The sequence below is a fragment of the Hesperophylax consimilis genome, chromosome 26 (genome assembly GCF_061612785.1).
Source record: "Hesperophylax consimilis isolate HC1 chromosome 26, BYU_Hcon_1.0, whole genome shotgun sequence".
NCBI lineage: Eukaryota > Metazoa > Arthropoda > Insecta > Trichoptera > Limnephilidae > Hesperophylax > Hesperophylax consimilis.
Window position 1 is genome coordinate 17,501,799 of NC_142861.1, and position 144,179 is coordinate 17,645,977.

The 144,179-nt window shown below is 35.6% G+C and overlaps 6 protein-coding genes and 1 long non-coding RNA gene across 11 annotated transcripts; 4 read left to right on the forward strand and 3 right to left on the reverse strand.

Annotated features, from left to right (window-relative positions):
- The first annotated feature begins 15,325 nt into the window (after positions 1-15,325).
- On the forward strand, positions 15,326-34,763 carry LOC149411218 (ras-like GTP-binding protein RhoL). The gene is made up of 6 exons (XM_089647113.1): positions 15,326-15,443; positions 17,626-17,850; positions 22,247-22,361; positions 24,138-24,255; positions 28,950-29,037; positions 32,142-34,763. Exons 2-6 carry the CDS (start codon positions 17,738-17,740, stop codon positions 32,269-32,271), a joined length of 564 nt encoding a protein of 187 aa, XP_089503239.1. The 5' UTR covers positions 15,326-15,443; positions 17,626-17,737; the 3' UTR covers positions 32,272-34,763.
- A 17,078-nt stretch (positions 34,764-51,841) lies between these two features.
- On the reverse strand, positions 51,842-55,395 carry LOC149411219 (uncharacterized). Its single transcript, XM_089647657.1, has 6 exons — positions 55,240-55,395; positions 54,552-54,668; positions 54,308-54,469; positions 53,821-54,089; positions 53,192-53,260; positions 51,842-52,350 (listed from the first exon to the last, which is right to left on the reverse strand). Exons 1-6 carry the CDS (start codon positions 55,308-55,310, stop codon positions 51,842-51,844), a joined length of 1,197 nt encoding a protein of 398 aa, XP_089503783.1. The 5' UTR covers positions 55,311-55,395.
- A 4,192-nt stretch (positions 55,396-59,587) lies between these two features.
- Positions 59,588-68,757, forward strand: LOC149411220 (uncharacterized). Its single transcript, XM_089647658.1, has 3 exons — positions 59,588-60,472; positions 60,923-61,259; positions 68,633-68,757. Exons 1-3 carry the CDS (start codon positions 59,588-59,590, stop codon positions 68,755-68,757), a joined length of 1,347 nt encoding a protein of 448 aa, XP_089503784.1.
- Positions 68,758-69,493: 736 nt separating this feature from the next.
- LOC149411221 (decapping and exoribonuclease protein-like) lies at positions 69,494-73,556 on the forward strand. The gene is made up of 4 exons (XM_089647184.1): positions 69,494-70,224; positions 70,618-70,891; positions 72,818-72,959; positions 73,253-73,556. The coding sequence occupies exons 1-4, from the start codon at positions 69,696-69,698 to the stop codon at positions 73,511-73,513; spliced, it is 1,206 nt and encodes a 401-aa protein (XP_089503310.1). The 5' UTR covers positions 69,494-69,695; the 3' UTR covers positions 73,514-73,556.
- Positions 73,557-74,906: 1,350 nt separating this feature from the next.
- On the reverse strand, positions 74,907-86,572 carry LOC149411222 (decapping and exoribonuclease protein-like). 4 transcript variants are annotated; one of them, XM_089647187.1, is made up of 5 exons: positions 86,397-86,572; positions 85,409-86,136; positions 78,330-78,597; positions 76,474-76,612; positions 74,907-75,413 (listed from the first exon to the last, which is right to left on the reverse strand). In XM_089647187.1, the coding sequence occupies exons 2-5, from the start codon at positions 85,923-85,925 to the stop codon at positions 75,168-75,170; spliced, it is 1,170 nt and encodes a 389-aa protein (XP_089503313.1). In that variant the 5' UTR covers positions 85,926-86,136; positions 86,397-86,572; the 3' UTR covers positions 74,907-75,167. The 4 variants fall into 4 exon arrangements, with proteins under 4 accessions (XP_089503313.1, XP_089503312.1, XP_089503314.1 ...); XM_089647188.1 differs by having other exon boundaries at positions 74,908-75,413; positions 85,409-85,842; XM_089647189.1 differs by having other exon boundaries at positions 74,908-75,413; positions 85,409-85,720; positions 86,268-86,572.
- Positions 86,573-87,023: 451 nt separating this feature from the next.
- On the forward strand, positions 87,024-106,984 carry LOC149411223 (flap endonuclease GEN-like). The gene is made up of 6 exons (XM_089647172.1): positions 87,024-87,550; positions 90,795-90,889; positions 91,938-92,139; positions 100,207-100,296; positions 105,275-105,427; positions 106,078-106,984. The coding sequence occupies exons 1-6, from the start codon at positions 87,488-87,490 to the stop codon at positions 106,240-106,242; spliced, it is 768 nt and encodes a 255-aa protein (XP_089503298.1). The 5' UTR covers positions 87,024-87,487; the 3' UTR covers positions 106,243-106,984.
- Positions 106,985-107,833: 849 nt separating this feature from the next.
- LOC149411224 (uncharacterized) lies at positions 107,834-120,706 on the reverse strand. Of its 2 annotated transcripts, none has more exons than XR_016304867.1 (3): positions 120,602-120,706; positions 114,999-115,246; positions 107,834-108,261 (listed from the first exon to the last, which is right to left on the reverse strand). It is a non-coding gene; the product is annotated as an uncharacterized LOC149411224 (long non-coding RNA). The 2 variants fall into 2 exon arrangements; XR_016304866.1 differs by lacking the exon at positions 120,602-120,706 and adding an exon at positions 115,780-117,632.
- Between the last annotated feature and the right edge of the window lie 23,473 nt (positions 120,707-144,179).

Sequence of the window (144,179 nt, forward strand, 5' to 3'; positions counted from 1 at the left end):
CGCGACCTCCGAATTCGTAGCCAAGGATCGTAATCTCAATCTCAACGGCGAAACAATGAACAACTATTTTCTAGTTATTTGTAGTTATTAACTATTTTCTAGTTATTAAAAATATTGCATTATTCAAGTAACAGGGCGATACTGAAAGTACCTATCCACCATTCTTGAAATTGCCGCAAATATACCATGTAGGTACTAACGGATTATTTAAACAAATAAATATTGTGAAATTATACAAATTTATCAGATAAAATTTACTTGCGCACAACGTAATTTGAACCCGCGACCTGCGAATTCGTAGCCAAGGATCGTAATCTCAATCTCCACGGCGAAAAATTTAACAACTATTTTGTAGTTATTTAAAATATTGCATTATTCACGTAACATGGCGATACTGAAAGTACCTATCTACCATTCTTGAACTTGCCGCAAATATACCATATAGGTACGAACGAATTACTTAAAACTAATAAGTATTGTGAAATTATAGAAATTTATCAAATAAAATTTACTTGCGCACGACGTAATTTGAACCCGCGACCTCCGAATTCGTAGCCAAGGATCGTAATCTCAATCTCAACGGCGAAACAATGAACAACTATTCTGTAGTTATTTAAAATATTGCATTATTCAAGTAACATGGCGATACTGAAAGTACCTATCTACCATTCTTGAATTTGCCGCAAATACCTATACCATATAGGTAGGTACTAACGTATTATTTCAACAAATAAATATTGTGAAATTATGCAAATTGCACGCCGTAATTTGAACCCGCGATTTCTGAATTCTTTTTTTATAGTTATATTATTATTGCATTATTCACGTAACATGAGAGTAGGAAGTATGTACCTCTCATTATTATTTTACATACATTTATACTTTTGAATAGGTACCTAGAAAAAAAAAAACTATAAAAATAAAAAGTATAAAACTCAGTACGGGTAGTGAAGCCCACATTGTCAAAGTATGAAAATAAATTTATTTTGAAAATACAGGTATCTGTAATATGATTAAAAATTATGGAAGTATTTTTTTTTCACAAAGCACTCTTTTCAGGGTGGAATGCCTAAAACCAAAAAAAAAAACTTTTTTTTAATGTTTGCACAAACGTAATATGTGTAATTATTTTTATTAGATTATTTTAAAATCAGTTTTTAATACACCATCATATTATGTACGAGCATATTAATTTTATTATTATCTAATGAGAAAAAAAAATAATACCAACAATTCGGACACCGGGTTTAAAAATGCGACATTCTCCGACAAAAGCAAGCGAAAAAGAATACAAACATAAATTAGGTAAATAGGTACCGAGCCTTTGCTAATTCGAAAATTCAGAGAACGATACGATAGTGGCATCTATGGATATTTTAGTAATGTATGGCTCAAAGCATGCCTTCTGCATAATTTTAAAATTGGCTTCAATCTATGCGTTGCGTATATAATGCAAAGTGTTAGTTTGGGGACAGATACTTTGGGCCTGTCCCCAAACTATACAAATGTCCCCGAAGTATGGGCGCGCTCGAAAAACTGTCCTCATTCTATGCTTCCCACATATATATATAAATATATAACATATATACTATATATATATATATATATATATATATATATATTATTAATTTAATTAAAATCAAATTTAATAATATAATTATTAAGTTCTGCAAGTATTTTTTGGTTTTTGTTATTGTCACAGCTGTTTCGGCTTTCAAGGCCATTTTCAAACTGACTTTTTGAATAAGTGGCATACAGAGCTCCGGGCCAAAAAGACCCCTTTCTCTTTCAACATGAGTTATAAATGGTTGTGGGAGGAGATTTATTTAGTTTTGTGAAAAAAAATTTTTGCAATAGAATGGCTGCAGATGGGGGGAAGATTTGACGAAAGATTTTAGTATTGAAGACAATATTAGTGATTTTTTTTTAAACGAAAATCTGAAACAGAAAAATCAGAAAAAGAAACGGTCACATCTGGGACTCGAACCCAGGACCCTTGTCTTTCCGGGACAATGCTCTACCAACTGCGCTAATGGGACCCTATCCTCTTCGGTCACTTTTAACTGTATCATACTTCGAATAAGAACTACCAACATTGTCTTCATTTTTTCACCGCACATTTTTATTGGCAACTATCTTTATGTATGATCGCAAGATTCAACCCGAACTAAATGCAATCCTAGACAGCGTCTTTTTAGATAAACCTATCTTATTGTTTTTATTTTAAATGTGCGACATCTATTGACTTTTTCTGCAAGTCTAGAAATGAATTATTATTTTTCGGAATATTTTTTATTGAGTAAAACCTCAAATTGTAATATTTAAATATTGAAGACAATATTAGTGATTATCCCGGTATTGCAGAAGTGTGCTGCGGAAATAGTTCCAGTTTTGACAAAGCTCTTCAAAATGTCCCTGAAGTGTGGCACTGTGCCCTCTGGTTGGAAAAAAGCGGTCATTCACCCTATTCCCAAGAAAGGTGACCGCTCCAACCCGGCCAACTATTTATTTATTTATTTATTTATATTTTACATGTATATTTACAGAATAAAAATATCCATTAACAAAGATACATTATACAATCATAATTGCCTAATTAGCAATTTAAATTTAGTGATGCGCAGGTGGAAAATGTCGATGTCAGAGGCTAGTGAGTTAAGAAGGCCTATCATTCTTCCGAGAGGCATTGCTGATGGTAAGTTAGTCCTACATCTCGGAAGAATGAATGGTTTGTGTCTACGCGCTCTTGCGAAGTTATCAGGGACGTAAAATAAAATTTTATTCAAAATTTCTGGATTGTTGATGTGACCGTTCAACAAGTTATAGGCCATCATCAGCAACGCAGCTTTCCGCCTGTTGACAAGACTATCGATACCTAGCATTCCGGAAAGGAAGGCTGATGGGTATAAATAGGGATAGTACCCGAAGTCTCTAAGATAAAGATAACGTAGAAACTTCTTTTGTACTTTCTCTACCATAGAAGTGTACGTTGCATCCGCTGGTCCCCATATTATTGAGCCACTTTCCAAAATACTACGTACTAGGCTAAAATATAGCAAGCGAACCACGGTAGAGCTGCAGAAATGCCTGGAGTTACATAGCACAAATCCAAGCATTCTCAAAGCCCTGCTGCATATCGTTTCAATATGAACGTGAAATGTTAAGTGTGGGTCAAAGGTTATTCCCAAATCTTTCGGTTCAGAAATATGTTTAAGAGAACATTGGGACATCCTATAGTTGTAATAAATCACAGTGTTTGCTCTAGTATAGCACATTATGGCGCATTTCTTAAAATTAAAACCTAATTTGTTAATTTCACTCCATACCACGATAGCATTTATGTCTCTCTGGAGCTGTGCGCAGTTTTCTAAGGTCCGGATTCTTAAAAATAGCTTCAAGTCATCTGCAAATAACAAAAATTTCGCAAACTTTATAGCATGATGAATGTCATTAATAAAAATGGAAAAAAGTAAAGGACCAAGATTAGACCCTTGAGGAACCCCAGAGTTTGTGGGAAAGTACGACGAGTTAGAAATACCATACGTTACGTATTGCTGTCTACTTGATAAATAGCTTACAAATAAATTTAAAATTTTTACCGAGAATCCAAAACGGTCTAATTTATTTAAGAGTATCAGCGGGTCTACGGTATCAAAAGCCTTTGCGAAGTCGTTGTATGAGACGTCAACTTGGTTGTTACCGTCAAGAGCTTGAGATACATATTCCGTAAAGACCATCAGATTTGACACAGTCGATCTGCCAGATCTAAAACCATGTTGTTCGTCTATTAAATAAGGTTCTACTTGGGCGTAGATATATTTATGAATTATTAGTTCGAACAATTTTGCCGGAGAGGAGAGGATCGCTACTGGTCTGTAGTTAGAGACCAAATATTTATCCCCATCCTTATACAGTGGTGTAACTTTAGAGATCTTCCATAAATTAGGAAATGTTCCCGTGCTAAGTGAAAAATTAAAAATGTAAAGTAGGGGTATTAATAAAGGCTCTATACAACCCTTTAATAAAAATGACGGAATAAAATCAGGTCCAAATGACGTTTTCGCTTTGAGTTTTTTAACTGCAGCTAACATATCAGATTTTGTGATGTTAGGAATATCAACATTCTGCGCTGCTGATGATGTATAATTCCCCGGTTTAAATGAACTTAAATCCGTAACTTGCTGACTGTAAACCGATTTAAAATAGTCCGCAAATGCTTCGGGAATATCAATTCCCGAGTGTGATTGTCCATTCCAAGTGACATGGTCGACAAACCCACCATCACTTCTTTTGGATGAGACATATTTCCAGAACGACTTGGGATCTGATTTGATGTTTTTTTCAATGATATTAATGTAATTTTTATGGGCCAATTGCATACTGCGTTTAACTTTAGCTCTAAGACAACAAAACATTTCACGTTCTCTTACTAGTCCAGTTTTCTTCCATTTTCTAAAATGTCTGAACTTTCGCTTTATATCACTAATAATTTCATTGGAAAACCATTGAGGATACTTTCTTTCATTCTTCGGAATGCGTTTCCTTTTGAAGCACATATCGAAGTAATTATAAATAGTAGAATAGAAATAGTCTACGGCTAAATTAACGTTATCAAAATTCATCAAAAGTTGCCAATCGTGCGATTGTAAGTGATTATAAATCTGTTTAAAATTGCCATTTTCGAATTTCCACCCGCGCATTTTACTCATAAATTTATTATTATCATTAACTGGTTCATTTTTACATTTTTTTTTCATATAAAGAAACTCTACGTCCAGTGATGGATGGTAAGGATCTTCGCTAACTAGCGAAGAAATAGACTTGCACACATTCAAATCAAAGTTACTCACAATTAAGTCTAATGAACGTCCTTTCGAATTTAATACAAAGTTTTTGTTTGACATTTGAAACAAATCCAATACATACGAAAATTCAGAAGTAGTGTTTTTGAAATTTAAACACGAGTAGAAATTAAAATCACCTATTAGCAGTATTTTTTTGTTATTTAGTAATTTGTGATTTGAGATAATATTTTCAAATAGGCTAGTATACCTTTCAACAGGTGATGCCGGTGAAATGTAAACAATACATGTGTATATTTTCAATCCATTTAAATTAATTTTCAGCCACATATTTTCTCCGTCAGTCTCGAGATGTTGAAGTCTCTCGGCACGAGGTCCATCGTTATTCCGCCGCAAGGCGACCAGTACTCCTCCTCTTCTTGTCTGTCCTGTGTGACGGTCTCTTCTGTGTATTTCATAGCGCTCATCAAACAGCTGTGCATTATATACACTACTGTTCAGCCAGGTTTCTGTAATTACAATGATGTCGGTCTCTTGCCCTAGCACGCTCATTAGGAAGTCCTGCGATTTTTACCTGAGTCCACGGGCATTCTGGTAGTAGAGAGACGAATGAGTGACATCACCATCGCCATCTAGTCACTTCCGGGCGCTCGGTTCCTTATCTTGGTGAGATGCAGTTTGCGGCGTCGCAGTAGTTTCTCGCGGTTTAAAGTACCTGTAGTGTCGTACCGGCACTCCTCGTGGCCACAGGTCTTCCTGCAGGAGCTTTTCATACAATTCCTCCTTTATTCCGATTCGGAATGCAGCGTATTCCTGAGAGTATGCGACGAATTTTTGAATTTCACAACCCGTAATTTTATTCACCTCTAAATGCTCACGTATGTGATCCACTGTAGTATCCTTTTCAATCCTAGATATAATTATATTCTTGATCCTTGGAACTACTTTCACATTGGAGGTGATCTGAGGTTACCGACGATCAGGTTCCTCGCTGTCTGTTGACGTTTTTTGCGTTTGATAACCACCCATTCTTTTTTATTAGAAAGAGCTGATTCCGATTCGAGCTCTGTAGCTGGATTCAATTCTAATTCCGATAATTCCGTTTCCTTTGCGAGGGCGCCACTTGCAGAGGTAGCCGCGAGTTGGCTTTGAATTATTTTGGTAGCCGCTCTAGTCCGTATACGTTCTTTGGTCACTGCGTCGGTCGGCGGGTCAGCGGGAGCATTGCGGGGGGCTGCGTGCGGCGGGGGGGCCGTGGCGTTGGCTGTAGCGCCCGCTCTGTGGCGGACGGTAGACTCAGGTGTTGTAGGTAGTTTTGTATCTTCGCCGTTGTTCACAGAATTCACGTTTGACACTTGCCGATTCAAAATTGCCTCCACGCATTTCACACGAGTCAATAGTTCATTAATCATTTTGCTTTGCTGAAGCACAATGCTCCTTAATTCATGGAGCAAGGAATCACTCATATTTAAGCTCTAAAACGCGTAGTAATTTTAAAAAATTTGGCGCGATGTAGAGACGTGTACGTTCCGTGCGATGTGCGACTGCGACTCGCAACTGCGCAACTACCGCAACTACTACCGCAACTACTGCGCAACTACCGCCCCATAGCGATCACATCAGTTCTGTCCAAAGTGATGGAACGTGTGATCAACAAAAAACTGCTCACATACCTCGAGAAAAACAAAATTATCAACGACCGTCAATACGGATTCCGGCGGAACCGCTCGTGCGGTGATCTTCTCGCGTATGTGTCGCTTTTAGTTACCTTCACATTTACGCATACTATCCCGAGTACGTGATCAGGGCAGCTAAACTTTTTCATATTTTATATTTCTGCTTCGATCTACTAATTATGGATTCGTGTGATCCCTACCATTTTATTACGATGGCAAGTAATATAATAAACTCTATGAACAGTACCATTATGGATCCATCGAATAAATTTACCAAAGAGCAAATGACTAAATTAACTCCTAAACTTTCGGAACTTTTGGGGAATATTAGTGTTGTTGGTGCGAAAGTGGGCTTCCTGGAAGGAGAGCTGAAGGCCTATACAAACATCTCACAACAGAAGCCACCTCAGGTCCAACCTCTACCTAACACCATCCAAGACCTACCTGGAATTTGCGAAACACTAGCAGAAATGGAGGAGAGAAAATTACGTTCTAAGAATATTATAATGTTTAATGTACCTGAGTGCTCAACTGGTACTCAAACTGACTGCATGAGGGAGGATAAGAACAAAGTTTTGAGTATTCTAAGCAAAGTTGAAAATGTTGATACCTCTGAAATAAAAATGTTCCGTTTAGGTAAAAAAGAAATGGATAAAATACGTCCGATCAAGATTGAACTGTCAGATCAACATCAAGTGAAACTGGTTCTTCAAAAAAAGGCTATAGACTACAAAAATTTCAGTATTAAAACCAAAAAAGACTTAACATGGGTTCAGCGCCAAGAAATTCAAAATGTATGGAAGGAGTTAGAAAACCGGAAAAATAAGGGAGAAAATAATTTAACCATAAAATATATTAACAACTCACCTAAAATTATCAATGTTCAACCAAAAAACTCCAGCCATATAAAAGCCTCATCTACTACCAGAACGTCAGGGGCATCAGAACAAAATTAAAGGAGTTCAGAGTAAATGCTCCATCTTTCTCAAATGATGTCATCATACTCACTGAAACATGGCTAACATCATCAATCTTCTCAGCGGAGCTAGGACTACATAGGCACCATGTCCACCGAGCAGACCGGAGTCAGAATACCAGCTCCAATACAAGAGGAGGTGGTGTCCTGATAGCGGTCCGCAAAAATATTACTTCGAAAGCACTCAAAATCAAAAATACTGATGTGGAACAATTGTTCGTATTGTTAAGTGGTGATTTCAAGAAAACTATTATTGGAACTGTTTATATTCCTCCTAATGCCAACATATCAATCTATAAAAAACACTGTGAAGATGTTGAGTTAGTAAAAACAAAATATCCAAATCATCAAATAATTATTTGCGGTGATTATAATTTACCTAATTGCAATTTCAACGTTTTAGACAGTAATTTTAATTCAATACCAGCAACCGCCTGCGAACGAGTAATTCTAGATATGTCTTTACTTTTTAATTTAACCCAATATAACCATGTACGTAATATTAATAATCGTGTTCTTGATCTAGTTTTGTCAAATGAAAGCAACGTTATTATAAATGAATCATTAGAGTCTATTCTTCCGATAGACAACCACCATCCCCCACTAGCAATACTTATCTCTTGTACTAAAGAAGGCAATCAAAATAATTCAATTCCTACGTATAACTTTAAAAATGCGAATTATCGGGACATAAATGATCGTCTCCACAAGGAAGATTGGTCATTTCTTAAGGAAGGCGATATTAATCAAAATATTGAATCTTTTTATTACTTGCTGGATAAAATTATTACAGATCTCATCCCACTCATTCATTTTAAAGAATCAAAATATCCGAGATGGTTCAACAAAGAACTTGTTCAATTAACTGCCCTTAAAAAGTTTTACATAAGAAATATAAAGAAGACAGGTCTTTATCAAATTATATTGAATTTAAAAACGTTAGAAAAGATTGTAAAATCTTATCAAAAATGTGCTACAATTCTTTTATTAATAATGTTGAAACTTCAATAAATCATAATGTAAAGTATTTTTGGAACTATGCAAAATCAATGAAAAATAACAACTTTGGTATACCCGCCAACTTGGAATATGCAGGTAAAAAGGCCAAAGACACTAAAAGTATCGCTGACCTTTTTGCTGATTTTTTTAAAAGCGTTTATGAATGTGAGACACCAGTTTCTGCTAGTACAGTATCAAATTTTACTACTGATCATAATCTTAATTTATCTTTTATCCACATAGAATATAATGATATATTGACTGAACTAAAATTACTAGATCAAAGCAAAAGTGGTGGACCAGATAAAATACCTCCTGTATTTTTGAATAATTGTGCTACCAATCTGGCGTATCCTTTATATTTGCTGTTTAATCAGTCTTTACGAACAGGATGTTTTCCTACTAAATGGAAATTCAGCTTTCTTACGCCTATTTTTAAAAAAGGCGATAAACACGAGGTGATTAATTACAGACCGGTGTGCCTTTTATCAACAATTCCTAAAGTTTTTGAAAAAATTCTTCTTAAAAAAGTTATTTTCCAATTAAACCACGTCATTTCTCCTAAGCAACATGGTTTCTCTACTGGAAAATCTACCCTTACTAACTTGTTAACCTATCAAAACTATATATCTGATTCCATGTCTAGTAAATGTCAAGTTGACTCTATTTATACCGATTTTAGCAAGGCGTTCGATAAAGTCAATCATGAGTTATTGCTGAATAAACTCCATAAATTCGGTATAGGTGGTTCACTATATAAGTGGTTTAATAGTTACTTGACCGACAGATTACTGGCTGTTAAAATTGATGGCACATTTTCATACAAATTCACTGCTACGAGTGGTGTTCCCCAGGGATCACACTTAGGACCAATCCTGTTTTTATTATTTGTCAATGATGTATTGTATATTTTTAATGATGTTCAAGTGTTAATGTTTGCAGACGACCTGAAAATATTCAAAGCAATCAGAAACATTAACGATTGCCATATATTGTCAAATAACTTGTCAAGATTAATTATATGGTGTCGTGATAACCACTTGCAACTTAACATAAGCAAATGTCAAATTATGAGGTTTCATCGAATAAAGTATCCAATATTTTTTGATTATTCCATTAACAACATGTCGTTAGTATCTGTCTCGGAAATTAATGACTTAGGTATTTGGTTTGACACGAAACTTAACTTTATCAAGCATATTGAAATAATAACCAATAAAGCTTTGAAAATGTTGGGATTTATTTTAAGGGTATCTAGTGATTTCAATAATGTAAATACTGTAAAAACATTATATATGTCACTAGTAAGGTGTCATGTAGAATACAATTCCACGGTTTGGTCCCCAAATTATGAGGTTCATTCACATGCGATTGAAAGAATCCAAAATAAATTTTTAAGATATGTAAATTTCAAAATGGGCATTCCTAGAGAAAACCTAAATTACGATAACTTACTTTGTTCATTAAATTTAATAAAATTATCTGATCGCAGAATTATTTCCGATTTAACCTGTTTGTATAAAATCATTAATTCAATGTTTGATACCCCTGATTTATTATATGTAATCTCTTTTCATACTCCAAGCAGGTCGGTTTCAAGACAGTACCTACCATATTATTGTAGCAATTCTATGTCAACGTCCCAATATCATACTCCTATGCGACGGATTCAACAGCTAGGAAACAAATACTCAGATGTTGTTGATATATTTAGTACATCAATTTCAATATATAAGCATACCCTATTGAAGTTTTTTTTTTCATCGAGTAGTGGAATATTTGAATAAAGGTATTTAATTTGATTTGACTAACATATAATAATTTTGTCAACTGAAATAGAAAAAAATATTTTGGATTTTTTATATGTTGTGCCTGCATTCTGTGTAGATCAAATCAAGTTGAGTGATATTTTGACTTTATATTTATTTTTCTGCAATTGTTTTAATAGTCGTTTCCTGCACTATTTTCATGTATAATTTCGTAAATATTTTTTATATATATGTACGTAAAAGCCTTAATAGGCGTGAAATAAATAAATAAATAAATGTTTGGGGGCGGTGTCTGGAACGTCACGGTGAGACCCAAACGGTCGCACTAGACATATCCAAGGCCTTTGACCGGGTCTGGCACCGAGGATTTGTCAACGAATTGCCTTCTTACGGACTTCCCGCATCCCTGTGCACGTGGATTGCTGACTTTTTAAGGGATAGGTCGATTCAGGCAGTTGCTGACGGTTTCACCTCATCCTCACACTCTTTAAATGCTGGCGTCCCACAGGGATCGGTTCTGTCTCCGACTTTGTTTTTGTTGCACATCAATGACCTTTTGACATGTGCACCGATTCATTGTTGCGCGGATGACAGTACTGTTCATGATAGCTTTTTGTTTGACAAGCACCCAAAGGGCACACAAAATCCAACGGCTCGGAGGGCTTTGAAGCAGAGAATGGACGGTTATCTCGAGAGTATTTCCTCCTGGGGTAAAAATAATCTCGTCGAATTTAATGTTTCAAAGACCCAATCCTGTCTGATTACATCTAAAAGGGATCTAAATGATAATCTAGTCTCCTTCAACGGAAGCAATCTTCCGAACAGGCCTTCCATTGATATGCTTGGTGTAACTATAAGTGACCAGCTCAGGTATGGGGGCTCCATCGAAGCCAGAGTAAAGCTGGCCTCTCAGAAGCTGGGCGTACTGTACAGGGCCCGCAGATACTTTAATAGTACACAATTGCTGACCCTGTACAAATCGCAAGTGCGCCCTCCTGTCGAATTTGGCAGCCATCTCCGGTCCGGAGCCCCTAAATACCTGAAAAAAACCCTTGACTCTGTGCAAAAACGGGCGGTCCGTTTGATAGATTCCCCAATCTTAACAAACGGACTGCAATCTTTAGAGCACAGGCGTCAGGTAGGTATGCTGTCCTTGTTCTATCGGTATTACAATGGAAGATGCTCTGAGGAACTAGCGTCATTGATCCCTTCAGCACCGGTGCGTAGTCGGGATACACGCCAAACGCGCGCCCAACATTTGTACACGGTTGACATTTGTCACATGAGAACGGGTCGCTTCTACGATTCGTTCTTAAGTTCAACAGCTCGGCTGTGGAACGAACTGCCGGCCTCTGTGTTTCCTTCCTCCTACAACATGGGACTCTTCAAGACCCATGTTCACTCCTTCCTCTCCACAAAAAGACCCTCCACACAGCATCCCCAAAGATGACATAGGCCCTGAGGGAAATTATTTTCTTCAGGGCCTCCTGTGTTGAGTTATTATAAAAATAATAAAAAAATTACATGCAAAAATATTGCTTGTTCAATGATGGAGGATTTAGCTGGTAGAGGAATTGAACCCACACGACTTTGTAGGACACAGACGCATTTTCTACTTTTCAATGAACCAACCGGTCTATACATATTATTTATATGCTCACACAAGGCTTTGAATCTGTCACCTCTCAAACTAGAGTCAAGAAACTTATCACTTTGCCACGGAAATCGTCACACTTGAGCATGACACAACTTCCTGGGAGAAACCAACAACTCCTTCCTTCTATATTTTTAGAGACTCCTTTTCCATGCATCCCTTGTAACCACATTATTCGAGAATGCTAACTAGTGATGCCATACCGCGAAAATTAAAATCGGTAGATATGGGTGAAAATATCGTTAGATTAGATAAGAATATCGGTAGAATTTCAGATTGGATTTGTATGGTGTATTGCTCAGTCAGTACTGGATTCCCCACAATAATTTTTCATATCCATGGGGGCTGGGGTGGCCAGAGAATATCATGAAAAACTTATTCCCCCCAATATTTAAATAAATATATGTGAGATTGGGGTGGCTGGGGAACCTCAAAAAAGGAATTCCTCACAATTTTTCGATTACATGGGTAGAGAATTTCGAAATAAAAAATTCACACTTTGTAATTTTCGAAAATAACTGCCCATAATTCAGAATCTTTTCATGAACTTCGGTAGATTTTTTCTGAAATCGGTAGATCTACCAAAATTTTGGTAGAGATGTCATCGCTGATGCTAATAGAAGGAATAGGGAAGGATTGTGATTAATGGGCTACTCAAATCTTGTTATTAAAGATTGTTCAATTAATTCAGTACAATGTTCCAATTCACTAAGGATATTCAAGAGTGGAAGATACTCTCAGTATCGCCCTGGTGAAAGACCACCATTCAAAATATAAACGTTGCAAACGTTGGTGACCAGATCTGAATAGCCCGGGAATACCTCTTACCCATATCCTTCGCCTTCCCTCTCATAATTCCCATCGTCTCTCTGGCTCCAGACGGTTGGGAGCAGTTGGGACCCTTGTGCGGTATTAACATTGAAAATGGGTACAATAAAAAAATGTTTTTATTGTATAGTGAGATGCAATAAATAAATAAATAAATTATTTAAGTTTTACATTGATTACAAGTTAATTAAAAAAGTATAAAGCTTCACTGATTACAACCTGATAAAAAATTTAAAAGCCACATTTGTTTTAATAAAAAAACATTAAAAAAATTATTAACTTGAAAAGTTCAAAAGGTTACATGAATTCAACAAGAAAGTATTAAAAAACTTTATTGATTAAATTAATTAAACTTAATAACAAAGTAAAAAATTCTTTGTTGATTACAACCACAGACAATTCATATGTCTATGATTACAACTAAATAAAAAAGGTCAAAAACAATAATATATATAATATAACTTAATATTGACCTGAGGTTGGAACCTGGGGTGTCCAGAAGTGACGGACGTATGAATCCATTTCTCGGCGGTGGGTCTAAAGACTCCGGAGGGAGAAGTCAAAAGGTCTCCCTCGACCGGTGTCACCCGATCTGACCAGCTACGCAGAAGGCCTGCAAATGCATACGCCGCACAGTGGTCTCAAATCCCGATCTAGCTAGACAAAAATATTTTCTCATAGCATTTGATGCAAAAGGGTCACAATGTTATAAAAAAATACTTTTAGTTAACAGACTTTATTTTCTTCGCTGGAACTTCTGGAATCGATAATAATTTTAAGACACCACTAGGTAAGACATCGGAATGTTTTGTTGATATTTTGGCAGCATCCCCTTTTCCATGTGACTTCAAGCTGATTTGAGTAGCATAAGAGAGTTCATGTGGACTTCGAGAGTTCAGAAGACTTTAATTTTTCTTTTTTTGCTTTTTGAAGAGCATAAACCAAATTCTTTTTCGGGTCTACCACGTAGACCCTCATCACGCGTTACTACAGGCAGAATAAAAACTGTGTTAAGCCATTTTGCGTGTTTAAACTTCAATTTTAAAGTAATTCTTACGACTTCAAACCATTTTCTATGAAATATTAATAGAAACGAAGCGATGTTTTTCCTAAGTAAACTATCCTCGATACTTTTAAAAGTGTTTTTCTTCAATAAATGTTTAATGTGTTCATAAACACACTGCCGTATTGCAGCAAAATTCAACTTTGACGTGCCCTTTACTTCTAGAATCTCCAAAATATCCAAACGACAGATTGTAGGTACAGGATTGTAGGTAAAAGACAAAAGAGCAAGTTTGAGCAAACAAATTTTATAAGATATCATATATAAATAATGGTTTTATATGAAACTAGTTTCGTTTGGTGGTAAAAATCGGTATACGATTTTGAAAGTTTAATCAAACTTTGGCAAATAATTGTAAATATTGATATTTTTTGTACGATTTTTAATTAATAATGAAAGTAATGTTGGATAGGCAAATTATAAAATAATTAAATCAATTTAAAAGAACATACGATAGACTTTAATTTCCAAATTTGCGTAATTTCTCTCCGATTTCAAATAACAACACTAACGATCGAACAGCATTCACAATCGAAAGCCCCGAAAGCGACTGAACGCTGGGCGAACGATTGGCACATCCAAAGTGTCGTATTTACAACGTTGCCACGTATCGCGCGCATCGTTTTTAATTTTTTATCGATGTGAAAATTATACTATGGACATTTTTCAATGTTGTGAGAATATTTTTGTAGATAAATAAAAACATCGTTGAAATCTTTTTGTCTAGCTAGTTTCCTCTAAGGGGACCATAGTGCGCCGCCCAGACCTAGACCCTTGACAAAACCTCACTCCATGAGCACGGCACTCCTGCTAAGTCACCAAAGGTAGCGAATCACTTGGGGTGACATACGGGAGGGGTGTCTTTTACCCAATAAATGATTTTTTACATTATTATTTCGCTGCCTTAGTGCTTGTATGTTTAATAGACCATTTAGAAAATTTTACAGGAGACGTTTTTTTTGTTTTTACGGGCAAATTCTAAAAAATTCTCTATTTTGGTCATTTCGTTTTATACATATGTGTAACAGGAAATGTTTAAAGATAATTTTTTGAAGATTGAAGCCATAATTTGCCCATATTATGACTTTAAAGGTGGACGTTGAACATGGCTTGAAAATGATGAATGATTATTTTGGATATTGAACATATCGTCTGGAGATTGAACAATTCGGCTCCCATAAGTTTGACGTATTTTTTGTTCAATTATCCAATTCGTGGTAGATTGTATATACAGGGTGATTTTCAGATTTCAAACACTTTTTTCTTAAGTAAATTTTATTTGATTCATTTATGTTATTTCACAAATTATTCATTTAAAATAACAAATAGTTTATTTGCGGCATTTTCCATAGAGGAAGATATGGTGTAAAGACCACAATCAGAATTGAAATGGCTTTAGCCGTGTTTGATGACCAGATCTGAATAGGTACACCTTACAGTCCCGCTAATATCGCAATATAACACGTATAAATATTTTGATACACAGTCATCAACGATAAGGCGATAACACCACGTTTGATATCAAGTCTGATAAGAGCTCTCAGTGAGTACTGAATTCAAGAAACACTCCCCGAACGAAGTCATTCTTAAATCTAACATATGTGCTTTACTGTGAAATAAGTGATAAATCCAGGATAAAACCAAGTGAAAACGTTTTGCGTTTGATATTTTCAAGGGTACGTTTAGTGTTATATAACTCATCTAAAGTCTCCATAATTCAATCATTTCATCAGTAAAGTCAAGTATATTGTACTTGATTTTATTGATATCACACCTGATTTATAATGTTGGCATACTGTAACCTTTTAAGTTGTAAGTTGTAAGTAATGACTAATTTATTTGTGTTTCGATGTGTTGTGCTTTTCGCTAGATTAGTTATAGTTTTCAAACACCTGTAAAACAAGGTAATTTAAGATATACGCATTATTTTCATAGATAAGTCAGCTAATCTTAAGTTTTTTTGTGAATACCTAACAAACGTTCTCATTTGTCCAGACACAGTGAGACTCCTCATCCTCCTATCCTCAATATTGGGGTAAGGTTGGGACTTTACAATCGCTAATTACCTGGCTTTCCAGTTCTAGTCATTTCAAACAACGATTCTTTTCTGAATTACTAATTTTACTTTTCGTCAGATAAGCCATGATTTACTCACCTGTAAAACTAGTGATGACGTACCTACCTATTTCTAATGATAAAATAGGTAGGTATTTATATCTTTGAAATCCTTTCTTACGTCATAATCTAACATTTCATTGTTATATTTATATTGACATCTGATCGAGCTCATACTTGTCAGATAGAATTGTTGTCAGTGACAATGTATTCTATCAACTATTGGTGGCAATCACGAATAGACACACGGATATTAGGATGATATTAAAGCAGTTATTGCTCACATACCTCGAGAAGAACAAAATTATCAACGACCGTCAATACGGATTCCGGTGGAACCGCTCGTGCGGTGATCTTCTCGCGTATGTGACGCATGTTTGGGGGCGGTGCCTGGAACGTCACGGTAAGACCCAAACAGTCGCACTAGACATATCCAAGGCCTTTGACCGGGTCTGGCACCGAGGACTTGTCAACAAATTGCCTTCTTACGGACTTCCCGCATCCCTGTGTACGTGGATTGCTGACTTTTTAAGGGATAGATCGATTCAGGCGGTTGCTGACGGTTTCACCTCTTCCTCACACTCTATAAATGCTGGCGTCCCACAGGGATTGGTTCTGTCTCCGACTTTGTTTTTGTTGCACATCAATGACCTTTTGACTTAGACCAATTTTAGTTAGAAAACACCTAATTTGAGCCATTTAAAACATGTATATGTTTGCTCTAAAAATGTTGTATTCAAACCATTATCTGTTTATTTGTAATAATAAAATTTGAAAGCATATTTCGTCACCTCTCAAAAATCGTTTTTAGTGTTCAGATATATTTATATATTTTTTGGATTTTATTGCAAAGCGGAAATAATCTGATCATCTGACAGAATATGTCAGAGGCCTGAGGGTGTACTTACGTAATATTTTTTACTAGGCACCTGATACAATGATGAAGCCAATTAATGAGCAAAAGTTGTCAATTGCTTGAAATGGCTTTAGCTGGTTTTGGTGCCCAGATCTGAATAATCGGTTCAGATCTTATTGAATTTATTATCGGTCTGGTACACGACCACAATTTAATAATAATAATTATAAATTTATATCACATAAAAATCATACAATAAAACATGCGGAAACTTTGACCAACCAACTAGGAATGGATCCTGTTTTAGGCCAGTCAAATTGACAAGTTTAGTTCATATCATAATTTAGCACTTAATATAAAACCATATTTAGAATCGAAATATTGATTAGAATTTCTTCTGCCAATGATTATATCTGAATAGGTGGTCCATTTGGTAGTTTCCCTTACTTTTAGGCGAAGCTTAATGCTAAATTACTATTTTCGATTAATCTTTATAATTAATTGGTTTACATTATAAATACCAAAAAATATGCTTTAGATAAATTTAAAGTTTTATAAATTGTTTCCCTTGAGTATAATACAAATAAAGAAAAAGGTAATCAGTAAAAAATATAAATGTAAGCTACTAAAAAAATATTTCTTTAATAGAAATATATGAACCCATAAAAGAAACAACTTTAAAATTAAACAATATTATATCTAAGCCTGGCCTCCTTGTTCCCTCCCTCCTACACCATGGGCCTCTTCAAGACCCGTGTTCGCTCCATCTTCTCCTCAAAAAGACCCTCCTCACAGCATCCCCAAAGATAACATAGGCCTTGAGAGAGAGAGAGAGAGAAAAGGAGTGTAAAAATAAATAAAAATTAAGTTAATTTGACTATTTCCAGATCTCCACCTTTGTGGTAACAAGATAATGCTTTTTGTCGGCGGTGCCCCCAACTAGCCGACTGCCTGACTGACTGCTGACCGACTGACGAAGTTGTGGATGACCTTGGCACCATGGTCAACGGCAACCTGAAGGTGACCACGGTGGGCGATGGAATGGTCGGTAAGACCTGCATGCTCATCGTCTACACCACCAAGGAGTACCCGGAGGTCAATACCCCCAATATGTGAGTTTCATCATCACAGTAATAGTGTTCAACCCTTTAGACAACTGTGGAAGAATAAACACCACATAACAAATTATATTTTCATCAAGTGCTGTCACAATGTGCAGCTGCAGACCATAGTCAACATTAAAAAAGTGTATGTAGTGCATTGCAATATATGTGTATATAGAGCCAACTTTGGCGTTTGAAGTATGGGCCACACTCATCGGTTCATTGTCCGCTGTGAGATACCGCGGGATTCTGTCGGTCACCAAGGTATAAGCACTCGCCGGCACAAAGCTCTTCAAAGCTCTTCAAAATGTCCCTGAAGTGTGGCACTGTGCCCTCTGGTTGGAAAAAAGCGGTCATTCACCCTATTCCCAAGAAAGGTGACCGCTCCAAACCGGCCAACTACCGCCCCATAGCGATCACATCAGTTCTGTCCAAAGTGATGGAACATGTGATCAACGACAAACTGCTCACATACCTCGAGAAGAACAAAATTATCAACGACCGTCAATACGGATTCCGGCGGAACCGCTCGTGCGGTGATCTTCTCGCGTATGTGACGCATGTTTGGGGGCGGTGCCTGGAACGTCACGGTGAGACCCAAACGGTCGCACTAGACATATCCAAGGCCTTTGACCGGGTCTGGCACCGAGGACTTGTCAACAAATTGCCTTCTTACGAACTTTCCGCATCCCTGTGTACGTGGATTGCTGACTTTTTAAGGGATAGGTCGATTCAGGCGGTTGCTGACGGTTTCACTTCTTCCTCACACTCTATAAATGCTGGCGTCCCACAGGGATTGGTTCTGTCTCCGACTTTGTTTTTGTTGCACATCAATGACCTTTTGAAATGTGCACCGATTCATTGTTACGCGGATGACAGTACAGTTCATGATAGCTTTTTGTTTGACAAGCCCCCAAAGGGCACACAAACTCCAACGGCTCGGAGGGCTTTGAAGCAGAGAATGGACGGTTATCTCGAGAGTATTTCCTCCTGGGGTAAAAATAATCTCGTCGAATTTAATGTTTCAAAGACCCAATCCTGTCTGATTACGTCTAAAAGGGATCCAAATGATAATCTAGTCTCCTTAAACGGAAGCAATCTTCAGAACAGGCCATTGATATGCTTGGTGGAACTATAAGTGACCAGCTCAGGTACGGGGGTTCTATCGAAGCCAGAGTAAAGTTGGTCTCTCAGAAGCTGGGCGTACTGTACAGGGCCCGCAGATACTTTAATAGTACACAACTGCTGACCCTGTACAAATCGCAAGTGCGCCCTACTGTCGAATTTGGCAGCCATCTCTGGTCCGGAGCCCCAAAATACCTGAAAAAAACCCTTGACTCTGTGCAGAAACGGGCGGTCCGTTTGATAGACTCCCCAATCTTAACAAACGAACTGCAATCTTTAGAGCACAGGCGTCAGGTAGGTATGCTGTCCTTGTTCTATCGGTATTACAATGGAAGATGCTCTGAGGAACTAGCGTCAATGATCCCTTCGGCACCGGTGAGTAGTCGGGATACACGCCAAACGCGCGCCCAACATTTGTACACGGTTAACATTTGTCACATGAGAACGGGTCGCTTCTACGATTCGTTGTTAAGTTCAACAGCTCGGCTGTGGAACGAGCTGCCGGCCTCTGTGTTTCCTCCCTCCTACAACATGGGACTCTTCAAGACCCATGTTCACTCCTTCCTCTCCACAAAAGGACCCTCCACACAGCATCCCCAAAGATGACATAGGCCCTGAGGGAAATTATTTTCTTCAGGGCCTCCTGTGTGGAGTTAATATAAAAAAGGGTGTCCGGCAATACCTTCAAAATGTCGACATGCACACTGAAATATTGTACAAGTCGTACTGGAAAAGATAGGGAAAGCAAAACAGACGAAAGGTAAATAGAGTTTTACCATGATCGGTAGTCTTGTAAATTGGTTATTTAATGTTAAGAAACTCAAGGAGCGCTTGAATTTTGCGCACCGGTAACCCAAATCTTCCGAGCGGTCACCGGCGACTCCATGCGTTGAGTTTGTTCGAGGTCAGAAGGTTTTGGGCGACTTAGACAGCCGAAAAATTCGTCTACTTCCTTCCTACTTTCCGCATTGGAACAACATTTTACACTTATTTTGCTAGGGAAATCTACTTTATCTATATACCTCAATGATGTCGAGTAAAAAAAACTTTAGAGTGAAAGCTGTCAATGGGAAGTAGACCGGAGACGAAAAATAGCAATTGTCAATGTGCTTACGTCAATGACAATGTGCATTGAAGTCCGATTTACGGAACTTCAATACTTTCGCCCAGTTGCTTTGTGGACGCCTGTGGAAACATAACCCAAAGTCTTCGAATACAGTTTTAATTTTTGGATTTTTCTTTCCATGACTATGGACAATCGCGATGTAATGCAATTGTGAATAAAATAAATCTCATTGAAAGTCATTGAGAGTCCCTGAGGCGTGCGTGTTGCAAAACCATGTATGATCTTTTTTTATTATTTTTATTTTTTATTTTTTTTCTTTTTTTTTTATAAATTTAATTTAGATTAAATTTGATAATATTATTATTAAGTTCTGCAAGTGTTTTAGTTTTTTATTATTGTGACAGCAGTTTCGGCTTACAAGGCCATTTTCAAACTGTGGTTAGTCCATATTGAGACGACGTATTTATACTAAATCAAATGTAAATTTTGAAGGTGCATACATTGATTTATTACTGGTTAAACCGATGACATGATCTATTGTTGGTTAAACCAATCTATGTTTTCCCCTCAGTAAATGGTAATGAGTTCTTAATTATTTACTAATGACTTTATTGCTATGAATTATTTGGGTGCATTAGTGGTGCACAAGTGGTGAGTAAATTATTTTCCGTACTTTATTAATTAGTGTTAAATTTGGGACCCAAATAATAGGAAATGTGAAGATTCGCAAATAATGCACGGCTGATATAAGCATACTGAGTAAAATTAAGAAAGGGAAGATGATAATCTTAAAAGTTTTAGGCGTGTAGAGAGAATGTATGAAGAAATGAGTGAAAGGAGAATATTAATTATATGACGCAGAGGAAAACCTTGCACAATCAAGTGAACCAAATACTTGAATTGGGTCATGTCATGAGTCAAAATAACAAAAATAATAATCAAGAGGATGAAAGAATGTGAATGAAGCACGGATTTGCCAAGACCGAGTTGTTTGGCGGTCTGTCCTCTCCATCCGGCCCCTGCGGAGAAATGGAGTGATGGTTAGTAATTTAGTTTTTCTACCTACACACCAAACACCTAACAATTACGGCATAGCCACTTTGATATTCCGTCCAGTTTGATCCTAGCACGCTTCTTATTTATTACTATGATATATATATATATATATATCCTCGATAGTTTGTGAAATCTTTGCATTCTCTCTTATTTCTCGTGCATACAGTAGCATAGCAGTAGCGTGCATACAGTAGGCAATTTGAGGAGCCTCTCTCCTTTCAACTACAAAATAACTTGTGCTACTTTTTTCTCGAGCCTTAAAAGCAAGTTTGATGTTGACTTTATGATTACAGCATCTGAAACATTTCTAGGCATCTTGAAGTTTATGTTGTTTTGGTCAAGACTTATTACGCCTTTTTTCATATATATTTATAAAGTGAAACACAGCGATTTGCTTTTGTCCAATTCTTTTGGAAAAGGAAAAAGAGATGCCCGAGTTTAAAATACATTAAACAGCTGATTTTAAACCTACATCTACGGGATTTAATGAAAACTAATTTCAATATATATATATATACCGACATATATTCTATATATTTCATACAAGATTGCCAGCTCGGTCTTTGAACAATTTACTACCAGTACTGTACCTACCTACTATTATTTCATACCTAATAAGTACATTTTTATTTTTATATCTTATTTTTTCTAAGTTTAATAACTATTATATTATTTAAGTTATATTTTTTATTTTTTAGTTTGTAATTAAATTTCTTATTTTTCTTAATTATATATTTTTATATCTTATTTTTTCTAAGTTTAATAACTATTATATTATTTAAGTTATATTTTTTATTTTTTAGTTTGTAATTAAATTTCTTATTTTCTTAATTATATAGTGTTATCGAATTTATCATCTAGTTTTATAGCTATTTTGTTAATTTTTAGCTACATCAACTAGTGAAATTTTACAACCTATAAACCATAATGACTCACAACACTCCCCAACTCAAACACGAGAAATAATTTCTCAATTGAGTTGGGTAATTTTTTGTTAAAAATTTCAAATTTTTTCGCAATCAGCCTCTAAATATCTACATTTGTAAATTATTGTAATGTGTTTGTATATTCAATAAAAAAAAAAAAAAATATATATATATTTATATATGTATATCATGTACCTACACTTTAAAACATATACTATTAATGTATTTTCAGGATCGACAATTACGATGCGAACATCACGGTGGACGGCAATCTTTACAACGTTACCCTTTGGGACACACCCGGAGAGGAGGACTATGAGGGCCTTAGGAAAATGGCATACCCCGATGTGAGTTGTTGAACAATACATTTCAATTGTGACTATATAGTATCATGTTAGTTACAAAATCTGTCAAATTAAAGATTTATTTTGAAATATTCCAGCTTGATATTCAATTTTAATTTCTAAAACTGTTTACATCATCTCTCTGATCGTAATATAAAATAAGGTAGATTGAGTTTTAAGAGGACGGGAGGATGTATCAATTGGTGGCATATATGACACAACGCGACTCAACGCCTATTGATATTTTGTAGCAAAGATATCATAATGTTAATAATAATAATGTTTTGATCATTTCTATAACGCCATTTTTATGAGAAAATCACCTCAACTTAATTTATACCTACATTTAACACATACCCTATCACTTACACTTATAACTTCGATTTATTACTAGTGGCTTGTAATTAGGATTTATAACTAGGGACTTACAACTAAAAATTATACTAGTGACTTAAAATTATGAATATTTTTATGACCGAGTGGGTAATTACAAAATACTGTTATAATACGACTCACAATCTTTATTAGCTTTACTTTCCTAGAAGTAGAGATTTGCAACCAACATATTTATTTACATTTACATATACATATTTTTATCATTACTGCACGCGCCGTCAGTGGTAAGTTATAAAAAATATTACAATTTTTTTTTTATTCATAGTAGATGTTATATCGATGACCTCCAAGACCTATTAAATCTTTTTAATAATGCTGGTGAGCAACTGGGCCTAACAATCAACGTCAATAAAACAAAATGGATGACATTTGGACGACTAGATCACTCTGAATCAGTGATACAGTTAAATGGTTGCAATGTCGAAAAGGTCGAAAGATTTAGATACCTCGGCAGTTTTCTCACGGAGACTCTTGACCCAGATGTAGAGGTTAGGTGCAGATTTGAAGCAGCAAGAACTGCGTTCATTAAAATGAAATCCCGCTTCTGCAATGATAATATCAGCTTAAAACTAAAGCAGAGAATGCTAAAATGTTATGTGTGGTCGGTCTTGTTGTATGGATGTGAAACATGGACCTTGAAAGTAAATACCATGAACAGGTTGGAGGCTTTTGAAATGTGGCTTCACCGGAGAATACTCAAAGTCCCATGGACCGACATGATCACCAACACAAAAATTCTCAGGCGGGCTAGAGCAGAGAGAGAACTGCTTAGATTAATAAAAATCAGGAAAATTTCATATATGGGTCATGTACTTCGAGGAGAGAAGTATCACTTGCTCCAGTTAATATTGAAAGGCAAGATAGAGGGTCGCAGAGGGCCTGGTAGGAGACAAATGTCTTGGCCGCGAAATATACGAGAGTGGACCGGCATTAGAAGTGTGGAGGAGCTAATCCGGGCAGCGCAAGACAAAGAGACATTTTCTAGAGTGATCGCCAAAGTCGGGGGGACCTGATACGGCACATAAAGAAGAAGAAGAAGAAGAAGATGTTAAAATATTGAAGAAAAGTCAAGAAAAATAATAAATAACAAACAATAACCTAACCTAACATATTTTGAATCACGTTGTGAGATGATAAACTGACACTGTAACGCTGTCCATTGTGAAGAAGGCGGAAGCGCAACACGGCAAGATAACCCAAAAACAAGTTCTTTTGGCTGTGAAAATCTCAAATCATAAAGTTCTGTTTTGTCACCGTTCTACCTTGTCCCGTTACCGGGACACAACAGGACTGCGGCCACTGTCATACACTTAACTAAATTAACACGGAGGCTGACAATGCATTTATTTTATTTTGTGCTAAATGTATTTTTTTATTTTTCAGACCAACTGCTTTATAATATGCTACTCGATATCCAGTAGATCATCTTACAAGAACATAGAACACAGATGGCTCCGAGAAATCAAACACTTTTCACCCACCATTCCAATTGTATTAGTAGGTATGTTGACTCTCACTATGATTAAGAATTTTGTAAATAACATTAATTTTTCAGAAGAGTCAACACAATATACAATAACATCTTCCATTTATCTCCGATTCAATTTACTAAAATCATGTTTCTAATTTTTTCTTCTAATAAATCTAAACCAAAATTTTCTCTGACATTATAAGATTTGTAAGTAGGTACCTACAAAATTTTTTTTCATTTCAATTAAGGAATTATACAATTTGTCTAAAGTAACATCACGCAAAGAAATGATATTACTTTTTTCAATCTTTCTTCAGGCAGGTAAGTACTATAATAACTCAAAGCTACTTACATATGCGACCGACAAGATACTCCTCCACTCGACTCTTCACTGAATACAATGTCTTAAACATACGGCAACTCCACATAAAATTTACTCTAATGCATTTTTTGTACAAATATAAGAAAAAAACCCTCGTACACCACAATTACACCACCAGAACAATAACCAACCGACACTACAACGTCCCTACACTACATACCACGTCAGCTCGAAGACATTTCATGTACCTAGCTCCCAAAATATTTAACCTTCTCCCTGTAAACTTAAAAACCGAAACCCAACCCCATAAATTTAAAAAACTAATATCAAAATGGATAAGTTCACTTGGAGACCACAATATATAAAAATTGGTACATAAATTAAATTATATTATAATTTTATCAACTAATTATCAATTATTATTAATATTTAATACCATTTTTATTACTATAAATACATTTAGAAACCATGATTTTAATATTTGTAATGCAATTAAATTTGTATAATTTAATAACTTTTAATTTAATTTAATTTGTATATTTTTATTACTTACTTATTATTTAATTGTATAATCTAATTAACTTATATTTCAATCTAAATTGCATAACTTTATAACTTATAATTAACTTATTTTATAAATCCAATCTGTAAATATCACCCGCCATAACACAGGGACATCCCTAGCATGGCGGTTGAATTATCAAAAATATGTATAAATGTTCAACAAGTTCTTATAATAAATAAATAAATAAATAAATATTCAAAGTTAACAATCTAGTCAAAGTTAGTAATCTAGTCAAAGTTAACCATCTAGTCAAAGTTAGCCATCTAGTTAAATGTTAGCCACCTAGTAAAATTAAGCAATCTAGTAAAAGTAAGCCATCTAGTCATAGTTAGCCATCTAGTCAAAGTTGACCATCTAATCAAAGTTAGCCATCTAGTTAAAGTTAGCCATCTAGTCACAGTTAGCCATCTAGTCAAAGTTATCCATCTGGTCAAAGTTAGTAATCTAGTCAAAGTTAGCCATCTAGTTAAATGTTAGCCACCTAGTAAAATTAAGCAATCTAGTAAAAGTTATCCATCTAGTCAAAGGAAGGCTTGCTTAGATAATAAAGTGGATGCAGCAGAATTTCGAAACCAGAAACGGAACATACGAACAAATTTACCGATAAATAAAATGCCAAATGTATGAGTTTAAACAGGACTTTGCTAAAATCAGTCAATTATGAGCTCTCTATCTACTCCTGCTATTTGTCACTTTTTTCTCATTGTGTTATTTTATCTTTCTTTTATTTGATTATATTGAGCAATTTTTTGATATTTACAAATTGATAATGATAACCAATAACCATGTTGTATAAACATATTTAAAATATATTTTAATTAGTTTTTCTTAAAAACTACATGAATAAATCCTTCAGATTAAACGCGACATTCGTTATAATCTACATTTTGATAATATATATATATTTTTTTTATTGTTGATACATTTTTTTTACAATATTTCATATTTCAATTTAGTAATGTTGGCCTCACTGGGTTGTTTACCCGTGCTGAGGCCCCCATTTTATAATTTAAGAATTTATACATTTAAAAAAAAATAAAAGAAAAACAACATTAAAATAAAGATAAATTTAAAATAAAAAATAAAGTTTAAAAATTAAAATATAATTATAACACTAAAAGAAAAATATCAAAAGAGAATGTAAATCGGCATTTATAATGATATATGTGTTTGTGCGTGTTGCGTGTTTTATATATTTTTTTGTGTTGCGTGTATATGTTTTATTCTTTTATGTTATAGTATTTTGGTAATATTGTCTTTTTGTTCTTTAATCCATTTTTTTATTTTGTGTTTGAATTTATTTTTATTTTCCTCAATTTTTGTTTCAAGTGGAAGACTGTTGAATGCTTTAATAGCGTGGTATTTATGGTGTCTTTGTCCAAAGGTAGTGTTTACCGTCGGAGTTTTTATGTTTTCTTTGTACGCTTGTCTGACCGGTCTATTAGTGATATTTTGTGTTTGTTGGGGTTTGTTTTTTTGGTCGAAAATGTAGTTTAGTAGTGTTTTAACATATAATTGGCGTATATCAAGTACGTCACAGCTTTTAAATATTTGGTCTGTGTTGGTTAGTTTATGTTTTTTGAGTATTTTTTTTATTTTTTTTTTTTATAGTGAATACTTCACAAGAGTCCCAACTGCTCCCGTCTGGAGCCAGTGAGACTATGGCATCCCCAATTGGGGGATGTTGTGAGGCTGAAGGTAAGTGGGGAAGGGAAAGAGGAAGGTGGGGAAGTACCTGGATATTCAGATCTAGTCACTAAACACGGCTAAAGCCATTTGGAGCAACGTTTCAATTCTGAATGGTGGTCTTACACCAGGGCGATACTGGTAGTATCTTCCACTCTGGAACGTGCCGCAAATATACTATATATTATTTTAATTAATTAATTGTGAAATAACACAAATTAATCAAATAAAATTTATTTGCGCACGCCGGGTTCGAACCCGCGACCTTCGGAATGGCAGTCCAATGCGTTACCACTGGACTATCCCGGCCGTCAAAGTATAACCTTTAATATCGTTTTCTGTGCGATTTCTATTTGAGCGATAGCTGCGTTTGTTGCTCCTCCCCAAGCAATTATTCCATATTCTATTATTGATTGGCATAGTGCATAATATATTGTTTTCAATTGTTTTATTTTATATATGTTTCTTATGTTTAGGAAAATGTGTATTGTTCTGAGGAGTCTATTTGTGATTTGTTTGATGTGATGTGTCCATCTAAGATTATGGTCAATTAGGATTCCTAGATACTTTATTTGTTCTGTTTTTTCTAGAGGGGGGCAATCGCAGATGTTGGTGTTTATGCATTCGTGTATTTTTATGGTGTTTGTATTGTTTTTTGGCTGTCCTGTGTTGGTTATGCTGTACGTTGTGAATTTTGTTTTCGATATGTTTAGTGTGAGTGTATTTGAGTCCAACCATTTTTTCACTTGCGTGATTCCTAGATTCGCTATGTTATAAACCTTATTCCAATCCTTAGATTTAAATAATAAAACTGTGTCGTCTGCGTAACTAATTATTTCTCCATCTATTTCCATGCTGCAAAGTTCGTTTATGTAAATTATGAAAAGAACGGGCCCTAGTATGCTTCCTTGTGGAACTCCGTGTGTAATCGGCAGTGGTTTGCTAGTATAGTTATTAATTTTGACTTGTTGTGTTCTGTCGCTCATGTAGCTTTTTAATAGTTGTAGTTCTTTGTCTTTGATACCCATATTTTCTAATTTTTTAAAAAGTGTTTTGTGGCATATTGAATCAAAGGCTTTAGCCAAATCTAAATATATCGCTATGCATTTAAACCCTTGATCTAAGTTGCTATGTATATAATCTATTGTACTTGCTAAAGCTTCTTTTGTGCTTCTTTTTTCTCTAAATCCATATTGTTTGTCCGAGATTAATTTGTTTTCTTCCAGGTATTTTATTATTTGGTTTTTTAATAGTCTTTCGAAAATCTTTGATAGAGAGTTTAACAAAGTAATTGGTCTATAGTTAGTTATTTCCATTTTATCTCCGGATTTATACATAGGGATTACCAGTCCTATTATATTATACAGAGTATTAGGAAAGCAGCATTATACAATACACTTCGGACCGGAAAAGATTTTCTACCCGTTCGCGTTCGGTCGATTGTTGCGTAAGGACGGGAAGGGTATTTTTACCTTTTGCGCCGGCCTCAAATCAATGGCAGAAGATACGGAGTTATTCAATGTTTTTACATGAATATTATCTACCAATCTCTTTGTAAAGGTCCCAACTATATGTACATAATTATCGAATCGTAATGCAAGTCTTTACGTTTGGCCTTAATAAATATTTATTTTATTAATTTCTATTATGCCAGGATCTACCTTTCAAAAGAATAAATTTATCGTTTGAACGTTAGTAAAAATTACGACACCTGTCAAACATTTAAACAAAAGAAACACAATTTTCAAATATTTTTTTTAATTAATAAAATTATTTAGGTAGTTACCTGCTTACTTTATTGCTTGTCTGAGATGATTTACACTTATCAGTTCTAATTTTGAAAATTAATAGTTGATTGATCTTGAATTTTAACTGTAATTTTACTCATTAAGGCAACTGAAATTGGCGTATTTAATTATTTCTTTTTGAATAAAGTTTTTTGTACGTATAAATATTATCATCGGGTAGATGTCAGATTTACATGATAATTTGTATTTTTAATTTTTTTTTAAATGTGGCATTAAAGTTCAAATTTTTTGATAGACATTTTGAAAAAGGTAAATTTATTCCAATTTTCAAAATGTCACATTTGTATGTACGTCTAAATAAATGATATTGTTTTGTTTAACGTATCTTGTGTATTTATTTCAGCTACAAAGATAGACTTAAGGCAAAGCAGTTCCAAAAAAGATAACCTCGTCACAACGCAAGAAGGAGAAAGACTTAAAAAGAAAATCAAGTTAGTACCAACATATTTCTGTACTTACACATTAAAATGCTTGAAATGATGACCAGAACTGAATAGAGTGACTTCCCGACCTTTCTTGTCTCCATCTCCCTTCATTTCCCCACTACATACAGCCCCACAAAATACTATAATGCACTATGTACCCCAGTAAACTATGAATGTTTGGATGATTTAAAGTTTATTTTTCTAATTCTGATAATCGTAGTAAAAATATGTTTTTTTTACATTTTTATTCATGCTTTAAGAAACGATCTAAAACCGCACACTCTGAAACTGTTCCAACTGGCTACAACGTCATTATGCCATAGAAACTTAATTGACAGTCCTGCCATCGTTTCCACTATTAAATTCCATGTGTTGGCTAGGAATTCAAGACAAAATATAACATTCTTCTGCAATGCATACACAACCAACTATCCGACACACTCACTAACCAATAGGATGCATGATCTGGGCATCAAGTTTAGGGGTACTATTGATATATTTATTGACTCCATTTATAGAACTATGCGTAATCTTTACCAACACTTTGTTGACTCCTACAAATTAGAGTATATTAGCGTTGGTAATGTAGTTTTAGTGATTTGTCTTCTATGTAGTATTGTTCTAGTTTCTATATTATTTTATGTTACTGTTACATGATTTACTAATATTGTTTTATATTCAGTCTATCAGTTTACTGTTATATCATGCTTTAATGTATTCTGTTTTTACAAACCATGTAAAAGGCCGGTTTAAACCGCCCAATGTCTGGTCAAACGGCTGTTACCAACGTCGCTCGATGGCTCAGGACAGCTGGGAGTACTTGGAAAACTAGTGAGGTACACACATTTCTGCCTGAACACCCGCGCACAAAAATCAGTAGTATATATATTTGAAGCTGATGACCCCGATTTAGAGTTAAAAGTTGGTAACTTTGGTACCGACTAATGAGAATGAGTTTAAATATTACCAGATCGCTTGTCGCCCTATGGTGCCGCTCGCGTGTGTGCACGCTTACTGCGGGCTTGGATACGATGATACGATATGGTGTGGGCACCCGGAATGAGATAATCCAACATACTCAATATGACTGAGGAAACTGGTAGAACTACTAATGGGACACTGCCACCTCAGGAGACAAATGCAGCTGTTGGGGTTGGAAAACATCAATACAATATGAAGAGGTTGAAGAGACTCCAACTGAACTATGTTGCCAATATCCCTCATGACGGGAACCATGATGTCTAGCATGGATGATCAGTAAAGCCTAATGTCAATACGATATTGACAAAATCTGTCTCTATGGTCAGTTAGCGATATTTCGATAGTCGGTAGACAAAAGCCGCTGCTTTTAGCGCGTCCTCCAAGGTATCAGATAAGCTGTCAATATGTACAAGTGAACTAACTATTCTCTTGAAATTGAAATAAATTTCATAAAAGATCCGTTTACTTAAATAATTCATCTAAGACGCGATCGATTGATTCTGTAAGCTGTCAATAGCTATGTATGTACAAGTGAACTAACTATTCTCTTAAAATTGAAATAAATCATATAAACGAATCCGTTTACTTAAATAATTCATCTAAGATATGATCAATTGATTCTGTAAGCTGTCAATATGTATGTACAAGTGAACTAACTATTCTCTTAAAATTGAAATAAATCGTATAAACGAATCCGTTTACTTAAATAATTCATCTAAGACATAATCAATTGATTCTGTAAGCTGTCAATATGTAGAAGTGAACTAACTGTTTTCTCAGAAATGAAATAAATCGTATACGCAATACGTAGACTTAAATAATTCATCTAAGACGCGATTTATTGATTCCGTTCCAGCCTGAGGAGACAAAAGTTGTTAGTTATGACTAGTACACGGCAAAATGAAGAAATCCAGAGCCACTCATTACTAAAGGCAAAACAATAAAATTATTTATTTAATTAAATTAAAAGGGTTAAATACGTTTAAATCACAGTGTAACAGTCTGGAATCAGTGAGACTATGGCATCAGCTATTGGGGTATGTTGTGAGGCTGAAGGTAGTGTGGAGGTAAAAGAGATGGTGAAAAGGAAGGAAGGAGGACATTGCTATTCAGATCTGGTCACCACGCACGGCTTAAGCCATTTCAAGCAATGTTTAAATTCTGAAGGGTGGTCCAGAGTATCTTCCATTCTGAAAAGTGCCGCAAGCATACAACATATTATTTTTAATTCATAAATTGAATAACACGAATTAATCAAATAAAATTTACTTGTGTAAATATACAATACTTTCAATATTTCAATACTTCTGAGAAAAAATCAAATATAGAAAGATAAAGTGGTTGAAATCAGCCAAAACACCTAACAATAAATCAAATTGCACAATCGTTGAAAAAATAATGACACAAATATTGATTTTGTTGTTACAAGCGGAGACAGAAATTATTGTCTCATTCGTTCCTGAACTGTGAAGAAACTAAGTTCGAGTGAGCACAATAGGCAGCCATTCATTTAAAGATACCAAGGCTCTAGGGACCGCTACTAGAGTGCCATCCAATCACTTGCCGCTCAAAATAACAATACGAAAAAAGCAAACAGACTTTAAATACATAAATTATAGATACAATTGTCCACTTACAAGATCCTTACAATTGGTTATGATTATGCTCGTAGCACGAAAATATAGAAAAACTAACATAACATTGAAATACCTACTCGACAATTCCTACTACCTACGTTTTAAGTCCTTGATGTATTAACCGAGGACGGACTTTAAGTAAAATTCTGAAATATCTATTTTTTCCTATTTGGGACCTACCGTGATATTATCACAACAAACATAAGGTAAACAACTTACGTAGATTATAAAACAAATGTTAGATGTATATCACGGGTTACGAATAACCTCACAATATTTGAAAATCTCCTACTACCACTACCATAATAAGCTGAAAATGTTGCTTGTGTTGTGATGGAGGACTTAGCTAGCTAAGGAAATGAACACACTGCGCCTGGGTGGGACCCAAACGCGATGTAAACTCAGCCACCGACCGGTCTATATAAATTTTATATTTTTTAAATGCTAGCCTTTTGAGGTTTGTAAAGAAATGCTATGATTAATTTGTTACAGAGCTGCCGCCTTTGTGGAGTGTTCGGCCCTTACTGGCGAGAATTTGCTTGCCGTGTTCGAAGAGTCCGTCAGGTCTGCCGTCAGGAAGTGCCCTGTGCCTGTGCCCAGCAGCTCGTGCTTCATCTTATAGAGACGGGCAACACCGCGCCAATCTCTCATAGAGACCGCCAACATTGTGCCAGTCAACTGTTATTGTTGTTAATTCGATAGAGACAGCCAACACTGTGCCCATCTTTCATAGAGACAGCCGACACTGTGACAGTCAACTATGAATGCTTATACATATATCGGGCCAATCTCCGATAGAGACATTCAACCATAGACATATGAATATCAGTAGACCTGCCCTAAGTGATTAAAAGCGTATTATTCCCCACTCCCCATACCGGTTCCATTGGAGCCGGCTGGGCTCGCGTATGGCCTCCCGTGAATTTAGAAAACGTGACGTCATCATTCTTGTGCGAACTATGGTCGAGGCATCATCGGTTCATTTTACGAAATAACACGGCAAAATGGTGGCTTTCGCTATGAAAACTTGTAAAAATAGAAGTGAAAAAGAGAATAAACCCAATTGTCGTATTACATTCCATAGGTAAGCATTATTATAATTTGTTTTAAGCTTATTCACATTGTATAATATCTAAATTAGCCCTGTCTAGTTAAATTCATTTTAAAAATAATGCCACGTAGCGTACGTCACAAATATGGAGATGAACTTAACAACCCAACTTTGTTTAAACTCCTTGTACAAGCGTTCAAACTCGTAAGCGAAACCACGGAGAATTTGTTGTCAGAGGTGTTGTAATATGGACATAATTCAAATTTAAATATTTGGAACTCGGTTATTTTTGTGATTGAAAAAATGAACTTGCCCAGCATAGCTGAGAAGCAAAATAGACCAACAAAAGGTAAAACGCAATGCAAAGTGCCCATTTCGCATTGCGACATAATGCGTGGGCCTTTTCATAAATGTGCATGTGAACCAAACCAAAATTGTGTTGGGGTTATTTTTAATTTTATGCCGTGTCTAGTCTAATTTAGTCTACGTATAATATGGATCAGTTTTAGAAACATATACTATCACGCGATGGACGCGAAACACAAAGCCGTGTGCACAAGAATCAGGAATGTGCCTTCGCCTTTTGCGCTTTGATAAAATATATTTTTTTAATTTTATTTATTAATTAAAAAAAAACATTACATATTACAGCGATCTTTGGCTGTCCAAGTAGTAGATTAACCTGTTTTAGGACAGTCAGAAATAGGCAGATTTATTAAATGCGATTCTTGTTTTGTCTGTGTATTGACTTTTACTTAATTATTGATCTTTATAAATAATTTGAAAAGTTTTCTTGGTTGATACAAGAAGTTGCCAACTATATATTTTAAATAATATAAAATATATAATATATATATAATATATAAATATATACAGGGTGTATCGTCACGTACCCGACAAACTTCAACCAGCTATTCCTTAGCACATTTGGAGTAAAAAATGTTATGGGCACTTTGCTGTCCGGTAACATTTTTTTTTAATAATCATGTCATCTGTGTAAAAGATTAATTAACCATTTACACATAGGTGTATAAGAAATAATAACAAATAATAGAGTTCTACCAAGCCGAACCCTCTGATATGAAAATATCTGGAGTCGGTGAATTATTTTCCCATTTGATCTCTGGTGAGTTGACGTGTTGTTCTTGTTATTGTTATTGCTTTGTATTTATATTGCTTATATAATGCACTTGCATAATGTTGATTGACTAGATGATAATTTGTGGAAAAGTGTGTGAAAGGGTTTAGTTTTTCCTATGGGGAAGATTTAACCCGGACATAAGATTCGAAATTTCAGCACCTTATTCTATATAAAAAATATATATTAATTAATTTAATTGCCGGCAACCCGGGCGTTTATTGAATTATATATTTTTTAGTTAATGTTAGTAAGTTACCCGCCTCACTAGACAATGTATGTTCTGTTTTAATTATCGTTTATCGTATTACGTTTTTTTCGATCATATTCAATTATTAACCTATCAACTGTGGGAGGGGCTCCGGAAAGCAATTTTAACCCGTGTTTATTATTATTATTTATTATTTATTCGGTACATTATTTTTTACAATTTATGTTTTCCAGTAATGTAGGCCTCACTGGGTGGCTTGCCCGTGCTGAAGCCTTCATTTTATAATATGAAAATATAATCTACATATTATTTAAAGGGAAAATAATACATTTAAAAAGAAAATAATACATGTGAAAAGAACCCGAAACCTCCCGCTTGCTAGTTGAGAGCGTTACCCCTCGACTACGGAGACCTTCATATCTATGATTTGTAATTTTTCTCACGGTCACGGGCGTCATCACAGTCAACAGATTAATACCTTCTTTCTATGTTGGTTCATCTTTAAAATATATTTTTATTCAACTGTTATTATTTATCTAGCATCGATAATATAACTATTGTACATGTTGTTTTCTCTTAAACTGTGCTTTTATTTTTGTACACTATTTAAACCCCCGTAAGTTGTTTATTGGATGCTGTTCTCACAAATATAATTCAATTATTAACCATTTTGTCTTTTTCTTTTGATTTCTTCCGTTGTCCGTATATGTTTATATATATAACTCGTATAATTTTTTATAATATTATGCATAGTCTGAGAATACTGTTATTATGTCGGTGTATATAATACTGTTTTACTAAATTTTTGCAGACATATTATGATGCTTACATGTACCTAAAAAAATGTTTATGCAAATATTATACCCAAAAAATAAATAAAAAGCACCTTCATCGACAAAATACTCCCAAATAATACCCCACACCTGGCTATGTGGTGGTGAGAAGTACCTAGCTATGTAAATCTGGTCACTGAACACGCCTAAAGCCATTTCAAGTAGTTGGGGCGATACTGAAAGTATCTACAAAAACAAGGAGCAAATAATAATGTAAATGCTACGTATTATTGTGATTAAATAATGTTTGAAATAATTCGCGTAAATTAATTTTAATTAAAAGTGATAATTACATTATTTTATTATTAATAGGAACAGAGCGGTTGTGACAACCCTAGATCATTGTTCGAATGTGGCCATTGTTAAGTGTGCTTGTCGCTGTTTACTGGGGTAAGTAAATTATGAACATTTGTAAAAGTGTCTTGACTCAATAAGGAAACAAAATATTCGACTCTGAAAATAGAAGAATTTTTTTTTGCCCAATTTGGACTTAGCAAATTTGTTGTGGCGAGTAATTTGCGCTCCCATGTAAAAATGTCTATTCATTCAAAAGCAGATTTTACTTTTAAGAACTCAATGGTGTTATCATAATGCGAGATGCCTATTTACTGTCAGATTGATTTATTGACGAATCACAGTCAGCTTTCTTCTCTGCGTCCCGCAACTCTTGATTTAACCCCTCGCCTTTAACTTCTCGTCTATTAATATTCATATGTCTGTGCATTCAACTGTTGATAGTGTTACACCGTATCAACCTCACATAGAGACGTTCAACTCTGTCCCAATCAACTGTGAATGATGTTTCACCGTGCCGAGATCGTTGGAGCTTGTGCAATAATAACAATTTATTATTGAACAATGATTTTTTTTATTGAATGTTTTTAAATATCTAAAAAAAATCACAAACTTAACGATAATAATAAATTGATTTAGCTAAAATTTAGTTTTAGGCGACTATTCTGTATCATTTTTTAAAATAAATATGTTAGTTGACAGTCCTCCACACTAGCTATTATTTATTTCTTACAAAATCTAAGATTCAATTGAAGATCTAAGCTATATTTTACAATAAACCAAAAATGGATAACCTAACATAAAAACAAAAAATAATAGGTAGTTTCTTATCGATTTCCATGATTTAAATTGTAATTTATATTCACTGCACTTAGGTTGGTGTTTTTTACAATGGTCAATCAACGCCATTTTGTTTCTTTCTTATATTTGAAAGGTCCTTGTGAAAGGCCGATTCTATGTCCGTTTTAAATTTTTGATTAGCAGAAAATGAAAAGTAAGTTGTTGTGCTTGTCAGATGATTACAATTTGAAATAAAGCTGAAACAAACCCAGACTCGGCTTTTGACGGGGATCTTTCAAATGTTAAAAAAAAAACAAATGGCGCGGATTGACCATTTGATGACAATGTTACATTTGAATTTCTACAAAACCCCAACCTTAAATCTTCGATTAAATCTTAGATTGAAATATTTTAACTAGGATTCGGTCGCTAGTATGGGGGGCTGCTAACCATCGTAAGAATTCAGATGAGAGTAAAAAGTATCTTGGCTTATTTTTCTAGTCAACAACAGCCAATAAAAAGATGTGCTACTTTTTACTCATGTCGGAACGCGCCTTATAATGTATTTAATATTTTTTAGCATTTTCTCAGTAAGCCCCTGAGAAATTACATTGAAAACCAACAATTATATGTATATTTGCAGAATCTTTCATTTGTTGAGCTCTGACATCACAGAAATTTCCTCATGTTCAGCTGTGTACATTTTTCTAACCAGTGATTGTGACTTGATCGAAACGTATTCTTTTAAATTTTTGACTAGATTGAATGATAAACAATTTCACACGCGGTTGACGAAACGAATCAATTTCAACTTTAGCATAACCAGTGGAATAATGTAATGATTTTCATTATAATGTCATGAAATTATGAATATCCTTAAAAAAAGTTATTCAAATATATGCGGTCTCGGGAAACTCATAGTGCAAGCGGGGAAACTGGTGAATCTATAATATCTTATAAAGATCCCAAAACAATGTTTTTTTTTCAATGAGCATTTTTTTTCCATTTTTCAGCAATTAATAGATAAAATGATGCTTCAACCTTTTTTTGGAGCCAGTCTATGTCTCAACCTTTTTTGGAGCCAGTCTACGATTCAACCTTCTTTTGGAGCCAGTCTATGCTTCAATTTCTTTTGGAGCCAGTCTATGCTTCAATTTCTTTTGGAGCCAGTCTATGCTTCAATTTCTTTTGGAGCCAGTCTATGCTTCAATTTCTTTTGGAGCCAGTCTATGCTTCAATTTCTTTTGGAGCCAGTCTATGCTTCAATTTCTTTTGGAGCCAGTCTATGCTTCAACCTTCTTTTGGAGCCAGTTTATGCTTCAACCTTCGACGCAATTTAAAAGACATTAAACAACTGATATTAACCCCTATATTGCTAGCAACTGAGTTTTTTCAAATTTCAACACCTCTGCCAAAGGTGACCCCAAGAGAATTACTTCTACTTTCGTTACTAGAGAATTTCTGAGAAGAATAATTCCCCTTCAAAAATTTCAGGGTGATTCCCCACAATATTTTTTCATATCCATGGGGGGTGGGGTGGCCAGATAATATCATAAAAAACTTATTCCCCACAATATTTAAATATAATATATGAGGTGGGGGTGGCTGGGGAATCTCGAAAAAAGTAATTCACCACATTTTTTCGATTCCACGGGTAGAGAATTTCGAAAATAAAAAATTCACACGTTGTGATTTTCGAAAATAACTGCCCATAATTCAGAATCTTTTCGCTGACTTCAGTAGATTTTCAGAAATTTCGCTAGATTTTTGCTGAAATCGGTAGATCATCAGAATGGCATCGGTGATGCTAACAGAAGGAATAGGGGAGGGTTAGGATTAACGGGCTATTCAATTCTTGTTATTAAATATAGCTCAATTAATTCAGTACAATGTTCCAATTCACTAAGGAGATTCAAGAGTGGAAGATACTCTCAGTATCGCCCTGGTGAAAGGCACAATTCATATTATAAACGTTGCTTGAAATGGGTTTTTCCATGTTTGGTGACCAGATCTGAATAGCCCGGGAATACCTCTTACCCATATTCTTCGCCTTCCTTCTCATAATCCCCATCGTCTCACTGGCTCCATACGGTTGGGATCAGTTGGGACTCTTGTGCGGTAGTCACATATAAAGTGGGTACATTTAAAAAATGTTTTTATTATTTAAGGTTTTCACGAAAAAGACAATTTTTTAATAATTTTTATTTCATTCTGTTATTTTCATCAAAATGAATAAAAATCCACAGTTGTAATCATTACAAATTAATTTTAAAAAATGTAAAAAACTGTTTTGATTAAAAGTTAATTAAAAAAATTATAAAGCTTCATTGATTACAACCTGATAAAAAATATAAAAGCTACATTTATTATAATAAAAAAGCATTAAAAAACTTGATTGATTACAACTTAATAAAAAAGTACAAAAGGTAAAATAACAAACAAATGCCGTGAAACGCCGGTTGCAGTTGCTACCTTCCTTTCCAGTAATTCGTGCTTGTTTTGCATTTCGGTTCGCGTACCATAAGATGTAAACCAATACGTAATATCATATTGTCTCAAAATGCTTCTTCCATAAAAAAATATAGAGCCATATACTGTAACGGCTATACAAACATATATTCAAGTCGACCTAAGTGAAACCTACGTAAGTTAAAGTTTAATGTTCAAGTTATTCCGACGTAAATTACGCGTCAGTTTGTGACTTATCAAAATCTCGCAATCAAAAGCAAAAGACGTTAAATGGTTCGTTAAAAAGTGTTCCTTGCGAACGCTATCTTGGTATATATATCTACCTACACCAATGACAAAGGAAAATTATTATTCTTTATTAAACGACCTCCACAATGTATAAATGTTATCTTTTACATCAACCGACCTTATTAATGTTATTGATTAATGGTTATCCTGTTTTATCTTATTGTTTTAGCGAGTAAGCAGAAAAATGTCGAAATTCGACTGTCGTAGATAAGCACAATCATGTTTGCAAATTTTCTTTTGGGTTATTTCATTAATTTATTAAAATTTCATGTCATTTTGTGTTTTTTCGTCTCGCCTTAAAAAATTTCCGGTGACAAAGTTTCCTCTTTACAAAATGAGCTGTAAAGAACGATATTTCATTTTCATACCATAGTTCATTTTCTCAGGACAATGATTTGTTAGATGGAACCTTGTCCTCGGGAAACATTTCGGTATTTTTCTGCTTCAAGGAAGTTTTATTTTTAATATTGTTTTTTGGGCTAAGGGATGAATGGAGTAGACTGACTGCAATTATATTGCCTATGGTCGCACCTTTTTTTAAATGACCTTATGTTTCTCCATCTTTCACCACGGCTGGTATATCTGTGTTAATTTAAGTACAAACTTTTTTAATACAAAAAGCCCGAAGATATCGATCTAGTGAGTGATTTATTTATGGTAACGGGAAACATACGATTACAATGTCACAGCACATGTAAAAATGTACACAAACAGCCGTAGTCTTTTTGCAAGATACATCTCCCAGCCAGACTGGTTCGTAGCCTTGAAAAACTAGTGTAATCGGAGAGGTAATTCGTAATATGTTTATAGTCTGTGAAATTTGTTCTTTTCACGAATAAGTTTAACTAACGATGAGTGTGGGGAGGGGGGGGGGGGTAGGAATGTTTCCCAACACGCCCCAATGGAACCTTGTCCGAGAGAAGACTATTGATACTATTGCATAGACATATGAATATTAGTAGACCTGCCCTAAGTGATTAAAAGCGTATTATCCCCACTCCCCATACCGGTTCCATTGGAGCCGGCTGTGCTCGCGTATGGCCTCAAGTGAAATTTGAAAATGTGACGTCATCATTCTTGTGCGAACTATGGTCGAGGCATCATCGGTTCATTTTACGAAATAACACGGCAAAATGTTGACTTGTACTATGAAAACTTGTAAAAATAGATGTGAAAAAGAGAATAAACCCAATTGTCGTATTACATTCCATATATAAGCATTATTTTACTTTATTTTAAGCATATTCACATCGTATAATATGAATCAGTTGTTACTATCACATCGAGAAACGTCTGGACGCGAAACACAAAGCTGGTTGGTTGCTGGGAAGTAAATTATGAACATTTATAAAAGTGTCTTAACTAAATACTTAAACGAAATATTCGACTCTGAAAATAGAACCGAATTTTTTTGCCGTATTTGGACTTCGCAAATTTGTTCATAACGTGGCGAGTAATTTGCGCTCCCATGTAAAAATGTCTATTCATTCAAAAGCAGATTTTACTTTTAAGAAGTAAATGGTGATATTATAATGCGAGATGCTTATTTACTGTCAGATTGATTTATTGACGAATCACAGTCAGTCTTACGCCCTTCGTTCTTCAACAGTTGATTTTACCCCTCGCCATTATCTTCTCGTCTATTAATTCCTATGTCTGTGTACTATTGTAAAAATGTGATTCCGCAGGATTAACGGAATCAGATAAGTTAAAGATGTTCCAATCTACTTATGCTAGACTGACTCTTATATCGTCATAATTAGCCTTGTGGAATGAAAGCAGTTTGATTGAGATTTCCTTTATAAGCGTTGGTTCAGTTTATTCAGCAGCAGTGATGGATTTTTGGTGTGCATCCTCAGGAACCAATGGATCGTTCGCGGGAATAACGCGTACCGGAAAATTGCACAGAACAAGATCAAGAATCCTTCCTGATATATTTTGAACATCAGTGTACGGGTATCGGTGCAAGTTACAGTAATTTATATAATCGATAAATGTAGAGCTTATCGTGGAAGGGTAATTGCAAGGAACGTAGGAAGAGTCCAGCTAATATCGGCTAGGTTATAGTCTCCCAAGATACAAAACTTATCATCAGGTCTAACCAAAAGCTTAATACATAAATCATTTGAAAAAATGGTGATTTGATCATTGAAATTGAAGCTCAACAACAAATATGAACGTTTTTAAATCCAGTTGTACATAGGATGCGAAGAGTCATCTATATTGTATGTTCTTGTCCGTAAAATTCACAATTGCAATTTGTCGATTATGCCCTTATAATTGATACGTACTCATTCCAAACGGTTTGTCCTCCTCGTATATCTATTTCTTCTAGGATAATTCAGGCACGGACCGGAAAAAATGGGTTCCGATTTCCAAATGGTGCTTTCAATTCAATGTTTTTAGTCGACGCTGTTTTAGAAGTGTAAATTTTGGGCTTTTTATTTTACAATGTTATTGTGTCCGCAAAATTGCTTTAATGGCTGCCGTTAGCTACTGTAACGGACGTACTGCGCCGGGTTCGGCCGCGGTCGCCCCATATTTAAGTCTAGGTTAAAATTGAATAAACTGCCTGTAAAATTGTTGTTGTAATATGTAAAACCAAAAATTAAGTATGTAATGTCAAAATGTAATATCAATAAACGAAACGTCGGAGCTTGGCTAGAGGTATACGGGCAGAGAAGTATTGTGAGAGCTGGTAAAATCATATTCATATTTTAATTCGGGCACGATTGGTAGAACCGTGCCAAAACGTAGTGGGAAGCCTTGCCGTGCGCCATGCGCCGTCATAGCGTCACAAATGACCGGTGGTACGCCGTCATTACGTCCCACGGGCACGTTCGACCACGGCCCGAAACTACCGACCCGGCGGGCGCCGCGATAGCGTCGCAAACACGGCTCACGGATTCCAGGAATCAAAGAGAAAGTGGGCCCGTGTGCGCGTCGTGCGCCCGCTGGTGGCCTATAAAACGGGCAACAGGCCCTGAAAACGTCAGTTAGCCAGCAACCACCACCAGCTCTACACCTCTCTCTCTGCTCTGCCCTCTACCTCGCTCCGACTTCTGCTTCTACTCGCCTTCTTTCACTCTGACCCCCGCCTCACCCTGGACCACGGACTTGCCTACCCCTTCGGACCAGACTCGGAATCAGCTCAAGAACAAGCGACAAGCTATCGGACCAGCTCTACAGCGGCTTCAGAGACGGCCCCGTTCTACCCCTCCACGCCACTGAAGGACGACATCTCACGCCTCCACAGATTGGGATCACCGGCCCCATTTACAGTCTTGTGTGTCACACGATTACGTCTGATACAGCTACCCAGATAGCTGAATGTCTCCTTGTTCTAGGCAATCCACCCCGAGAAATGCCCTTTGTATTCACTTCCGACTATTATCTCAACTTAACGTAGATCTGGGGCCTTGCGTGCAATATCGCCAATGGTAGTTATCTTCTCAGTTTTCGTCGCCACTAACGTTTAATCGTCCGAATCCGCCAAGATATCCCCTTCCATACATCGCACTACAACATCATGAGGCGTATGTTGACTTTTTGAAATACTGGCATACGAAGCTCCAGGCCAAAAAAGCCCCTTTCTTTTTCATCATGAGTTAAAATTGGTTGTTGGAAAATAATTTTAATTTTCAGTTTTTTGTGAAAAATTTTTTGCAATGAAACATGGCTTCAATAGGGAATTCTCTTCACACTAAAAAATCACTTATTATTAATTATTCACATGTAGAAACACTTCAGACACAAGAATACATAGTTTTTATAATTTTCAAAAATCATTTATTAAAGTTATAATGACTTTTGTTTTGGTTTTTTATATTGAGTTTTGGCATTTGCGTCGTACTGTGTAGTATGGGTTGCAATGCCCGAATAAAAAGATTCCGCGAGACTTATGATGTGATCTTTAAGGAGGAGGACTTCGGAGTCACGGTGGATCTAGGAGATCCTCATCCACTTGGGAGCTCCCAGGACTGTGCGAATGGCTTTATTTTGGAATGTTCGTAGTCTATTTAATTGAGATTTTGAAGGGTTGGCGCAGATTGGGCTTGCGTAGGTTAATTTTGGTCTTATCGTGGATTTGTATATTGAAAGTTTATTTCTTGGAGATAATTTCTTGTTTCTTTTGCTAATCATGGGGTAGAGGGATGCAAAGGTTTGTTGGCCAAGTTTAATGTTTCAGTGATATGCTTTGCCCAGGTTAATTTACTGTCAAGGGTAATTTCGAGGTATTTAATGTTTTTTTGCCAAGGGTCGCTTTCTCCGAATAGGTGTAATATTGGGTGTTCTTATTGGGCGTTTACGGGAGAAAACATAAACGGCGCTTTTAGAGGGATTTATCTGAGGTGTGGGTTTGGACGCGTCGTGCTGCGGTTATTTCGCTTACTGAAGTCGACATGACTTCAGTGTCGTCTGAAAATTTGCCTATTTTAGTTTTTTTGTGCGATGGTCGTAGATACTGGGACTGGGACTGAATATCGCTTAAGTAGATGTTGAAGAGAGCTGGCAAGAGAATTGAGCCTTGAGGGACACCAGCTCTTAGCAATCTCACGGTGGAAAAAATTCCATCTAAATTGATTTTAAATTTACGGTCTTCAATGAAATTGGCTATGAGTTGAAGAAGCGCTATACAGCGCCAAGCAGCGATATACAAAGCGGCGCTATACAAATTGTCTAGTAAATAAATAAGTCTAAGGTCTTTGCCGGGTTTGGAGATGAGATTAGCGTCAGCGATTTTGTAGTCTTGTGGGAATAAAGGAAGTCTGAAAGACGCGTTGCTGATGGCTGTGAAGGCACAAATGGCTTCGGAGGGGAGGCATTTTAGTATTTTGTTTGAGATTAAGTCAGGACCGGGAGTTTTTTTGTTTTAAGGGATTTTAAAATTTTAATGATTTCCTGAGGGGTTGTGAAAGGGATTGGATTTTCTGTTGGGATTTCTGTCAAAATGGATGAGACTTTCGAGTCTACAATTGAAACGAATTGGGGGTCATCGTAGGTCGTGGTCGGGGAGAATTTTTCTTCGAGGATGTCTGCAAAAGTCTCGGCTTTGTCACTGGAGGAGTATACAGTGCCTTTTGGGCCCGTGAGGGTCATATTCTTGTGGCGGGTTTTCTGAGGGACTTTGAAAGTTTCCAGAAGGCTGTTTGGCCGTCGTCAAGAGTGGAGATAAAGTCGTGCCATTGTTCGTCTCTGTATTTTTGGAGTTCTTCTTTGACCTGGTGTGCGAGGCGGTTCGAGGGAATGCGATCGATCGGGTCTGAGAATCTTTGCTATTCTTTTCGGGCGTAGTTTTTTTTCTCTAATTTGTTCTTTTAGTTATGTGGGTAAGTCGGGGCGGAGTGAATCATTCGCGATTTGGACGGTGGCAAGGTTTACGGCTGATTTTATGTCGTTTGTGAGATTTTTTTTGGCCAAATTTAGGCTTTCTTCGTTGTTTATTGAGGTTTGGATTCTTACTGATTCTGAGGCATATAATGTTGGTTTAGACCTGGACTAGTAGTTCTCCATACCATCTTCGTTATCTTCATTTATCTTACATATCGTTAAAACTCTCGTTTGGAGAAAATGTATTCCCTTCTCCGGCACGGAAGGGTTAAACTGACAACATTAGTCAGTAAAAACAAATAAAACAGGCGTAATTAACTAGTAAAAGTTGACTTACTTAATTTTTTTGGGCATATCGTGCACGTTGAATGTTTTAACTTCTTTGACTATACCCTCATCGTCTCTGAACCCGCAGACTACTGTGTCAATGCCCACCAAGAAGCACTGCGTCCACCAGTCACTTGTTTTGTGTCTCCTGAAATAAAATAATTTTAAAAAGTCCGACAAATCCGCTGTCATAATGACCAAAAAATGCTTTTATTTCAAAAATAGCCTAAAGGTTATCGCACACATATCATCGCCTCATTTAATTAGCTTGTGAGAGGTGAGGCGATGCCGATACGATGCTGTATACTGTAGTGTGCATTGCAGTATGGAGTTCATTCAAAGAATTCTGAACGGCTCTGTGCAATATGATAATAATAATAATAATAATTGGATAATTTGTAGAGCGCCGTTTTTGTGAAAAATCACCTCAAGAACGCTAAATATGATGGAAATGGGAAAGAAAATATAGAGGGCTCCATTATTATTTTACATTTGGTAGGTGGGGGTGCCGCCGCCTGCATATTTGGAAAAATCATTATTCTTTTGGGTACTAATTTCAGACTTGGGTTCGAACTTTCAGAGTAATTTTTTCAGGCTTTATACTACCAAACGAGCTGAAATTTTAGAATCGTGATAAGAATAATGGTCTAAAACGATATCAGTCACAAAATCTGTATAATGTTGCATTTCTGAAAAAATCATCATTCGTGTGGGCACTGCATTCAGACATGACTTTAAAAACCATTTTTTCAGAATATTTGGTAACAAAAGGGCTGAGATTTTGGAATAGTGAGTGAGATTTTGGAACGATATCTGCATAAAGTTGCCTTTCTGGAAAAATCTTCATTTTTGTGGGCACTGATTTCAGACTTGGGTTCGATTTTTAAAAACCATTTTTTCCGGCTCTATGGTACCAAATGGGTTAAAATTTTAGAATCATGGTCTAAATCGAAATCAGTCCTAAAATCTGCGTAAAGTTCAATTTCTGGAAAAATCTTCACTTTTATGGGCATTGATTTCAGACTTGGGTTCGATTATTAAAAAACATTTTTTCCTGCTCTATAGTACAAAATGGGCTGAAATTTTCGAATCGTGATAAGAATCATGGTCCAAAACGAAATCAGGTTCAAAATCTGTGTAAATTTGCATTTCTGGAAAAATCATCATTTTTATTGGCACTGATCAGACTTGGGTTCGAAGTTTTAAAGCCATTTTTTCAGTCTCTATGGAACTAAACTTCTGAAATTTTGGAATTATTATGAGGAACACGGTCCAAAACGAAATCAGTCACAATATCTGTGTAAAGTTGAATTTTTGGAAAAATCATCATTTTTATGGGCACTGATTTCAGACTTAGGTTCGATTTTTAAAAACCATATTTTCCGGCCCTATTGTACCAATTGGGCTGAAATTTTGGAATCGTGATAAGAATCATGTTCCAAAACGAAATCAGTCACAAAATCTGCGTTAAGTAGCATTTCTGGAAAAATCATAATTTTTATGGTTACTCCACAGACATATGAATATTATTAGACGATCACCTAAAGGCGAGGGGTTAAAACGCAGAGGGGAAAGCTAACTGTGATTCGTCAATAAATCAATCTGACAGTATATAGGCATCTCGCATTATAATATCACCATTTAGTTCTTAAAAGTAAAATCTGCTTTTGAATGAATAGACATTTTTACATGGGAGCGCAAATTGCTCGCCACGTTATGAACAAATTTGCGAAGTCCAAATTAGGCAAAAAAATACGGTTGTATTTTCAGAGTCGAATATTTCGTTTAAGTATTTAGTTAAGACACTTTTATAAATGTTCATAATTTACTTCCCAGCAACCAACCAAAGTCCAAATTCGGCAAAAAAAATTTCTTCTATTTTAAGAGTCGAATATTTTGTTTCCTTATTTAGCTAAGACACTTTTACAAATGTTCATAATTTACTTACCCCAGTAAACAGCAACGAGCACACTTGACAATCGCCACATTCGAACAATGATCTAGGGTTGTCACAACCGCTCTGTTCCTATTAATAATAAAATAATGTAATTATCACTTTTAATTACGTACGTACGTCTATGGACAACTAAACATCTATCAATTTTGTTCCGCAATCATTTACTCCCTATTAAATATAAAACTACTTAAAATAACAAAATAACCGCGCTAATCTACTTCGGACCGTCCCCGTGACGTGTACAAGTATTCGCAAGGTGAGATTCCTCCTTTTTACTGAGAAAAGACTCATTTTAGTTTTTAAGTTCATTCCAAACCAACATTTACGGAAAGTGAAATTTTCATATTTTACGTGCTTTCAATTAGTGAAATAACACTCATAGGGGTGGTTTTTATCCCCCTTTTTTAATGCCTTACCATTGTTTAATCTCTTGTGTACTTAATAACGTTAAAAAACTCATAAAAATTGCTACCTGTCAAAATTCAGTGACCATAGACAACTTGGAGCTTTGCGCAGAAATTGTGCAAAATTGTGCAGACTGATCTTGTCTTTAATATATCTCCATAGATATTCATAATAGACGGGTAATTCTTTCACAAATTGCAAGAATTCATAGATGCCTATCATTTAAGACCAAAATCATCCATTGGCTAGTGTTATTTCAGTTAACCAATCACAAGACATTTATATCACAACAAAAGCGAATACGGATTATTGTAGCATTTGTTTCCCCAAAATAAATTTATAATTTCTATAATGTCCTCTGATGCGAAAAAACCTTCTCGCGATGAATACGGTCATCGTAAGAAAAAAAGAGTACTGGACATTACGCTTTCCCCTAATGCCAAAAAAACAGATCCAGAGATCATCACAGTTGACCCTCATTATGAAGATTCTGACTCGGATGATGAGGGATCCCGATGCTCAGATGAGCCTGACGTGTCTCCCAGTGCCTCTGGAGTAGAAGTCCTAAATGACGCCCAATCTCATCTGATGGCACTACAAGAAGTCCTGGCAGAAAAAAGCTCAAAGGTATCAAAGGACCAGCAACTTCGAGTTTCAAGAAGCGTATCCGAAGTTCTCCGAGCCGTATCCCAATTGCTTCTGGAGCGCGAGGCTATGCGCGCTGATATGGCAACAGTTACTGCACAGCTTCACATCGCGAGAGAAGAAACAAGGAGCGAACGAGTAGAAAATAAGCACCTACAAGAAAAAATCCTTCAGCTGGAGTCTGACCTTGGTCCTGTCATGCATAGAGTCGCTATGGCAACGGAAGCCAGCCTTTCATTTGCAGACATTGCCCGAAATAGTTTTGCGGACGCTGTTCGGAATCGTCCTGAAAAAGCATCCAATCCCCCAATCACACGCACGAGGATTCAAGTGGGAAGCCCAAAGCCTTCGGTGTGCATTTTTCCCAAATTAAAGGCCAAAGATAGTGAACAAACAAAGCAGCTTATGAAGGACACTTTCCGACCATCAGATTTAGGTGTACGCGTGACGGGGATCCGGAAAATAAAAAATAATGGTGTGTTACTCCAGACGGCGACAAAAGAAGACTGTAAAAAAATTTTAAATGCCCCAGCTCTTGTCAATTCTTCAACCCTGAGTGCCCGACTGCCGACCAAAAGACTACCGAGAGTCATATTTTTTAATGTTCCCCGGGAGCTGACTGATGATGATTTCCTGCAGAGCGCTCTTACCGGCATCTCTGGGATAACTGACGTTGGGAGCACCATAGCGAGCTGCAGGCTCAGTCACCTAGCTGGTGCTCGCACAGGATCAACTTGCCACCGGGTCTACGAGGTGCCTGCTAACCTGCGACACATCCTAGTGGAACAGGGAAAGGTCTTTGTGGACTGGACAGTGTGCCGCGTACGTGATTTTATTGGCCTCACAGTATGTTCCAAGTGCCAAATGATCGGTCACTCTTTCAAGTTCTGTAAAGATCAAACAAGATGTGGTCACTGTGGCCAGGATGGTCACTCCCGCGAAAGTTGCCCAAATACTGCTGCGAAGGCAGTTTGCGCCACCTGCATCAGATTTGGAAAGCCCGCCACTCATCCTACCGGAGACAGGGAGAACTGCCCAGCATACCTAGCAGCGCTTTCGAGGGATTTCTCCACGATCAGCTATGGCGTCTAACTACATAGATGAAGACTATGATGTTGACTTTAAGAGAACTAATAGGTTAGACCAATGGACGGAAGAAATGGTAGAAAAAAACAGTGAAGTGGGAAGTTTTATATGTGTGCAAGTTAATATACGATCAATCTCTAAATATTGGGATGTTTTACATGCTAACCTCCAAAATTGTTGGAAAAATATAGATTTATTAATGTTATGTGAAACATCTATAAAAAGTGAACAAACTTGTCTTTTCGAAATTCCAGGTTATAATAGCATCAGTTACTGTCGCACATCCAAATCGGGAGGGGGTATAAGCTTATATATCCGGGATACTTTAATTTTTACACAAAATACATATGAAACAATGTTTTTCGAAAATATCTCATGCCTAATAACATTACCTAATAATACAACACTTAATGTTCTTGCTATTTATAGACCACCAAATCTTAGTAAACAATCTTTTATAAATGAGCTTTCTTCATTACTAACCAAACATTCGAACCGTAATGAAAATAATATGTTAATATTTGGTGATATAAATATTGATTTGCTAAATTATATTGACGCTATAACGATCAACTATGAAAACACTCTTTCAAATAATTATTTTACTAAATGTATCAGTGACGTTACGAGGGAAGCCATAGCTAAAGGTAAAGTGACACGTACGTGCCTGGATCATATATTTGTTAGGTATATTAATAAGCACAAAGACACGGACATGCTACGTGCTTGTGTATGTGACTTCATTATTGCTGATCACTTTACAACAGGTGTGAGCATTCCATATTATAAAATGAATAAACGTATTGTAAATGAAGTACGGCAGGTCTCAATTTTATCCCAAAAACGTATAGATTGCTCTATTAGAAATTATAACTGGAGTGCTTTACTACAGACAAACGATTGCACTAATTTATATAATCAAATAAAATCCAATTTTAACGAATTGTATGAAAATAGTAGATTAATTATAGATGTCAAACCTAAAGCTCGACCTTGGATAATAAAAGAATGGATGACCGAAGATATTTTATCACATATTAAAAAAAAAGATTTTTTATTTAAACGATGGAAAAATTCACCAACAAATACAATTTATGAAAAACAATATAAATCATTTCGTAATTATGTCACCAAATTAATAATCAAAAATAAAACGGCATTTTATAATGATAGATTTAAGCATCATTTTACAGACAGCAAAAAAACCTGGGATGAAATAAATAAAATTCTAGGACGTAACACAAAGAGTAACTGTGATGATGTTATATCTAGATATATGCTAAAAGATCAATCCGTGGAAATTGTGACAAACCAATTTGTAAACTATTTTTCAGACAGCATTTCTTCAATGGTACACAAATGTGATTTTAGGGCATCAAATATCGTCCCGCTAGAATTGCAACATAGCTTATATATACCACGAGCGTCACTCGCAGACATAGTGAGCATAGTGAAGCTCCTCAAAAATTCAAAGTCTCCTGGCATAGACAACATACGAATGTTTTGACATAAAAAGACACATAGATATCCTAGGCCCTATATTAACACATCTAATTAACATAATTTTAACTCAGGCTGTAATACCGGATGAGCTGAAGTGTAGTATTGTCAGACCTATTTACAAAAGTGGAAAACATACCGATATAGGAAACTATAGACCGATTAGTATACTACCAGCTATAGAAAAGATTCTCGAAAAATACTTATCTTTAAAACTAACTAAATACTTGGACTTCTTTTCTATAATAGATCCCAATCAATATGGTTTCCAAAAAAAAAAAGTACCGAAATGTTACTACAGGATTTTTCTAATTTTATAAATAATGAATTGAATAACAAAAGACATGTTTTGGTACTGTTCATAGACAATTCTAAGGCATTTGATACTATAGATACGACGAAATTGTTAAATATTTTGGAGGCAATAGGGGTAAGAGGAAATACACTCAAACTATTCAAAAACTTTTTAACCAACCGCCAAATCAAGGTAAAAATATCAGATAAATTTAGTGAAATAAAAAATGTCAAAACTGGAGTTCCACAGGGGTCAATTTTGGGACCAACATTTTATATTATCTTTGTATCTCTTATGACAAAAATTTTTTCAACCACTCGAACGATCGCGCGTCAAAAAACTTTTTTCTCCGATTGCTCGCGGTTTTTTGGCGACGAATTTGAATATTTTCCGCCAACATTAAAAAAATCAAACCTCCGAATTTTAATACGGAGACATAAAACTGATTGTAGTGCTATACGGCCAATGAATTCACCTATATTTTTATAATTATTCTATATTTTTAGAATTGATAGATAAATTATTAAAAAATCTTAAACTTTATGAATGCGCGAAATTAGCGTTTTTGTGATTTGAAATTGCCGCCAGTGGCAGTTTTAAATATCTTTATAGAATATTTTCTACGTTTTTATGTTCTCTATGGCCTGTTTGATAACCACAGATGCAAGAATATAATGGGAAAATAATTTTTTGTACGTTATGCTCTCTTCAAAAGTTTGGTTAGAAAATAATTTTTTAAAATTTGAGTGCGTGACGTGTCAAAATTGAAATCACTGTATTATACTATATAATAAATTTACCACAAAAACTGGTATTACGTTAGGAAGATACATTAACTGTCTACAATTATTAATAAGCATAGTCGCCGTGTTGGCTTTATTTTATTCATTTGATGAATTATACAGAGAGCCTATTTCACGATGTCAAAATCATGGTGCTACTTTTTAAATAATTGTAAATTAGAACTGGAGATTTGTAACCATGTTTTTATATAACGTGCAAAACGAGGAAATAAGGCTTAAAATGAGATATACATCATAGATATAAACATTGCCAATATTTCAGGGGGATACTTTGAAAGTTGATGAAATTCACCAATATTTGACGAAAAATCACTACTGACAGCTACCTTAAGGTCAATCTACATAGGGTATATCGGAATATGTAAAATGATGATAAATTTGTATATATATATCAAACCTTTGTATGACCGTAGAATGGCAAATAAAATCATAGTGATAATTTTATATCTAAACGCAAAGGTATCGAAAAAAAATGGATGAGGGGAAAATAATTGATGGAACCAATAATTGATTTATTTATTAAGCCCTAATATCCTTTTAAATCAATATTACAGTTGTATGGTTACAATGAAAGAGCAGTATTTTGATTTAAACATTGTTTACACACTTTGTCATAATAAAAATGTATTCAGTTTATTGGTTTATTCATAATTTAAGAAAATCAATACATAATAATATCATTGTGCCTCGCTATAGAGTGAGATTCTGAGTATCGCTCTGGTGAGGGACCACCATTCAGAATTGAACATTGCTTGAATTGGCTTAGTTATGTTTAGTGACTAGATCTGGAAAAGACTAATACCTTGATACATTAAAATTGCCAAGAATACATACATTTCCTCTTTATTCGTGGGAGCCCATTTATTGGTACGCGCATGACGCTTAAATTGTTTTTTCGCAATCCATTGATCTGCATACCTGTTGGTCTCTCTCGCGATCAGTTCAACGAAATCTGCATCAAAGATTTTAAGAAAGGCATCCACAGGTTTGCCCATTTCGTCGGTATTGAAAGTTGGTCCCGGCGTGCCTGTGAAAGTCTCCCTTATCCCAGTAAAACGTAAGATATCATTAGACCAATCGAAAGAGTAACCTTCAGGCGGCAGAATCAAACGCATTGCCTCACTATCTACCTGGTATTGTCTACTAAAGTCTATGGCCATAGCGGAGTTAGGTGAAACGTTGATAATATTATGATAAGGTATTGGCGGCATGCAGAAGGTATCCTCATCGCTCTCTTCGTGGTCGACGTCACTCGCTTCGTCATCCTCGTCGCTCGATCTGTCCATTTCTGAAACAACAGAAAACCCAAATTAATTTAATGTGTCTATATTACGATAACCCACTGCCTCTGGTACGGCTTATGACTCGCAATACGATGGTCGCGGGATCAAATCAAATAAATTATATTTGAATAATTAGTGTTATTTTCACACAAAATTCATTTAAAATAATATATATTATATTTGCGGCACGTTCCAGAGTGGAAGATACCCATAGTATCGCCCTGGTGTAAGACCCCATTCAGAATTGAAACGTTGCTTGAAATGGCTTTTGACGGCCGGCATAGTCCAGTGGTAACGCATTGGACTGCCATTCCGAAGGTCGCCGGTTCGAACCCGGCGTGCGCAAATAAATTTTATTTGATTGATTTGTGTTATTTCACAATTAATTAATTAAAATAATAATTAAAATAATATATAGTATATTTGCGGCACGTTCCAGAGTGGAAGATACTACCAGTATCGCCCTGGTGTAAGACCACCATTCAGAATTGAAACGTTGCTCCAAATGGCTTTAGCCGTGTTTAGTGACTAGATCTGAATAGCCAGGTACTTCCCCATCTTCCTCTTTCCCTTCCCCACTTACTTTCAGCCTCACAACATCCCCCAATTGGGGATGCCATAGTCTCACTGGCTCCAGCTGAGGCTCTTGTGAGGTATTCATATAAAAAAAAATATAAAAAGTTAATCAAATACTTGAGGCGGGCAATGTCAGGAGTCAGAATAGCACAGTCAGGTAGGTATGGAATGAAGAAAAGAGTGTGTGTGCCAAGATCGAGTTGCATGGTGGTTCATCCTCTCTGCCTACCGAAATGGCGTGAAGGTAAGTTAGTTAGTTTTATAACTCACGGTTTCCAAGTACAGACTCTTCTAGTACAGCTGCCTCGTCCACGTTACTTTTTCTGCCCATGTCTGACTCTGAAATAAAAGAAAACACAAATTTACAGTAGAATTTGGATATAATGACTTTGCATTTAACGGTCTACTGTTTTAAGTGACGATAATGTAAACTCTAGTAAGGTTTCATAGCTTTTAGTAGGAAAACGTATCCGTTTAAAGTGACCAACTACGTAAAGCGACCTATTTTAATGATAATTTGTCCGGTTACAAAACCCACCTACCAATACAGCCTCGCAACACAATGAGTCCCGTGAAGCGAAAGTGTTTTTTCAATTTAAGAAAAAAATGCTGTATTACACCGTTTAGAAGCCGGTGAATCAAATGTAATCCTCGCAAAGAAGTTCGGCATGTCTTATTTCTCACTCTGCAATACCCGTTACAGAAAAAAGATGTGTAATGATGCATCCACGACATAACAACAATACATTTTGTATGTTTGTTATGTGGAATTTTTAAGTACTATGCTTATTTCCTGCCAATATACCAACAGTGAAACTGTGCTAGGGATATCAATATAAAATATAGATAATTGATTTTATATTGAGCCCCTGGTATGACATTTCAAAAAATAAACTCACCGTTCCCAAACGCCGACAATTCTTCGTAGAATGGTACGTCCACCCACAGCTCGCTGTGATAGCCGGCTTCCGGAGAGAAGAGTTCCCCACTCCGCGATGTCCCAGGTAACGGCTCGGGAGATGCTGCACGGATAGGCATAATTGGTGCATTGGGAGCCGTTGATTGGGTCTGTGCGGGAGTGGACATCCACGGTGGTGGTACGGGTCGTGGCAACGGTGAAGGCGTCCCTTGTGAAAAGGGACACGTTGTTCTCTCCGGAGATGGAATTCTGAAAACATTTACATAAATCATAGAAAATTGTTCTCATTCACGTGTGAAACAGTAAGTACAGTATGTAAATAAACAATAAAATAAGAACTCTGTAAAATATGCACTGAATGTGCCAAATGCACAGAGCGCTGAACTTACCAACTCTCACTGTAAGAGTGGAACGCTGTCAGGAAAAAACAATAATATTGTACCAAGCATCTAAATACGATTACTTACTTTTGTTTAGTTTTTCTTGGAGGTGCGGTAGGGAGCAAAATGCGCGCCGCCTGCTTCTTGAATTTTCGGCTTTCCAGCTCTAGCCGGATGGAAGCAGGCAGGGCCCTAACAGCCTTTAGGGCCTTGACGCGATCCTCTCGCACCAGTAGCAAAGCAGGGTCGCTGTTTAAATAAATACAAATATATGATGAGTTCAACGGCCACAGCAAAGTACTTTCATAAAAAAACATTAAAAAATACTAACACTCCAGACGAGGCTGCAATTGCAGCTCTGCGTTGACGTCCACGTGCAGGTAGTCCGGCACCAGCTCGTACCCCACGTCTCCCTTTTCCTCTGCCTCCTCTTGCAGTCAGCACCGCTCTATAAATTTTAAATTGAAAACACTTAATGTAAGTACTTAAATGTTTAAATTTTGTTAAATATTGCACTAATATAAAATTTGAAAATAATTATTGGGTTGTGGAGTGATCCCTTTCCCTGGACGACAGCTGTTTCTGCACAAATTTGGTAAAAGTAAACAAATTAATTAATTATACAACTAAATTACTAAATTTTTATTGTGTGACGAAGGCTTTACACCATTTTACATGTGAAAAAGAGTCAACTTTTTGACATATGACTTAAAATAATTGGTTAGCAAATATCTGTATTAATAATGAACCAATTCAAATAAAACTTATATATATCTCTTTGTTTTGAATCACTGTGATGGAATATCTATATTTCAAATGCGCGAGTGCAGTATTTAAGACATTATTGTAAATCAAAAACAGATGACGTCTTCAGTTGACGTAATCTTACACAAAAACTTCAACCAAAACAATATAATACAAACAAACGAATTAAAAACGCATTTCAAAGATAGATAAGTCAATCATGATTACACAGATATATAATTATGCGTTAAAAACCCAATAAATTAATTACTTACGGCATTTTAGGAAGAGTCCAAAATTTCGTGAATGTTGAAAATTTATAATTTTGTTTTTGACAGGACGCCATAAAAAAACCGCGAAAACTCGTTAAATAACACTTCAAAGACAACGGATAAGTTCATAGACAAAGAGAATATATTATCAGCTATTCGATAAAACAAGTAGCTGGCCATGGAAACGTTTTAAATAATTACAATAAATATTTTACGAATGGTAGAAAAATCGGTCCATTTTTGGACCGATATCAATCGCAGAAAAATAAAAGTGGTCGATTTTTCGACCGAAATCGTTCCAGTGGTTAAATATTATGTATACGCTGATGATACTGCACTTGTCATATCCCATGAAAATTTATCTATTGCAATGAAATTGTTGCAGCAAGACTTTATTTCTTTATTAAGGTGGTCACATGATTATGGTTTACTAATTAATTCTAAAAAAACAAAACTGATGCATATAAGATCACCACATGCCAAGTATGGCGAGGCACCTCTAATCATATCTCACTCTTTTGACTGCATTCACAACAATATCACACAGCCCTGTGCGTGTACAAATATCGAACTGGTTAACCACTATGTCTATCTAGGAGTTACAGTAGATTGTAACATGAAGTGGGATGTACACATTTCAAAACTGTGTAAGCGCCTTCGGTCTATTGTAGGAAGACTGTATAAAATAAAATATTTTGTGCCTTTAAAAACTATGAAATTGATTTATCTGTCTCTTGCAGAATCTACCGTAAGATATGGGATAACTTCATGGGGTCAATCGTGCAAAACCAACATAAAACATGTACAAATGATTCAAAATGCCATGGTAAAGTTGTTAGTAAGCAAAACCGTTTATAACCAGAGGAGAGACATTAGTATTATGTATAAATCAATAAATGTATTACCGATTCGTGCCCTTATGTGGCAAAAAATTGTATTACAGCATATATCTGACAGTCCGTATAAAACAATGGTGGATCATGTACACAATACACGTTTCATACAAAATAAAGGAATGAAAGTACCTGTGTTTCAAAACAAATATGGTCAAAGAACTCTTGAATACACAATACCTTTAATTTTTAACAAATTGCCATATGAATTAAAAGAAAATTGCTCCATTAGTAAATCCTCTTTAATATTAAAATCATGGCTACTAAGGAGTAACCTCATGTATTAAGACTGTTTTTTTTTCCCCACAACACTGTTTCTGTATTTTCAAATTTAAGGTATTACACAATTTTTTATTTATATTTTTTTTGGTTTTTTTGTAGAAATGTATGTATTACTACGCTAAAGCGTTGATGATTATTTTAATTTTATGTACTATACTATTATTATAGGTGCAACTAATCTCCTGCTGACAAGCTACTTGCAGTAGCTTAGCGGGTATAAATAATATTGTACCTATGTAATCTTTATACAAATAAAAAAAAAAAAAATTAAAATTAATTTACGCGAATTATTTCAAACATTATTTAATCACAATAATACGTAGCATTTACATTATTATTTGCTCCTTGTTTTTGTAGATACTCTCAGTATCGCCGCAACTACTTGAAATGGCTTTAGGCGTGTTCAGTGACCAGATTTACATAGCTAGGTACTTCTCACCACCACATCGACGCATCGTGTGTAGGCAACAACTCCCCCCCCCATCTACCTCTCGACTTATCGGGGTTCTGCAAGTCGGTTCGTACGTAGCCAGGTGTGGGGTATTATTTGGGAGTATTTTGTCGATGAAGGTGCTTTTTATTTATTTTTTGGGTAAAATATTTGCATAAACATTTTTTTAGGTACATTTACATAAGCATCATAATATGTCTGCAGAAAATTAGTCAAACAGTATTATATACACCGACATAATAACAGTATTCTCAGGCTATGCATAATATTATAAAAAAATATACGAGTGATATATATAAACATATACGGACAATGGAAGAAATCAAAAGAAAAAGACAAAAGGGTTTATAATTAAAGTAGAATTCTCCTGAGGGTTCATCCAATAAGTATTGTTGGCCCTTTCATCAGCTAGAGAAAGACATACATATGATTTCTCAGAGAAGTTGTCGTTTAATTTCTGAAATGGATAGATAATAAAATAAAAATAATTATATGTAATGAAAAACTACAAAAAATAATTATCAGTCATTAAAGAATTAATATACTAACGATAATTCTTTCTGTAACAGGTGACAAAGAGACCGATGGGATCGCACCTACACGTAGCACACGTGTGCCATGTTTGTTTATTGTAAAATCTGTCTCTTTGTAATAGGTGACAAAGAGACCGATGGGATCGCATCTTCACGTAGCACACGTGTGCCATGTTTGTTTATTGTAAAAGCTGTCTCTTTGAAATGTTCTGAGCAGATACGAAGGTTACGAACACTTGTCTGCTCACTTTTACCGGATGAAAGCAGCCACATTGTCTTCAAGTCTTCTTTTTTGAGAAATCTTTAAGAAAATATATAACATTTCACTTTTAAGAAGATAATAGAAAAGGAAAACAACTAAAAAAACAAATTAAATTATATACAAACAGCTTTTACCAGTGATTCCTAAGAGTATTTGTAGTAAAAATTTGGACATCATTTTGCCGTCCGATGACACTTTTTCAATTAAAAACAAAAAACATGTTTTTCTATCACACATCGCCACTCGGTATAACTTAGCGCATTACGTGATATGCTCTCCTTCTCGTTCCAGCAGTACCGTACATACGAAACAACGCGCGTACCTAACATGTGGTCCGTTGCGACGTGTGATAGTATGATCCAAAGATAATATATGATCGGTGGCGACGTACGATAGAAAAAATATTATTTTTAATTTTAATAGATAAAAATATAATCGGCCAGCAAAATGACACATACATTTTTCATTCCAAACATGCTCACTGTATCTACATTTTACTTCCAAACATACCAATTTTTCACAATTGATAACCAATCATTTATCCTATATTAAGGACGGGTTGTTTCGGAGAATTTGAACAATTCTTCAAATTTCAACGTTAATTTGCGAGTTCTGTGAAAGATATTTTCTAGTTCTGTTATTATTTCAGTTCTGTCAAGCAACTAGCCTATAATGATATAATATCAGAACTTGAATAGGACTTTCACAGAACTTGCAAATCAACTTTGAAATTTGATGAATTGTTCAAATTCTCCGAAACAACCGGTCCTAAGTGTTGTTTATGAATTGTGTAAAATTCAAAACTCGTTTAGTAATAACGCCATTAAAGTGGAATAAATTTTAAAATGATTGGTTTATTATCCTTTATTAATACGACGGAGTTCCAGCAAGAAATAACAGATGAAAAAATAGACGTTCCAAATGATACTATTATGTATTTTATCAAAGCGCAAAAGGCGAAGGCACATCCCTGATTCTTGTGCAAACGGCTTTGTGTTTCGCGTCCATCGCGTGATAGTATATGTTTCTAAAACTGATCCATATTATACGATGTGAATAAGCTTAAAACAAAGTAAAATAATGCTTACCTATGGAATGTAATACGACAATTGGGTTTATTCTCTTTTTCACTTCTATTTTTACAAGTTTTCATAGCGCAAGCCACCATTTTGCCGTGTTATTTCGTAAAATGAACTCGACCATAGCTCGACGATTGTTCGCACAAGAATGATGACGTCACATTCTCAAGATTCACGGGACGCCATACGCGAGCCCAGCCGGCTCCAATGGAACCGGTATGGGGAGTGGGGAATAATACGCTTTTAATCACGTGCAATATAGCGGAAGAATTATTCTAGTCAAAATAGAAACAAAGCCTGTAGACACTGTAATTATCCAAGTATATATGCCAACATCTAGTCATAGCGAAGAAGAAGTAGAGGAGGTATACAGTTCGCTAGATAAACTTATATCAGAGATAAAAGCAGGTGAAAATCTGATTCTCCTAGGAGACTGGAATGCTGTTGTAGGAGAAGGACGTGAAGGAACTTGCATTGAACCCTTTGGGCTGGGTGCAAGAAACGACAGAGGAAACAGATTGTCAGAATTCTGCGAAAAACACAAATTAGTGATAGCAAACACTTGTTTCCAACACCACCCAAGACAGCGATACACCTGGAAATCCCCTGGAGACAGACAAAGACTGCAAATAGACTATATAATGGTTAGACATAGATTTAAAAACCAAATAAAAGACTGTAGAAGCTATTCCGGCCCAGATATAGACAGTGACCATAATATGGTAATGGCCAAAAGTCTTCTAAAACTGAAAAAAATAAAAAAGAGAAATAATTTCAAATGGGATACAAAAGTATTAAAGATAAAAGAGATCAGCGACAGTTTTAGGGAAAAGACGCAAGAGTGCAACTTAATGGAAGAGGAGAACGTGAATGAGATCTGGAAAGTGATAAAGACGAAGATTATAACTACGGCAGAGGAAACTATAGGCAATAATAATAATTTCAAATGGGATACAAAAGTATTAAAGATAAAAGAGATCAGCGACAGTTTTAGGGAAAAGACGCAAGAGTGCAACTTAATGGAAGAGGAGAACGTGAATGAGATCTGGAAAGTGATAAAGACGAAGATTATAACTACGGCAGAGGAAACTATAGGCAAGGAAAAACCCCAAGCAAGGAAGGAATGGATAACCGATGAGATCCTAAATATGATAAAAGATAGAAGAGAGCTCAAAAATGATAAAAGAGCTGAATCACAAAAGGAATATAAAGTGCTGAGAAACAAAATAAATAGAGAGTCAAGAATAGCCAAAGAAACATTCTACCAGAATAAATGCGATGAGATAAACGACGACCTCAAGAGAGGAAATGTAGAAAGAGCTCACGCTGCGGTGAAAGACTTCTTTGGGATGAGAGTTGGAAAGGGTAATGCAATAGAAGGAGAAGACGGTAAAATACTCTTCGAAAATGACCAAATAGGAGAAAGGTGGAAAAGATATCTCGAAATGCTGTACAATGGAAAGGGAAATTGTGACAACGAAACATTGATAGAAAGAGAAAATGAGGTAGACGCAAATGATTTGGAAGATCCAATCACTAGAGAAGAGTTTGACCTCGCACTGAAAAATCTCAAAAACGGGAAAGCACCCGGAATCGATGACGTTCCGGCTGAACTAATTAAGCCAGCAGGAAAAGGAACCACAGATGCCCTGTTTAAAATGATACAAACCATGTATAAGACTGGAGAGATACCAGAGGATTTTGAGAAATGCCTAATTGTCGCATTACCAAAGAAGGTAGGCACGACGAAATGTGAACAACACAGAACTCTTAGCCTAATATCCCATGCCTCAAAAATATTGACTAATATCATTCTAAAAAGAATCGAACCAAAAGTAGAGAACATCCTTTCCGGAGACCAGTATGGCTTTAGAAGAGGTGTAGGAACCAGAGAAGCAATATTGTCGCTACGAATACTACTAGAAAAAAGAATAAAAAGAAACCAAAACACATTCATCGCATTCATAGACCTGGAGAAGGCTTTCGACAAAGTAGAATGGAAAAGACTTTTCGAGATTCTGAAGAGAATTGACATAAAATATAGAGATAGACGAATAATCCAGGCGCTATACAAGAATGAGGCCGCTATAATTAGATGTGACAATGAAACAAAAGAAGCTAGTATAAGGCAAGGGGTGAGACAGGGATGCTCTCTGTCACCTGTTCTTTTTAATGCTTATATACAGAGTGCTATTGATGACTTTAGAGAGAGAATGAGTCACAGAAAAGGTGTAAAGATACACGGGCAAAAGGTGGATATGATAAGGTTTGCTGACGATATTGCTTTGGTTGCTGAAAGCGAAGAAGAACTGCAAGAGGCCTTAACAACCATGCAAAGCATTCTTCAAAACAACTACAACATGAAGATAAATAAAGACAAAACAAAGCTGCTGACTGTAGGCCGAATGCAACATCAGATGAGAGTAGAGATGGCAGGAGTCCCACTAAAGAACACCAAGGAGTTTGTCTACCTCGGGAGCAAAATAACATGGGACGGTCGGTCTAAGAGCGAGGTCGACAGCCGTATACATCAGGCTAGGCTTGCATTCAATAAAAGGTCGAAAATAATAGAATCCAATAATATAGACCTAAAACTGAGAATACTCCTCATCAAGACCTATGTATGGAGTATCTTGATGTACGGCTGCGAAACATGGTGCCTATCCGAAAGAGATAAACGGAGACTAGAGGCTTTTGAGATGTGGTCCTATAGAAGACTGTTAGGAATTTTCTGGAGAGACCATGTTACAAATGAGGAGGTTCTCCAAAGAATCGAAGGAGGAAGGCACCTGCTCAGGACCTTGTCCGAAAGGCGTGCAAGATGGATCGGCCATGTTATACGACAAGAAGGCCTCTTGCATGTCATAATAGAGGGTATGACCGAGGGAACCAACTCTAGGGGACGCCCACGCCGAGAGTACCTGGAGGACCTGCTGGTGGACGTGCGCTGCTCATCATATGCAGAAGTCAAAAGAGCCGCACAAGACAGGGAAGAATGGAAGAGGAGATTGGATAAAATTGCTGCAAACCAATCCCAGGATTGAAACCAGAGAGAGAATCACATAGGGCAGGTCTACTAATATTCATATGTCTATGCAATTACCTCAGTTAATTTCAAGGTAATAAAATTGATTAATCAAATTACCTCAGTTAATTTCCTCAGTCAAAAACACAACCGGCGCGGAGGTTAAGGAGTTTCGAAGTATTAAAATGGCACCATGGTGTTACGCACCTTTCCTAATTTGATATTTTTATTTTATTTTCTTTCCTAAGTTTTTTTTTTAAATTTGCGAGTTTTACTAGGTTGATACGTGACTAATTGTAACACCAGATTGCATTAAACACGTATTTTCGAAAAAAAATGGAGTTACGCAGTCTTCTAATTAAGGCGACGATATACAATACTCCTCGGAAAAGACAGGTAGTTACTCATTAAGGTGATTTTTTCTTATAAGGGTGCAGCATAATTTTGAAATATCCCCTGATTCGCTACAATAGGCACTTATCGCAGAAACTCGAAAGATATCTCACTAGAATCCAGTACGTCTAAGCAATCTCTGTGATCCTTCAAAAATAGCTGAATGAATTTAATATTATTGTAGAAAGCAATCACTTTGTGGTTTGACATATTTAATAAAATAAAATACTTTTTTGTTTTAAAACCACGATATTTATTAATTTAAGAACCGACCGGTTTCGCTTTACTTAAGCATCATCAGGGTACAAATTAATACTAAACAAGAAGTACATAATGTGTGCATATATATAACAAAATATAGAGGGAGACAACATGATACAAATATATTATAGAGACAACATGATACAAATATTAGCAACACAAAGACGGTCATAAAATACATTAACATAAGTGCACAAGTAATGGAAAAAACCGCCAGATAATTATGTAGACTAATGGGTTATATCAATAAATTGGGAGAAACAAAGCATCAACTGGCATGGTGGTAAGGAGGTAATGAGAACTGAGAATTTTTTTTTTATGGGTTTATTGGAAACAGACCTAATACTGGACTATTTGATATTTCTAATTGATTATTAAGTATCTGACTTTTGGTTTTTACAGCTTTTTTTTAATTTCTAGTGCCTCTAGATTGTTTAGTCTGTTACCATGCCCGTTTTTATGTAAGATGTTAGCACCGGTGCTATGACAGAATGTATGATCTTTATCGATCAAATGATTTGCGAATTCGGAAAAACCGTGATGCTTAAGTAAAGCGAAACCGGTCGGTTCTTAAATTAATAAATATCGTGGTTTTAAAACAAAAAAGTATTTTATTTTATTGAATGAATTTAAGTTTCGTATCAACGCTAGCGTGTTTTCAGCTAGATGTATTTCATGGTTTAGGTCAAAATTGACAGGAGCACCTTCATAAGTAGAGTTGATGTATTTCAGCTGATAAAAATCATTTAGATATATTTGCTGCGGCCCGACTCTATAAAAACCGATCTTTTTCGGTTCGGGGAGTTTGGCGGGTCCGTTTTTCTGTTCACAGGCATTTGGATAAGTATCCGAATCCATTTAAGAATCCAACAATTTTGGGCATATGTAAAATCTTCGTGACAACTTGATACTGCAACTCGAAAGTTTGATCGGTTTTATCATTTAACGTCTTTATAAATAATTAGAATATACAAATATAATTTTAATTGGTTTGTTTAAGTGTGGTTTTATGTTAATATTTTGTATTTTAACATAAAACCACACTTAAACAAACCAATTAAAATTATATTTGTATATTCTAATTATTTATAAAGACGTTAAATGATAAAACCGATCAAACTTTCGAGTTGCAGTATTGTTATTTGCGCCGTTCGCGGTTATTTCTGTTGCGGTGTGGCCATCTGCAAAATAAATAAATGGCGATAAATTTCTGTGACAACTTGATAACTCAAATATGACTCAAAATTGGTTTTTCAAATTTTGACACAACGAAACGCAATTTTACCGTCATTATATTATTTTGAAAGTAGCTGTATCTAGATTTTTAACTTCCTTTTAACTCGTCTTCCCACTGGGTCAGTATCGGTAAGCAACCAACATAAACCGAAGACACTGGGCAGAAAAGTTAAGTTTGCTACGGTTTACAGCGCAGCCCATACGCAGCCATTGAGGGAAAGCCGTTTGTTGCGTCGATTGATTATCGATACCAAATACCCAATAATATTGATAATACCTCCGACTTCTGACGTTTCCCATATACCCCTTCAGACAGGGCGATTTTAGTTGATCAACTCTGAGTTGAACGACAAGTTTGAACACCTTGTATTTTGTAATTTTATGTACTATACTATTATTATAGGTGCAACTAATTTCCTGCTACCCGTCTACTTTTGTTGTTCAAGTCTGAGTCATCGTTCGATTTTCTCGTGGACATGTGTTTCAAGTCGCTTGCGATTTTTAATTCCTTGAGGTCCAAAGTAGACTTTAGACGTTCCTAGTGATTGGTTTATTTATGCGTTCATAGTACCTACCGTCATGGCATCTACATCAATGAAAAAATGTATTAAGTGGCGGGTGATATGACGTTTAGATTTATGGATCCATACAAAAATAGGAATGCACGTCACACTGCAATTAATAATATTATTTTTAAATGTTACCGTAACATAGTAGTTATTATTATTAAATAGCACGTATCTGAATGTTACAAAAAATATTTTTTTTACCTTCATAAAAAATTTTAGGTCATCAACTATTGCAACGAACACTTCTTTTATAAATAATGATATCGTATTTTTTGGAACTCTGTACATATAAGCTAGTATTAAAAAATAATCCCTCGATGCCAGGTATCTCAGCGTAATTTATAAGTTATTTTTTGCCGGGACAGCCGCGCGCATATGTGATTACTGTATTTTGATTTTTGTTTGTTGAATTTTTCATCTGTTGTAATTAAATTTTTATTATTTCTTCTTATGTTTCAAAAGTATCTGTCATCTTTAAATTGTACTACCTACATTAAGGTGGGTCATTTTAAAAAAATGATAATTTTAGATTCTGTTAGCGATAAAAGGGTGCCAAAAGGGTTCAAACCGACGCGTCGCGACGTGTTTAAATTTTTTTAAATTTCTGATACGATCTTCTTCCTCCGGATTCACTTCAAAGTTTTTAAAATTTTCATTTTTAGAGGTATTTTTTAGTGTGTATAAAAGTTACTACGAATCCTTTATACTATATTTTTTGTAATATTCTATGGCAAATATGGTACGTATTTACGAATTCATTTACAAAAAATCCAAGTTTTGATTATTAGTGGCTCGAGGTGAGGGCGGGGGAAGCACCGATTGCACTAAGCGCAGCGACTCTGCGCAACCGACGTCGGAGTTTGGAGTCAGTATCGCTACGGCTCTTTAAGCGGTAGGTCGCGTTGCACAAGTTTTCGCAATGGAACGTACTCGGAATGCGTTAAAAAGTGCCATGTTTGGTGATATTTGCGACGTTAAAGACAATGTTTTACCAACTTATTGTGATGTTATGAAGTTTTTTGAGTGGACCAGGCATCAAATAAAATTAAATCAAGAGACCAAACTAGAACCCAAATTTCAGCAAATAGAGTGTACTGTGACAGCACGAATTGAAGAAATATGGAGAAAGGCTTCTATTCCCATCGTTACACACTCGCGAGTAGCACGCATGTTGAGGTCATATCATTTTAAATGCAAAAACCTTCTTAAGTCACATCCTAAAATACCGGAGAAAAAAATGGAGGAATTCCGTCGCAGAAGTAAAGTGCTGTTTGATATTTCGTCTTGCAAATGCAAAGATTTCAGTAAATGTGACTGTCCTAAAGATAAAAAAATACCTGTAAATGAACAGAGTTTCATTAGTGACCAACGTACTACACGAAAAATGATAATAGGAAATTTGGATACCGCTACAACAAAACGAATGAAAACTGCGTTGAAAAGAAAACTTCTGAAGCAAAAATCCTTGCGTACGTCTAAAAGGAAAGCACAGGTAAGTCAACTACCTCTCTAATCGATATTTCCACGTCTTCTGCATCAAATGAATCCGATTGCAATGATGTTTTCAAACCAAATGTTGTATCTCAAATGCCTCAGAAGCAGGCTGCGGTCACTATTGATTATTCTACACTGTCGAAAACTTGTGATAGATATGGAGTTTCGGATAGAGCAGCGGCAGCCATTGCCTCAGCAGTTCTGTATGACATCAGGTCTAATATTCCAGTTATTGACAAAAGTAAACTTCGCAGAGAACGAAAAAAAACAAGGGAAAATATTAAGGCACAACACATAGTTTTACAAATACCTGCATTATATTTTGGTGACCGGAAAGATAAAACATTACCTAATTATCAGGGAAAAAGGGGGGAGGCATTACAGAGAACTAATCATTGAAGAGCATATTTCAATGATAAAAGAGCCAGACTCAATATATTTGGGTTATATTGCACCAAACTCTGGCACGTCGAAAGTTATAGAAAGAACAATTGTCAATTATTTTTTAAAGGAAGAAATACCATTTGAACCATTAACGGCTATTGGATGTGACGGAACGAACGTGAACGTTGGAAAACATGGAGGTATAATACGTTTGCTTGAAAAACGTTTGGATAAACCATTGCAATGGATAATTTGCTTGCTTCACATGAACGAGTTACCATTTCGTCATTTGTTCACACATCTTGACGGTAAGACATCTGGACTTCAAACATATTTAGGGACAATAGGACTAGCTTTAGAAAACTGTGAAAAAAAGCCTATTGTTCATTTTCAGAAAATTGACGGAGAGTTGGCTGAATTATCAACTAAAGACCTAAGTACAGATCAGTTATATTTGTATAAAATCGTATCTGCAGTTACGGTGGGGGAATTACCTGAAGATTTAGGCCACAAATCTCCTGGAAAAATGTCTCATGCCAGATGGCTTACGCGTGCTAACCGAATTCTTCGTCTTTATGTTGCAACGGAAGCTCCTACAGAGAATCTTATTATTTAAGCAACGTACGTTGTTAAAGTTTATGCTCCGACTTGGTTCAGTATTAAAACTCATCCCACCTGTAAAGATGGAGCACGTCACCTATGCCAGCTAATTTCAGCGTCTAGATACTTATCCCCTGAACTAAAAACTATAATTGATCCAGTCATAGAAAGAAACAGTAACTTCGCACACCCCGAAAATTTACTACTTGCAATGTTAACTGACCCTCACAAGCATATCCGGGAATTAGCTGCGCGTCGTGTTCTAAAAGCACGCAGTAAGAAACTAAGTAAAACAAGGCTGTTCCAACTTCCAAAGATAAACCTCGATGCATCATATTACTACGACCTTATTAATTGGCAGTAAAATGTAACCGAACCCCCAATACTGAAGAATATATCGGATGAAGATCTTCAATTATTTGTAGCACAGGGGAGAGAAGGTAAATTGCCTCTTCTGCGTCTGCCATGTCATACTCAAGCAGTTGAAAGAGCTGTAAAGACTGTTACTGAAGCCTCGACTACTTTATGTACGAAGTCTGCAAAAGAAGGTCTTATTAAGGTAAAGATTGAGTCTCGCAAAATAATGCCGAAATTTGAGAGTAAGAAGGATTTTGCTGGTATTTGAATACACTGTCTTGAGATAATGTTAATTATAATCATATATTTTTTTAATAAATAAGTCAGAATATTCTCTCTTATTTGTGTTTTATTGAAAAAAAGTTCATTTTTAATTGTTTATCTAATATTTTTTAGAGATTTAACAATTTAATTAATTTAAATAATTTTTTAATTTAACAAGATTTAACAATTTAATTTAATTTAAGATTTAATTTATTTTATTTATTTAATTTTTCTCTATTTTGTGAAATTTCAAACTCAATCCGGAGGAAGAAGATGATATCCAAATATTATTAAAAAAATTACGTGATTTTACATCTTCATTTAACACCCTTTTATCACTAACAGACAAACCAAAACAAGTTTTTTTTCCCCCATACAATCGTGACCCTACATGTTAAACTCCCTCCGGGCGTTAAAAAAAATAAATAACGACTTATTATTATTCTACGTATTTATTAACCTTCTTTAATTTTCCTTCCAGAACTTTCTAAAGCATTCTCGAACATTCCGGAACCTTCTAGACTCACCGACACACTCCGCCACCCAGTTTGGAACCATACAGAACCTTCTTTAATTTTCCTTCCAGAACTTTCAATAGCATTCTCGAATATTCCGGAACCTTCTAGACTCACCGACACACTCCGCCACCCAGTTTGGAACCGTACAGAACCTTCTAGAATTTTCCTTTCAGAACTTTCCACAGCATTGAGAACCTTTATGAACTTTCTGGAACCTTCCAAATTTACCGATACAGTCGGCGCGGCGGGCCCATTTTGAAATAATCTGAAGCATTCGTGGCCTTCCCATAACAAAGCACATTTTCGTCACGCATTCCCACCCACGCTCAGCCACCCCCACCAAACTGTTTTGAACAATTCATCAAATTTCAACGTTCATTTTTCTGTGAAAGTCCTATTCAAGTTCTGTTCTTATATCACTATAGGCTAGTTGCTTGACAGAACTGAAATAATAACAGTACTTTAAAAGTACCTTAAATCTTTCATAGAAATTGAAAAAATGAACTTTGAAATTTGAAGAATTGTTAAAATTCTCCGAAACAACCCGTTCTATGTGTAGATCTATAAATAACACACAAGATCTGATTAATAAGTAATTGATTCTGCATTTCAGATTTCAGCGCCCTTGAGGCGATTTTGCACAAAAACGGCGATACACAAATAACCCAAATATTATTATGTTTTCTTTTGTAGTGTTCGTGTACTTGTGACATTTTTATAAATGTTTTGTTCACGTAAGTCCATTTTGTATTTCAACAATTTTTATTAATCATTTCAGTCGGCTTATCTTGTCAGGGCTCCTACTGGAGAGCAACTTGACTAGTGTAATATCTCTCAGCGAGCCTAGAAAGCAGCTGAAATTCCGGCCCCGCAACAGATACCTATTTACGTTTATCAAGAGCCGACAATATGCCGAATGATACCATTACTAAAAAATACTCACAATATAACGATTCACATCCCAAAAATCCGAAAATACCCTTATTAAATAAAAAGGGGTTTTGCAGATGGCCACACCACCATCGAAATAATCGGGGTCATCGGTAGAGGTGGGTCCTATGAGTACTTTTCGTTACTGGGTACAATGAGTACAGGTACAAAAAAATACCGGTGACAAAATACTCAGAAGTATTGATTCAGAATAAGTAATTCTAATGAAATCGCATAAATTCTGCCCACATATTCCCCAAAAATATTCTACGGGAGCTTGATTCCCCGTTTTATTATTCGAAATCCGTGGGGGGGGGGGTTGTTACAGAATTTCTGAAAAACATTATTACCCACAAAAAAATTTCAAAATGAATGCTCCCCACGAGATATTTGAAATCCATGGGAGGGGGGTTGTTAGAGAATTTCCGTAAACCATGATTCCCCACAACATTTTTAAATCCATGAGGGGGGGGGGGGGATTGTTACAGAACTTCGCTAAAAAAAAATTCCGCACAGGCAAAATCATCATATGTGATTCCCCACAATAATTTTTCAAATTTCATGGGGGGGGGGGGTGTAGCTACGGAATTCCATTTCGATCAGGTCAAATACCAGTCACAAATGCTACCCATCAAGAAAATACCTATCATAAATACCTGCTAAAAATACCCATCCAAAATGGGTACGATAAATACGCCTCACCTCTAGTCATAGGGGATTATTCACGACAATCACGACTCAAAAGTCTTTTCTTCTGTCTTCAAAAGTTAGAAAATTGAACTGTTTTCGTAATTTTTAATTTGTATTTACAAATATAACGTAATAAGTTTGTAGTAGTGTGGTTAAGTTCAAGTTCAAGCCATAATAAAGTTAGCACCAAGATTTTCATCAGCCTACAAATTATTGTTGATTTCTCAAAACGGGGAAAATGGAATCGGAAATTTATCCAAATGCCGTTGAACGGCAAAACGGACCCGCCAAACTCTCCGAACCGAAAAAAATCGGATTTTATAGCATCGGACCACAACGAGACTACCTGAATGATTTTTCCCAGCTAAAATATGTCAACCATACTTTTGTAGATACTGGTGTCGTTTTTGACTTGAACCATAATATGCATCTAACTCAGAGGCGTGAGATCGGTGTTACCGTTACTAAACCTAAAGCCACACAGGTTTTTTTAAAACATAACAGAGATTGCTTAGATGTGCTGGATTCAAGTGACATATCTCTCGGTGAAGTGCCTTTTGTGGCAAACCAATTTCTATTTCGGAGGATCAGTTGTACTCCATACAAGAAGGACAAACCTTACAGGATAAGTGCTTGCCTGTTCCGAGGGGTCTTGTACATGTCCCAATTATGGCCCAAAGAAAATCCGGAGGACTGGCCTAAAATATCGGAAAAGCAGTTATTGCTAAGCACCCGTGGGCACAAATTTCAACAGTACATGCTGTCAGGTATTATTGTCATCTAACCAAAAACATTATAACTTGTATTTTGTATTCTATTTTTTCTCATAACGGGAAGGTTTTAGGTCTGCCTAAATATAATTTTAAAAATGTGATGTGAAGACAACACAGAACCTCCTGCAATAGCCTGTTGTGTACGCAGATCTGTACAGATATACAACTTACTTATCTGTGCAGTCCGGGTCGTTGTATTATTATATTAATGTCAGAAGACCGACTTTCGCGTGAAATACTGGCGGAAATTCCAGAGGGAAGGTGTCTAGAGGCTGTGCCAGGAGTGACCGGACCTGCAATGGACGGATGACGCTGAAGTAGCCCAGTACAGGGGCAGAATATGATGTTTAACATCCCGCAATAAAGAAGTATTTTTCTCTCTTTAAGATGATCCAACGGGGAAGCCAGACACAGAAGTTCCTGTTGATGAAAATTCACATTTCGCCTGTGTATTTGAGGCATATCTGAACAAGCATCGCCTGGTCTACGCTGGAAATATGTGTGGAATCCTTACGGAGGGAACCTCCCTCGCCAAGGGTGAAGGCTTCCTGCCTCATAAACACTCCAACCAAGATGTCCTGGAGGAAATTAGGAAACTGCCGTTTGTCAAAATAGACACCTTCAGCAGTATAAATGATGAATGGCAAGAAAATTTCTTCAGGTAAACTTATTATTACCAATGGAAGTACGTTCTGCTCAAAGAACAAAAGCTCAATTTTTCCTTACTTTTGGCGAAATTGATCAATAGGTAATCAATTACACTGGCCTATCTTGGGTGTACAAGTCCAAATGTCTGAAGTAAATTAGTTTTCCGTCAAATTGGTATAGATTATACTTCCATGGATTTTCTATTCAGTACCTATACATTATTATTTACTCGCAAAATTGTAGTGGGTGGCAAACCTTTTACTCATAAAATAATATATTAAATACAATCTATAAATCGTTGAAAAAAAAGTCACTATCCGTTTCAGTCTGTTTGTGCGCTTAGTCCAACAAACTATGCAACGGGGTTTGATAGAGTTTTCACTATCATTTAGAGAATTTCTTCCGGAAGGTTTATATGTACATATATATAATTTATAGAAAGTAGAGAAAAGACGAGTAACGCCAGGTACACGTCAGCTAGTATAATAATAAGTGTTTTATTATCTTTCTTTTTGTAACAAATAGAGATAACCCTCACTGGGATCTCTTGTGCTGAGAATTTTATTTACTTATTACAAATTTAGTATTATGGATAATATGAAGTAATTATATATAGTGTTTTTTCTGAAATAATTATAAATACTTTCATTCTTATTTAAACTATATTCTTAACGTTTTTTTCTCTTTAGAATATAAATGCGTATCACTTTTTGATGATTATTATATCAGATATACAGGGTGTTAATTGACATATATATGTACTTGACTTTTTAACTAGTGATTCCGGACGTTATCTGCAGTAAAAAATGTTAATTTTGATAAAAGTCGTTTTGGACAGTTAGGATCGGGGTGAGGGGTTGAGTGATGACTCGACTGAGTGACCGATGATAAAATGTGGAAGAATTTTTTTGTTTGTTTGGTTTTGAAGAAAATTATATTTTTTTAAATAATCTAAAAAAGTCACTGAAGACCAAAATTTCATTTACCTTTTACTACAAATAATGCTAGAATCATTGGTTAAAGTAAGTCAAGTGCACAACACTTGTATACAGGGTGTATCGGCACGTACCCGACAAACTTTAACCAGCTATTCCTTAGCACATTTGGAGTAAAAAATGTTATGTGCACTTTGCTGTCCGGTAACATTTTTTTTTAATAAAAAAATTTTCATTCTTATTTTCACCACATGTCACAACTATTTTATCCTTTGTCAAATTTTGAAAACCCATCTGGCAATATTTTATTTGAGTTTCATTGAATAATGTACGTACGTACCTACATTGGCGCGCTTTTACAATCACAACGAAATGGTATGGCACCATTCGTGTCATTTTTAACTATTATTATTTAGTGTGTATGAAAGAGCGAAGATGCTTTTTGACACACTTGCTAATAACAGCTGTTGAACACGAGAAACAATGCCAATGACAGTGACGGAGTGTGGATTTTTTTATAATTTTTTGTTTTTAATTGAAAAAAAACAAAAAAGGATAAAATAAAGGATAAAATAGTTGTGACATGTGGTGAAAATATTAATGAAAATTTTTTTATTAAAAAAAATTGTTACCGGACAGCAAAGTGCCCATAACATTTTTTACTCCAAATGTGCTAAGGAAAAGCTGGTTAAAGTTTGTCGGGTACGTGCTGATTCTTGTACTGGACGGGAGTCCGCACAAGACTGTAGATTTAGGCGCCGGGTCCAAACCGTGTCTTCAACCGATGAGAATGCTCCTTTACGGCCGATGATGATGATAGTAGTAGATATTGTGATGAAATCTGCCTCCCGCACCCAGGCTTGGTGAATGTTGGGCACTGGGTGTGCTGTCGTCTCTGCTCGCTTCTGGTGTTGGCGGTTGTACGTATATCAACGTAATAAATTGGATATTTTTAATTAACATAAGTAATATGTAAATTGATGGAACCACTGATAATATTGCAGACGTACCAAGATGTTGGATTGGTGGCTCCAAGCTGCCTTCATTGGAGTAAAAACAATTCTGTGTGGATTCCGGAATGACAAATATGGAATTGTGGAAAGAGTCCAACGTTACGAGACAGAAGATCTACCAAGGGGCAACGAAGTAAGAAAAAATAACTTTCATTCTAATCCTAAGATTGCAGGTTGAAATCCCAGGGTGTGTAAATCAATTAATTTTAATTTACTTGAATTTTTTATTTATCTATTTTAGTTTCTTTGTGTATTATAATTTTTATAATATAAATGTATTATATTTGCTGAAAGTGAAGTGAAAGTCTTTGAAGATGAATACAGAATTTTCCCTTCGGTTTGGTAGAGTCAACCTGGGTCTTCCGGAGACTGTTACTACGCTGAGCCAATCAGTTTTACATTAAAATTTTAAATTATTTATTGCAGGAATTCTGGGTTCCCGATCGTTGCATGAATTTTTGCGACAGATTCCTCAAGTTTGTGAAGCGGTCTTTCGAAGAAGAGATTGGCCTAAAGCATCCTGGAAGTGTTGACAATGTGAGACACCTTCCTATGATCCTTTTGGCATTCGAGATTCGGTCTGAAGAGGTTTTTACCCCAAAAGAGTTTGTTTTAACATTGCCATTGCACAATGAAGACCTTCGTATTCTGGGGTCGGAGTTTTTGGAAATCTTCACAGACAATTGATACGAAAAATTATAATAAAGTTAACACAGCAATTGCGCAACATTTTTTTATTGACATCAAAATACTGTAAAATTATCATAATATTATTTTATCTTAATAAAAAACATTGAAAAGTACAAAAATAATTTACATTTAATTAAAGACCTTGGGATAATAACCTCAAATGTCTACATTTGTTTGTCTATGGGTTCTGTGCAACGGTTCTTGTGATGCTACATATACATCCGCGAGAACGGAACGAACCCAACTGCCGAACTGAACCTCGACTTATGGGAAAGAAATGAAACAACCGCAAATGGCGCAAAACGCCGCTTGCAGTTGATTCGTTCCTTTCCCGTAATTCGTGGTACGGTTCGCCAATGTATACATACCCTTATATATTTCTAAAAAAAATATAGCACTTTAGTAAAAACAGCAATGGTCGACAATTTTTTTTTGAAAATTGAAAATTATTATCGCAAATGTCCATTAGTTTGCTTTTTACCGCTGCGTGGCGCTATATCACTCACTGTTTGATGTTTATCAATCGGTGTGAAATTGAAAACTGTTACATTTTACGAAGAAAGAACAGCAAAGGTCCAAATCCTTTGTTAAAACAGCAGAGGCGGCTCTAGGGATTCAGTCGTGGTAGGTCATTTGAAAAAAATGTGTGACTAATCTTTATTTGATATTGTGAAAAATGCCCATATATTATTAACTATATCAATTTGTTATAGAGTTTTAGAGTCGCGGACTCTAAATAAATATTATGTTAATATAATAAATTGGAAATAAATACACAATCCATGTACTTACGGCAAATTATTTTTAAGATATTAAGTTTTAATGTAGTTGTCCACAACATTAAAATAAATAAAATCAGTGTTTGATTCTATTTGACAATGATTTTTGACGTTTTTTGTTTTGTTTCATTCTAAATCGATAACAACATAAATAATTATTCTAATCCTTTCCCGAACTATGCAATTGAAAAACAACCATTGTTCCACACACTACAAGCGTGTAAAATGAAAAAACGACATTTGTTTATGTCACCATCTCTGTAAAACATATAATATTCACCGTGTTGTCTCCCCCACGGTCATGACCTAAGCGTCCCTAAACTTTCTTCGGAAGCTAATTTTTACTTCGACGAAAAATATAGTGCCATCTCGTTTATTCTATGGCGCGCGTAGGGACAGAAGATGCCAAATTGGACATTCTTTAAATTGACCCAGCGAATCGTGTGGACTTGTGAATGAAAGCTTCTATTAGAGACAACAGATGTCACTGCTAGTCACTCGCCGCCGCCGCTGTTTCGCGTTACATTTTAAATGTTTTGATGCACATAATTGATTATTATATTTATTATTGTTGTCTTATAATTTTGGGGGGTCAAACACCAATTGACCTAAGGGAAGAACCGCCACTGTAAAACAGCACACGTTACATTGAAGTTTTAATCCTTGCAGGCTAATTTGTTCACATTTGGGAAATACTCATATTATGGTCTCACAGAAATCGTTGTCTTAAAATGCATGTTTTCTTATATATTTTATCGTAGACTTGCAAAAAGTGTATTTTCACAAAATAATTAAATTAACACCATCAATGAATGCAACATTGAATGTTACATTTACTCTTATACAGGTCTGATAGTAGAGTACCGAATGTATCATAATTTTGAAAACATGCCAATGTACCAATCATTCAAGACTGAAATGTTCTCATTTGGGAAGGCTTGGGTCACCCTCACGTTGGATCTTGGCATCCGTTCGAACACCAGCTCCAGGAGTGGAAGATTCCGGACGCTGTAGGTATTCCCGGAGGGCACCGATCTGATTTCACGGGCAAAGCACTCCTTGATGTACTTCAGTATCCCATCGCAGAAGTTCATGCAGACATTGGGATTCCAAAATTCCTGGAAGAAATTGAATATACATACATATTTATCAGTGGCGAATTAGATGTTGCAATGGGAGATTGCACCAGCCAAAGAGACACTGCGAATGTATCGGATAAAGTGACAACATAAGAGTCACAATAATTGTTCTGCTAAAGAGACAACGCAAGAGTCGAATAAATTAAACAAATATATCACTGTATCAGTAATTTAAAGTGACAACATTAGAGTCAGTTAAAATAACAAGAGTGCCACTGATCAGTAAGTTAAAGAGACAACATAAGAGTCAGTTAACCGTTTTAGTGCTAATCAATTTTTGCAAAAATAAATGTATATTGCTGTACACATATTGATTAATTTAGAGGAAAAAATAATGGTGTCAAATAAAACACTCTAATTTAGACTAATAACAATCAATTTTATTAATTATTTTTGCATTATAAAGACAAAATGTTTACTGATATGAATATGAGAAAATAAACATAAAATATCAATATTATTGTATTTTATTTCTTTTTAAAATTGAAATTGATCATTTGTTGCTTTAGAAAACACTTGTCGGAGGAATTTTGGCAAAATTTGGTGTTTCTTTTGTTTCCGAAGATGAGATAGAAGGCTCACTTTCAATCCTCAATATTTTTCTTCGATGCGTTATAATACTGCTATCATCACTATTTGTATCTGTTGTTTCACCTCCCGTAGAATCACTAGGAATCGAATCAACATTCCAAATAATAGCATGTGACATGGTTATTTTTTAAAAATAATATAAAAAAACGGAAAAAAGTTATTTTTAAATGTATAAGAATGCACTCTCATCACAAATTATGCGCGAGGTTAGCGTACGTCCACTCCCGCGGAGCACCAAAACACACTGAAACTCGCAGCGCTTCTGCGCTTCGCCGCAATTTTCGATACAAACGATCGCAGCGCTTTTGCGACGTGTAGCATTCTAACGGTTAAATAGCAAATACACAACTGCATCAGTTAATATGACAACACAGGACAGTAAAAACTAATAAAACAGCAGTAATTAATAAAAAAAGGAAAAGGTAATATGTACTTAAAATTGACTTACTCCACTCTGTTTGGGCAAGTCAAAAATCCTAAATGTTTTTACTTCTTTGACTATACCCTCATCGTCCCTGAACCCGCAGGCGATAGTTTCAATACCGGCAAAGAATGACTGGAGCCACCATGAAAGTGATTTGTGTTTCCTGAAATTAAATTAAATAATACATATTTATGCATATCTTCTTCTTCTTCCTAGCACTATCCCAACTCATTGCCTAGTTAGGCTGTTGGGGTCGGCTCTTCTCGTTCTCAGGTTATAGCTTCTTCGGTTCTGAGTGTCGCTTTCATCTAGGCCGTTTCTTTGTAGGATTTTGTAGCATTGGGTCATCCAGGAGTTCTTTGGTCTACCTCTGGATGACTGTCTTTGAAGCTCTATAGACATTGCCTGCTTCACTGTGTGGTCTGGTGGTCTCCGTCTTATGTGCCCATACCATCTTAACTGTCGTTCCTCTAGCTTACTGTTTACGTCAGTGACACCCAGGCTACCACGAATGCATATCTTAAAAGAAGATATTAAAATACGGCAACAGTTCTGTAGGGAAGATGTCCAAAGTTGATGAAAGCAAACTCCAGGGGCTGTGCGAGGAGAGGCCGCTGAAGTAGGCCAAGGAAACGACACCGATACATTGACAACGGGCTCTAATATCTTAATTGGCAGGCGGTTGGAATAATCTGGACCCCGACCTTGAGGTTCCTTTATCGTACACTCTGTCAGCTAAACGCTATCTATGGGTAAATTAATAGACTAATCTAGTGCCATCTATGGGTGAGCTCTTAAACTAATATCAAGGATATTACAATTTACAAGTTTTGATTTCTAATTTATACAGGGTGTATCAGCATGTACCTGACATACTTTAACCAGCGATTCCTGAACATTATGCGGAGTAAAGAATGTAGATGCCATTTTGCTGTTCATTCACATTTTTTTCAATTAACCTTTTGAATGCGTTAATTTGCTACGTTTTATCTATACCCGTACGCGGTACATATTTTCAAATACCTATGCACGCAATTAAATGTCAAATTATAGCATTCTGACATGATTTATGGGACTATATAGACAGAAAAGATTATTCTCCACAATATGAAAACAAATCCTCGTGTGTCAACACTCTTAGATGTTTATAAAAACAAAATAATAAAATTTCATACAAAGACGTACCGTATCTTTTGAATGAGGTCCCGCCATTCACTCGGCGTTATAAATAAACCACACTCGACGAGTGTGTACTTAGGCCACTGCATTGATAGACACAAGTGGGACACCATGATCACTTATCATTTTTAGTTATGAAAAGTTGTGAATGACATACTAGTACTAATGCCATCCGTTGACAAAAATGTAAACTAAAGGACTAAAAGGCGCGAAGAGGCGCACTTGATTATCGATCTTTTTTTATGAAATACAATTTTATTTTTGAGAAATTCTTGTAGATGTCAGCATCGTGATAGTTCTACGAATATCCAAGTGAGCAAGAAATACATTTATGACGAAAGAGCGCTGGAATATCGGCCGTCAAAGTTTCCGTATCAACTGTTGATATAGCCGCGTGTAAGTATAGACTTTTTGCCGTAAGAACAGTTGATACGGCCGCGTGCAAAGAGTTAAGAACAACCAAAGAAAAATTCCATCGCTACGATCGATACGCTTTCCGTCTCGTTTCTGCAGCACTGAACGTACGGCAGTGTGATCAGCATAGACCTAAAACTCCCCTTGTTTTTAATTGAATAAACATGTCATCTACATATTTTACTCCAAATATGCTGAAATCGCTGGTTAAAGTCTATTGGGTAAGCGCCGATACACCTTGTATAAACAGAAGTGACGGTTTTTTAAAAAAGTGCTAAATGAAGTACCTGAAAGTGATATCATGCCTCCTTTCTTCGATTTTTCTGCTGGTCTTCAACTCGATGAATTTCAGCTTCTGCAGTTCTGTCAGGACCTGATCCTCGGAGTGTTTTCCTGGCCGGAATCCCTCCTTCAGCGAAGATCCCTCCACCAGGATGCCGTCCATCTCTGCCCCGTAGATCAGACGGTGCTGGTTCAATCGGCTCTCGAACACGGCGGAGAATTCTGAAGATTCGTCCACTGGCGGCTCAATGTCAGGATCGCGAGAAGGATCATCTACAAATAAGAAAGCAGAATAAGGACTTGAAACTGACGTTTTCGTGCATAAAGTTATATTACTACTGTAATATAAACAGTAGCCCTCGAGTTCAAAAATCATAAATAAGATTTGTAAGTAGATACATAAATACAAGGTCGCAGCAAAACAGGCCATTTTCAAGAAACGTGAGGAGGAAGAAGCCCCGGTGTTGTCTGGACCAAACCGTGGTAATGACTAAAAACAGTACGACCCTCCCGACACAATGAGACCCCTCCCACATGGGATGTACCGTCCTTTCAAAACTGCACTGTTTGTTTTGCTGCACCCTACTACATACTAATTTTTAAACCATAAATATTCAAAGTAACATTTTTTTTGTTTCAAATAAAGAATTATTTTGTTTGAAAAATTATATGTTTAAATATATGTATAATCTTTCTATCTTTTATATAAATAAAAATTAAAATGTTTGTTTGTTCAAAATCTTAAATCTCCGAAAGTTCATCACCGATTGCTTTGAAATTTTGACACAACGTTGCATTCGAATACGCATAAGTTTTTATATACCTATATTATATATTATAGATGTCACCTGTGACAGGTTGAAACATGCTTTAAAAAAAAAACAGCGCCATCTGTTGGACGCAAAAAACACGCGCTATTGTTTCTCTATCTGCACTAGAGCTGCAGTTAGTCTATTAACCCTCTGTCAGGCGCACCTATGGTCGAACCGAAATCGGACGCACCCGGCCTGAGAGGCCACCCACATATATTTTTATCCCCCATCTTCCACTATATTAATTCTAATACAAAATACTTGTCGGGTAGTCTTTACTAGGATCTATAGAAAGGAATTAAACCAAATATAACACAGAATAACCAGTTTATTAAACATTACCAACCGGGTCAATCCGCACCAAATCATCCAGGCCATGTCACCCACCATCTCAGATTTTGATGAAACTTTAAATTTTTAATCCTTCCATATAGATAAGAAAATATACCAAATTTTACCTTCCTACCTCAACTCGTTTTTTTTTTATGGGCAGTTGAAGTTTGGGCAAAATAAGCGTTTTTACATATTCCGAGCACTCTGGAAGAGCTTGTACCTTCAATGAAAAAAAATTGTATCTTTGTCATTTATAGTGCAAATGCAATGAAAATTTTCAATATTATCAAGAAAACTATGCTGATTGCAGAACAAAATAAATAAACCCTTTACATTTATCTACTTGACTTTAAAAAATTACCAAAAGTAATTTTTTAAGTAATTTTTGGGACGGAAAAGGTACTTTACAAAAAAGCAATATCTCGGGAAGGTACAGTGTTAATGAAGTAATTTTTTTATTTATTCATATCTACAAATAGCATAGAATCACATACAAAAATAAAATTCATGGCATTTTACTTGCTTCAATAAATAAAATCCATTTTAAACTTTTTTCAAACTTTTTGTAATTTTTTTTTATTCTTATCTACAATAAACATAGTACAACCTAAAAAAATAAAACTCCTGGTATTTTGTGTGCTTCACAGTGTAGAAACGTTTTTAAAATAAGAAATCTTTATCATACAGAATTGTTCTAGGTTTTTTTAAATCAAGATACAAAAATAAATAAAATCCATTTTAAACTTTTTTCAAACTTTTTGTGATTTTTTTTATATCTATTTTTAGTTTGTAATTGGGCAAGTTATAGTTTAGGTATATAGCTAGTAATATAGGTTGAATGAATGGACTAATATCAAAGAAACAGTCCTAGAGACAAGTCACTACATGGAAATGATGTATCTGCAACAAGAACAAGACAGAACATGAAAATGACTATCTGCCTCATCACTAAGTTTGCAGGATACTACATGCTTTGTTTCCTCTGACATGCTTAGTTCTGAGTCAGCTTCAAAGCAGTGATCATCTATATAAATACAGTAGTTGTTTCATGTTATGGTGTACGTTGTTAAAATGTCTCTAATCGAAACAAGTTTAGTTAAATGTAGTGTGGGACAACATAATGGTACTGAATGTCACAAAAAAAGTTATACTAAGTCAGAGAAATTAACGAGTGTGGATTTGTTAAGTGAATTTGAAAAAAAGCTTATTCAACAAAGAAGTTTTGTATCTACAGACTTGGTTTTCAACATTTGTGAGCACCACAGAATATTTAACTTAAATAAATATGAAACATTTCAAAAAGCTTGTTTTGACCCGTTCCAAAGCCACAAAAGGAAAATTACAAAAACTTTAAGAACAGTATCCTTGGAATTTTCAGAGAACATTAATACCATTCTAAAAGTAACTAATAAAGCAATCCCTGGACAAAAAAATTGTAATGCATGCAGAGCAAAAATTAGTAAGAGCCAAAACCTTAACAATGAAATTGAAGAGCTTAACACTTTTCAAGAAGACATAAGTGAAGTTAAAAATGTTTTAAACAAAGAAATTTTTTTACAAGAAAAACACTTCTTTAACTGACATTGGAGAATCTCCATTTAAACTACATGCAATACCATCCCACAGTAAGTCTAGTTACGCTAAACGGAAGTTAGATTCTGCTTGTTCAACCTTAAAGAAAAAAGTAAGTAAAGTTTTAGAAAAAGAATTTTCCCCAGTAAAATGTGATGCAAAAATACCAAGATGTATTCAAGAAAAAGCTAATGACATGGACAGGCTTGTTGAGTTGGTTAAAAAAAAATTGGAAACACAAGTTACACGCCGTGAGAGAATTCAGCTTCTAACTCTCGCTCCAACTTCGTGGAGTAGAAAAAAGGTTGCTGAAGAATTCAGTGTTGGTGAATACTCAGTTCGTAAAGCACGAGAGCTACTAAATGAAAATGGTATCATTGCTTTACCTGATCCAAAAAAAGGAAAACCATTAGACCAAGGAACAGTTACTTTGGTTAAAAATTTCTACCAAAACGATGAATTTTCTCGTGTTATGCCAGGGAAAAAAGATAAAGTTAGCATAACCAAAAATGTTTATGAACAAAAAAGACTATTGCTTTGTAACCTGAATTAACTTTATGCTACCTTCAAGTTTGAATACCCTGCTTCAAAAATTGGGATTTCGAAATTTTGTTGGTTGCGTCCCAAATGGTGTGTGCCAGTAGGTTCTCCAGGCTCTCATTCTGTCTGCGTTTGTGCAATTCATCAAAATGTAGTGTTGCTTCTTAATGCTTGTGACAGTGAAGAAACGTACAATGATTTAATGGACTACTTAGTGTGCTCAAAGAACAATAGAGACTGTATGCTTCGACATTGCGATAAGTGTTCAACATCTAGTGAAAATCTTAAGAAACATTTGTTAGAAAAATTTGAAGAATGGGACCAAGAAGATGAAATTACATACAGTGCATGGGTAACTACTGATAGAACACAGCAGGTTTCAGTTACAGTTCCCTTTCATGAATATGTAGAACATCTTGTGAAGAGTCTTGTAAAACTTCTTCCTCATTCTTTTATAACAAAGTCTCAATCAAAATATCTCAAAGAGTCCCTAAAAGCACAGCATCAGATAAATGAAGCTGTTGTGTTATTAGACTTCAGTGAAAACTTCTCCTATGTTATCCAGAATGAAGTCCAGGGTTACCACTGGACGCAAGTTGTTCACTCCACCCAGTGGTAATTTACACTTGTGAAGAGCCTGGCAAAGATCTCACAGTGTCAAGCTTGTGTGTAATTTCAGATGACTTGGAACATGATGTAAGTTTCGTTTACGAAACTCAAAAAATTGTTGCTCAATTTTTAAATCAAAAATTTCCCCAAATTCAAAGTGTTCATTATTTTACTGATGGTTGCGCAGCGCAATATAAAAACTGCAAAAACTTTTTAAATCTGTGTCACCATCAAAAAGACTTCAACTTGAAAGCATGTTGGTCGTTTTTTGCTACGAGTCATGGGAAATCTCCCTGTGATGGAATAGGTGGAACAGTAAAACGTCTTCTAACTAGAGAAAGTTTGCAACTTGGCCCTGGCAACACTATCACAACTGTAGACAAAACTTTTAAGTTTTGTCAGTCGAGAGTAGAAAATATATATTTTTACTTGCTGAGAAAAGAAAGCTTATTCACTTGCAGGCAACAATTACAGCAGCGTTTTTCACAAGCTAAAACAATACCAGGCACTCGAGGTTTCCACTGCTTTGTTCCTCTGTCTGAAAATGAAGTTGGCACAAAAAGGATAAGTTCAGATTCAGATTATGCTTTGATTTTTAACTTCAGTGGGGAACGAAATCGCTCTGAGCAACTAAGTATGGTACAAATTTGTACAAACTCTTATGTAGCTTGCGTATATGACAACCATTGGTTTTTTGGACTTGTGGTTTCCAAAGATGAAGACGAGTGTGATGTATCAATCAAGTTTATGCATCCTTTTGGCCCAGCTCCATCCTTTTACTGGCCACATCAAAAAGAAGATATTTGTTTTGTTCCACTACAAAATATTTTTAATATCGTTGACCCTCCCACAACAAAAGGTTCAGGAAGAGCTTACTACTTTCTTGAAAAAGACGTTCATCATGCTGATCAAAAGTTCAACCATCTTATGGGTCAGATCAAGAATAAAAGTAAAAAATGAACTTGAACATTTATTTGTAAACAATATTATTGTAATGTACTTTCATTTAACCTAATCCTACATTGCCTGTTTTATTTTTATTGTATTTGTTTTTTAAAGAGTTAACTTTGTATTGAAAAGAGTTAAAAAGTTGATCTTGTTATAAAATATTGCTATGGTGTATGCATTCAGGGTAAGGAACAAGGTACATTATTTTGTTGGTGCCTTAAGCTTACATTGCAAGCTTACCAGCATGTTGTAAAGGACCGAATAAGTTTGACTTTTTTTATTTGCAAATACAGTATCTAGATTTTAAAAAACTTGGAACAATTCTGTATGATTAAGATTTCTCATTTTAAAAACGTTTCTACACTGTGAAGCACACAAAATACCAGGAGTTTTATTTTTTTAGGTTGTACTATGTTTATTGTAGATAAGAATAAAAAAAAAATTACAAAAAGTTTGAAAAAAGTTTAAAATGGATTTTATTTATTGAAGCAAGTAAAATGCCATGAATTTTATTTTTGTATGTGATTCTATGCTATTTGTAGATATGAATAAATAAAAAAATTACTTCATTAACACTGTACCTTCCCGAGATATTGCTTTTTTGTAAAGTACCTTTTCCGTCCCAAAAATTACTTAAAAAATTACTTTTGGTAATTTTTTAAAGTCAAGTAGATAAATGTAAAGGGTTTATTTATTTTTTTCTGCAATCAGCATAGTTTTCTTGATAATATTGAAAATTTTCATTGCATTTGCACTATAAATGACAAAGATACAATTTTTTTTCATTGAAGGTACAAGCTCTTCCGGAGTGCTCGGAATATGTAAAAACGCTTATTTTGCCCAAACTTCAACTGCCCATAAAAAAAAACGAGTTGAGGTAGGAAGGTAAAATTTGGTATATTTTCTTATCTATATGGAAGGATTAAAAATTTAAAGTTTCATCAAAATCTGAGATGGTGGGTGACAAATCCAAAATTTTCTGGATGATTTGGTGCGGATTGACCCAACCATAAACTAAAATAATCAAACTAAACAATTTTTCGAAAACAGTGTTCAAAATAATTGGTCAAACTGAGCTCCATAAAAATAATAAAAGTTTTAAATTAATAAAATTTAAAGGTAAGGTAGGTGGTAGTCTCTATTGACTGCAGCCGTAGCCAGATACGGACGATGAGGTTCCCAAATCAGCAGCCGAAAAACAAGTTAGGCACAGCGCGTTTACGTGGAGTAAATAGATCGGTTGATGACATCCTAAACATTCGTAATTCGTCATCCTCCTAAATCCTAATTCAAACACGCATATTCCACACTTTCGCCTTTTGGGAGGTGTTGTAGGGGATGTGGGGTTTTTTTTCTCGTGAGGAAAAAACTCTTTCAAGCGAATTTTCAACTGAATCGGCATTCCACTTGTATTCAGACTTCGCCGAGCTAGTTGTCCGATATCGCTCTCATCGCCTAAATCTTCAACCAAAGCTGGATCTTCAGAAGCATCATCATCGAGAAAAAACTTCACCATATCATCAACATCATTGCGTTGAGAGAGATCAAATTTTCCAGCCATTTCGGCAGAAACATATGTATATAAAATGCCAGAAAAGAGAAAAACTGAAATAATAATTCAATCGGGTGCACCCTGCCTGAAAGGCCAGGGTCCAATACAGCACTTATTTCTCAAGATACTGATAAATTTCATACAGAACAGGCATAATTGAGTATAATGAATAACTGCACATAAAAATATCCTTAAAAAACTCAAAATTCAAAACCTTCAAAATTGTGACGGAATCGGGTGCAGGCGGCCTGTGAAGCCAGGGAAGGTGTAAGTGAGCTAAGTAAATACCGACGACTGACTAAAGACGGGCGCCGTGTGAGGTTCCTAAAGTTAGGCGAGTAAAATGAGGGAAGAGGCGGGGGGCCGCCTTTGAGAATTGGAGAGGGAAAAAATGTCTTTCGCTGGCCTCTGAGGCCGGCTGCGCCCGACGGAGGGTTAATAAAAATAGATGTATTACAAAGTAAAAATTTTTGAATTTCGATTTAGTTTTCTTGGTTAAATGAATGAAGTGGAAATTAACCCACTTCCCAGAGACACATTGTCGATGACATAAATATACAAAATAAATCTCAGTACTATCCAATCAGAATTTGGCTTAAGTGATATTGCGGTTCCCTCATTTCAGTCAGTCCCTGGGGAGGTAGATTCTATCCCAAGTCATTGCTCCTGGCTCGTTTTTCAAATAACTAATGTACTTTTTTTTTATTTTTATGTTTACCTGAAACAATATACTGTTCAAACTTGTAGCCCCAAGCGCACATAGTCTTCTCTCTCTCCGTGGTGTTGGCTTTTCTCGCCACAGCTTCTGGTGTCTTCAGGGAGTGGAGGTAAATGACTCCTCGGAACAGACAAGCAGAAAACCTGAATGGTTCCTGATTGTTATACGGCAGTGCACTCATTTCTCTTAACAACCCTCGATAGCACATGAAAGGCACATCTTTAAGAGGTATCTCGCTCTTATCGAACACGTTAAAAGCTTCTTTATGGTCTTTGAAATACTCGAGCAAAAATTTAAGTTTTTCTTCAGTTTCTATACGTTTCAAAGCCCTAGTTATATTATGGTTTAAATCGTAAGTAACTTTCCCGACAGGGATCTTGTTGATGTATTTTAGTTGAGAGTAATCATTCATGTAGTTTCGCTTGGACCCGACGCTGAAAAAACCTATCAGTTTCGGCTTGGAGAAGGATGGAAAACTAGCGCGGGAAAATGATTTGGGATTTGTTGTTTGCTCCATTTTTTATACGGCACATCGACCACGAACAATTTTATTTAAACTGTACAACAATTTGGATATTTTAAAATATTTTTATCGGTACACAATGAACAAATTGCACAAGAATGGAATTAATATTCACATAATCCAAATATCATAATCACATAATTCACTCAATCCAAACACGGCGAATATTGATATCATTTTGTCTTTTGGTCAAATTCCAATATCACTAATATTTATAATATTCTGATACTAATTTCTTACGTCAACAACAATAAAGCCCATTTGTTTTGTTTTGTACGCCGTGGTTCACAATTCACCGCATAAATAAACCACTCACAATAAACCTCTCACGTTCACCATTTACGTTTGCACCAGTGACAGCATAAATAAACCAGTCACGTCCATAGATATACCCATAAATAAACCACCCACGATATACCCATCAATACACCACTCACGATATACCATCGATATACTATCACCCACCGATATATCTATGAATAAAACTGAATAAACCACTCTCGACATACAGGTGACAGATGTCACTTTCGACTTGTAACTTAGAGGCAGTGATGCCACATAAAAAACAATATGTTTCACGGGTAAAAGAAACACATGTTTTACAATACTTAAAATATGAAAATGTTTTTCGTAAGCCTTTTATTGAGAAGTTAAAAAATAATAATTCAGTAAAATATCCTTAAGTGCTTTATTCAAAATAAGAATTTTATAATTTTCCTTTGAATAATGGGAAAAATATATAATAATATAAAACAGCATGCAAATAAAAACTTTAAAATGCTATAAATTTCTTTAAAAAAGCAAAATAAAATAAGTTTCTTCACATTCATGAAATGAGACTGAAGAAAAATTTTTCATTTTTTTTTACAATTCGCAGCGATTAGTTTAAATACCTAATTAAACTTACATAATATTTTCATTTAATTTTATTAATGGAATTTTTTAATTTTACTTAATGACAAAGAGTATATGATATATAAATAATTAGATTTTGATACATTGTGAACCGATACTGAGTTTGAGAAGTACAATCCTGAATTCGGAATTTCCCCAACATGCTAATAAATCATATCTACTTTACTCATGCTAATAAATCGTATATCACTTAAAAGTACACGTTTTTGGTGACCGGTAAAAAAACATCTCTCGTTCACATGGCTTGTTGAAAAAATTATTGAATTAGAAATGATCTAAAAAAAACATGCACACATGGAAAAACTATGCATCTGGCAACACTGTTTGCAGGTCATAGATATACCACTTGCTGGTTATTTTGAATTTTGACGTTTCGCACAATGCTGCCAACATTCAAATAATTTGTTTATTTATGCGTTCGACCACGAAGGTGGTAAAACATATTCTCATAATGGCAACACGTGATCTTTGAAACAACTTTCTTCTTTGACGTTTATTATTCAAATTTCAAACTTTGACAATCAAGCGATGATCAAACGCCACAATAATGTATTTTTAAGCTCTCATAATACAACGACTGTGAAACATTTAAAATTTTAATGACAACAGCTGGATGATCTGCATTCAAGTGATCTTTTACAATGGGGGTGAAAGGATTGTGGACCATTTTGGGTCCGTTCTGCGAAAGGAAGCCACTGTACGAGGTAAAATTGATTTTATCGTATTTATTTCATCTTTTTTTGTTTAGACTGGAATCAAACCTCGAAACTGATATCGTAGGTAATCATTTTGGGTAAAATATCGATCGCGCTGGCCTCGCTTATTATGAATATTTTTTAGATAAAACCTTTAGATTCACCTTAATTAATGTACAACACAACTTTTAACCTTCGGGGCGGTGGAAAATATTGCAATAAAAATTTCGGTAATTATTTACCTACGACTACCGTTTGAGAAAATATTCCGTACATGTTAGGTTAGGTTGGATTAGGTAGAATTAAATCACAAACCAGTCTATACAAACCTAGCGTAGCCCACAAACTACTTGAAAACTGGGATATAACTCTAAAGGGGACGCGAGCAGGCGTTATTAAAGGGGCAATTTTTTGTAGTAGTAAAAACGGTAGTCGTAGGTAAATATTTACCCAAAATTTCAATTACGTAAAATTAAAATTAGCTTTCGTTTTGTGAAACGAGACCGCCATTTTCAAACTTTATTGTCAAATGTCATTTTGTTTTGTTGGTATTTCTGTTACTATAGGACGAAACGAACGGCTAGAATTGGCTAGAAACATAATCGCGCGGGCGTTTTTTTTAATGTTAAAAAATTCCGTCTAATTAGTATTTACCTAATATGTGTGCGTTGTGATTGAATTTTATTAGCTGGATTTTATTTTTTTACGTTCAAATTTTATTTGAGTTAACTATTTCTGCGATGTTGAGCGGCTACGCTAAGTTTCTGTAACATGGTTTATGATGAAAAAGAAAATGCCCCCTTTATACCGTCTGCTCGCGTCAAGGCAAGAAAAACATCCCAGTTTTCAATTAGTTTAGCGGCTACGCTAGGTTTGTGTAACATGGTTTTTGAGTTATATATATATATATATATATATATACCATGTTACACAAACCTAGCGTAGCCGCTAAACTAATTGAAAACTGGGATGTTTTTTTTGCCCTGACGCGAGCAGGCGGTATTAAGGGGAAACTTTCTTTTGAATCGCAAACCATGTTACACAAACCTAGCGTAGCCGCTAAACTACTTGAAAACTGGGATGTTTTTTTTTGCCTTGACGCGAGCAGGCGCTATAAAGGGGGCACTTTCTTTTGTACGAGTATTACAAACTTAGCGTAGCCGCTCAACATCGCAGAAATAGTTAACTTAAATAAAATTTGAACCTAAAAAAATAAAATCCATCTAATAAATTTCAATCACAACGCACACAATGCATGCATGTTAGGTAAATACTAATTTGACGGAATTTTTTAACATTAACAAAAACGCCCGCGCGATTGTCTCTAGGTACTTCTAGCCGTTCGTTTCGTCCTATAGTAACAGAAATACCAACAAAACAAAATGACATTTGACAATAAACAAATAAAGTTTGAAAATGGACGGTCTCGTTTCACAAAACGAAAGCTAATTTTAATTTTACGTAATTGAAATTTTTATTGCAATATTTTCCACCGCCCCGAAGGTTAAAAGTTGTGTCGTACATTAATTAAGGTGAATCTAAAGGTTTTATCTAAAAAATATTCATAATAAGCGAGGCCAGCGCGATCGAAATTTTACCTCATTTTGAAATAGATGTTTCACATTGTTATTAAACTGATACGAAATGTTTTAAAAATAATGTGTCCAGTAATTCTGGATATATAGCAAATATAAAATGATAACCGCAAACAATAGTCGAAGCATAAAGCAATTTGTGCAGTCGTTTCATTGCTCCACAATATTTATATGGTAATTATTCCGGATCTCTAAATAAAAAAATAAAAACGGATACAACGAAAGCGAATTTTCATTTTACGTAATTAAAAATTAAAATTTTTCCAAATGCAGTCAGTTTCCTTTTTTTTTATTTTTATATTAACTCCACACAGGAGGCCCTGAAGAAAATAATTTCCCTCAGGGCCTATGTCATCTTTGGGGATGCTGTGTGAAGGGTCTTTTTGTGGAGAGGAAGGAGTGAACATGGGTCTTGAAGAGTCCCATGTTGTAGGAGGGAGGAAACACAGAGGCCGGCAGTTCGTTCCACAGCCGAGCTGTTGAACTTAAGAACGAATCGTAGAAGCGACCCGTTCTCATGTGACAAATGTCAACTTGGGCGCGCGTTTGGCGTGTATCCCGACTACGCACCGGTGCCGAAGGGATCAATGACGCTAGTTCCTCAGAGCATCTTCCATTGTAATACCGATAGAACGAGGACAGCATACCTACCTGACGCCTGTGCTCTAAAGATTGCAGTCCGTTTGTTAAGATTGGGGAATCTATCAAACGGACTGCCCGTTTTTGCACAGAGTCAAGGGTTTTTTTCAGGTATTTAGGGGCTCCGGACCAGAGATGGCTGCCAAATTCGACAGTAGGGCGCACTTGCGATTTGTACAGGGTCAGCAGTTGTGTACTATTAAAGTATCTGCGGGCCCTGTACAGTACGTTATAGTAATTAAGGTGATTCAAAAGGTTTTATTTAGAAAAGAATCGTATTAAGCGTGGCCAGCGATCACGGATATTTACTGTTTATATTTCTTCAGCACGAAACAGTAAATTATATTATCATAGTATATTTATTATCTTACTCAAATTACGATACAATATGATACAAATGTACCCGGAGCACTCCTGTCCCGGCGCGACCAGTATGCCAGAGGGCATTAATTTTTTAGGACTTGGAACACATTCTCTGAGGAATAGAAGAATGCTGGAGTTCAATCTATCGGTATAATAGCAACCTAATAAGCCAATATTGGCATTTATGATGGGCAGAAGAATGAAGGAATTGTTTGATCTTTGTTTTTTCCTCCTTATGTCTTCTTCGTGCCTCTTCAATGTTCTTCTTGACTCTTCTTGGCCCTTCTTGGCTCTTCAAAGCTCTACTTAAACTTTCTCGCCTCTTGTTTCTCGACTCTTCTTGTCACTTCTTGGTTCTTCTTGACTCTTCTTGGCCCTACTTGGCTCTTCAAAGCTCTGCTTAAACTTTCTCGCCTCTTGTTTCTCGACTCTTCTTGTCACTTCTTGGTTCTTCTTGACTCTTCTTGGCTCTTCTATCGTCTTCCTGCATCTTCTTGCGTCATCCTGCCCTCTTTTTGTCTTTAGGATCTGGTCACTAAACACGGCTAGAACCATTTCAAGTAACTCTTATGCTCATTTAGTGGAAGATACTCTCAATATTGGCCTGGTGTAAGACCACAATTCAAAATTACGGTATTCAATTTCCTCTATTCTAGATCCGTGGAGAGAGAGTGGCTGTAGACCTGTCCGGATGGGTGTGTGACAGCCAGAATGTCACCGACTACCATGCCCAGCCACGTCTGTATCTCAGGCAAGCCCCTTTTAACATTTTTCACACATCAATCCTTAAATCATACATTAATCCTTAACTCGTACATTAATCCTTCTCATGTGTTAAATAAAGGCACTTTTTATGGTGTCAATCACATTTATTATCCACTTCCTTTCCTTTTATAATGATAAAATAGAAGGACGCTTCGGTCGCAAGATTTCAGAGGAAACTTTTGTTTTTCAAATAAAAGAAAATTATAAACTTACTTTAATTGAATGTGAAGTCTACTGTTCCCAGAATCACTGTGATATCTTTATGAAGGTTACCTGCAAAAACCTTTATTGCCAACTCTTCCGGCATTATTACTGGAGGGACAAGTGCACTCTTTCAGAGCGGGTGATCATTACTACCGTAACATTAACTTAAAAATCATAAATAAACATTCTTCTGCAGTCGTTTCCTTATTGCTGTGGATCGTGACCCATACTCCAATTTCCCGGGTGAACAAGGCTCCCATACCGAAGTTCTGAATGCCTGTGATATTTGATCACTCCTATGACGGCCGGCGTGGTCTAGTGGTATACGCTTTTGACTACAGATCCGAAGGTCGCGGGTTCGAACCCGGCGTGCGCAAATAAATTTTATTTGATTAATTTGTGTTATTTCACAATTAATTAATTTAAAATAATATATAGTATATTTGCGGCACGTTCCAGAGTGGAAGATACTCTCAGTATCGCCCTGGTGTAAGACCACCATTCAGAATTGAAACGTTGCTTGAAATGGCTTTAGCCGTGTTTGGTGACCAGATCTGAATAGCCAGGTACTTCCCCACCTTCCTCTTCCCCATCTCCCTCCCCTCCCCAATACCCTCAGCCTCACAACATACCCCAATTGGGGATGCCATAGTCTCACTGGCTCCAGACGGGAGCAGTTGGGACTCTTGTGCGGTATTACTGTAAAAAAAAAAAAAAAAATGTATTGGTAATCTTCCTCAGTTTCCCTTGCTAAACACTTTGCCAGTGACCACGATTTTCTCCAGGTTCGAGTTAATTAACGTAAAACCTGTATTTATTTATATTTCTAGGAACCTGTATTTCCGCACAAGCTATCTTCTTCTGCATGAGGTGGTGCCCGTATTTGTTCTGGAAGGGGAGGCCCCCGCCCTCAAGGCCGTGGCTATGGCGGCCCGGGTCCAGGCGCAGGCCCTGGCTCGAGGGGGGGCTCCACGCAATCCGACCCGGGCCCAAAACACCTCGAGGAAGAGATTTGCAACAGTTCTGGGACATGTAAATGGATTTTATTACCTAATATTGTCTATTATTACTCTTAAGATAATACAATACCCTTAAATAAATTCTGAATCTCAACATAAGTGAAGAAGCTATGTACAAAAAATTTGTAACGCACGGCCCTGGTGTATTATTGGAGAGACCTACGGTTGCATTTGCCCTAGCAAATCTCTAAAATAAAGTGGTAATCTTAACGACATACGTGAAGAAGTCATGTAAAAAAAGTATTTGGCGCGCAGCCCTGCGTTTTGGTTGGATCTACGGTCCAATTTGCCCTATTTGTACGTGTAGGATCTTGTTTGTTTGTAGTGTGACAATGAAAGATAATGATGGTGTTGTGTCACAGTGTTTATTTTAAGTCAGTATAATTGCGCCGTTGGGAGATGGCTCTGGTCCGATGACGATGATATCAGGTGTAGACGACGATGGCGGCGATGGAGTCGTGGAGACCGGCCTCGTGGATGCGTTCAGCACTGATGAAGACGTGGGGTCTTCCCGGTACTCCAGTGTGAACGAGGTAGGCGAAGCTGCGATGGACTGGTCTGCAGATGAGCGGAAGATGCTGACCGGCGAAGATGCCACGGGGCCGAGGCGCAGACTAACCTTATGCCAAGTCGGACTTGTTGATTGGAATGATTATGTACTTAGGTCCTCCCCCGCTTATATAGCTGCTGATTCCTTTGTTCTTGTCTGCCACGGGTTGGAGTAGTGTCTGGACGTCGAACCCGCAGGATCGCTGACTCGGTTCATTGTATGAACGTTTACATCACCCTGTATGCAAACATTCTCTTATCAGCAGTTTAAGTATCGCAGTACCGAAATATTTCAATTGAAGTTTCGTAAGTCTGATTGTTAATTCAGCTTTTTAACTCGTGCGGTCTGGTTATGATATGATGACCCTAGGAGTGGTGACGTAACCGCTCTATACGTATTACTAAAATCTCAGATGTTCCTCGTGAAGTTACTAATTCATGGCCTGTAAAAATAAAATCAAGTGCTTACCTCTTCATTCTATTCTAAAGTTTTATAGTTGAAAAACGTTACATAAAATATTTGAATAGTTAGGTAATGTTTTTATTAATCTTAAATATAAATAACTTACATCCTTAGGTATCGGTCTAAATAATATATATATTACCGTTACGAAATCGTCAGAATTAATTCAAATGTAACCCTCGACTAAACTCCCGTTATTAGAGTCTTGTGTCGCATTAAAAAGCCTTCTAGTGTGAGATTTTCCACTATAATATTTTCTGAATTATTTTACATAGTTGTAATTACATATGCGATTATGTATCAACTAGTGCAGACGTGTGAAAAATAACCGGATATTGTAATTATTGTAGGATTTGTGTAAAATATTTGCCTCGTGATCATTGCCTAGTAAAATAATTAGAGACAATCGTAAATTTACCGTTAACACCGTTAGTAAACTTTAAAAATCATCATTCAGATTTAGATTTGTCAAAAATTTAAACAAAAGTAATACACAATTTGAGATTTTCATGGCCAAAAGTATTATGGTGGTTTTTTTTTTTGGGTATTATGCCGTGTTGCGCTACCTCCTTCTTTAGCCAACGTTTCGGACAGCATTACAGGGCAGTTACATCAGGGCAGACATTCTTTAGCCAACGTTTCGGACAGCATTACAGGGCAGTTACATCAGGGCAGACATTCTTTAGCCAACGTTTCGGACAGCATTACAGGGCAGTTACATCAGGGCAGACATTCTTTAGCCAACGTTTCGGACAGCATTACAGGGCAGTTACATCAGGGCAGACATTCTTTAGCCAACGTTTCGGACAGCATTACAGGGCAGTTACATCAGGGCAGACATTCTTTAGCCAACGTTTCGGACAGCATTACAGGGCAGTTACATCAGGGCAGACATTCTTTAGCCAACGTTTCGGACAGCATTACAGGGCAGTTACATCAGGGCAGACATTCTTTAGCCAACGTTTCGGACAGCATTACAGGGCAGTTACATCAGGGCAGACATTCTTTAGCCAACGTTTCGGACAGCATTACAGGGCAGTTACATCAGGGCAGACATTCTTTAGCCAACGTTTCGGACAGCATTACAGGGCAGTTACATCAGGGCAGACATTCTTTAGCCAACGTTTCGGACAGCATTACAGGGCAGTTACATCAGGGCAGACATTCTTTAGCCAACGTTTCGGACAGCATTACAGGGCAGTTACATCAGGGCAGACATTCTTTAGCCAACGTTTCGGACAGCATTACAGGGCAGTTACATCAGGGCAGACATTCTTTAGCCAACGTTTCGGACAGCATTACAGGGCAGTTACATCAGGGCAGACATTCTTTAGCCAACGTTTCGGACAGCATTACAGGGCAGTTACATCAGGGCAGACATTCTTTAGCCAACGTTTCGGACAGCATTACAGGGCAGTTACATCAGGGCAGACATTCTTTAGCCAACGTTTCGGACAGCATTACAGGGCAGTTACATCAGGGCAGACATTCTTTAGCCAACGTTTCGGACAGCATTACAGGGCAGTTACATCAGGGCAGACATTCTTTAGCCAACGTTTCGGACAGCATTACAGGGCAGTTACATCAGGGCAGACATTCTTTAGCCAACGTTTCGGACAGCATTACAGGGCAGTTACATCAGGGCAGACATTCTTTAGCCAACGTTTCGGACAGCATTACAGGGCAGTTACATCAGGGCAGACATTCTTTAGCCAACGTTTCGGACAGCATTACAGGGCAGTTACATCAGGGCAGACATTCTTTAGCCAACGTTTCGGACAGCATTACAGGGCAGTTACATCAGGGCAGACATTCTTTAGCCAACGTTTCGGACAGCATTACAGGGCAGTTACATCAGGGCAGACATTCTTTAGCCAACGTTTCGGACAGCATTACAGGGCAGTTACATCAGGGCAGACATTCTTTAGCCAACGTTTCGGACAGCATTACAGGGCAGTTACATCAGGGCAGACATTCTTTAGCCAACGTTTCGGACAGCATTACAGGGCAGTTACATCAGGGCAGACATTCTTTAGCCAACGTTTCGGACAGCATTACAGGGCAGTTACATCAGGGCAGACATTCTTTAGCCAACGTTTCGGACAGCATTACAGGGCAGTTACATCAGGGCAGACATTCTTTAGCCAACGTTTCGGACAGCATTACAGGGCAGTTACATCAGGGCAGACATTCTTTAGCCAACGTTTCGGACAGCATTACAGGGCAGTTACATCAGGGCAGACATTCTTTAGCCAACGTTTCGGACAGCATTACAGGGCAGTTACATCAGGGCAGACATTCTTTAGCCAACGTTTCGGACAGCATTACAGGGCAGTTACATCAGGGCAGACATTCTTTAGCCAACGTTTCGGACAGCATTACAGGGCAGTTACATCAGGGCAGACATTCTTTAGCCAACGTTTCGGACAGCATTACAGGGCAGTTACATCAGGGCAGACATTCTTTAGCCAACGTTTCGGACAGCATTACAGGGCAGTTACATCAGGGCAGACATTCTTTAGCCAACGTTTCGGACAGCATTACAGGGCAGTTACATCAGGGCAGACATTCTTTAGCCAACGTTTCGGACAGCATTACAGGGCAGTTACATCAGGGCAGACATTCTTTAGCCAACGTTTCGGACAGCATTACAGGGCAGTTACATCAGGGCAGACATTCTTTAGCCAACGTTTCGGACAGCATTACAGGGCAGTTACATCAGGGCAGACATTCTTTAGCCAACGTTTCGGACAGCATTACAGGGCAGTTACATCAGGGCAGACATTCTTTAGCCAACGTTTCGGACAGCATTACAGGGCAGTTACATCAGGGCAGACATTCTTTAGCCAACGTTTCGGACAGCATTACAGGGCAGTTACATCAGGGCAGACATTCTTTAGCCAACGTTTCGGACAGCATTACAGGGCAGTTACATCAGGGCAGACATTCTTTAGCCAACGTTTCGGACAGCATTACAGGGCAGTTACATCAGGGCAGACATTCTTTAGCCAACGTTTCGGACAGCATTACAGGGCAGTTACATCAGGGCAGACATTCTTTAGCCAACGTTTCGGACAGCATTACAGGGCAGTTACATCAGGGCAGACATTCTTTAGCCAACGTTTCGGACAGCATTACAGGGCAGTTACATCAGGGCAGACATTCTTTAGCCAACGTTTCGGACAGCATTACAGGGCAGTTACATCAGGGCAGACATTCTTTAGCCAACGTTTCGGACAGCATTACAGGGCAGTTACATCAGGGCAGACATTCTTTAGCCAACGTTTCGGACAGCATTACAGGGCAGTTACATCAGGGCAGACATTCTTTAGCCAACGTTTCGGACAGCATTACAGGGCAGTTACATCAGGGCAGACATTCTTTAGCCAACGTTTCGGACAGCATTACAGGGCAGTTACATCAGGGCAGACATTCTTTAGCCAACGTTTCGGACAGCATTACAGGGCAGTTACATCAGGGCAGACATTCTTTAGCCAACGTTTCGGACAGCATTACAGGGCAGTTACATCAGGGCAGACATTCTTTAGCCAACGTTTCGGACAGCATTACAGGGCAGTTACATCAGGGCAGACATTCTTTAGCCAACGTTTCGGACAGCATTACAGGGCAGTTACATCAGGGCAGACATTCTTTAGCCAACGTTTCGGACAGCATTACAGGGCAGTTACATCAGGGCAGACATTCTTTAGCCAACGTTTCGGACAGCATTACAGGGCAGTTACATCAGGGCAGACATTCTTTAGCCAACGTTTCGGACAGCATTACAGGGCAGTTACATCAGGGCAGACATTCTTTAGCCAACGTTTCGGACAGCATTACAGGGCAGTTACATCAGGGCAGACATTCTTTAGCCAACGTTTCGGACAGCATTACAGGGCAGTTACATCAGGGCAGACATTCTTTAGCCAACGTTTCGGACAGCATTACAGGGCAGTTACATCAGGGCAGACATTCTTTAGCCAACGTTTCGGACAGCATTACAGGGCAGTTACATCAGGGCAGACATTCTTTAGCCAACGTTTCGGACAGCATTACAGGGCAGTTACATCAGGGCAGACATTCTTTAGCCAACGTTTCGGACAGCATTACAGGGCAGTTACATCAGGGCAGACATTCTTTAGCCAACGTTTCGGACAGCATTACAGGGCAGTTACATCAGGGCAGACATTCTTTAGCCAACGTTTCGGACAGCATTACAGGGCAGTTACATCAGGGCAGACATTCTTTAGCCAACGTTTCGGACAGCATTACAGGGCAGTTACATCAGGGCAGACATTCTTTAGCCAACGTTTCGGACAGCATTACAGGGCAGTTACATCAGGGCAGACATTCTTTAGCCAACGTTTCGGACAGCATTACAGGGCAGTTACATCAGGGCAGACATTCTTTAGCCAACGTTTCGGACAGCATTACAGGGCAGTTACATCAGGGCAGACATTCTTTAGCCAACGTTTCGGACAGCATTACAGGGCAGTTACATCAGGGCAGACATTCTTTAGCCAACGTTTCGGACAGCATTACAGGGCAGTTACATCAGGGCAGACATTCTTTAGCCAACGTTTCGGACAGCATTACAGGGCAGTTACATCAGGGCAGACATTTTTAAATCCTCTTTTTTTATCCATTTTTAAACACGGCAGGTCGTCACACACTACATGCGAATCAATTTTTATGATGGACTGTAATCTATATTTTCTTAACCTTTCAAATGAACACAACTACTTGGGAAGCTAGTTAACATTAAGTTAGAATTAGGCACTGACTTACCCCTGGTCCGTATACACACACGTCTTGTAAGAGCACAAATGAACTTTTCTGGTTCTCTTAGCAGACTCGATATTTTATACATTCTGAGGGTCACTTAATGTGTACACTGCACAGCCTGTCGTAAGAGAGTGATTGGATATGGATAAAATGTTCCTATTGTCATTCAGGGGGCCTACTCTGTACCTTTCGAAACTTTCCTGCCGCTGGTTTATCCACCTCACAAACCCTTTATTAACCCTTCCCTTACGGTGTTAAAAAATTCCACGTCCTTCGGGGCTATACACTCAGTAAATAATTATATATTGTAATTACTTTCAATGCAATACTTAAATGTATTGCGGAGGAATACCAACAAATTTGAACACTGTTTTTAGCATATTTACAGAGATATTTTATTTATTAGTTTTTTTTTTTTTTTTTTTTTTTTTAATTCTTTATATTGGCTTTCACCCATTAAGAGTGATCCCGGCCATACATTACAACATTTTTCTTATCAATAAATACAACACTTTTCCTATTAATAAATACAACAAATTACAGGATAAAATTGACATGATTGACAAAACAACATTGATAAAACAACATAACACAACATATCGTAACATAAATAAACCAAACATAACATAAACACAACACAACATAACATAACACAACATAACACAACATAACATAACACAACATAACACAACACAACATAACATAACATAACACCACACAACATAACACAACACAACATAACACAACATAACATAACACAACATAAGCACAACATAACATAACACAACATAAACACAAACATAACACACTTAACATAAACGGTACAGAGCTGGTAACAGCAGATCATCACAAAATTATAAAAATAGGAACCTGTGTACAATATAAGTGGGCGCCTTTCGTTATTAAACCAAAGATTTTTCTAAAATTAGTAGCGTTTTTTTAAAACAGAATTTTGAAATTGGCAATCTTACAAACAAACACATCATATGGGAGTAAAGAAATGTGATTATAAAACATAAAGATAAACATAACACAAACATACTATGAACATAACATAAACATATCATAACATAACATGCACATAACATGAACATAACATATCATAAACATAAACCTACCATAAACATAACATGGGTGTAACATAAACATAACTTAACAAAAACAATACAGAGCTGGTAATAATGGGTAATTACAAAATTATAAAAAAAAGGAACCTGTGCACAATAGTAGTGGGAATTTTTTGTTATTTAAAAGAACAGATTTTTCCAAAATTAGAAGCATTATTTTTTTTTAAAAACAGTTCTATGATATGAATATAAAAAAATACAATAAAAGAATCAAGAAAAATATACAAATGCATAAAGAATAGTGTTTTAACTCAGTCAAAATATGCAGAGTTGGGATTAGTAAAAATAGATGAAAATAGGAACCTGAACAAGTGAATACAAATGAAAGTGAAAGAAATTTGGTTTATATTTATTATTATGGTCAGATATTAAGGCCATTTTTATAAATAAATTTTGCCAACAAATGGTAAATTTCAGGAGTGTTTAAACTAAGAAGGCAGGGAATACTGGTAGGCAATTTAATATCAAGTTTTACCAATTCATGCATGAAGTTTGGAAATTGGTCATTGATAGGACACACCGAGTATCCTCTGACCCACAATCACAGTACGGCGAACTGACTATGTGGAACCTGGCAAGATGGCTAAGACAACAAGTGTGACCCAGCCGCTACAGGGTTAAGGAAGAAATATATTTTTTAGGCATGGTAGTGTATTTGTGAAACCAGGGCTTAATAGGAATAGAAGGTTGAATTAATGAGTACTGGTGACCTTTTATCAGAGAAGATTTTTTCCATTCAGAAGACCATTGGAGTTGGTACTTAGTTTTTAGAATAGGGAAATGGTCTCTAAGATGTTCACTCAGTTGACAGCACCGGCAAGGAAAGGTTAAACCACGAACTTACTGGTTTGTTAACCCGAATGATACCGAGTAGGCCCCCAGGTAGGTAATCTAAACTGTCAGACAGGGGACAGGTAATTGGGTAAGGGAATGCAGGGACATATATTAGTGAGAGATGCATTGTAATGCCCAAAAATAAACCAATATAAAAAGAAAACTCTTTTCAAAAATAGAATTTTTATTAAAATTAATTTATTACAATAAAATTAAAAGTTCATTGAACTTGAATAATGTTATGCATTATGCAGAAATACGGAAGAATATTTCATAAAATTTCATTGAATTAGTATGTTTAATTATGTATTAATAATTTCAGTGCGAGAAGTTGCTCTCCAGTATGGGCCTGCAGTGTGTGACTGGTGTTGGAGAAGCAGAAGCCATGTGCGCCCATCTCAACCAAAGTGGGGTAAGACTGAACTTTTATATTTCATGTCTTATTACATAATTATACTAAAATTTGGCCAGCTTAGAGATTCCTAAGTACCACATGTACGACCAATCCAACGTGCTCTTAGAAATAGTAGTGCTTAGAAGGACCAAAACTCAATCAGGCAACTACTCAATAGAAATACAATCTAATAACTGAGGTGTAGGTACTAGTAAGATAATAATAATCAGACACTTCTCCCCTTGGCATTTGTTGAGATCGAAATATTATTTCAATGAGTACTCTACAGAAACACAGTTAAGTCTTTTATCCGATGGTGGCGGTATTATCCTGGGGGCGTTGGTGAGATCCAGGGGGCGGTGGTAGCCTCGAGGGCCTATGGTGGGCGATGAAAAGCTCCAAGGAGGCTGCGTTGGGCTCATAAAGTGGGCAATGAGCCAGATATGGTTGGGTTAGGTTAGGTTAGAGTGATACTGAGATACTGGTAGTATCTTCCCAGAGTGGAAGATACTACCAGTATCGCCCTGGTGTAAGACCACCATTCAGAATTGAAACGTTGCTCCAAATGGCTTTAGCCGTGTTTAGTGACTAGATCTGAATAGCCAGGTACTTCCCCACCTTCCTCTTTCCCTTCCCCACTTACCTTCAGCCTCACAACATCCCCCAATTGGGGATGCCATAGTCTCACTGGCTCCAGACGGGAGCAGTTGGGACTCTTGTGAGGTATTCACTATAAAAAAAAATAAAAAAAAAGGTGTCCATATAAGAGATCCATGTAAAGATTTATTTATTGGACAATTTGTATAGCGCCGCTTTTGTGAGATATCACCTCAGGGGCGCTTTATAGTTGATGCAGGTATTACAGAAAATATAAATATTACAAAAATAAAGTGAAGTTAAGTTAAATAAAATGAAGTACAGGAACAGGTGACCTAAGATAGAAGATGGATTAATTTAATTAATTCACTTCATTTATTTAAGATGCATATACACGGTGTCCGGAAACTCGTAGTACAAGCGGGAAACTGGAGAATCTACACCACATGGGGAACCCAAAAAAACATAAAGTTTTTTGATTTGAGCATTTTCAAAAAAAAAAAAAAAAAACCAAAAAAAAATATTTTTCGGCTATTTTAGGGTTAAAGTTTTTTCTCGTGTTTAGGGTTGAATAACAGATGTTTTAACCCTGCAGAGCAGAAATATTTTATGATTACACCGGGTTAAATCAGTTAAATGAAGGGTGATTTCAAAATAATGCTTCAAATCCGAGTTTCTTCATTTGTTTTACTTTCAAATAGTTTTAATTAGTTGGGTACTTTGATCTTCAGTAATAATTTATAAGAATTTGATTAAAAAAAATAAAAAATAAAAAATCAACTTCAAACTCGATTTACTCGATAACGAAAGCTCAAATAAAAAAAAAATATACTACAAAATCGACTCCAAATGTGATGTAGATTCACCAGTTTCCCGCTTGTACTACGAGTTTCCGGACACCCTGTATATGTATACTTTTCTATAAATCCACCTAACCCATTAGGCGCATTTTGCACTTGTGTTCTATAATTAATTATGAAACATCCTAATATCATAGAACTACCTTCTTCTTCTGGTGCTAGTTAAATTAGAAAGAGTATTTATTGATGTATTTTTAAATGTAAGAATGTTAGTTGTAAGTCTCTACATATGTAAATATATATATCATTAAGAGGGCGCCTTCCGTGTAAAGAATTTAGATTTGGGTGACACCCCCAAAAAAAACAATATTTAGTTTTAAAAGAATCCGACAGAGGTGCCACTGTCTGAATTCGTATTAGGAATTTTGGGGATTTAATAATTTAAATGACGGAATTAAATTACCGACATCTATTGCCATTTTAGAAAAACAAACCCATTTTTAGTTGGCACGGAGCAAATTATAAAGAAAGTTGAAATGAAGATGGTTCTCAAAATTTGGGTTTATTACGGATTTAATTAATTAAATATTTTTTTAAATTTTACAAAAAAGTAATTTGTATAGGTATAAAAAATTACTTTATTTTACTAAAATACTACATAAAATACTTTAAAAAAAGTTAATTTATAACTTTTATAAAATCAATTAATATTTCATAATATATATAATATATCAATAAGGTTTTTCTTATATATTATTATTTTCTTATAACTTTACAGGGTGTCCGGGGGTAAAGTGCTCAAACTTCAGGAGGTTATTCTAAATGCTAGTATAAGTAAAAAAGAAATGGAAATTTTTTCCACTAAAATTTATTTTCCAAAAAAAAGAAGAAATTGTTTTTTTTCTTTACAAAAAAATAAACTTTTTTACCCGAAAACTATCTTAAAACGTTGCAAATCAGAAGACCTTTTTGTAATTATTTATTTATTCATTTAAACAATGCAATAATTATAAAGAGTAATAAAACATGTATGCAACATAAAATTATATTCTAAAATGTGAAAGGGGCTTTATTTATTAACATTTTTATGAAATTACTACTTTTAATAGTTTAAGCTTTCAGTGAACTTTCAATTTTATTTTTAGCTTCTCTAAATTGTCAAATAAAATTTAATCACAAAAACAAGATTCACTCAAAATGAAGGATTGGTGGTTCCGATATGCTCCTATAAATACGGTGAACGAACCCTAAACTATAAACTTATTACCCTAAACATGCTTCGAGCGAAATGCGGATCTGGAAACCTTATCGTCAATCTGAGCAAAGAGTTGGCATAACGTCAAAAAAAATTGTTGGAGTGTGACATGTGTCGCGTCAATAATAATAATAATAATAATACTTGGATGACTTGTATAGCGCCGTTTTTGTGCAAAAACATCTCAAGGGCAAAATTTACAGTCATGGCGACTAACGCGCATTTCTCCCACTCCCTTGAAACTAACACATTTTTCTTGTTGAACAATTTTTGGGAAATCGGGGGTATGTTAACAGCCGTCAAAGGCTCGGACAGTTCAGCAAGTCCAATTCCTGCAGGAGTCATCCCCGATACTGCTGCTACATTGACGTCCATGGTATGTTTAGGTTTTGGGTCGCATGTGTTGACTGTAAATTTGGCGCGACCCATGTTACATTCAAACAGTATTTTGAACATAAGGCCAAATCTTTTCTCAGATATGACAATAAGATTTCCAAATCCGCATCCAAAAGGAGGATGGTCCGATATGGATTTCAATTGTACATTCTTGTTTACGTACACACGTACATCAGATAAACTGTAAAAAAAATAAAGTAATAAATAACAAAATAAATATTTCACAACACAATAATTTCATCGAAAATCTTAAATCCGTGTCACCTTTCTACATTTTCTATATTTTCCTTAAGAGATAATCCTTAGGTAATGCCTTTTCAGATTGTTCGTGGAAGCTAGAAAAAAATAAAATCATTGATTATAACTGCACTTCAAGTGACCTTTTAAATAACAGTAATGGGCTCAAATGATTTTATTATTACCTCCGTGCTTTAACATCTTTACAAGACTCGGGCAAAACATTCTGTAGCGGAGTATAGATTTCACATCTGAAAAATAATTAAAGAGTTTATTGAAAATAGAACACCTAGGTACGGTTAGTCAAAAAACGTACAATACAGTCAATTCTGGGTAGAAATTGTACAGTTGACATTCAGGACAGGTTCACTCCCTCCTCCTTAAAAAATACCCTCTATACAGCATTCTCAAAGATGACACAGGCTCTGAGAGAAATTATTTTCTTCAGGGCCTCCTTCCGACATAAAAAAATAACATCACTGAACTAAATTAAATTCCCCACAGTTTCAGAACTTTCAATAGCTTCTTTCGCTCGCATGTTTATTATTTTTCTGGATTCCACGTTCGAGTATTGTTATTTGAAACAGATGGCCCATATATTATTATTACATATTATATTATATTTCGGACATCGTTGCAGTGTGAATCATTAGAGCAGATGTAAAGTGACGTGTGTATTTGTGTACGTAGAAAGTTAATTCACAAATAGGTAAATCACGATCGTATAGGTATTCCTCAACAAGAAAACTAAATTAATAAAAATTTACCCCGTAATTTCTAATGCATTGGAATTAGTTTTATTTCCCAAAGTACCTATTCTGAAAAAAATAAATTAATAAATTTTTACTACACAATACATAAATAAAAATATGAATTATTAATTTTTATAGTAAATTATCGTTTATAATAAATATAAGCTTATAAATCAAATATTGTATTATTTTCTTCTCACCTATTAGATAGGATATAATTTTATGAGATATCATTTTTTCTTTGAAATACGGGATGTCTTTCGTGTATTTCCCATCTTTGAAAAAAAATATTTATTAACTGATAAACTTTACACGCTTAAAAATTATCTTTATAGATTCAAATATTTGCACGTAATCGCATCTCTGTAGATCATAAAACGTTGAACGACACGTCTGCCCCCAAAGCCCTCGAGTCGGCGAATGAAGTATTCAAAGAAAGATAGGTTAATCTTCAAGTCAGAGCGAGCGGGCAATAATAAATATGATTTAAAAGCAATAGGCGTAAGCGACAGTTGTGAAAATGTTTAATAAATCACGGCGTATTTCAAAAATAGCAAAAATTACTTTTGGGGTCTATTGAGTAGCATTAAAAGAAGCATTGTGATTTTTTTCATACATATAACTTGTAAAATAACAGAAATAAAAGTGTTAATAATATTTTTCGGAGCATACTTTGCGATTTATTTCTATCGAGGGAATTTCAAATAATTACCGTTTCGGCTTTTGGAACAAATAGATACTATCTTAAAGAATAACATATATTTTTTTAAGAGCTTAAAAACTTCAAACTTTTAAGAAAAATATCTCAGAAATTGGATGAAATTCGAATAGTGGGCCCTTAAACCAGGTTCGAGGACGGCTTTACCACACCAATGTTGAACGGGCGTGTAAGAATCAGTGAGACGGAAAGTGTGAAAATTTGTATCAGATTGAAATGTATTTTTTTATAACTATTCCAGACGGGGGGCAGCGGGGGTGGTCTAAACCCCAGCGGAGGTGGCAGCGGAGGGGTGTACCGGGTGGTGGGAGTGGGCCCCGCCGACATCGGGGCGCACCTGCGCCTGCTCGGGGAGAGCCTCACCATCATCGGGGAGCGTCTCAAGGAGCATGAGGTCAAAATAAAGCTATTATTTTTTATACCTTTATGTTTAATTTAGTAATGTGTTATACATGCACGGAAGTTGACTGAATGCTGTAGAAATAAGCGGCGGCATAAGTGTGTTAAACCATGTGTAGCCGTGTTAAAAATGGGAAATTCGAATAGAATGCAGGACTAATGAATGCAAGATTAATGAATGAGATTTAGAAATGGACACATAGATAGTTTGGGCATGACAAGCGAATAAATGAAGAAAGGAGAATATATATATATACATATAATGGACACCAAAGAAGACACGGCACAATCAAATTCTTAAGTTGGATTATGTCAAGAGTCAGAATAACAATAATAAAAAATATGTAATCGGAAGAGAATTTATAAATCTGTGAAGGAAGTAAGGCTTGGGTGGCGGTCTATCCTCTGCTGGCCTACCCCTGCGGAGAAATAGCATGATGGTTGATTGGTTACTTTTTTTAACCAGAGAACATGCGAGCATTTTAATATAATCCTTATTAGAATAATTTGCGATGCGATTTTGACCAAAATGTATGAAAAACAAAATCAGCATCATTTGGGCAAATAAAATGTTAGGTTCCACTAATATTTTTCTGTTTTATGCTCCGGCGATCAACAGTTTAAATACTCATTAACATGTTACAGGGTCAAATAGCCGTGTCGGGTTCAGTGTCAGTCCTCCTGGACACGCTCCTGTGTTCGTTGGCGCCCCTGGTCTGTCTGACGGCCCACATCCCCGCCATAGCGCCGCCCATCCCGCTGCTACAGGACACCCTACACAACATTGCGTACATCATGCCCGGACTCTAATAGCCCCTGCAGATTAAGAAAGAAATTACAGCTGGAAACGTATCACAAATGTTACACTACTATTATTATGAAGGGAATTCACGGTCATTGTTACTGATTACTGCAATAAATGCACAGGGTTTATTCTATTTGGGTTAATCTGTTCCAAGTATAAGTAGTTAAGATTAAATTTAATTTATTTTAAATTTAACATATAATGTAATAGTTTATTAGGCATGTCTGTAATAAAGCAAAGCAGTAAATAAATATGATTTTTGAGTTAGTCAACTAACTTGCTAGCTTGATTCAGTTTATATCGATTTCCGAGAGATTGCAGCAGTAGCTCTATATGAGGTCGTATGTATCACCTAGCTTCAAGCAACCTATCGACAAACTCTGGAACTTAAGTATTTGTAGCCATGCCACTCCCAGACCTATCTGGCAACGTGGACTAATTTCGCCAAGATGCTTGTAGCAATGATGAAGTGGCGACCATATATCGTTCGCCGGATGTCGGTAGATATATATATATATATATATATCACACTGTCTATTTGACGACCATCATGGGCAAATATGCATCTAAAGGGGTAATCACCGACATTTAACAACCGACATGCAGTCGCTACCGTACGTATATATTTTAACCCTGTTTCTAGTTCTATTACGAACGATAAAAAAATTCTCACAAATATTGTGTAATCTGAACAATTCTGAACGATTTCTGTTAACAAACATACAAATTACACGGGTTTGTGAATTAGTATGTTTTTTTTTTTATAAAACCTGCAAACATAATATAAATGATGAAATACAGTGGAACCTCTCATATCGAGTTCAATTCGTTCCAGAATCTTACTTGTTATGTGAAACACTCATTACTTATTTTTCTACGTTTATTCAAATAAAATTACATACTTATAAATTGTTAAGGAGCGTAACAACCTTGAATGCGATTTCGATTTGCAAAAAACGATAAAAAAATCGAAATAACTAGTTTTTTATTTATGAATTTATGACAATTAACTCATTATTTTTTACTAGAAAGCTGTCTAGAGACATTTGTTTTTGCTGACGCTTCTTAATTTGGTGAAAATGTGACGCAGCATTATCATTGAAGTAGAAAACATAGCCACCTCCTTATTAGGGTGATGCTTCTCAATGTAGATGCAACAGTTTCCTGTGCTTTCATCATTTCTCTTATTGCGACAGAAGATTGTTGTTCTGCTACTTTCTCCTCATCCACTGACAAACTCTCCTCCATAACTTGTTGCTGTGAAACACAATGCAACTCCATAAGCTCTTCGGTGGTCAGCTCTGAACTGTGCTCTTCCACAGGCCCTTCAATATGGTTGTTATAGTCCAATGATATTGGCCGTGGTACTGTTTCAAACCCTTCAAAATCACATTCCACAACGCTCTTTGGCCAAAGATTCTTCTAAGCAGAAGTGAGGGTTCTCTTGGTAACCCTTCCTACGCCTTTTCAATCATCTTGAAGCAAGTAACGATGTGAAAGTGATCTTTCCAAAACTCTCTGTTCCTTCAGTCACTTCAAAACAAAAAGAGTTTTTTAGTGGAGATTCTTAAAGTTAGAAATAACCTGCTGGAGTAACAGAGTGATGTTGCATCTATTTTCTTAATTTTATCCTTGTTTTTGAGGATAGTGCAATTCATTGATATAGACCGATTGAATGTGCTCGCTACATCAGCTACGCTTGCACCTTGTTCTCGCTTTTCAATGATTTTTCATTTTATTTCTACTGTAACAACCACTACTTATCCAGCGGGGTAAAGTCAATAATAGTCTGTATACTTTTGGATTAAACTGTTTATTCTGCAGTATCTCTCACAGTGTTTTTATAATTCAACCTTCTTCCCTTCTCCACTCGCCGGAAGTCCATAGATAAGCAAAACATCCCTCTCGAAAAGTCATCTTCTTCTTCTTCTCCTTGACGCGCCCCATTCCTGGCCATATGGGTGTTACACTCGTCCATCCTGACTGGTTGTCGTGTCCCCACGACTCTCCCTCTCCTTGAAGTTCTAGAAGCAAGTAACCATATTACCATTCGCCACCAACGTGACATAAAATATATTGCTCGACACCTGAGTTAAGGTGACATACAATCGCCACCAACGTGACATAAAATATATTGCTCGACACCTGAGTTAAGGTGACATACAATCGCCACCAACGTGACATAAAATATATTGCTCGACACCTGAGTTAAGGTGACATACAATCGCCACCAACGTGACATAAAATATATTAGTACGTATTGCTTGACACCTGAGTTAAGGTGACATACAATCGCCACCAACGTGACATAAAGTATTAGTATTGCTCGACACCTGAGTTAAGGTGACATACAATCGACACCAACGTGACATAAATATATTGCTCGACACCTGAGTTGAGGTGACATACAATCGCCACCAACGTGACATAAAATATTAGTATTGCTCGACACCTGAGTTAAGGTGACATACAATCGACACCAACGTGACATAAATATATTGCTCGACACCTGAGTTAAGGTGACATACAATCGCCACCAACGTGACATAAAATATTAGTATTGCTCGACACCTGAGTTAAGGTGACATACAATCGACACCAACGTGACATAAATATATTGCTCGACACCTGAGTTAAGGTGACATACAATCGCCACCAACGTGACATAACTGCTACCTACTAGCTTTCCAGTAGATCAATCAGGTCTTGGGTCTCTGTTTCACTGTCGTTGGATTCAGACTCGCTCGGCATGGCTGGGGCGCTCCGATATGGCCTGAGGGAGTCAACCGCAACAACTGCGTTGAAGGTTTTGTATCCTCGCATACCCTTAATACTCCTTATCTTGTATCTATCGTTTTCTAGAACTCTGGTCACTTTGTAAGGACCACCATACAGAGATTTGATTTTTCTGCTCAAGCTTCCCAAGTGTGTTGAGCTGTCTTTCCAGAGTACAAGTTCCCCCTTTGGATATTTTCTGGCTGCCTTTCGCCTCTTGTCGAACGACTTTTTCATCCTTGCAGCTGCCTTCTTCATATTTTCCGTTGCCTTCGTTCTTCTCAGCTCTAATGATTGGACCTCTTGTTGTGCACTATTTGCATTGTCAGCTTCCAGTTCGGGTAGCAAATTTCCCCTCTAAGCGAACATCAGTTGGAAGGGAGAATATCCAGTACTCACATTCACCGTGTTGTTGATTCCCCACAGGATATCTGGAATTTCACAGTCCCAAGTATTTTCACTGGCTGTTCCTGTCCTTATAGCCTCCAGAATAGTGCGATTAGCACGTTCTACTTGGCCGTTGGCCCTGGGTGTGGCTACAGCGCAGATCACATGTTTTATCTGTTTTTGGTCAACGAATTCTTTAAAATACCTGCTGGTGAATGCAAGTCCTCTATCCGACACAACTCTCACGGGATACCCAACAACACCAAATATCTCCTTGAGAAGTTTAATGCTTTCAATCGATCCCACACTACGAGATGGTTTGGCCACCAAAAACTTTGAAAAAGAGTCAACAGTCATAAGAAGGTATTGATTCCCTTTACTGCTTTTGGGGAACGGCCCCAAATGGTCTATGTGAACAGTGTGACCAGGCTTCAGGGGTTTTTCAATGGGGTGGAGCTTGCCTTCTAAACGTCCATATTGCCCCTTTTTATAAGCTCAGTCAATGCAACCCTACACATATTTCTTTATGAATCTGGTCATCTTCGGAAACCAGTACTTTTCCTTAATCCTAGATTCACATTTCTTTAGCCCAGGGTGTCCTATCTCATCATGGCATTTGTGCAAAAGATTCCATTTTGCTATTTTAGGCACCACAAGCCTCTCTCCATGCAAAGTCTTTCTGTAAAGTCGCCCATCCTTAAATGTGAAATTGTTGGTAACGTCTCTATTTGGTTGTGCGCTTCTTAGTTGCTTGACTTTGGAACTTATCGACTGATCTTGCAACTGAAGCGATAGGAACCAATCCGCTGAATTTATCATTGACACTTGTACTGGTTGAACGGGATTTCGACTCAAAGCATCCACATGATGCATTTTAGCACCCGCTCTGTATTCTATTTCCATATCGAAATCTTGAATCGTTAGCCACCATCTTGCAATCCTGGGGATAAGGTCCTTCTTAACTAACGTAGAGCGTACCGCTACGCAATCGGTTACTATTTTAAAATGTATCCCTGTTAGATAAATCTTGAATCTTTTTATGGTTTCTACAACCGCAAGTGTCTCCAGCTCGTAACTGTGATAGAAACACTCTTCCTTGGAAGTTACACGACTAAAATATGCAACAGGTTTCAGTGCCGAATCTTCTTGAACTTGAAGTAAAATTCCTCCTATGCCCAGTTTACTGGCATCTGTGTGCATTTCAGTCTGAGCCTTGCAGTCGTACAGTGCCAGAACCGGGTCTGAAGTAAGTATATCTTTCAAGGAGGCAAGCGAATCACTCTGATCGCGGCCCCATACCCAGGTAGAGTTTTTCTTTGTGAGTTCAGTCAAGGGCCTGGCAATAGTTGCGAAATTTTTGACAAACTTTCGGAAGTAGCTTGCAAGCCCAATAAATTGCCTGATCTCGTGGGCATTTTTTGGTGTGGGAAAATCCGCTACCGCATTGATTTTAAATTTTCCAGGTTTGATGCCATTTTTAGAAATTCGGTGCCCTAAGTAATCTATCTCCGTCTTCAGGAAGAAGCATTTATCCAGGTTGAGTCGAAGGTCGGCTTTATCGAACAATCCCAGTACGGTCTCAAGGAGCACCAAGCCTTCTTCTTCAGTGCGAGAAGGGATCAAAATATCATCCATGAATACCAGTACTTCCTTGTGCCGTAGACTTCCTAAAACTTTATTAATGGTTTTGACGAATGCGGATGGTGCATTAGCAAGTCCATAAGCCATCCGAGTGTACTAGTATTGTCCGTCCGGTGTTACAAATGCAGTCTTCGAGATCGAATCTTCAGCTATAGGAATTTGGTGATATCCTTGTGCCATATCTAGGCTTGTGAAGAACATGTTCCCCGAAATTCTGTTAATGTGATCTTCGATATTTCCTACTGGGTACCTGTCTTTCATCGTTATTGCATTCAAGGCTCTGTAATCTACGACTAATCTGACGTCTCCTGTCTTTTTTTTTCACTAAAATAATGGGACTTGCGTATTCAGATTCAGATTCTCGAATTATTCCGCTTTCCAGGAGGTCGTCAACCTTGTTCCGTACAATTTCTCGCTCTTTAAAAGACAGTCTATAAGGTTTATAATGAACTGGTTGGGCGGTGGTTGTAATTATTTTCATTTCTCCAAATGTGGTTTTACCCAGTTCCTTCGTGGATAAGCCCCAGCTGCTCGATCTTATGAAGCCACGACGATACGTGGCAGTCCTTGTCTTCTGGGTTGAACTGCGGAATTAACTCCGCCATGACACGTAATGGCGGACCTTTGCGGACGCCGTCGTTGTTTGCTTTCTCATCCATTATTTCCTTCAACGTTTCTTTTATCAATTCTCGTGTAGACTTCTTCAGCACGTCTCTCTTTGCCTTGTAGCCTTTGTTGAGGAGGACACCTTTTCCGATTCCCGACATTACGCAAACGAACAATAAAAACGATGGCGACGGACGCGATGTTACGAACTTTGAAAACACTAATTTCAGAATTCACTATACTTCACGGCACATTTATTCCAATCCCACTTCTGAATTGTAACAACCACTACTTATCCAGCGGGGTAAAGTCAATAATAGTCTGTATACTTTTGGATTAAACTGTTTATTCTGCAGTATCTCTCACAGTGTTTTTATAATTCAGCCTTCTTCCCTTCTCCACTCGCCGGAAGTCCATAGATAAGCAAAACATCCCTCTCGAAAAGTCATCTTCTTCTTCTTCTCCTTGACGCGCCCCATTCCTGGCCATATGGGTGTTACACTACAGTTAATTTTACTCTCTTATAGCTGTCTTCTTTTGGTCTTTTCTTCAGGGACATTTTTGCAAGGGTTATTAAACTTTGCACAAAAAAAATTACGAAAAATGTCTGAACACAAGTTTGGAAAAATGTGTGATCACACGCAACACTAACGTGCTAGCGGAACAAAAGGTTATGAGCTCGTAATGAGAGGTTCCACCATATAGGCAAATTTGTTGGCTTTAAATAACAGTTCAGTTTACCTGTTTTCATATCAGAGGTATGATTTTTGAATGAACGCAGGTGAATCCAAAACCAAACGTACGAAAATCTCCAGTGCTCAAGTAAATGTCTTGGCGCTCCAGTGGTTAAGAAATATAAGACAACTCTTTAGTTCTATCATCAACAAAACTAATGCAATCTCAGTGTGACTTTTTGACCGTGATCTGTTGGTACTTTAATAAATAACTTTAATTTTAAAATGTATGTTTTTATTTTTCTGTACAAACTCTCTTATAAGGTTTTCCAAGGGGTCGGAAAGTAAAACTTCTTATTTAGTTTCACCATAATTATAATGAGGATGCGCGAGGATAGGCTGTGTCTGCAAAGGACGGTGACTGCTAAAGACAGAACAGCCAGCCACCTTATCAAAGGATAGGTCCCTGACCTGAATTATACAAGGGGAAGAAGATGGTAATGTAATTAAATGTACATAAATAATGTATACAATATTAAACTTTTTTAATATTAGGTATTAAGATAGGTAGCAGAATATTTTGAATAGGATTTTGTATGTAATAGAATTAACTTTCTGGAATTTTAATTTAATAATTTAGTAAATGACTAAGCAACTTAGTTAGTTAATGATTAAACAATTTAATCTATGACAGTTTCCATTAATTAACTTTTTTCTTTCTTTCAAAATAAATCAAAACCGTTTTTGCCCTAAAACCGACCGTATCTAGACTCCATTTGCCAAGCGATTTTTATGCCTATTACCCATTGATGTATTATACATAACCCATATTTGTTGTTATATAAGGCACACAGAGAATATACACATTTTTGACTTGTATATTCAAAGAGTATTAAATTGAAATCATGCCAATACATCTTGAACATTTTTTGTTGATATGTAGTATCAAATATATTTGGTACATATTATAAAAAATACTTTGAGATGTTAACATGGTAAGTTTTCGCATGAATTATCTTTGGTTCTAGTAATAATATAAAAATATATTGAAAAGGTAAAGTAATAAGTATTTTAAGAAGACTTTTATTAAAAAAAAGAGATAAAAAATATAAAAACAAAACTGTTACTGATCTTATTTGAGTGATCCTGCCACAGTCCACTTTCTATGTAAATAGTATTTTATATAGACCTCATTTTATGTAGACCGCCTTTTATCTGGTGGGGCTGTTGTGGGATATTTAATGCATTTGACATACATAGAATTCATGCGCAAGTCACACCCATCGAAGATATTGTTTTGACGTTTCATTTGATATCGATCATTTCAGCAGATTATGATTATCGGTAGAAAAAAATGCGACGGTAGGGATTTAGGTTAGGATTCATTGAAATCGGTTGGGCGGTTTAGGAGATTAGCGTGTATGAACACAGTGACATCAGTGATTTATATATTAAGATAATAATTGGTTTAATGATACCTAAATGTTTATGTAAATATTTATAGTTTGTGTTTATTTGTTGCAATTTAGAAGTTCAATAAATGGCAAAATTTCGCTTTGTTTTCGTTTAATTGCATAGCTTATTTTTTTAAAGAAGATTCCACAATACTATCAAAAAGCGTTGTAATTTCTAAGTTTGTTTTCGCACTGCTTCGAAATTACAACACACAGTATGCAGTTGTTGTTTTGAACGTAAAATAATTAGTTATAGTTATAACGTTATAAGTAGGTATTTGTAGAGAAGTGAAAAATAACAGCTGTAAAAATAACTCTTTTCAAAATATTATTATTAAATCATTTTAATACTATATTTTTTTGTTTACAAAAAAGGATTATAGTGAAGTAGTGCGGTTATCAAAATGCAGTTCCGATGTGATCAACGCTCAAATTTTAAGGTAGTGTCTCATTTTCATCTCGGAGAATCATTGGCTTCTATAGTGTCGGACCTGAGATGAATTACTTGGACAATTGTTCTCAAATGAAGTACCTAAATAAGATTCCATCCAATTGCATTAATTTTGATTTAAACCACAATATAGATTTGTGGATAAAAATCATTTCCGATGAAAAACTGAAGTTTATGGTCTTTTTTGAAAGATCACAGGGAAGAATTTGATGTTTTGATGATAGTCCGATAGCCCTAAAAGATGTGCCCTTTGTGTGCTGCAGATCCCTGCTAAAGGATTTTTGTATTGTTTCATGCCCAACTACAAAAAATACCCATTGTGGTTCACGGCCTGCCTGTTTCGTGGTGTTAGCATTATCTTATCTTGCATTATCTTAATCCAGAGCAATATCTGGACAGAGATCGCAATGCAACTAAAATGGCAAATGTATAGACCAGATTCGGAGTCAACTTCGAGCATCATTTGCTGTCAAGTGTACTTATAGTTATACTTGGTGACCAATCAATATTTTATCAAATTAAATTTAACGCAAATATATTAGTTCTTGCAAAAAGTACAACTCATTGCAATGGTAGGTCCAGTCTCACCTAAAGAGAGTTAACACAATCTTCGTTGGGTTGAGAGATGAGAAGGGTATAGCGAAAGAGATAGAAGATCACCAAGTGGAGGAAATTCACAATTTACCGGATGTAAGAAAGAAACTTTCCTAACAATTTACTCCATTGTAATTTTTCAGTTATCGTTTCGACAATGAAAATAGATGTATACATACATATTGATTTTATTTTATTTCAGTACATAAAACAGGCATCAGGGCGACAGGGGTCCCTCCTACAGTAGTCTGGGCTGGGTGACCAGGGTGACTGGGTGACCAGGCCTTCGGCTGCCTGCCGACAGGGCCCCGCGCCCCGTAGTGCCCTGCCACGCCCAGCGTGCCCAACGGTGGCAACGCGCACCACCACGTGCGCACTCTGCAATGCCGTCACACTTACACGCGATGCGCGGGGAACGCTCGGCAATCTGGAAAAAATACAAACGATGGAGTGGAGAAAGACATTACTGAAATTATATATCTCATCATTCCTCTAACACTCTAACCCATTTTCATTCCCTCCCCAACCTTTCCCCAGCCTGACAACATACGGGTCACTTGGAGATGCGATAGCCTCGTTGGATTCAGACAGTGGGGAGCAGTTGGGACTCTTACGCAGTATTCCCCTTAAAAAAATACGAGTTCGGCTCAGTTTGTCATATCAACAATTTGATTAAACCTACAACCGTGTTGATGAGATTTCGAATCAAAGCAGAATTTTGATACTTCTTGATGAAATTTTGCACACTTACAACATAAGAAGAAAATTATATCTACATCTGATTTCGAATAACTCTGTGTAAAGCCCGGGCAACGCTGGGGACTTAATTTAGAAATGCAAAATTCGAATAAATGCTTTTTCAGTTAAAAACCTAAAAATAAACTAATAAAATTATGATATTTTCACGGCTAAAAGTATTTTGGAAATTGGTTTAAAGGGAATAATGCCGTGTTACTCTACCTCCTTCCTTAGCCAATGTTTCAGACAGCTTCACACTGTCCATCATCAGGGCAAATGTTTAATAGATGAACGCTGTCACGCTGTCCCAAACGTTGGCAGAAGAAAGAAAACTTATTTGATATTGCAGTACTGAAGCAAATTATCCATATACCAAATGCAAACCATGAACAAAATTTCGTCAAAAAACGTGGTATGTTGAATGTAAGAGTTATAGCTTTCGTCTAACTTTGCTATTCTGCAAATTAGCTAGCGCAATATACGGCTACAGTCTCTCCAGCTTTTCTTCCAGTGTCTCTTTGGTGTTATAAGCCTTCCTCTGTCGACTGCCTGCCCTCTGTCTTCCCTACTTTTACCTCTTCGCGCAAGAGTGGCTACATTCTCCGTTGTTGCATTGAGTTCTTTCAATTATGTATCTTCACTTAATGTAGTAGTCAGTTGGATTTCCGTAGATCCTTTTACAGGGTTTTCTGTAGTCACAGGATCTTTGCTTTTAAAAATAAGTCTTGTTGGTTCACTATACTTCGCTAGATAATCTTGTGTGATAGAAATCGGTCGTATTAGATTGCCGTTTCGATCGATTTGTCAATCTGTGTCGAATATCCTTACTTCTTTCTGGTCTTTGTCGGTTTTGACGAAGAAGTCATCTTTTGTGCTGTCTTCGGTGAACTGTTTGATGAATTTGCCCATTTGAAGTTGTCGGAGCAGCCTCCTTACTTAAAACCTCTTCCAGGTCTCTGCCTGGTCAGCTGGCCACATGTACAGGATGATAGAAGGCCAGAGGAACAGGCCCTTGACATGGTGATGAGGCCCTTGATCAGGGCTGGAGCGCTCAGGGCGTAGACGAATGATTGTTCTTTGGTGCATGAAAATAACAAAAAACGCGTTAAAGAAGAAATGTAATTAGGTATTTTTGATATGTTAATCTAGAATAATTTTTAATCCAAATAATTTTTTGATGAGTTATTTACGGCAGTGCGTTACACAAGAGCGCAGGGACCGCGGAAGTACTCTATGACGGGGGGGGGCAAACTTGTTTAGTCACCCTCTTCCTTCAGTCTCCTCTCCAGTCAATCAACTAGTTATAAATAAGACAAAACGGAGATGACTAGGTCAAACAAATAACAGGTTCACTGAATAAAAACTTATTTTTTTAAGTATTGCTTTATTGCATTCATTGAACGATACCAAAAACGTTGCGTCTCTCGGCCGTCTTTGAAGCAAATTCCCTAAGAATTTCATTTACATCTAAACTAAATGTTTCCGCCTTATGCACGTGCAGTATTGATTATTTAAATAATCAAAGCTCTAATGCTATCTCGACAATTTTTCTTGAATACAACAAACACTTTTTCATTTATGAAAAAAAGCACTGTGAACGATACAGATAATCTTTACCAGCACAGATAATCCTTCTTTACCCAAGTAGTGAAATTGGAGGGGGCGCGGCCCCCCCTCATTTGATTTTAGGGGGGCATTTGGCCCCCTCTGCCCCCCACTTCCGCGGTCGCTGCAAGAGCGTTACTGTGCACAAGACAGTTTAGACTACAAGCTATTTCGGCATGTGTGGCCCACCGCATTTGAAGCAACGCCGTCTTGCATTTACATTTATTCCGTCAGAAGGAGCAAATATCGGTCGGCCCTGAGCCACCGCCACGACAAGCTGATCCACGAGCTCTGCCATCAGAGCTCTAGCACGGTCCACAATGGTTGATAACTGCACTGACTCTACTTTTGGCAGCGCGCGCAATTCGCGTGACACCATTAATGGCATTCCTATTATGAATGCCTTCTTCAGGAGAGCATCGGACGTAACACCTGCTAGCCTATCCAGCCTCCTCAGATCCGCCATGAATACATCGACCGGTTCGTCATGCCTTCTGCGCCTCACAAATTCTTCATAGACCAGAAATGAATTCGTCGCAAATGCCCACACCAGCTCATTTTTTATTGCGACGTCGTCTTTTTTGTTTTCTGCACTAAGTACGTTGAATACAGCAAAGGCAGGTCCCTCCAAAAACATCGGAATGATCGACGACATATCTGTTTTTTCCTTTAATTTAAAAAGAAGCTCAATTTTAGTGAGCCATTGTATGATGTCTCCCTCGCGATTAAAACATCGTAACAAATCACTGAGTTTAAAATTCGGCCTCTACAATAATATGCCGAAATAGCTTGTCTAAACTGTCGTATCACCGAATGACACTCTGCCGTAGCTCTGTTGTTTTATGTCCTCCTGCGGTTGCGTTCACCGCTTTTACAGTGGTTCCTTCTTATCACCAAAACAGGTTATTTTAACAACTACTCGGCTAAAGAAGGAGTTAGCGCAACACGGCATAACACCCCAAAAACAAACAACAAAAAAAACTACTCAACGATTATTTTTTATAGCGGCCGTTGCCTAGGGGTTTGTTTGGAAATGTTTATAACCATAGCAACTAGTTCTTCACCTTATATAAGCGACAACGGGAAGGAATTCAGGCCAGTCATCAATTAGGAGTTGTACAGTGAACATGTGAGCATTGTGGTTCCCCCGCGTTGCGACCTGCCGCTTCTCCGCTACACGGACCTAACATGCCTACGCCCCGGCTCTGCGCGGACTACGGATTACCATGTTGAGCAACGCGTTCGCCGCCCCCAGCCGGTGTTGTGAACAGTGTTTGTTATTTTTTTTTTTACGTGAGAGTCCACTAACACAGGCTGGGGGCGGCGATCGCGTTTTCAACCAGCCGAGTGTGTTTCTTGGTAACCGTGGTGGGCACCTCGATCCCGAAGAGTCCATGGTAATCCGAAGTCCGCGCAAAGCCGTGGCGAAGGTATGGTAGGTCCGTGTAGCGGTGGTCAAACGGCAAGGCGCGACGCGGAAGAACCGGCCATAGCGGCCGTTGCTAAGATGTTTGTTTGGAAATGTTTATAGCCATAGCAACTAGAATATTCAGGAACGTTCTTCACCTTATAAATTATATTGTGTAAGCGGCAGCCGTAAGGAACTCAGACCGTTCATCAATTAGCAGTTCTACAGTGACCAAGTTGTGAGCACTGCGACTGCTTGCTGCCTACTGAGGTGACCGGCCGCTGTGGCCAGTTCCCCCTCGTCGCCTCTTGGCGTTTTTTCCACTGCGCGGCTACACGGACTTCCCATACCTACGTCTCGGCTCTGCACGGCTACGGATTGCCATGGATTCCTCGGGATCGGGGTGCCCACCATGGTTACCTAGCCTGTGTTGTGAACAGTGTTTGTATTTTATCTTTTTTACGTGTGAGTCCACTACAACAACCGTACAGTGGCCCTCATGAAGTCGTCCGCTGACATGGAAGGACGTACACCATCCTAGCAAAAGAGAAGGAAGTGACCATTGACCTCCTCAAACCAGCGTACCTCGCCCCTGAACCCAAGACAGATGCAACGGCACCGGCACCGGCACCGGCACCGGCACCAACCCTTCCTACGACCATCAACAAACAGGATCGGATTCACACCACCTTGTGCTGCTTGAGGGAGATTCCTGTAGTGGTACGACGTAACGCGTTCGCCGCCCCCAGCCTGTGTTGTGAACAGTGTTTGTAATTTTTTTCTCGGAATGACCATGGTGGGCACACCGATTCCGAGGAGTCCATGGTTATACGTAGTCCGTGCAGAGCCGGGGCGTAGGTATGGTAGGCCCGTGCAGCGGCGCAGTGGATTATCGGCAGGGTGCGACGTGGGGGAACCAGCCATAGCGGCCGGCCGCCTCGGTGGCAGAAAGCAGTCCATGGCTTACAGGTTGGTCACTGTAGAACTGCCGATTGATGGCTGGCCTGAATTCCTTCCCGCTGTCACTTATATAAGGTGAAGAACATTAACAAACATTTTAGTTGCTATGGCTATAAAAAAATCGTCTTTAATTTGACTCCGTATCTAATTCCCGTACAAAAATAATGCGTAAATACTCCTGGCACTAATAAAAACAATCTTCGAAATTTTGGTAATTATTTATTCCAAGTATATAAGGTACGAAAAAAAAACATTAATTTTTATTTACTTATGTAGATTGTTATCAAGTTTAATTTGTAAAACTCAATTTTATCCAACAGATTGATAATGCCTTCAGAGGGCGAAATAGCTGTCACGCGTCAATATAATTACACAGCATCTACAAAGAAAACCACAAAAGCTGAAGAAATAAGCAACAAGATCCAGAAAGATATAAAAATATACCAACTAAAAATAAGAATAAATGGTTTACGAAAAACAAATAATCATATCATGCCCAAAATAAGAATACGCAAGCACTCTTAAAAATATCTTAAACATCGAGTCAGTAATCACCGCATACTATGGATACGTATACTCAATGATAAAATACGGAATAATTTTTTGGGAAAACTCAGTAAACGCCAAAGATGTTTTTATCATCCAATAGAGGTGCCTATGAAAATTTACAAACTCTGTTCACCGGGATTCATGTAAACCAATTTTTAAAAATCTCAAACTTCTGACAATGACGGACATTTATATAATGGAGTTATGCCTGTTAGTTCGATCATTTCCAGAAAAGTTCCCACAAAAAAACTCAACACATAAACACGCTACAAGGTTCACAGAAAACTTATTAATCCCAAAAGCAAACAAAACTATATTTCAAAAAGGACCACACTACATGGCCATTAAAGTATATAACAATCTTCCACGTAGCATCAAACAAATAACCGACATACTTAAATTTAAATCAACACTAAAAACATTTCTTAAACAAATGTCACTACATCTTAAATGAAGGTAATTATTCGGAATCGCTGGACAAGGGTTATATGAAATATTTATATATAAAACCTTCTGATTTACCTTAATTTACTATAAAAGGAATCTGACTGCATTTGGGATATTTTTAATTTTAGCATTTTAATTTTTAATTACGTAAATCGAAAATTCACTCTCGTTGTATGGGATGACAGCTGGAATGGTTTCTGTCATAAATATACCACTCTCTAGATCGATATCTTCCGGCTTTTTGTATCCAACAGAATTATACAGTACTTAACCACAGATATACAAGCAGTACCTACCGTGCGGAGCAGAGCAGTAGACAAGGTAGAGGAAACTCAAGGCCATTTAAAAAAAGATGCGACCATAGACAACATAATTGCTCTCAGCCTACTCTATTCATTCACTTGCCCAAAAAAACTATTATAAAAATAAAAATGTCCTTGAAGCAGAAAAATGTCGAAATGTTTTCCAAGGGCAAGGTTCATCTGACTAAGAAAATAAACTTTTACAGTGCATTTCCTCAAGATGAAACTTGTTAATCTGAGAAGAAGAAACCCAAAATGATAAGAAATTTGCAAAAACACTGAAGAAAATTTCCAAAACATGATTGTCCGACAGTACGACGAAAAATTCCGACATTTTTCAGCCTCATGAACTCATGGTTACATATGTTTAAAAATCTTTAATTTCACCAAAACAATAAGATAATACAGGATAACACTAATCAATAACATGAATAAGTTTATCGATATAATAAATAACATTTATACGTTGTGGAGGAAGACATATGTCAAGTATGAAGCATTGTTCAAAAAACCGAACGAATAACCTAAAACTGTTAATTCACTTTAAACTTGAACTTACGTAGGTAGTTTGAATATAATATGTTTGTAACTCGCTAACACTATACTGGCTTATATTGTATTTTTATCACGAACAACTTTAACACGCAATATTTTCGACGGAAATGATAGTATTTCGGCAGAAAATGACAACCCGCGTGTATATTTATACAAACCACTCATAAACCAGTTTATTTAAACCACTCTCATTTTGTTTGAATGATTTGAAACTGTCAAACGGCAAAATTCCGTCATCTCTTTCTGTTACACGAGTCATTATGGTAGAGAGCGAGAGATCAAAGCAATCCTTCTGTTCTCACCAATGAGATCTGAGCTTTTAGCCATATTATTCGTTTTCTATAAGAATTTTGAGGTGGGCGTGGCGGTTTCAAATGAGTTTCGAGGCCAAAGCTTAGTTAAATGCCCCTGGTTTCTGTTGATAAAATTTTCTTTTGTTTGTATTCCTGATACGAGTGGCTATATTTTTTACCATGTGCAAAATACTAGGTAGGTACTATTTTAGCCAAACTCGAAAAATAAAATAAAGATATTTAGGTATGTTTTATAAAATAGAAAAATTTAAAAAGGTGAGGTTATTATAGGTTAGGTTGGATTATTATAGGTTAGGTTGGTTTATTATTAGGATTTAGGTTAGGTTAGGATATATTGGATATTATAGGTTAGGTAGGATTATTATTAGGATATAGGTTAGGTTAGGTCAGGTTGGATTATTATAGGTTAGGTTGGATTATTGTAGGTTAGGTTCGATTATTATAGGTTAGGTTGGATTATTATTAGGATATAGGTTAGGTAAGGTTAGGTTGGATTATTATAGGTTAGGTTGGATTATTGTAGGTTAGGTTCGATTATTATAGGTTAGGTTGGATTATTATTAGGATATAGGTTAGGTTAGGTTAGGTTGGATTATTATAGGTTAGGTTGGATTATTATTAGGATATGGGTTAGGTTAGGTTAGGTTGGATTATTATTAGGATATAGGTTAGGTAAGGTTAGGTTGGATTATTATTAGGATATAGGTTAGGTTAGTTAGGTTGGATTATTATTAGGATATAGGTTAGGTTGGATTATTATAGGTTAGGTTAGGTTAGGTTGGATTATTATTAGGATATAGGTTAGGTTAGGTTAGGTTGGATTATTATTAGGATATAGGTTAGGTTAAGATATAGGTTAGGTTAGATTATTATAGGTGAGGTTAGGTTAGGTTGGATTATTATTAGGATATAGGTTAGGTTAGGTTAGGTTGGATTATTATTAGGATATAGGTTAGGTTAGGATATAGGTTAGGTTAGATTATTATAGGTGAGGTTAGGTTAGGTTGGATTATTATTAGGATATAGGTTAGGTTAGGTTGGACTATTATTAGGATATAGGTTAGGTTAAGTTAGGTTGGATTATTATTAGGGATATAGGTTAGGTTAGATTATTATAGGTGAGGTTAGGTTAGGTTGGATTATTATTAGGATATAGGTTAGGTTAGGTTGGATTATTATAGGTTAGGTTGGATTATTATTAGGATATGGGTTAGGTTAGGTTAGGTTGGATTATTATTAGGATATAGGTTAGGTTAGGTTAGGTTGGATTATTATTAGGATATAGGTTAGGTTAAGATATAGGTTAGGTTAGATTATTATAGGTGAGGTTAGGTTAGGTTGGATTATTATTAGGATATAGGTTAGGTTAGGTTAGGTTGGATTATTATTAGGATATAGGTTAGGTTAGGTTAGGTTGGATTATTATTAGGATATAGGTTAGGTTGGATTATTATAGGTTAGGTTAGGTTAGGTTGGATTATTATTAGGATATAGGTTAGGTTAGGTTAGGTTGGATTATTATTAGGATATAGGTTAGGTTAGGATATAGGTTAGGTTAGATTATTATAGTTGAGGTTAGGTTAGGTTGGATTATTATTAGGATATAGGTTAGGTTAGGTTAGGTTGGACTATTATTAGGATATAGGTTAGGTTAGGTTAGGTTGGATTATTATTAGGGATATAGGTTAGGTTAGATTATTATAGGTGAGGTTAGGTTAGGTTGGATTATTATTAGGATATAGGTTAGGTTGGATTATTATAGGTTAGGTAGGATTTTTATTAGGATATAGGTTAGATTAGGTTAGGTTGGATTATTATAGGTTAGGTTGGTTTAGGTTTGATTATTATAGGTTAGGTTAGTTTAGGTTTGATTATTATTAGGATATAGGTTAGGTTAGGTTAGGTTAGGTTGGATTATTATTAGGATATAGGTTAGGTTGGATTATTATAGGTTAGGTTAGGTTAGGTTGGATTATTATTAGGATATAGGTTAAGTTAGGTTAGGTTGGATTATGATTAGGATATAGGTTAGGTTAGGATATAGGTTAGGTTAGATTATTATAGGTGAGGTTAGGTTAGGTTGGATTATTATTAGGATATAGGTTAGGTTAGGTTAGGTTGGACTATTATTAGGATATAGGTTAGGTTAGGTTAGGTTGGATTATTATTAGGGATATAGGTTAGGTTAGATTATTATAGGTGAGGTTAGGTTAGGTTGGATTATTATTAGGATATAGGTTAGGTTAGGTTAGGTTGGATTATTATAGGTTAGGTTGGATTATTATTAGGATATGGGTTAGGTTAGGTTAGGTTGGATTATTATTAGGATATAGGTTAGGTTCGGTTAGGTTGGATTATTATTAGGATATAGGTTAGGTTAGTTAGGTTGGATTATTATTAGGATATAGGTTAGGTTGGATTATTATAGGTTAGGTTAGGTTAGGTTGGATTATTATTAGGATATAGGTTAGGTTAGGTTAGGTTGGATTATTATTAGGATATAGGTTAGGTTAGGTTAGGTTGGATTATTATTAGGATATCGGTTAGGTTAGGATATAGGTTAGGTTAGATTATTATAGGTGAGGTTAGGTTAGGTTGGATTATTATTAGGATATAGGTTAGGTTAGGTTAGGTTAGGTTAGGTTGGACTATTATTAGGATATAGGTTAGGTTAGGTTAGGTTGGATTATTATTAGGGATATAGGTTAGGTTAGATTATTATAGGTGAGGTTAGGTTAGGTTGGATTATTATTAGGATATAGGTTAGGTTGGATTATTATAGGTTAGGTTAGGTTAGGTTGGATAATTATTAGGATATAGGTTAGGTTAGGTTAGGTTGGATTATTATTAGGATATAGGTTAGGTTAGGATATAGGTTAGGTTAGATTATTATAGGTGAGGTTAGGTTAGGTTGGATTATTATTAGGATATAGGTTAGGTTAGGTTAGGTTGGACTATTATTAGGATATAGGTTAGGTTAGGTTAGGTTGGATTATTATTAGGGATATAGGTTAGGTTAGATTATTATAGGTGAGGTTAGGTTAGGTTGGATTATTATTAGGATATAGGTTAGGTTAGGTTAGGTTGGATTATTATAGGTTAGGTTGGATTATTATTAGGATATGGGTTAGGTTAGGTTAGGTTGGATTATTATTAGGATATAGGTTAGGTTAGGTTAGGTTGGATTATTATTGGGATATAGGTTAGGTTAGTTAGGTTGGATTATTATTAGGATATAGGTTAGGTTGGATTATTATAGGTTAGGTTAGGTTAGGTTGGATTATTATTAGGATATAGGTTAGGTTAGGTTAGGTTGGATTATTATTAGGATATAGGTTAGGTTAGGATATAGGTTAGGTTAGATTATTATAGGTGAGGTTAGGTTAGGTTGGATTATTATTAGGATATAGGTTAGGTTAGGTTAGGTTGGACTATTATTAGGATATAGGTTAGGTTAGGTTAGGTTGGATTATTATTAGGGATATAGGTTAGGTTAGATTATTATAGGTGAGGTTAGGTTAGGTTGGATTATTATTAGGATATAGGTTAGGTTGGATTATTATAGGTTAGGTAGGATTTTTATTAGGATATAGGTTAGATTAGGTTAGGTTGGATTATTATAGGTTAGGTTGGTTTAGGTTTGATTATTATAGGTTAGGTTAGTTTAGGTTTGATTATTATTAGGATATAGGTTAGGTTAGGTTAGGTTAGGTTGGATTATTATTAGGATATAGGTTAGGTTGGATTATTATAGGTTAGGTTAGGTTAGGTTGGATTATTATTAGGATATAGGTTAGGTTGGATTATTATAGGTTAGGTTAGGTTAGGTTGGATTATTATTAGGATATAGGTTAAGTTAGGTTAGGTTGGATTATGATTAGGATATAGGTTAGGTTAGGATATAGGTTAGGTTAGATTATTATAGGTGAGGTTAGGTTAGGTTGGATTATTATTAGGATATAGGTTAGGTTAGGTTAGGTTGGACTATTATTAGGATATAGGTTAGGTTAGGTTAGGTTGGATTATTATTAGGGATATAGGTTAGGTTAGATTATTATAGGTGAGGTTAGGTTAGGTTGGATTATTATTAGGATATAGGTTAGGTTAGGTTAGGTTGGATTATTATAGGTTAGGTTGGATTATTATTAGGATATGGGTTAGGTTAGGTTAGGTTGGATTATTATTAGGATATAGGTTAGGTTCGGTTAGGTTGGATTATTATTAGGATATAGGTTAGGTTAGTTAGGTTGGATTATTATTAGGATATAGGTTAGGTTGGATTATTATAGGTTAGGTTAGGTTAGGTTGGATTATTATTAGGATATAGGTTAGGTTAGGTTAGGTTGGATTATTATTAGGATATAGGTTAGGTTAGGTTAGGTTGGATTATTATTAGGATATAGGTTAGGTTAGGATATAGGTTAGGTTAGATTATTATAGGTGAGGTTAGGTTAGGTTGGATTATTATTAGGATATAGGTTAGGTTAGGTTAGGTTGGACTATTATTAGGATATAGGTTAGGTTAGATTATTATAGGTGAGGTTAGGTTAGGTTGGATTATTATTAGGATATAGGTTAGGTTAGGTTAGGTTGGATTATTATAGGTTAGGTTGGATTATTATTAGGATATGGGTTAGGTTAGGTTAGGTTGGATTATTATTAGGATATAGGTTAGGTTCGGTTAGGTTGGATTATTATTAGGATATAGGTTAGGTTAGTTAGGTTGGATTATTATTAGGATATAGGTTAGGTTGGATTATTATAGGTTAGGTTAGGTTAGGTTGGATTATTATTAGGATATAGGTTAGGTTAGGTTAGGTTGGATTATTATTAGGATATAGGTTAGGTTAGGTTAGGTTGGATTATTATTAGGATATAGGTTAGGTTAGGATATATGTTAGGTTAGATTATTATAGGTGAGGTTAGGTTAGGTTGGATTATTATTAGGATATAGGTTAGGTTAGGATATAGGTTAGGTTAGATTATTATAGGTGAGGTTAGGTTAGGTTGGATTATTATTAGGATATAGGTTAGGTTAGGTTAGGTTGGACTATTATTAGGATATAGGTTAGGTTAGGTTAGGTTGGATTATTATTAGGGATATAGGTTAGGTTAGATTATTATAGGTGAGGTTAGGTTAGGTTGGATTATTATTAGGATATAGGTTAGGTTAGGTTAGGTTGGATTATTATAGGTTAGGTTGGATTATTATTAGGATATGGGTTAGGTTAGGTTAGGTTGGATTATTATTAGGATATAGGTTAGGTTCGGTTAGGTTGGATTATTATTAGGATATAGGTTAGGTTAGTTAGGTTGGATTATTATTAGGATATAGGTTAGGTTGGATTATTATAGGTTAGGTTAGGTTAGGTTGGATTATTATTAGGATATAGGTTAGGTTAGGTTAGGTTGGATTATTATTAGGATATAGGTTAGGTTAGGTTAGGTTGGATTATTATTAGGATATAGGTTAGGTTAGGATATAGGTTAGGTTAGATTATTATAGGTGAGGTTAGGTTAGGTTGGATTATTATTAGGATATAGGTTAGGTTAGGTTAGGTTAGGTTAGGTTGGACTATTATTAGGATATAGGTTAGGTTAGGTTAGGTTGGATTATTATTAGGGATATAGGTTAGGTTAGATTATTATAGGTGAGGTTAGGTTAGGTTGGATTATTATTAGGATATAGGTTAGGTTGGATTATTATAGGTTAGGTTAGGTTAGGTTGGATTATTATTAGGATATAGGTTAGGTTAGGTTAGGTTGGATTATTATTAGGATAAAGGTTAGGTTAGGATATAGGTTAGGTTAGATTATTATAGGTGAGGTTAGGTTAGGTTGGATTATTATTAGGATATAGGTTAGGTTAGGTTAGGTTGGACTATTATTAGGATATAGGTTAGGTTAGGTTAGGTTGGATTATTATTAGGGATATAGGTTAGGTTAGATTATTATAGGTGAGGTTAGGTTAGGTTGGATTATTATTAGGATATAGGTTAGGTTAGGTTAGGTTGGATTATTATAGGTTAGGTTGGATTATTATTAGGATATGGGTTAGGTTAGGTTAGGTTGGATTATTATTAGGATATAGGTTAGGTTAGGTTAGGTTGGATTATTATTGGGATATAGGTTAGGTTAGTTAGGTTGGATTATTATTAGGATATAGGTTAGGTTGGATTATTATAGGTTAGGTTAGGTTAGGTTGGATTATTATTAGGATATAGGTTAGGTTAGGTTAGGTTGGATTATTATTAGGATATAGGTTAGGTTAGGATATAGGTTAGGTTAGATTATTATAGTTGAGGTTAGGTTAGGTTGGATTATTATTAGGATATAGGTTAGGTTAGGTTAGGTTGGACTATTATTAGGATATAGGTTAGGTTAGGTTAGGTTGGATTATTATTAGGGATATAGGTTAGGTTAGATTATTATAGGTGAGGTTAGGTTAGGTTGGATTATTATTAGGATATAGGTTAGGTTGGATTATTATAGGTTAGGTAGGATTTTTATTAGGATATAGGTTAGATTAGGTTAGGTTGGATTATTATAGGTTAGGTTGGTTTAGGTTTGATTATTATAGGTTAGGTTAGTTTAGGTTTGATTATTATTAGGATATAGGTTAGGTTAGGTTAGGTTAGGTTGGATTATTATTAGGATATAGGTTAGGTTGGATTATTATAGGTTAGGTTAGGTTAGGTTGGATTATTATTAGGATATAGGTTAGGTTGGATTATTATAGGTTAGGTTAGGTTAGGTTGGATTATTATTAGGATATAGGTTAAGTTAGGTTAGGTTGGATTATGATTAGGATATAGGTTAGGTTAGGATATAGGTTAGGTTAGATTATTATAGGTGAGGTTAGGTTAGGTTGGATTATTATTAGGATATAGGTTAGGTTAGGTTAGGTTGGACTATTATTAGGATATAGGTTAGGTTAGGTTAGGTTGGATTATTATTAGGGATATAGGTTAGGTTAGATTATTATAGGTGAGGTTAGGTTAGGTTGGATTATTATTAGGATATAGGTTAGGTTAGGTTAGGTTGGATTATTATAGGTTAGGTTGGATTATTATTAGGATATGGGTTAGGTTAGGTTAGGTTGGATTATTATTAGGATATAGGTTAGGTTCGGTTAGGTTGGATTATTATTAGGATATAGGTTAGGTTAGTTAGGTTGGATTATTATTAGGATATAGGTTAGGTTGGATTATTATAGGTTAGGTTAGGTTAGGTTGGATTATTATTAGGATATAGGTTAGGTTAGGTTAGGTTGGATTATTATTAGGATATAGGTTAGGTTAGGTTAGGTTGGATTATTATTAGGATATAGGTTAGGTTAGGATATAGGTTAGGTTAGATTATTATAGGTGAGGTTAGGTTAGGTTGGATTATTATTAGGATATAGGTTAGGTTAGGTTAGGTTGGACTATTATTAGGATATAGGTTAGGTTAGGTTAGGTTGGATTATTATTAGGGATATAGGTTAGGTTAGATTATTATAGGTGAGGTTAGGTTAGGTTGGATTATTATTAGGATATAGGTTAGGTTAGGTTAGGTTGGATTATTATAGGTTAGGTTGGATTATTATTAGGATATGGGTTAGGTTAGGTTAGGTTGGATTATTATTAGGATATAGGTTAGGTTAGGTTAGGTTGGATTATTATTGGGATATAGGTTAGGTTAGTTAGGTTGGATTATTATTAGGATATAGGTTAGGTTGGATTATTATAGGTTAGGTTAGGTTAGGTTGGATTATTATTAGGATATAGGTTAGGTTAGGTTAGGTTAGATTATTATTAGGATATAGGTTAGGTTAAGATATAGGTTAGGTTAGATTATTATAGGTGAGGTTAGGTTAGGTTGGATTATTATTAGGATTAGGTTGGATTATTATTAGGATATAGGTTAGGTTAGGTTAGGTTGGATTATTATTAGGATATAGGTTAGGTTAGGATATAGGTTAGGTTAGATTATTATAGGTGAGGTTAGGTTAGGTTGGATTATTATTAGGATATAGGTTAGGTTAGGTTAGGTTGGACTATTATTAGGATATAGGTTAGGTTAGGTTAGGTTGGATTATTATTAGGGATATAGGTTAGGTTAGATTATTATAGGTGAGGTTAGGTTAGGTTGGATTATTATTAGGATATAGGTTAGGTTGGATTATTATAGGTTAGGTAGGATTATTATTAGGATATAGGTTAGATTAGGTTAGGTTGGATTATTATAGGTTAGGTTGGTTTAGGTTTGATTATTATAGGTTAGGTTAGTTTAGGTTTGATTATTATTAGGATATAGGTTAGGTTAGGTTAGGTTAGGTTGGATTATTATTAGGATATAGGTTAGGTTGGATTATTATAGGTTAGGTTAGGTTAGGTTGGATTATTATTAGGATATAGGTTAGGTTGGATTATTATAGGTTAGGTTAGGTTAGGTTGGATTATTGTTAGGATATAGGTTAGGTTAGGTTAGGTTGGTTTAGGTTTGATTATTATAGGTTAGGTTAGTTTAGGTTTGATTATTATAGGTTAGGTTACTATAGTTTAGGTTAAATAAAACAATAATTATAATATTACCTAAATATAAATAATTTTTTATAATTAAAAATTTAGGCGTATTAGATCTATCAAAAAAATTATATATAAAGATGCAAAAGTCGGTCATTTTGAATACATGTAGGATAACAAAAGATTTTTTAAATATTTATGTTGAGGGATCAGTAGGATTTATAGGCCCTGTTAGAAGTTCTACCGAGCCGAACCCTCTGATATGAAAATATCTGGAGACGGTGAATTATTTTCCCATTTGATCTCTGGTGATTTGACGTGTTGTTCTTGTATTGTTTTGTATTTATTTTGCTTATATAATGCACTTACATAATGTTGATTGACTAGATGATCATTTGTGGAAAAGTGAGTGGAAGGGTTAAGTTTTTCCTTTGGGGAAGACTTAACCCGGACAACTAAATCGGAAGTTTAAAAAATAAATAAAAAAATAAAAAAAAGTAACATAAAAATATTTTATTTTTCGAGTTTGGCCAAAACAGTACCTAACTAGAATTTGCATTCTGAAATGATTCAAATTCTAGCTACTCGTATGTATTCTAGCTACTACTACCAGAGAAAATGTCATCAACAGAAATTATTCCAGCTGTCATCCCATATAACGAAAGTGAATTTTCGATTTACGTAATTAAAAATTAAAATGCTAAAATTAAAAATATCCCAAATGCAGTCAGATTCCTTTTATAGTAATTAAGGTAAATCAGAAGGTTTTATTTAAAAATATTTCATATAATCCTTGTCCAGCGATTCCGAATATTTACCATGCCTGTTAGTTCGATCATTTCCAGAAAAGTTCCCACAAAAAAACTCAACACATAAACACGCTACAAGGTTCACAGAAAACTTATTAATCCCAAAAGCAAACAAAACTATATTTCAAAAAGGACCACACTACATGGCCATTAAAGTATATAACAATCTTCCACGTAGCATCAAACAAATAACCGACATACTTAAATTTAAATCAACACTAAAAACATTTCTTTTAAACAAATGTCACTACATCTTAAATGAATACCGTACATAAATTAAATACCTGTTTTTTATTTTTTATTTACATTTAACAGAACATTTTCAGTTAACATGTAATTGTTGGGTTATGTAATATAATGTGTATTTGTTGGGTTAGCTGGAAGAAATAGGATGTAACCTATAAGCTTTACCCTTTGTACTGTTTTTGTGCTATAAATATTTTTTTGAATTTGAATTTGAAGAAATAAAAAAGAAACAAGAGGATTGTGATCCATTAACCCAATGCTACCACTCCTGTAAATTCTATGAAAGAGTTGTATTCAAATCTCTTAATATGTTAAAACCTAGTGGAAATACGATTCTATATTTAATGACATTATTACTTTAATAAAAATCTGATAACATTTATTTATGTTTTATTTATATACACTAGAAATAGATTAAAATCAATCATTACAACATTTTATATTTCGCTAACGGTGACCGGATAAATCATCAAAATTATAATTCATCGCATCTTTCAAAAGTAAGTGATGAAACAAAAACTTTATTAACTGGCTTATGTAGGTTAGGTTAGGTTTAAAAAAAATCATTTTCATCGTTTCTAATGACTTTATATCACTTTTTAAAAGTGTGTTGAATTGTCATTGTGTTGATTTATCATGGAACCGTTTGCTGAAGGGAATGTAGGTTATTATTTCAAAATAACTTTAATAATTCGTTTTTTTACCACCTTTACAGAGTTAATAATTTTTCACATGCACCTCCCCATCCAATAATTCCATACTGAATTTATGACAGGACTAGCGCGTAATATACTTTTTTATAATTATCCAACTTAAGGATATTTCTTAATCTAATAAATATATAAATTAAATAGGTGGCCGCAGTCACAGGAGTCGAATTAAAAGGCGATGACGTTCTCGACATCCAGAAAATTCCGGACCGACGACCTGAAGTCCCCCCAAAACTCCACGGCAGATTTACTTACCCCAAAATAGACGACAGATTCTACTAAACAAAAAGCAACTGTACTCAATCACAACACAAGGAAACGGATTCCAGAAGATTTTTGTTAGTGAAATCCTTGGTCCCTATTTCAAAGATCTTCTGCGGAGGTCTAAAACAAAGGCAAAAGAAATGGGCTTCAAATATGTCTGGTACAAAGACTGTAAAATAACTAACTAACCATGACGCCGTTTCTCCGCTGGGGTAGGCAGAGAGGATGGACCGCCAAACAACTCGTCCTTGGCACACACTTCTTGCCTCATTCACATTCATGCATCGTCTCATACATACTCTTCTATTATTCTAACTCTTGACATGGCCCGACTCGAGTATCTGATTCACTTAATCGTGCCAAAATAATGATTAGGAAAAATGAAGGTAACTGTCAAATACACTACATTAAACATTCGGTTGATCTTAAAAAATTGATTAGTTTCTGTAATTGAGAGCCCCACTCTTACCGGTCATGCTTATTTTCGCACTGTTACAATAATCGCCTCCTACACTTTCAATAAAAGGTTGAAACCCTCAGTGATGGCCATGGATAAGTGGAGCTCTCATTCAAGGGAAATAAACATTTTTTGTGTAGTATAAATTATAATATGGTCATTGACATTAATCTTGTATATAAAGAACAAGGTGATCAAATCAACCCTTTTACTACATCAGATGCCAAAATTTGCAAATATCTTATAGCAGAGGTAAAAAACACTACTATTATGCACCAAAATATAAGTTCAATCAATAAAAACTTTAACGAACTCCAGATACAGCTTAACCGCCTAAATATAGACTTTGATATAATTATTCTCATGGAATGTTGGTTGTCAAATATTTATACTCCAAAATTAGGAAATCACTATCTTCCTTCAATTCGACAAAACATGATAGCCAGAACGATGGAGTCGTGGTATACAGAAAAAATGATCTAAACTGTTCTAGACAATGTGATTCACAAAAAAATTTCAAAGACAATGTAATAACTTGAATTAAAAATAAGAATAGGGCCTTTACAGGTGCATTCACCCAAATTCTCAGTTTTAAAAATAGCCAATTATTGAGCGAATACATCTTAATACAAGTATAGGTATGTTCAAAGGTATTAGGAAGTAACTTGAAAAAATCTGCCTCAACACAGGCTAGCCTAGTGAGGCGGTATTTGAGAAACCTCCACTAACTGTACTTTTATTTTCTTTTTTACCTTCATCAAGTAAAATAACAAAGTTACAAATCAATATACATCATATTATGGATTTTTAGTTGTAATTTACAAACTTTCTTATATAAAGTTATATATTTATATTTCATATGTCTATGAAATATAAATATATATGGTCTATAATTACACAGAGGTAGGTACTTTATTTCAGTAGTTTGGTTTAATTTAATTATTATTATTTATTTTTTTTGCTTTATTTATTCTCATTTCTTTACACATATAATACATAATAATAAATAGTATATAATAACACATAGTATAAACAAGAAATGAAAACCCACGAAGGCACTGCCTGAGGGTAGGTAATATAAAAACGATTACCATATTTTCAAGTACCTAAAGTATAAAATACATAAGTAGAATAAGCGAAAAAGTTTTTTTTGTTTTTTCTTTGTTTTTAGTTATTACAAAAATTAAAGAGATAACAATATGTACCTACTACAGTTTAGAAAGTTACAGCAAGTGAGTTGTAGAAGGATAGATAAATTTATAGAAAAAGCGTTTCAATATCTGCGTATTAGCTATTACAGATAGTTTTATTACATTTTTCACTGTGTATAATTATTTCAATATTTAGGTAAGTTTTATGTTTATTTATTGAGTAGGGAATATAAATAGTTTTTTTTGACATTAACTTTTTTTATTTTTTTATTTTTTTATTTATTTTTTTATTGATACATTACTCTACAGTACTTTACATTTCAATTCAGCAACGTTGGCCTCACTGGGTTGTTCACCCGTGCTGAGGCCCCCATTTTAAAATATGCGAATTTATACATTTAAACAAAAAACAACATTAAAATAAAGATAAATTTACATCAAAAATAAAGATTAGAAATCAAAATCCAATTCCATTCTCTATCAACAAATTTAAATTAATACCAGAATTAAAAATTATAATACATCAACTTAAATGTAACAGAACTAATTGCAATCAAGAATGTTCTATACTTAGTCTAACTTCTGAAATTAAATATCTTGGTATATATATAGATCAACATTTTAAATGGAAAAAACAAATTTGTGAACTTGTCAAAAGAATTAGAAAATGTATTTATATATTTATAAGACTTAGAAATATTCTTAGACTAGAAAACCTAAAAAGAGTGTACTATGCAATTGTACAATCTATATTACAATATGGTATTATTGGCTGGGGAGGAACTTATAACAATATATTAAATCCACTTAAAATAGTTCAAAGATTGATAATTAAAGTAATATTGAAAAAACCATCCAAATTTTCTACCGAGATTCTCTTTTCAATATTCAACGTACCCACAATAGACAATATATATAAAAAATATTCAATTCTACAAATTTATAAAGAAATACAGTTAAATAACTTACAATTCAATTCATCAGCAAGATATCAAAAAACTATCAAAATCCCAAAACTCAATACAAAGCACACACAAAATACCTATCTCTATCTAGGTATAACATATTTTAACATCCTTCCATTATATCTAAAAAATATTGAAGATATTCAGGAATTTAAAATAAAATTAAAAAATTACCTAAAACTACTATAAAAGTCCATATCTTACTCTTATTATTATTTCCTTCAAATCTTGAAACTGTATTATTGATAAATCTTGCCTATTTCTGACTTATCCCTTTGGTTTTGAAAAATATTATTTACTTACTTACATGATTCCATATAATTGAGCTAGGATTCACTCACCAAACACAAGAGCCTCGTCTCTTTATGGTGAGGAAAAGCTATTATTATTCACCTTTATAACACTGTATAATATGTATAAATTGTATATTTATTGTAAAAAACATACAAATATTAAATAAATAAAAAAAAAAAAAAAAAAAATTCTCATACCAAAATAAAAACATTAGAAGAGAATGGAAATCGGCATTTACAATGATCTATGTGCTTGTGCGTGCCGCTTGCCTTATACATTTTTTTGTGTTGCGTGTATATGTTTTATTCTCATATGTTATAGAATTTTGGAAATATTGTCTTTTTTGTTCTTTAATCCATTTTTTTATTTTGTGTTTGAATTTATTTTTATTTTCCTCAATTTTTGTTTCAAGTGGAAGACTGTTGAATGCTTTAATTGCGTGGTATTTATGGTGTCTTTGTCCAAAGGTAGTGTTTACCGTCGGAGTTTTTATGTTTTTTTTATACGCTTTTCTGACCGGTCTATTAGTGATATTTTGTGTTTGTTGGGGATTGTTTTTTTGGTCGAAAATGTAGTTTAGTAGAGTTTTAACATATAATTGGCGTATATCAAGTATGTCACAGCTTTTAAATATTTGGTCTGTGTCGGTTAGTTTATGTTTTTTGAGTATTACCTTTAATATCGTTTTCTGTGCGATTTCTATTTGAGCGATAGCTGCGTTTGTTGCTCCTCCCCAAGCAATTATTCCATATTCTATTATTGATTGGCATAGTGCATAATATATTGTTTTCAATTGTTTTATTTTATATGTGTTTCTTATATTTAGGAAAATGTGTATTGTTCTGAGGAGTCTATTTGTGATTTGTTTGATGTGATGTGTCCATCTAAGATTATGGTCAATTACGATTCCTAGATACTTTATTTGTTCTGTTTTTTCTAGAGGGGGGCAATCGCAGATGTTGGTGTTTATGCATTCGTGTATTTTTATGGTGTTTGTATTGTTTTTTGGCTGTCCTGTGTTGGTTATGCTGTACGTTGTGAATTTTGTTTTCGATATGTTTAGTGTGAGTGTATTTGAGTCCAACCATTTTTTCACTTGCGTGATTCCTAGATTCGCTATGTTATAAACCTTATTCCAATCGTTAGATTTAAATAGTAAAACTGTGTCGTCTGCGTAATTAATTATTTCTCCATCTATTTCCATGCTGCAAAGTTCATTTATGTAAATTGTGAAAAGAATGGGCCCTAGTATGCTTCCTTGTGGAACTCCGTGTGTAATCGGCAGTGGTTTGCTAGTATAGTTATTAATTTTGACTTGTTGTGTTCTGTCGCTCATGTAACTTTTTAATAGTTGTAGTTCTTTGTCTTTGATACCCATATTTTCTAATTTTTTAAAAAGTGTTTTGTGGCATATTGAATCAAAGGCTTTAGCCAAATCTAGATATATCGCTATGCATTTAAACCCTTGATCTAAGTTGCTATGTATATAATCTATTGTACTTGCTAAAGCTTCTTTTGTGCTTCTTTTTTCTCTAAATCCGTATTGTTTGACCGAGATTAATTTGTTTTCTTCCAGGTATTTTATTATTTGGTTTTTTAATAGTCTTTCGAAAATCTTTGATAGAGAGTTTAACAAAGTGATTGGTCTATAGTTAGTTATTTCCGTTTTATCTCCGGATTTATACATAGGGATTACCAGTCCTTTTTTAAGAGTATTAGGAAAGCAGGCATGTGTTATGCTAAGGTTGATTAGGTGTGTTAATAGAAGGTTTGCATCAAACGAGTATTTTAGGATTTGCGTATAATTTTTTTTAGTTTTCCTTTACAATATTCCAGTCCTGACCTTTTACTATAATGACAGTGTCATCCGCGTAAGAAATAATGAATCCACTGACGTTTTGTTTAAAAATATCGTTAACATACAATATATTTAAAGTAATACACCAATACAGGTCAAAGCAAAGAAAAGGTCAAGCCGGGAAAATTAGGTGTTCGTATCAACGCTATAAAACAGATTTCATCAAACAGACTCGTCATAAAGTGTCCCGAAAAAAAAGATGTAGACAAACTATCAAGTATGATAAATAACGAAGTCAGGGAAGCAAATGCAGAAGAAATAAAGAAAAAACAACCTACAATGATCTTCAAGGGAATTTCCAATGACTACAATAAAGAGGACTTTGTTGAGGACATAATCAACCAGAATGAAGGCATAAAAATAATAACTCAAGGTCTAAGCAGAAGTACCCTATTTGAAATTAAAAAAATAATAAAAAATAAATTTAATGACAATGTTAGCTACATTGTCGAAATCAACAACAAAGTCAGAAAAGAAATAATAAAAGAAGGAAAAATCAACCTGGGGTATCAGCGAATATACGTGGAAGTAGAGGTGGGCAAAATTGATTGAATTAATTCCATGAATTAATTCAATCTTGTAACACAATCGATCTTATTCTCATTTTCAAAAGGAATTGAATCTTAATTCCTTATCGTTGGCATTTTTTTCTAAACATTTTACAATTAAATTATTTCATGATAATAAGGTAATAATTAATAATGATGTGCACTTTAAATGATTTAAATATTATAATGTTTCATAGAAATCTAATTAAATATTATTACGGTACTATGGCGGCGCGCCGCGAAGTTTATATGTACTGTGCCCTGTCGCACTAAATCGCGTATCTAGTATCCCGCGTCCCGCGCCGTAATCCAAAAGACTCTTTTCATTGAGTCCCCAGTCAAGGAATTAATGAATTTATTCCGTTTTCAGTTGTGACGTCACGCGTCGTGACACAAATCCTATGTCCCATGTACCGAGTCTGTCCGGACAAGCGCTCAATCTCAATCTCAGGGAATAAGTGAAACAGGACAGAGACAGAGACACTCGAGACAGAGTTCCCAATTCCCTATTCGTTATCGAGTCCCTTTCCTTACTCGTTACAGGTCCGTCCGCACCGTCTGCAAGAACGCAAGTCATTAATGTCGCAGAGAGACACAACACACTTACTAGTCAGAAGTTCCTAATTCATTGCACTATGTCAGCTGTCAATCGGTTCGTCGTTAGTTCCCGCGTGGCTAAACCTTCGATTTAGTACCTAGTCAGGTGAAAACTTTCTACTTCGGAATCTGAATCTTAATAAAAAAGCGAAAGTATCTCCTGTATTCTTCTCCTTTCCACATGCGAAAATAATGCAATACGATTAGAAACAAAACGATGATTACGTTATTGTTCTTATAAGTATGTTTTTTATGTACCTGCCTACTTGTAGACGTAAAAAGAAATCAGTTGACTGTCGAATTGTGGGTGATGATAACAAGTAATTGGTTTTGATTTCTGTATTTTTGTACTGAATTGTATGCCACTCAATTTCAGACTTTCAATCAGTTTTTATTTGGCGCATGGATTTAAAATTACCATTGAGGTAAGTACCTGCAAACATTAAAATAAATAAATATAATATATATGTGGTGGAAGCTTATTCCAGGTGAACGGGTCGGATGTACAAAAGTGGGATAATAATAATATAGTTCTTATAATTGCTTTAAGAACGTATCTCATTGCCCCTAAAATAATATATTCTTTATGTAAAGGTTATCTTAACGTACCTACTTTTTGTAGTAAATATATACATAGTTTTACGAAGAAAGATAATAATAATTTTTATTCTGGGATTCAGTTTGCCAGCAAAAATTTTCTATGCAAAAAAAGAAAAATCGAGTGGGACTTTTTATTTTTGGTATCGTTTAATGATGTTTTACCTTCGTTTTTTATAGAAAAAAGCAACATATTGAATAGCCAAGATGTCTTCCAGAAAAAGGATCGAACTTTGGTGTTACTTTTCTGAAGTAGATGGAGGGATGCATTGCTCCACAATTTAGAAATGGCAGTTAAAAATAAACATCCGACTATTCCTGTCCAGGTCCAGCGCCCTACGCTTTCCGTGTCCTTTGCGGCACCCATTTCAATGATTTTATTAGTGACTTGTAAAATAACTTTTTATTTTTGTTCGTAAAATAACATATTTACTAAAAAGTTTGTAACATGTTTATTTTGTGGAACGACATATCTTTTTTTACTAAAGTTACTCCAAAGCTCTCCTCGCTTTAAGAACTCTGTGCTCTAAAGTGTAAAGCTTAAAAATACAGGTTTTCTAAGTAAAGTTATAAATTTACTTCTGCAATGTACAAAATAAATCCCTATATTTGATATTTTTTGTGTGTTTATTTAAAATATTTTTTTCAAAACGAACACAATATGTGAATGCGAAAAAATGGTTCATTATTGCTTTCTTTAAGTTTCCTAAATGTGAGCAATCTAGCTACAAAACCAAATGAAGTGTCGAATCAAGGAATTGAATGAATGAATTTAATGAATTATTTCACTTGACCAGGTGAATAAGACTGAATTGATTCATTATTGTGAATGAATCTGCCCATGTCTACGTGGAAGACACAAATCCTGTCGTACAATGCTATTTTTGCCTTAAATTTGGGCACACATCAAGCAGATGCCTACAAAAGGTAACAAATAAAATGTCGTGTATGCACTGTGCAGGAGACCACTCCTACAAGGACTGTGAAAATAAGGAAACTTCTCCAAAATGTAAAAATTGTGCCACAACAAATGAAAGATTCAATCTAAAAATACCAACAAATCACCTAGCAAATAATAAAGCTTGCCCATATTATCAAAGAATGCTTAAAATAGCTTTGGAAAAAATAGAATTCTGACTATATCATAAAACTAATTTACTAGTTAGATTGTATTATAAAAACTATAATATACCTTCAGTACTTTATATAAAATTCTGTATATTAATTCCCAATAATTTACATATCAATTTATTTCCATTTACGAAAAACTCTCATTGTATACTACAAATTATAATGTCGTTTAAATTCTTCAAAACTTTAAATGTGTTTAAAGAAAACATTTCACAACCGTTTAAAAACTATATACAATACGATTACCAATATCATAATATTTTTAAAATATATTCCTTCGCTTCACTGAACAAAAATGCATCAAACGCTTATATATTATTTAATCCTTTTGCTAAAACTAGAAATGGATGACTACATTATTCAACATCTGGAAAAAAAAATTTACGTAAAAAATGTAATTTGTGACAACTCTAATGACTGTAACACAATACTTCAAACGACTCCAGATTCATTTACCGTAATGCATCTAAACATACGATCTATAAAGAAAAATTTTGATCATTTTCTAGTAAACCTAAATTTATTAAACAAATATCCTGACATAATCATACTGACTGAAGCACATTTAAACACCAACTCAATCATCCCAACTCTCCCCAATTACAACTACTTTCAGAGCTCACATTATATTAACAAAAATAGTGGTATTGTTATATACACGAAGACGATATTTAAAGACGTACTCTTTACTGAAACGAATATGACTAATGCAAACTGTATTATTATAAGACTGAGCATTAATAATAAACTACCTATACAAATAATATCAATATACAGGACACACTCTGCTGTTATATCCAGTTTTATTGGAGAATTGAATAATATTATTTTAAATAATAAATGTACAAATAATTTTCTAATTGGCGATATTAATATTAACATTGCTGAAAATAATCACACTATTGAAAAGGACAATTATATTAACATGATGACCGCTTTAAATTTTAAACCCTGTATTAATAAATATACTAGAGAATTTAATAATCAAATACCATCATGTATTGATCACATATGGTGTAATTCCAACTACATTGATAATCTTCAAACAATAATATGGAGAAACAACATAACAGACCATCATACATGTATTCTTAACCTTAACATAGAAAAACAAAACATTAATAATAGTAATAAATCTAACATGCCTAAAATATCGATAAACCAACAAATACTTCATGAAAAACTGTCTCACGAAACATGGGAATCTATACTCTGCACAGAAAATGTAAATAATAGTGCTTTAAAATTTCATGACACCTTACAAAAGCATATAAAAGATTCAAGCTGTGAAATACACAAAAAAATATATAAAAAAAAATTCAAAAAAATTAAACCATGGATTACCCATGGTCTAGTGGTTTCCATTAGAGAAAAAGAAAAATTATTTAAACTTACAAAAAAATTCCCACTAAGTAATTCGATTATTTTACACTTTAAAAAATACAGAAATAAACTAACGGCACTAATTAAAATGACCAAAGAAGAATTCTACAAACAAAAGATGTTAAATTCAGGTAACAGTGGTAAAAAAATTTGGAAAACAATAAATGAAATAATTGATAAAAAAAGAAAGACAAGTGACATTTTAAAGCTGCACATTAACAATAATATGATGCAAGTTTCTGATAACCCAAAACTATGTGCGAATGCTTTCAATAATTTTTTTTCAAATGTCGGAAAAAATCTCGCAAACGAAATAACTAACAACATAGATAATCCCACCACATCAGGAATTCCAGTAGCTTCATTAAATAAAACGGTAAAAACATTCGAAACGATAACCGAACAAGAAACTGTTGTTATAATACAAAACCTAAAAACTGAGTCCGCACCAGGTTTTGATGGGATAACCGTTGAAATTCTGAAAAAAAATCTTAACTTTTTGAAAAAACCTATTACACATATCATAAATAATAGTCTTAAAAAAGGAATCTTTCCATCTATTTACAAAAAAACTATTATTTCACCGATTTTTAAATCAGGTGATACTAAAGAAATTAATAACTACCGACCTATATCAGTATTATCAAATATCTCAAAATTTTTTGAAAAGGTAGCAAAAAAGCAACTGCTAAAATTTATTGAAACTAATAATATATTGAGTGACCAACAATTTGGATTTCGCGAAAAAATAAGCACACAGGACGCAATCATAGATTTAACAACAAAAATACATCAAGCACTAGACAAAGGCAAAAAATCTCTTGCAATATTCATAGACCTAAAGAAAGCCTTCGACAGCATAAGTCACAAAAAATTACTCTACAAGCTTAACAAAATAGGAATTATAGATAATGCCAAAATGTGGATAGAAAGTTTCCTGAACTCTAGAAGTCAATATGTAAAAATAAATAACACTCTCAGTGAACCGAACACAAGTGACTTTGGAATACCACAAGGCACCATATTGGGCCCTCTTCTATTCATATTATATGTTAATAATATCTTTAAATTACCATTAACAGGAAAACTCATTTCATATGCAGATGATACTGCAATTATATTTCAAGCGAATTCATTGAATGAACTTGAAATAATTGCTAACAATGATATCAATACGTTAAAAGAATGGTTTGATAAAAACTTATTAACATTAAATATTGAAAAAACATATTATATGATTTTTAGTATAAACAAAATAAACCCTTTTATTACATTAAATATTAAAATACATTCAAAAAAATGCATATCAAAAAAATCTACTTGCCAAAATAATGACTGTTTATCCATAGGAAATAAAAATGAAATTAAATATTTAGGTGTAATAATAGATAGTCAACTTAAGTGGAAAACTCACATAAACAATATCATAAATAGATTAAGAAAACTCATTTACATATTTATTAGTCTAAGAAATATACTTAACTTAAAAATTCTTAAAAATATTTACTACGCTCTAGCCCATTCAATAATACAGTATGGTATCGTTGCGTGGGGGGGAGCTTACAAATCATCACTTTTACCGCTGGAAATCACTCAAAGGCTGTTAATAAAAATTTTAATAAAAAAACCATCAGACTACCCAACCTTACAACTTTTCCAAGATTTTCAAGTCCCATCACTAAAAAATACATATACGAAAAATACGCTACTTCAAATTCACAACGATCTGTATAAGAAGTCACACCATGCCATGGTTCGTGTCGAGAGCAATAGGCAAAATACAATGGGTCGCTTATGGACTCCATTAATGCATACCAGTTTTGCACAACACTATTACACGTACACTGGAGTGGTATGGTTTAATAAATTAACGACTGAGATGAGATTAGAACCGGACTTTAATAAATTTAAAAATAAAATTAACTTCACTACAATAAATAATTTAACGAATTAGAATGACGATGATATCTCACTATATTATTTTATAAATTATTGTATAAAAAAACTAAAATCTCTTCACTTTATATGTTTTTATGATTCTTTTTTTCTTCTATTTACATATGTATGTTAAGTTTTTATTATTTTCCCTTTACACACGAGTTTTAGACTCTTGTAAAGGTAAACATGTTAATTTTTATTGAAATATGTTCTTACTATGTAAATTTAAACATTATACTGTATTTTATAAAAAATATTAAAAAAAAAAAAAAAACAGTACCTTGCGGTATTCCAAAATCACTTTTTACAACTTGTGTTATATTGTGAAGATAACTTTTTGGCCAATTTAATGCTCTATCATTAAAACCCACATTGTATTAGTTTGACATGAGATAGGCTGTCGTAAGATTTTGGAGATCAACAAATATACCAATGTACTTCAAAGACTTATCTAAAGCGTGAAAAATGATTTTGACGAATCTATCCACATCTCAATATTATGACTGAATGACTCCTTTCTCGAATTCCACGTTGTATTTTTTATTTGTTCTTGAGCCCATAAACATTTTTATTTGTTTTTGCTTAAATATTTGTCACTTAGCTTTATTTCTGATTTTTTCCTTTCAAAGGCATAATTTACGATTATGGAAAGAGGAAAGGTAGATTTATTATTATATTGTTAATTGACAAATTTCAAAATAATGGAAGATTTGAGCTCAAATTAGACTTGAATTAGACTCAAATTAGAGAAGAGATGAGATGGAGGGGGGGTTTATAATGTTCTTCTGTATTCTTTAAAACGTTTTGATCACAAGAAGTAAGGGAAAATTGGACTTACATCGGTCACACTGACATGCCCGCAACGCTCTTTTATTGGTTTACCTTTTCGATAGGAACAACATTATGATTACCTGTAGACATTTTCTTGATAGCCATTGCAGCATGTACTGGTGTTGGTGTTCAATTTGGCAAACGATAGCTTCTTAATTTCCTGCAGGACATGTTGATTGGAGTTTTTGAGAGGTTG

Bases quoted from the DNA above. Each gene is read 5' to 3' on its own strand.
- LOC149411221 (XM_089647184.1), top strand. From the start codon at position 69,696: ATGGAATCGGAAATTTATCCAAATGCCGTTGAACGGCAAAACGGACCC. The intron at 70,225-70,617 runs GTATTATTGTCA...TCTCTCTTTAAG, and splicing joins TCAACAGTACATGCTGTCAG to ATGATCCAACGGGGAAGCCA. The intron at 72,960-73,252 runs GTAAGAAAAAAT...TATTTATTGCAG, and splicing joins ATCTACCAAGGGGCAACGAA to GAATTCTGGGTTCCCGATCG.
- LOC149411220 (XM_089647658.1), top strand. From the start codon at position 59,588: ATGGAAGAGGAGAACGTGAATGAGATCTGGAAAGTGATAAAGACGAAG. The intron at 60,473-60,922 runs GTAGGCACGACG...GCTTATATACAG, and splicing joins TTGTCGCATTACCAAAGAAG to AGTGCTATTGATGACTTTAG. The intron at 61,260-68,632 runs GTATACATCAGG...TTATCTTGTCAG, and splicing joins TAAGAGCGAGGTCGACAGCC to GGCTCCTACTGGAGAGCAAC.
- LOC149411222 (XM_089647187.1), bottom strand. From the start codon at position 85,925: ATGGAGCAAACAACAAATCCCAAATCATTTTCCCGCGCTAGTTTTCCA. The intron at 78,598-85,408 runs GTAAACATAAAA...TCTTATTTGTAG, and splicing joins TGAACAGTATATTGTTTCAG to ATGATCCTTCTCGCGATCCT. The intron at 75,414-76,473 runs GTAAGTCAATTT...AATTTCTTCCAG, and splicing joins ACTTGCCCAAACAGAGTGGA to GAATTTTGGAATCCCAATGT.
- LOC149411218 (XM_089647113.1), top strand. From the start codon at position 17,738: ATGGTCAACGGCAACCTGAAGGTGACCACGGTGGGCGATGGAATGGTC. The intron at 24,256-28,949 runs GTATGTTGACTC...TATTTATTTCAG, and splicing joins CATTCCAATTGTATTAGTAG to CTACAAAGATAGACTTAAGG. The intron at 29,038-32,141 runs GTTAGTACCAAC...AATTTGTTACAG, and splicing joins AGACTTAAAAAGAAAATCAA to AGCTGCCGCCTTTGTGGAGT.
- LOC149411219 (XM_089647657.1), bottom strand. From the start codon at position 55,310: ATGGCGTCCTGTCAAAAACAAAATTATAAATTTTCAACATTCACGAAA. The intron at 54,669-55,239 runs GTAAGTAATTAA...TAAAATTTATAG, and splicing joins TGGACTCTTCCTAAAATGCC to AGCGGTGCTGACTGCAAGAG. The intron at 52,351-53,191 runs GTGAGTTATAAA...CTGTTGTTTCAG, and splicing joins AGAGTCTGTACTTGGAAACC to AAATGGACAGATCGAGCGAC.
- LOC149411223 (XM_089647172.1), top strand. From the start codon at position 87,488: ATGGGGGTGAAAGGATTGTGGACCATTTTGGGTCCGTTCTGCGAAAGG. The intron at 90,890-91,937 runs GCAAGCCCCTTT...TTATATTTCTAG, and splicing joins CAGCCACGTCTGTATCTCAG to GAACCTGTATTTCCGCACAA. The intron at 105,428-106,077 runs GTCAAAATAAAG...AACATGTTACAG, and splicing joins AGCGTCTCAAGGAGCATGAG to GGTCAAATAGCCGTGTCGGG.